Source organism: Panthera uncia (genome assembly GCF_023721935.1).
Source record: "Panthera uncia isolate 11264 chromosome A3 unlocalized genomic scaffold, Puncia_PCG_1.0 HiC_scaffold_11, whole genome shotgun sequence".
Taxonomy (NCBI): domain Eukaryota; kingdom Metazoa; phylum Chordata; class Mammalia; order Carnivora; family Felidae; genus Panthera; species Panthera uncia.
Window position 1 is genome coordinate 4,062,212 of NW_026057578.1, and position 143,816 is coordinate 4,206,027.

Genomic DNA, 143,816 nt, shown 5'->3' on the forward strand with positions numbered 1-143,816 from the left:
TCCCCCGCTCGTACTCTTGACTCTCTCTCACTCAGAACAAACAAACATTAAACCAACTTCTAGTTTTCCAGTCCCAGAAGAACCTTCCTACATCCGCAAGCATGGCATGGATTTTCAGGTCATGCTGTTTCCGATCAAAGCACACTGCTTCACTCTGCCCATGGAGTCCTCCAGGTCCAGCCCTCACCCCACAGTTCCATCCCTGCTTCCCTGTGGCCCACAGGCCTCACCTCTCCTCCTAGTCTCCAGCTCAGAGCCTCCTCCCCCGGGAGCACCGTTCTCCCCATCCCAGGTCAGCCTTCTGGGTTCAGCCCAAAGGCTCCCTGATTCTTTCGGTTCCCCCAGATTCTTCTCTCTTTTCTCACCTGGCATGGTCCCTTGTTAGCGTTTGTCAAGTTGTAAATAAATAATGGGTGATATTTTGTCTAATGACATCTTCTGTACCAGGCTGTGCTGGGCAGACGGCAGTGGTTCAGTACGTATTTGCTGTGTAGTAAGGAAGGGAGGAAAGGAGGGAGGGAAGAAGGAGGGAGGACAGTAATGGAGCCTCACTGGAGTTGACACCGTGACGTGCTTCCTAGCCCCCCTCATGAAGGATACCACCCGGCTGCTGGGAGGGCTGTCTGCAGGCAGGGACTGTAGCTGTTGGTCCCTCCAAGGACTGCCTTGGCTCCAGAGAGCTGCCTCTCCCAGGGGCACACCCTTCTCCAGCGCACCCCATGGGTTGGCCAAGGCTCTCTTTGTATCAGAGCTCAGCCCCTCCCTCCGCCCCTTCTGCTTCCCCACACTCCTTTGCACAGGTGTCGCTCATCCCAAGGGCCCTCCCAAAGCGACCTCCAACACTGAACTCCGTTTCAGAGCCTGCTTCCAGGAAAACGGACGTGACACCCTCCTAAACCTCTCCTTGCAAATGGGTGCTCTCCAAAGCCTCGGTCGCCCCAACCCCTAAAACTCAAGTTCCGGTGGGGAAAATGCCGAGTGATATTCCCCAGCTGTGCCTCGAAGCCGAACCATAAGTCTTGGCAAAAACCTTAGAAGAAATGGCCTTACTGGAACCACCACTGGAATCAGCAGTGAGGCATCTAGAAGTTTCTTTGCCATGACTGAAAGTTATTTTAGAAGTAGAAAAAGTCCCAGAAAGTGTAGCCAGGTACCTGGCAACGTACCAAAAACCCAAGAAATGTTTGTCGAAACAATGAAAGCTCCTTTTTTCCTTGTTCTCTGCTTCTCCCCTAAGAATTTAAAAACCAGAAAAAGATAATAAGACTCACACATTCAGCCCCATGCAGTTATCTCCTCCAAATCACTTGTTTTTAGCACAAAAGGGATAACTACTTATGATGTATTTTTCCATTATTTTCTTTGTGCAGGAGGTTTTTAAATTAATTTATTCTCTCTCTGCATCAGGTTGTCTTATAATCGAAGATGTGAAGTGTTTGTCTTCCAGAGGCTTTCTGGTGATGTCTTTCTCGCTGTTAACATCTTCTTTGTCTATGTTTGTGATCCCTGCCAGACTGCCCACGGAACAGCGACTCAAGTGCATAAATTATGAGACCACATAGGCACCGCTCACATCTCTTTGAGTCTAAATGTCTTAGGAGAGAAGTTTTCTTTTTGCAAAACAAACACAATCAAACCTTAATTAACTGGAATATTTGGGGAATGGGATAGTCTGGATAATTTAATTTTCTGAGTTATTTCCAGCTAACCAGAAATTCGTCAATAGTTTCAAACCCTGATGCAGAGGATCTTTAGAAAATGTATTGTTCTTTCTTTGTGCTTTTTAGTGAGGACGGCAGAACATAATGGAAAATTTTCAGAGGCAGAATGTGATCACGTCACGGCAAGAATGTTGGACGTCAGGGCCGAAGCCCAGGTGTTAGTCACAGCTAACTCTGACTCAAGCCAGGACAAAATCCTCCGGTTCTCAGTTTCCCCTAAAAAGAAGACAGCACGCACCGACAAACCTGCTCATCTTAGTCAAATCTGAAAGCTTCCTGGTGCCTAGATCAGCACCTATCTCTTACTTGCCTTTTGGCTCCGGAGGTCCAAGGGGACTGTTCTAGAGTTTGGGCTGCATTCATCCTCCCCGCAACATCCGAGCTTTTGCTCTAGAAATATTTTTTGAATGTCTACTCCATACTCAAAGATCTGTTCGTGTGGATCGACCTTCCCATGTCCTGGTTCTTTTTCCTCAAGGTGGAATAAAGAGTAGAAAAAGCAGATGAGGTTTGCGATAAACCCGACCACAGCCGGCAGACGGCCTACTGTGCGCGGACTCTGGAAGCGCGTCCTCGTGTGCCCCTGAAGGTGCAGACGTGATGCTGTGGAAGGGGTGCCGGCCTGCGCCTGGGACACGGAGCCTGCACTCTGCTTCGGGTCCAGTCTCACCAGCACGAGGACCAAACTGTTCTCGGGCCTCTTACGGACTATGTAGCCTCACCGCCTGAGCCCCAGACTCTCAGCCTCGGTGCTCGTGGCTTGGTGGACCGGATGCCGCTCTGTGGGGCCGGCCTGTGCACTGCAGGGTGTCGAAGAGCATTCCCGGCCTCTGCCTACGGAGGCCAGAAGCACCCCTCACCCCAAGTTGTGAGATCAAAACTGGCTCAGACCTTGTCCGATGTTCCCCTCCCTCTGTCCAGCCACCCTCTTTTGAGAACCGCTGCCTTTAAGGGTGATCTCTCCACCTTTCCTGAGAAAAAGAACCCAGGACTGAGATCCCCAAGCCTCAAATGTTTGATGGCTTGTGTCGAGGAAACCGGGTCTAAAACAGTGCCCACCCGCTACCATGGGATCCGAGAAGCCTCCATCCAGAAGTGCTGGGGTACCTGCAAATCAGCGGGTCCGCGTAGCAGGCCCAAGTTGCCACATTCCGCCGGGGGGTCCGGCAACTACACTAACTGAAGCTATCAAGAAAGTGAGGAAACGTGTAAGCCTGAGACGCATGAGCTCACTCAGCAACACTGTGCTTCACGTGGGAACGAAGGTGGCTGCCGTGAAGCAGGGCACATCTTACTGCACAGGACCCCTCTCGCTTTGCTGAGGACGGTAGAAGGAAAACGTACGTTTGCAGGACATGGTTTGAATTAGGGGAAGATACTTTCTCACGCCCCCTTCCGTTTTCTCAGCCCTCAGCACCACCTGATATTACACGGTTTCCCTATTTATCTGTCTGGTTGGTTCATCCATCGACATTCCCTCCGCCCAAACAAAAGCTCCATGGATTCGGCCTGCATTTTTCAGTCCCATATCCTCATATGCCTACTACATGCTTAAGCACTCAATAAATGTTGGGTGAACAAGCAGGATGGAGCAGGTAATGGGAAAGCGTTGCTAGATTCTGAAATGGGGGGACAGAAAGTTCTCCATATGCTCTCGTTCATCTCTGGTAATGAGGCAAGGGGTGGGGCCAAATCACTCATCTTAGAATCTTTCTTTCGGGGCGCCTGGGGGGCTCCGTCGCTCGGGCGTCCGACTTCGGCTCAGGTCACGATCTCACCGTCCGTGGGTTCGAACCCCGCGTCGGGCTCTGTGCTGTCGGCTCGGAGCCTGGAGCCTGCTTCGGATTCTGTCTCCCTCTCTCTCTGCCCCTCCCCCCGCTGAAGCTCTGTCCCTGTCTCTCTCAAAAATAAACAAACATTAAAAAAAAAAATTAAAAATAAACTTTCTTTCCTCTCCTTGACCAGCAGTGAGCCACTTCATCCGCTGACTTAACAAATGTGCACCAATACCCGCTACGAGCCATGCACTGTTCCAGCTACGGAGAACGCCAACATGAAGTCACCATGGGCCCTGCTCCAAGGCGATCCCTCCTGGGCTGTATATGTGGTTATCTCATTTCCTAGCTCACTGGCCCCACTCTACTCAGTTCTCGAACAAGAAGACAACTTTTTGAGTAGGTCCCCAACAAATGACCTCTACGTGAGTGGGGGGCATGGGAGACATAAGGGGAGCAGCCCTCAGAGCACAAACATGTCTGACTGGAACACTAGCCTATAGAAAAAACAAACCTGAATAGCCAGCCTTTCATTTCTAATGGTGTCGAGAGGCCTCATTTTTGCTGAATTATATACTCTATTTCACACTACGTACACACAGGACAACTAGATCTCCACTGTGGCCAGAGACAGGACTGGGTCACTCTGTCCCAGAGGCCACATGTACAAAGCCACCAACTTCTTATAGGAATCCATTCACTCATGCATTCATGCAGAAAAACAATTCACTTACTTCGGGGCAGAAATTGCCAAATGCTCAACCATAAAGGGTGTTGAATTTGCCTCTGGGAGGGAGACTGAAAGCAGATGTCCGTCACAGCTGGAGACAAAGGTCCGAGACGCCACAGAGCCAGTCCTTCTGCGTTCAAAGCCCAAACAGCAACAGGCTGCCACCAAGCAGGAGACTGGAAAGCTGCTCTCCTTGATTGCTGGAGCAGCCAAATTCATCTGCTTCAAATCCAAAAGTATGGAAGCAGGTCCTTGAGAGGAACGGATTAGTCCTGGCGGCTCAGCGTGAATCCCTGACTGTGCTTTCCCGTGTACCATTTGGTAGTCACCAACCAACCCATCGACCGACCGACCAACCACCACGACAAAAATGTGTTTATACCACAAGATATCACGTGACTCTTCCTTCGCGACTGAAGCATGGGCTAATCCCTTCCCTTGGAATGGTAGTTACTTACCTATAACGTTTGACTGAAGAAACTTGCATGATTAACCTACAGTGCTACTTGTGGCCCCAGTTCTATAGGCTTGGAGAAAAAAAATGGGGAAAGAGTTGTGCGTCAGAGGAACTAGAATAACAAAAGTAACGAACGATGCGTGCACCTTTCAGATTCGCTCAATACTTCCCCGGGTGTGAGGGAGATACCACTGCTGGTAAGAAGATAGTATGTCACGTGGAGGAACAATTTTTAATAGTTTAGTTTAATGCAGATCAGAAAATATACAATACTATCATGAGATTTCACAGATGTTATTATTTAGGGCAGTGATCCCTTCTTTAAGACAGAGGTGACAAAGAAGGTGTGGTATATACACCAGGGAATATTACTCGGCCATAAAAAAGAATGAGATCTTGCCATTTGCAGCAACATGGATGGCCCCAGAGGGCATTATGCTAAGTGAAATAAGTCAGACACAGAAAGACAAATACCTTATGACTTCACTTACATATGGAATCTAAAAAACAAAAATAAACTGACACTCTTAAATACAGAAAACAAACTGGTGGTTGCCAAAGGAGAAGTGGGTAGGGGGATGGAAGAAAGAAGGGGATCAAGAGGTACAAACTTCCAGTTCGAAAATAGTCACTGACATGAAAAGTACGGCATCGGGAATAGAGTCCACAGGATTATTATAATGTTGTATGGTGACAGATGGGGACTGACTGAACACTGAGAAGTGTTTAAAACTGTTTAATCTCTATGTTGTACACCTAAAACTAACACCACGTTGCATGTCAACTACATTTCTATAAAAAATTTTTTTAATAATAAAGGCATGGGACAAAAAAGACAGATGATTTAAACAAAGGTATCAAGTAAATAATATACCCACATGTGGACACATATGGCAAAAAGCATTAAATGGTTCTCAAATGACTGAAGGTTGGAAATAATGGGCTAATTTATTACTGTTAGAGTCGGAGGAGTTAGAATAAAAGCTCCTCAGATCCATCAATAAGTGTATCTGTGCCTTCTATTTTTCCTTTCCTACTTTCCCTCCCAATCCCTGTGTCTCTGTGGACTTCAAGTGCCTTCAAGAGGTATAGATGTGGAAGACTAGGACTGTGTTGCTATGTAAAATAAGTCTACTTACTCCTGTGAAGAACACATAAACTATCTTCATAAGGAGGTACTGTTTTGACTTATGAATGTTTTCTGTGTTAAGGAATACCATTAAATATCCAAGAGACATCAATTCTAAGGGGAAAAGTTCTGGATTATTGCACTGTGGATAGTGCCCTCATGTGGCTTCAAAACTTAGCTACATTTAAGAATTTAAAAACACATTTTTAAGTTAAGAAGTCTAAAATATGGCAGACTACGACAAATGAGCCATGTGGGAAAAGGAAACAGCACAAGAAAATATGGGGATTCGCCATCACCCAATCCTTTTGTTGAGTGGACTGGGATACCAATATGGCGGACAGGATGTCTGGGTAACTACTTGGGAATAATCAGATATCGAATTCATACAGGATACTGCCTGTGTCGTTTGGGTTAAAATGTTAACAAATCACACGAGACGTTTTTCTTTTCAATTTTATTTTTATCAAAACAAAATAACGTAACCATATAAAGAAGAAGATAAATGTCAACAACCAACCAAGAAGCCAATAGCTTTCCTGATTACGAACAGTCAAAAAGAGTAGCAACTTCTGAACAACTGATTGCATGTAGAAGATTCTGAGTCATCCTCTAGGGCTCCAAGTGACAGAGACCATTTTTCCTGGCTCCTTTTCTTCCAGTGGTGAAGCACCACACTCGAATGTTCCTAGGCTTCTTCAGATCAAATTATACATATGCCCACAGAAGTACAAAGCATGGGAGAAGAGAACTGTACAGGTGCAAATCTAGCACACGAGATTTTCTGGGTCTGACACCTACAGTTAATGAATTCTGCAAGATAAAGGCAGGAAATTTGTGCTTAAATATCAAGAAACGTAGTGTTTCAAAAGCCAAAGAGGCTCCCTCACAAGAACTCTGGGAATCCCAACCGAAGCGAGGAAAAATCCACCAGTTCTGTTTGCTGCGGCTGCAGCAATGTGACCGCCACAGAGCCAGGCGGACCGTTTTCTCCTCACCATATTAAATTATGTCTGGAGAGTTGAGCAGCAGCACATTCCAATAATGATGACAGTTTCCATAACTATGAAAATCTGCTGCACCAGGCAGATTTTGTGCAAGATGCAAATTTCTATGCCGGGGAAAAAAATGAATAATGTGATCATTCTAAGTAATGAATGTAAATGCAAGGAAATTCTTTTTGGCATAAGGCTCCAAGTCGTTCATCTTTCATGCCAAGAACTGTGGTGGCAATGCTTTCTGGCAAGGCTACTCTTCTCAACTGAGCCTTAAAGGAGGGGTTTTAGGAAGGGGAAGTGTAACTCGCCCTCAGTGACCCATCATGCTATTGGCAAGGTTTGATGAGAATCTAAAGGCACCCCTCCGCCATCTTTTTTTTAATCCCTTGGCAAATGGACCATAGGTTCTCCTGGGTTGTGAGTCAAAGGGATATTAGCTTCATCCAGAATCTCGAAGGTTATGAATGACAGGAGGCATGAGTCGTCCTCCATCGTGCCTTACAACAAGGAGCATCTGGGTTGCCTGTTAAACACCGGGTGACTTTAAGAGTCACTTAACAGTACCGGCTGCCGGGGGGAGGGGGGGGGGGGGGGGGGTGGTGAAACCTCTTTCCTCCACGCATCTTTAACAAGGGGTGTCTGGCCGGGTGTAGGTGAAGCCGCAGAGGTAAATCTGGTGGTGAGTCTTGAGTATCATGGGTCATGGCACTTGGATACCTTGCCCTGAGACAACAGCAAGGAGTTGAAAGTGCACTTGACTTTAGTCTCTGCCAGAGTCCCTAGAGTTATTCTCTGTGGAAGAAGCTGAGCACCAATTGACTTAAGACCCTGACCCAAAGGTACAATAAAAGTAACAGCCCTGGGGAGAGACAGGAATGAATCCCTGATCTGTAAACTCCAGTTTGCCTTGTTCTAAAGTCAATCTGTTTTACACAGTATGCACTTGAAGAGTAAAAACTGCAGCAGTTATCAATTAATAACATTGAAATTTTATTTTCAATAACCCAAAGCAGTGATACAGATCGCTGATGTTATGCCCAAAAGGTAGCCCTGGTGTTGCATTTCTCTTTATGAAAACCCCATAGGAAAGCTAAGACTTATAAAACCAGAAATTATTGGGGCTTTATAAAAGGATTCTTTATTTGAAAAAAATTGTGTTTTAGGATGATTTCCAATAGCCAATTCTGCTAGAGTCATTCAAAATACTTTGTTGTTGTTGTTTTTTAATCCACTGGAATGTAGCTTTTCACAAATTCAAGCTAACACAAAGTAAGGCGCATTTGCAAACACTGCCACCTGCCAGCTAAACGACCAGCTGACAGGATGGTTTGGCAACCGGCTCACCTTGGGAAGAGACACGAGGAGGCAGAGAGATGGAACCAGTGTTCCTCCATATTTGATCTAGGGTGGGATGTGGCAGCCGGCAATGGTGGCTCTTAGAAGGACAGGGCTTCCGTCACCATCTGGAGGTCAGTGTGATTTGGAGCTGTGACTTTACTGAGTTAGAACAGCGATCCTGCAGATAGGTTAGCAGCTACCAGGAAAGAAGGATCTGGAAGACGGTTTTCTTCCCCTGACCAGTGCCTCCCCAGACAAAGTACTCAGGTCAGCCTCTAGACATGTTGTCTTCCCCTCACACAGCCGTGTTCTGGTTTTGCTTCTAATCTTTGAATCATCGGCCAGACTTGTACACTGAATGACTGCACCCCCAAAATCTGGAACTCTGGGGGAAAAAAATCGTACGGAGCTTCTCTGAGCTCACGTTCTTTAGGGCAACACTTGGCAGAAGGTGTTCGTGCTTCGGTTCTCCCCGGTCTCCACCCAAATGTCTTGTGTGTGGGACCCCTCCCCATGGGGGCTACCTCTGAGCCCCCGAACCCCCAGAGGTAAAGGAGAGAGAGCTCATCTCCCAAGGAGATCACATAAGCTGGAGATGCATCCAGTTCGTCTGGTCTAACTCTCATTCTCAGCTGGAGAAACTGAGGCACAGAGAGGGCACGTGTCTTACCCAAGATTTCCCAGCTCACTGAGGACAAGGTCAGGCCCTCACTCTCTCTCCCTCCAAGACTCAGACCACTCTCCTAGACCTCCTCTCTCATTACAGGAGCACGGGTAATTCAGAGGGTAGATAATCACCACATCACTTTTGTTTGGCTTAAAAAGTACACGACGAAGAAACAAATAGTACACAAAATGAATGCCTGGCATCCTTTCATCTCCCTTCTTATGTTTTTCCTGGCTGGGCTTGAAATCACTTGGATATTTATGAGCGCACCTGAAATGACCACAGACACGTGCTAAGCCACCAGGGGAAGCTGGTCCTGCATTGAAGTTTTCTATGAATCACCCTAAAATTGGAAAAGTCACATGACGGTCCTTGAAACGACCACCCTCAGGCCCAGGAAAGGACGCGTTAAAGCGTGTTCGCGCCTGTGTGCTGCCGCTTTGGATACGGGATGTCATACAAACATCGTCACAGCGCAGCTAAGCCAAAAGAGCTCGGCTGTGCGTTTCAAATGGTACAAAATCACACCAAAAGAAGGTATAAAATGTTATCGAAATGCAGCAGTATAAATCTCGGTTAAGTTTTTCCTCTCCTCTTTAAGGAGAAGGAGAGGAACACAGTAAAACACAGTAAATCCGAGGCTTTGCTCACTGAGTTGGCTGACGTAGATGAGCTATTCTGTTCTGCACAGGGGTGCGCTGGCTTGGAATACTGGGGAATTTTATCTGTACTGTTCTGACTTGCACAATACAGAGGCTGATTTAATTTGACAGCAAAGTAACACCAAGCCCCCAAAATAAAATTACCGAGATGTAAAACAGCGTCAAAACTCCAATTAGTTTTGTATCCTTGAAGCTTCTGGAGGAAATCTAAAAGGCTCCCGTCACGATGAGCAGGCATCAATTTAAGCTGTACAGATTACTAAAATGTACCCCTCTAATTGAAATTGCTCAGAGCACAATATGACAGAGAGAATCAGAGAAAAATAAGTGAATTTTTCCCCCTCAAAAAATGACTCATTCCAGAGACTGTTCTATCAACTTTTAACACGGCGTTCCTTTGCGAGAGCTAAAAACACCGAGGGTTTCGGAGGCCTCAGCACAAAAGGCACCGGGCCCGAAAGCATGACATGCTTTTGCTGTAGGATCGTAGGTAAGCACTGACCACTTGGGTGACATTTAAGGACAATCGGCATTTCACCAGATCATAGGCATTTTGAAGGATATTTACAACTTCCACTAAGGACGCAAGTTATTCTAGCCCAACTTCAGTTTTTTTAATGCATCTCGATTTCGTTTCTAGAGTGAACAGAAGTATCTTGATGCCCACGTCATACCCCACCTCCTCTGCCAAGCTACCCCAGTGACCCAAGCATGCTTACCACCTTTGAAGCAAACCCTCAGCTTACTGATGGAGGAAGTCGGCCGACTCGAGTCTATGGGTTCACTTATACGTAAACGAGTCGACTGTGACTGTGGCTCTCCTGGTTAATGCCACGTGACTGGAAGAGGCAGCGGGGGTCGATGCAGAGGACGCGGCTGGGAGTCCAGCACAGTCACCGTGCGCCAGGCGTTCTTAGGCTCTGCTCCATTGCGACCCCTGCCCTGCCCGGCGCCTGGTATACCGCCAGGGGATCTGGGGAAGGGAGGCTGGAGCCGGCTGGGGATGTCTTGCAAAGATCCCCAAATGGCTCTCCTAACATGGAGGTGCTTGGCGAAAGAGAATTCAGCCTTCCTGCCAGCCCGACAGCATGCGGTCTCTGACTGCAGACATCAGAAGCCTCACATCTCTATCACTAACCGGTCCTCATCATCACTGCTGGTGTCGCTGACCTCCACTCGCGTCTGCTTCCTGAGTCCTTCCAGGCCCCTCCTCTTGACAGTTTTCGAAGGGGCTTCAGGGGATTCTCTGGGCTGCCCTGGCTTAGAAGGAACCACACACTCCTTTAGGGAAGTTAATCCAGAGACTTGACATTTCCCACTCTCATTTCCTAAAGGAGGGCAGGGGACCACCATTTCCCCACCCCCATACTGTCCCCCAGTGGGAAAAAATGTCTTGTGTTCTCCTTCCTCTTGGTATGAACTGGCTGAACCTGGTGCTGGCATTTCCAGATGAGTCTTTCCAGTTGACCCCAACAGAAGCAAACCTGACCTTCTTTGCCCACATGAAGGTTTCCCTGGCAAGACTGATGGTGACACGGCCGCGGCGATAGCCTTTCTATCTGGGGGACTTTGCGTCAGAGCCTCCCCTGCCGCTCTGTGGTCCTGTGGCTCCGCGCTGTGAAGTCCCAGGGTTGTGTGACCTACTCTCTCCCCCAGAGCACAGATGGCAGGCACAGAGGTAGCAACATCCTGGCGGAGAGGGGTCCCTCTGGACCCAAGGGAAGAAGGCTCTTGAGTATCTGAGAAAATGTACGGTTTCAGATCCACCGAGACTTGCTCCCGGGTGGGCGGAGGGCGTGTCTCCGGCGTTCCCACGCCAGGACCTCTGCCTTGAGACAGAAGGCTGTCAGTAGTCATGGCCACGCAGGAGTCAGAGCGCTCAGACGGTCCCGACCCGGAGGCAGTGTTCTGCGTGCAGCGGTCACCACGCCCACTGGGAGCTGCCGAAATCTGCAGGAGAGTGCAAAGGAAAACAAATGGGGGGGGGGGGGGGGGGGGTTAATTGGTACAAACAAAAACAAAAGCTTGTGGTCAGAAACGTGGTCCTCAATGAAACTAGGTCCTGAGTTCCTAATGATTCTTTATCGAGCGTAAACTTCAATAGGATGTCCTCAATCAGTTCCCATTAATAACTAATTGGTGCAGTAACTCGAGTAAAACTCCCTGTTGACACAAAACACGTCGCTGAGATTGCTGTGTGTTATCTGACTTTGTGAGAAACCACATCACTCCAGTCCCTCTCTCCAGTCCTGCACATCCAATTTTAAGCTACCACTGCTCGTGAGGTAGATGTGCTATTTCATAGCACCCTGTACTTAGGTTTTTCCACAGGAGCATTTCTAGAAGTGTGGTCTGGATTAGCATCTTTGTGCCTTGCAGCCCACGGCCCTCCCAACCTTGCCTGGCGGTGACGTCATGTCACGGAGATGCCCACAGCGCGACAGCTTCTCTACCCTCTTCAAGTACAAATTCAAAAGCATATTTAGGATTTTTAGTGATGGCCCCGTTCTTTCAGTGCCTGGTGTCTGGAGGTGTTTGTGTACCTGCCAGACTTTGTGTGCCGGGCAGCGGGGCGAGCTCTGCCACACGGGACGCCGGCAACCAGGGAAGGAGAGCCATTCATCGACACGACCGATGGACAGAGTCAGCTCAGAACCACGGTTCCCCCCTTCACGGTTACCTGGTCCATTTCACTGCCGGCCCTCGAACTGGTGCTGGGAGAGAAGCTTCCGGAAGCTGGTCTGGAGACATCCTCCTCCTCCTCTCCGTGCCCACAACAAACAGGCGATTCTGAGGCGGTGCGAGATGGCTCCCCTCGCAGATTTAGACCTAAAATGGGGAGGTACATTTATAGACACCGGAAAACATCAGCGAATGGTGATTCCCCAGGACTCTGCCTTCATCACCCACTCTGATGAGCTCGTCAACCCTCATCCCCCACAATGTGTGCGGGAACGTTGACCTTGAGGCACTTCACACAAACAGAAGGTCTAAGCAATGGCAAAACCAACTCCCAAGGCAGAAAAATCCCCAAACTATATATATGTGTATATATGTATATATGTGTGTATATATATATATATACACACATAATGTGTGTATATATATATACACACATATATACACACATATATACATATATATATATATATATATTTCACGTGGCTTTCTTCTATCAGAGCCGTCTTCCTGGCCACGTTTGTTCAGGCTCACTTCAGACTGGCTTGAAGTCTCTGGCCATGCATCCGGGGTCAAGGGTAGAAATCTCCATCTATATGGTGTATGAGGTTCTGTGTCCATCCGAGCACTGGGCAGCAGGAAAGCAAGGTCGGTTTTGGTGCTGCTGTTGTCGTGAGATGGTTATTGCTGTGATCTGGGTGGGGAAAGGGGCACAAAGATGGGGCCTTGATAACATCTGCAAAACAGCAGCTCCCTTGCAAGGGCCTCACCCTTACTCTCTCCTCTGTCTGCTATGTTGGCCTGGGATACGGGTCAAAAGGACCACAGAATCGCAGGCAGGATGGCTTACAACATGAGATGAGATCAGAAAAAATTCCAGAATGGCTGGGCCACCAGACAGAAACATGTGATTCACTTTCCAATTTGCTTCCATTTTATTTAAGTTATATAGGCACAGAGTTTCAAAAAGTTGAATCTGTCAACTTACTAAGAAAAACAGCAACGCCTGCCCACCCACTCACCTTTTCCCACTTTGCATTCTTCTGATATTTATCTCCCTCGCTTTTAACAACATGCTTCATAGCACCACTTCGTGATTTCTTTTTTCCAGTTTGGAGGACAGTCTGTGATTTCTCCCAGGGGGACAGGAGCGTCGATCCCTTCCTCCAGCCCCCTCGGTCCAGAACCTTCATGCCCCGCCGCGTAGGCACACTTGCCACCCCGTCTCAACAGTTACATAACTATGACGTCATAGTTTCGTTTAGGAGAACATTCGGTGTTCACATGCTCGGGACCATGTCTCTCACTGCCGAGCCACGTCATGTACTGTGATGACAACGCCTTGCTGGCCAACACGGTTTTCCCTGGAGTCAATAATTACCTTGTTTTTTAAATTGTGCTTAGTTTTCTGTAGACCCAGTACTAAAACCTTCCTCCTACCTCCTTCTCAATTGTCTACGGGTTTCATTTCCTTTCCTTGGAAAGATCTCTCTGGAAATTCTCTGAAATGCCTACAGGGGACTGCTGCTCCCCGGGCCCAATGTGTGGCTATGCCCCAGGACCCCCTTTCATGCCACTGTGGCAATTCTCCTCACCTCCTTGGTTCCTGGGGCCCCACACTTCTTTTTCCTTGCTTTCCTAATGCAACCCTCCCTGCATCTTCAGGAGAAAGGGTGCGTGAAATAAAATTGTTTAGACTTTAATCTGCCACTTGTTTGGATACAGCATTTTGAATTAGAATTCATTATCTTTCAGAACCCAAGACACGGCTCCACTGAATTCTAGTTGTTAAGAAGTCTGGAGCCAACCTGATTTATGATTCATGATCCTTTGGGCAAACCTTTTTGTTTTTCGTCTCTCTGGAAACTCCTAGACTCTTCTTTGTTCAGTGTCTCTATGGAACTGGCTCTATTTTCATTCATTGTTTGGGCATTCAACGTGACCTTTCATTCTGAATCCTGTCCTTCGGTTTGGGGAAAATGAGTTGCTATTTCTTTGATATTTATTCTCCTTCTGTTTCATCTTTTCTCTGTTTCTAGAACTGTTCTTGGTGAGTTATTGGGTTTCCTTGTCTAACCCTCCTTTCTCTTCTCTTTTCTCTCTTTCCTAGCTGTCTTTTTATTTTACTTTTGGGAGAATTCCTTCAACTTTCTATTCCAACTCATAATTTTCTATTTCTATCATGTTTTTTAATTTCTAAGAGCCCATCATGACTCCCTTCTGTAGATTTAATTTCTAAGAGCCCATTATGACTCCCTTCTGTAGAGAGCCCTGTTATCACTTCAGAGCTCCAGGGTCTTCCGTTGTATCACTGGCAAAATTAATGACGACTTGCTGTCCCTGCTGTTAATGCTGAAGTTTGCTTCTCCACACATAGTCTCTCTCTCCCAAGTTCCTTTTGTTCTCATTTGTTTTTATCTTTCTCTTTCACATGAAAGACTTTCCTGAGGTATCCGGCAATCTTAATATCTGTCCACGTTCAGAAAACAGGCGCTCGACAACTGATTGGGAGCTCTTTACATGTGCAATTTGTCAGCTGGGGCCGCCCTGCAGGGTCATCTGGTTGCCGCATTCGAGCGGGAAACCCTAAAGGAATTCTCTGGGTCTTCCGAATTCTCAGGTTGGCTTCTATGCAGGGAGTCCTCCAAGCTCCTGCCTAAAAAGTACAGACCTACCTCTTCTATCTCGAGGGGTAGGCCACTAGATTATCAAGCACATTGATCCTGAGCAAATCAACTTGGAAAATCTATAGAAAAGTACAGCGGCTTGGGGAAGGAAGCAGTAATTTTTCCCGTAATACAATTTTCACGGGAGCACCCGTGTACTGACACAGAACCAGGCTTTTGGTATTCCATTCGTTTGCTCCACAAACACGTCTTGTGCCCATTCGATGAAGCGGGCACCACGCTGCTCAACCCCGAAGCACTGGAGAGCCGGGCCAAGGCGCCCTGGCCCCCAACAGCCTCTGCTCCGACGGGGAAGACAAACGACGAGTCAACTGGTAATTTACAGTTGTGCCGGGGGGTCAGGAAAGAAATGAACACAGGGTGGGGATGTCACAGACAGTAAATACAACCAGGTGGCTATGACAGTGACTGGCAGTAAACAGGGGAGGTAAGCACGTTCCAGAGAGTCACGGTAAACGGGGGTCTTACGGAGAGTCTCAGACAATGGCGGCACACTACAGACAGTGGTGGGCGGGTGACTGTTCCACGTGACTGAGGAAGGCCTCTCTGAAATGCAACCTTGGGGACAAGAAAGAACCAGCCCTCGGAGGCCATGTGGGGTGAGGAAGGAAGCCCAAGGGATTAAGGAACCAGCTGGGAGGGCACCCTGGAGGAAGGGTGGTGGGCAGGGGGCAGGAGGCAAAGTGAGGGTGGGGAAGCCACCGGGGCTCAGGTCTCGTGGGGCGCAGGCAGCCGCGTGGAGGGGTTCAGATGTCATTCCACATCCGCCGTGAAGAAACCAACGTGGCTACTGTGCGGACAGTAGAGCTCGCTGGGGTAATCCAGCTGCCAGAAGAGATGGCTAGCAAAAGCAGTGGAAATTCAAGCGGAGAAGATAGATGGATTCAAGCTAGATTTTCATTCTCCCCCAAGAAGAATCACCGAAGGATAATAACGATGATAAACGTTTCTCTAGCCCTGTACTTTACCAAAGCATAAGCACCCCACCGTAAGTGGATTAAGCTGTGTCCCCACAGTGACAAAACAACGAGGCAATTCATTCAATTCAATGAAGAAGGAAAACCAATTAGTATAGAGAAAATAATCAGATCGGCCAAATGTCTTCTCAGCAGGTTGTGTGGGTTCTGAAGCTTAGCGGAAAGGCCGTGTGCGCGTTCGACCGATGCTTTCTGACTCATCCGAGAAAGCGAAGGAAGAAAATCCATTGATTTAATTTCCTTTTGACCTCCGGTCTACGGAGAAAAGTCGGTTATCTTTAATAATTGTGAAAAATGCCCAAATAATGTCACTGAAGTGTGTTAAACTAATTTGGATTATTGAAGAAGGAGGCTAACTTGCTTTTAAACGCATGGCCCTTTCCAAAAAGTAAGTAGCGCCCTGGCCAAATGTTGAAGCACAGAATGTAATCCTGTTGAGGGCACAGCATCGCTCTGTGAATCACTTCCTCCATCTTCCGAAATTATGGACTCCTCTGTCTTAACGCAATCTTCAGAAACCCGACCGCTCTTGCACGATCACATGAATCTCCTTAAGAAACCACCTCTCATCTGAGCTCTGTGTGCCGTTCTGTTCTCCCCCTTGATTAAAGGCTGTGCTTTTAATAATTTCCCTCAGAAATAATTGCCAAGCCACGGTGAGAGGAAGAGACTGCTTAAAAACGTTGTAGCAAATTTAAATTTAGCCATCTTGAAAAGGCTACCAGAAACTGTAAAATAATTAGGAAGAAAATGGAGTGAAGCAGCCGGATGAAACTCACAACAGAAGCGTAGACCTCTTTAGTGCCAACCCTCTTCCCACTGCCTCAGTTCCTGGGCTTTATTAAAAAAAAATGCCAATAGACATATGACTTAAATATCATTATCTGAAAATGGAAGTAATTTGATGCATTTCCTTCGGTTCCCCCAATACACCAAAAACTCCATTAATCTGGAGTCCAAAGGCTCTGAAATTGTACCTAAGGAAGGGCTGAAAATGAGTCTATCATGGTGGCCTTCTAAGCAAGCTAGATGCATCATCGAGAACACAGAAGTGATCTCCTAGACTATTAACTGATCTGAGATTGAACTGTCGAGAAGCGTACCTGCCACTGAAGGACGCACGATGCGTTAGCAATTAAAATTTGCAGTTACTGGACAAAAGCTGGGCAGAACTCTAAAAGCAATCACTAAATGGGCAGATACTTGCTCATTTATTCAAATATTTGTTGAGCCCACTTTTCTGGAGTCTGTATTTGTCAAGCCCATTTAGAAGCCCATAATTTTAAGCCTAAATGGTCAGTGAGCCCGTGTTTACGGAGTCCTGAGTACAGCCAGTACTCTGTGCCAAGAACTGTGCCGAACACAGGCAATTAATCCAGCGGCAAACGAGGCGGACGCCTCGTGGAAATTACAGTCTGATGGGGGAGCAATTCAGCCAGCAAATAATGACACAGAAAATTCACCAAGAAAATGCAGTCAACGCTATGAAGGGAAAAGTGGAAGGAGCCATGAGGTGGTGAAAACGGAGCCCTGACCCCACCCAGACCTATGGAGAAGACCAGAACCACACACACTGTGAGACTGTTCCGACAATGCACCTGCCGAGGCTGGTTTTCTCTCTACAAAGTCACAATCATTCACTCATGTAATTATTCGGCCACTATCTTCTAAGTCTCTATTTCATGCCGCACGCTGCACTAAAATTTTTTTGCAAGCAAATTCACCCGCTTCCGTCCATCCTACTACAATTTTGGTTTCTAAGGGAAAGAGAAGAGAAAAGATCTTGCCGAGGATGATGGAAGACAGGACTTCTTCCTCTCAGGCAGAGCCTGGAGGATGTCGATTCCAATCAGAAAATGATCATGAGCCCGTGGGCGGCGGGCGGCAGCCCGAGACCTCGGTTCCACAGGCAGGGGGATGGCGTGAGGGAGAACCACAGAAACATCTTCATCAAGTAGAGCCTTGGTATCTCTGCCATGCTAACGCAATCTGTTCAAAGTCTGCCTCTAACTAATCACAAACACATCTTTTATTTCAGAAACCACTTTTCTTCGTGGTTTTCATCTCTTTTCTATTTCTTTGATGAAAGGCAATCAGGGCGACAGTCCTTCCCACGCAGAAATTGTGGGAAATACACTAAAACTGTGTTCAGTGCAAAGTGAGGTTCAAAATCTTGCTTTCAGTTAAAAGTTCTGTGGTGTCCAGGTAAGAGCGTGACTTTAAGATGCCCGGCAAAAGCAGGATTATGAAATCACATAAGGAGAAAAGACGACTATGAAAGAAGTGCCACTGGAAATGTTACAAATGCCAAGGCCGCCCCTCGCCAATCTATTTCATGTGTCATTATTCCAGAATCTTCTTGTGGCTAAATGAGAATTATCTACGCAGGTCTCTTCTCTAGGACATTCGCCAGATACGCCCTCAGCATCCTCTCTTTTCTTCTCCAGATTTACGCCTTAGAATGAAGGAGACACTCTTCTGTCTCCGCGATTTCGGAGCGCTAAGACCTAACTAATAGCTTTCGGGAAAGAATTAATACGTCTCTATTAATTCTAATGGGAAAAGATGTAGAGAAGTCATTAGCTCCTGTCAGAGAAGGAGAGCGAAGGCATGGGGAGAAGGGCCCCGGAGAGACTCCTCCCCAGCCCTACCGTGTCTTCCTGACACGTTCGGAGGGGGACCCGGGTGAGGACGGGAGGGGGAGAGGTTAGCTGCCGAGGCCCCATGGTGAACCCACCGAGGGAAACTATCGCCGAGAGCCCGAGTGAACACCGGCAACAGCTACCTTCATTCCGGGGATCTGTGCAGCCTCTCCACACGCTGGTTAGAAATTGTACCTTTTATGTGTGTGTAATTAGGTAAAGCTTTTACTTCGGAAACTACCTGTAATCACAGTGTCTCTACATTTCTGTTCCTGAGATGAAAGCAATGTGTTTTGATCACTTGCTCCTCTCAGACATTTTCTCCAAACTCGGTGCATGGGGCTGGTATGAAACATTTCAGGGACTCTAAAGCTGGGTCGTGGGCAGAATTCAACAATGTGCCTTCACAGAGTAAGATGTTAGGCCCACGGAATATAGAAACGTAATGAAAATGGCCCGGGACCACTCTGAAAAGTTTACGTCAAAACTGCCCCAGGAAAATGGGTTTTGTGGACCTGTCTAAAGCAGTGATTCTCAACACGGCTGCTTAACGCTGGCCAGTGCACAGGATGGCCCCACAGGGAGGGACCTGGCCCACAGGTCAGCAGATTCACGGCACAGACACCCTGCTTTAAACCAAGGTCACGATCCCAAACGCTATAGGGGCCGGGCAAATAACATAAACGAGACGAGTTGTCTGGGGCCGGGGACCGTGGGGAACGGAGGGACGCCCAGGTTCCGGCACGCAGCTGACCCTTAGCTCCACCAACTGAGACCATGAAGAACCCAAGGATCCGGTCGGTCACATCTGTCCATTTTCCAAGAGAAACCAGAAATGTCGATTCCATGTGTTTTTAAACACGGATGATGAATCCGCTTTCAAACAATAACACGGTGCTAACCGACGTGCCCGTAGCCTGAATTTGGCCAGGGAGGGGGTCAGTTTGTGACCCCCTGTTAGTTTATGAAGCTTAATAATCCGCCCACAGTGACGGTTAAGACTTTAGGCCTTACCCAGGCCTCACTCTTACAGAAGCGAAGTTTCTGTTAAAAACAAAAAATGCCGTTGAAAACTATGGAAGAGTAAACACGTTTTTGCCAAGTGCTCTGGTGGTGTCTTATGCAGTGAAACATGTAATTATGAAACACGTTGATCCACGTTTTGGGAAACTGACCCAGAATGTCTCCTGCAGCAAAAGAGCTGAGGTAGAAAAACAATAGCAATCGACAGGAACACAGGAACATCCACGGACACAGCAAGGGCTGGAGAGGAAAAAATTGCGGTGCAGCTAAACCATGGGATTTTATGCCATTATTAAAATGATCTATCGCTCATCTATCTATCTTTCTACGACACTGGCCTAGAATTTTACACAACATATAAGAAGAGAAGTCGCAGATTTTTACATATGGGATGATTCTATTTGTGTAAAAAAACAAACACAAAAACAAAAACAAAACCAGAGACCAACACGGTCTGTTCATGCTTATATGCATGTGTAGGTGGGGGCGCAAGGAACATCAGCTGGCCTCTGGCTGCCGCCGGGGGTCATGAGGCTGGGGACCGTCAAACCTCCCTGGGACATGTGGATGTCGCTTTCTTTGTTGCAACAGGCATGGGATGGCTTTATTCATTTGAAAGAAAAATCAGAAACAAATAATGACACTGGCCCCCAAATTCAGGCTGAAAGTCATAAGGAAAAGCCCCCGGGTGTGCCCGGCGTGTCCGGGCAAAGCTGAGGGTCGGGTGGGTTCAGTCAGAACACCCCGCTTAGACGGGGATCTGAAGCCTCGCACTCTGGTATGTACTGAAAGTTCTGCTTCTCAGCCAGAGAACAGACGAGACTTGCCAAAGGAGAGAAAAATACATTTTTCCATCTCTAACCAAATCTGCAGCCTTTCTGTACTCTCCTAATTTTTTTCTGAAATCTTGCCTCTTCCGAGCAATCATTTCTCAAGTTTTTTTTTTTTTTTTCCAGAAACCACTTTTCCCTGTGGTTCAAATTTCTCTTCTCTTTCTCTGATGAGAGGCAATCAGTTTGAGAACACTTCACTTACCGTTTTCTCCAGAAAAAAAAAAAAAAAAAAAAAAAAAACAAACCAACATATTTAGTGGGAAAGTATGCTTAAAATCTTTTGGTAGGTTGAAACTTGAATCACGCTCAGACAATAAGAGAATGCTCTAAAATGAAGAGAGGACAAATTGTAGGGAGGAAGGAAAACTAAGTGGAGAACAAAAAAATTGCTAATGTTATTTGAATTATTTAGTGCCGAAATTTAGTCAAGAAAATTCACTTTACGGACCATTACCTTCAAAGTTTCTTAACTCTAAATGAAACTGTAGAGAAAGAAGTTCAGACTTGGGAATATAATTGATGTGTTTAAGCAATTGTCTTTTCATTTCTTAAGATTTACACCCCGGAGAAGGAGGTGTTATCCTGTTTCAAGCAATTCTGTAAGCAGTATTACTTAACTAATGGCTTTAGGAAAAGAATATCTCCCCATTAATTCTGACAGGAAAAATAATGGTACAGAGCCATTAGCTCCCGTCAGAGAGGCAGAGAGGGAGTTCGCGGATGAGGGAACCCTGGAGTTCAGGCTGCCGTTTTGTTTCTCCGAGGAAAACACTCTGAGGTGATTTGTGACAGAGGGAGCAGGGCACGAGTGACACCACGGGAGCCCCACCCCTCCCACTCCACTCACGGCAGACTAACAAAAGTTTAAAGGCTAAAAGGGGGGCGGGAATCTACTCTACTTCATTTCAGAGAATTACATCACCATCCTCACATAATATTTAGCCATCTACCCCTCCAACATGATTAGGTAAACCTTTTATCTCACAAAGTACCCGTCAGAGAGGTTCTCTTTACCTTTTCCATTTTTTTTTTTTCAACGAAAGACAGCTGCTTTGATAACCGTTACCCTCGGAGGCATTTTCCCTAAACTATGTCAGTGATTAAAAAAAAAAAAAAAAAAAAAAAAAAAAAAAAAAAAACTAGTTAAAATCCTTCAGTCACTTAAAAGCTTGGTTATGTGCAGAATTCAAAAGAAGAGATTCTGGTGAGAAAGGAAGTAGAGGAGACAAAGAGAATAGAGGGGCATAGAGGGGCTCCCTCACCCTGCAATTAAATGCGGGTTTACTGTCAATGATTTAGAAGCTCAATTCTACCTAGTGGATGCGACGTACGCAGAGCTGAAGAGAAGAAAATTAGGACATAATTACACAATGATTGGCACTGTGGTGAGTGCCAGAAAGGAGAGGAGTTCTGAATCATACCACAAGGACATCTCATCTGGCTTGAGACTCAGGACTGACCGGCCGAAGGACCCACTAAAATGTCACCGCACAAAACCATCCAAGGAGCCAATGTGATCAAGAAGCCTCAGCCTGGTTCTTCAGACAGAATGTGGCTGGGGGATAGGAAAGCAGAGGGACACAAAGATACATTTATCGAAAATCTGACTACAAGCCCAAGTGTTTCCCTCTCCTAATGCAATTTTCTAAAAGTTTGCCTCTTCCAAGTAATCATATATTTTACTGCGGAAACTACTTTTCTTAGTGGTACTCATTTCTGTTTCTTTGATGAAAGGCAATCGATTTAAGATGTTCCTCTCAGAGAATGTTTCTTTCCCTGGAAGATGTTTAGCGGAAAGTCATGTTGAAAATCAATCCTTAAGTTGAAAGTTTATGCCCAGACCATAATCCCGTCCCTAAAATTCAGAGAGCAAATGTGGACAGTGAGGTGAAGTCGGGGGAAATACAATCACTGGAAATACCATTTGAAATCTATAACGCCAAGACTGAAAGTCAAGAGTATCTACTCTTCGAACTATGATTTTCAACACTTCTCATTACTAAACGAGTCCGTAAAAGACAGTTCATTTCTCGAAATATAACTGAGGTATTTGAGAGCTCATTTTTCCCCAGGATTTGCATCCTTAAAAAGAAGAAACTGATCCATTTCGATGATAATAGCTGGGAAGAAAAATCTTCCCTTTTCTACTTCATTAATCCTGAGAAGGCAGAAAAATGGACTAATGTCAAACTCGAAACAAAGACAAGAAAGAAAATACTGGAGTTGGCCTCATCGGCTTTGGCTTTCCAACCACCCTAGGAAAGAAAACGTTCTCGGCCGAGTCTCGGTGAAAAGATAAATGTCCAGGGAGAATCTAGCTCTTTCTTCAACCCTAAATTGTAGATGAGTAAAACTCAACTGGACCAGAAACCCAGGAAAAGAGGAGGAGGGAACACTTCCCTGTTTTCCTCGCACAGTCAGATACTCTCTACCTCGTGTGGTGCTTAAGTAATTTCTTCCTTGGGAACACCTGTCAGTGTGGTTCTCTCTGCTTTCTTGAGGAAGGGTGGGTGTTTGTTTGGAAAGCTGGAAACCCTCTTCCACTCAGATACTTTTTCTAGACAACACTAGTGGAAGAGCCTGTTTAAGATACTCCAGTAACGTAAAATCTTGGAATTCAATAGCATTTCTTACATGCTATTTAAGAGTAAGAGGACCGGGAAAGAAGAACAGTGGCCCCCAAACACTCCTGAAAGACTTTCGTACCAAAATTTACTCAAGAAGGTGTGGTTTTCTTCACGATGGAAGAACCTGGGCCGGGTGGACTAGGCCGTCATTGAAAGACTTTCAAAGTGGCTTCTCTTTTCTCAAGATCTCCACCTCCGAAGAAAGAGGACTTCTGTAACTGTGATCCTGTAGCAATGCGGCTCCAGTAGTGTTCTCTGAGCCAAAGCCTCTGCGTGATTTCTACGGATCATGACAAAGAAATAAAAGGGGATGAGTTCTTTCAGACCAAAGCGGGGAACGAAGGATGAAATGGGACCTGTCCTGCTTCTGAAGGCCACGGACACTGGCACTTAACTGTTCCCTGTGCCTCGGAAGCTCAGACGCAGGCAACAAAGGGAGGAGGAGGAAAAACAGGAAGACATGGGCCAAATTCTCACAGAATTCTATGAAATCACTCTTTTGTCCTCATACCAGCTTTAGAAATCCTGCCTTTTGTGATGTGGAACTTGAGGTACAGGATTTTTTCTTTCTACTTCAGCAACTGCCTCCCAGACTCAGAGTAGCATCTTTATCCTCTCTAAAACCTAATCAGTCTGCAAATTCAAAAGCTCCAGTACACAAGCAAGCAAAAGCTTACCTAAGAATACAGGTAAGACCCCCGAGGCGACAGTAAGGAAAGACAAGAGACTACAAAAGAGAGAATACTGCCTCAGAAGTCATTTTTAATCCCAACGAATCAAGAAATCGAATTTCTCGATTTTTTTTTTTTTCTGAGAGTAGCAGTTGACGTGTTGGAACCATCTAGAAGGTCCAAGCTTTTAGACATTTAAAAAAATCTTTACACCTTTCCTGAAGACTTCTACTCCACCACCCCCCAAAAGAGGCATCTATTTTGCAGTCCTAAAGCAACATCGGGAAGGAAATCCATGGTCTGACAGAAAATGGAAGGCGCCCTTTGACTCTCGTCTGGAAAAGAGTGCAAGCAACATCGCACCCAGACATTCCACCTGGAGGGGGGGTGGAGGGTGGAGTGGGAGATGAAGCTTGAGGCAGACACACAATTCCTCACAAACGACCTTACAGGGGCCAAGGGGGCGTGGGGCAAGAACGGAATTTAAGCCACGCAAACAATCTTTAGGAACCCTTGCCTTGGAGCAGCTCCCAGAATGCTCCCTGGTGGCGGTCTTGGGCAGGCTTGGGATGGGGGCACCGGCGCCCCTTATCACACAGCTGTCCACTCGCTCATTTTCTCGGAGAAAAGTCAGCTAGGCTGGTTAAGAGCAGCTCTCCGAAATTTTCTCCCAATAGAAAACTCACTTACGTACGGAAAATGAAGGTCCCGCGACAGGAAACTCAAGGTGGGGGGGGGGGGGGGGGCGCAGGGTGCAAACTGCCACCGAAGCCATTGTCATTAAAAAATCATTCAGGAACTCCTCTTGACTTGTCTTTAAAAATATGTTATTACCAAATTCAAATCAGAGACAGAGTAACACAGCTCAAATTATCATGGGGTAAACTAACATAATGGCTCTGAAATAAAGTAGTTTACACTGTTTCTGCGAATGCTGACAGGAAAATAATGAGAAAATTGCACGAGCATCCATCAAAGACGGAGGGCGGGAAGCGCCGAGAGCGGGTTCTGGGAGACTTGCTCACTCGGGCCCCTCGCGAGAAGTTGAGAAAAAGGGAGGAGAGAGCAGGAGAAAGTGGCAAGTGGGCTTCAACCCCAAAAGATGCCGGCCCGCAGAAAGAGAGCGCCACGGCAGCCTGCCACGGAAAGAAATACTCATAATCACGGAATCCCACACACTCTCACCCTGAAGAGGGCTCAACTTCTCTACGCAAAGGCAACCTTGAAAACTTCTCTTTCGAGAGGTCATCGGCCCATTTGACCTCAAATATTCCTCTCCTACAGGAGAAAACAAGGCTATCTACCCATTTCCCTTGCAGAGTATCCTCCACTGCTGTATTCGTGGGGAGCGCCCGTGAACGAAGTACACTTCGTTACTATGAAAGTTCTCTCGGGGAGAGGAATCCACACCCAGCCTCTAATAAACACGAGGGGGAGAGGACGAGACGAGGCGAAGCAGCATGAGGTGCGTAATAAAACTGAAAACAGGCTGTAGCGCAGAAATGTACCCCGTACGTAAGATCGCAGCTCGCCGCCCATTACAGCTTCCCGATTACAGATTACAGCTTCTCCGAGCACATTTTCTCAGCCAGAATGCAGCAGCTCTGATGCTCTCTTCCTCACGAATTTCAAAGAGAAGAGAAAATGAACCCCTTTCCCTCCACGAGTTAGCTCTGAAAAGAAAGGGAATGAAGGTGGCCTTTCACCACCGGTGAGGTAGTGGGCGAAGGCCCCGGCAAGCCCCTCCACCCATCTGCCCTTCGGCTGTGGTGTGGGGCGGGGAGGCCTCAGGCCCTGGGAAGAAGGAAACCCCTTGCGTTTGAGCCAAGGGCCCAGAGGGAAGATGGGCAGGGACACTCGGAGGGACGCCGGCGGGTCCAGACGCCCGGTGACTGGAACCAGCCTCCCATCCCTCTGAAGAGACAATCCAGTGACGGTGTCAACAGTCCGGAAGTCAACCCGGCCACAAGAAGGGCCCCAGGGAAAACCGGGCAGGAATGAGCAGGAACCCCCAAACTGATTTGAAAGAAAGTTCAGGGTAAATTTTGAAACACATGGAGCCCCCCAGGGAGGTCTAAGCCAGAAAGGCTGCTCTGAGGGTCTTAGGGACAGTTGCCAGATAAAACGTGGCCGCCCGCTTAAGTTTAAATCTCAGGTCAGCAAGGAATCGTTTTTAGCGTTAAGTATGTCTTCTACAACGTTTGGGGCACACTCAGCTGAAAAAGAAGATATCATTATCCGAAATTCAACTTCAACTGGGTGCCCCGTATTTCCATTGGCTCACTCTGGCCACCCCGCCTTAGGGTGCAGGGAAAGGGGGAGCTGGCGGGGGGGCCGGCTGTGCTCAGAAAAGTCGGACATCTGACTGAAGGTACCAGGTTGGGCAGGTGACCTCGGCCCCTGACCGGCTCCAGGCACCGCCCTGGAAGGCTGCGGGGTCTGGACGGGGCGATTGTTATCAAGCAAGACATCTCGTGACGGGGCCCCTCACAAAGGCCCTGACAGTCAGACGGCCCCGACTGGTCTTGATGGAGACACGGCTCACAGGCCCTCCAAAACACTCAGGAGCCAAGCCCACAGGCAAAGGGCAAAGCAGGGGCCGGCGTGGACAGCCAGCCAGCATCCTGCAGCCCATCCCCTGTTTTCAAGACATTTGAAGAGACGACCTTCAGGCTATTCTGGAAAATTATCAGGCTCTCTGATGTCATTAGTTCTCCCACTTCTGTGGATACAAGGACCCAAGGTTATTTGTTTTTCTCCCCAAAAGGTCCCCTAACCCATACCCACTAGAAAAGGCCTTCGGGTATAGTCTGTTATCAGGAAGGTTCTTTTCTGGGTGAGAAGCCTCAGCTAGCCTCTAACGGCAAGGACGCGCACCGCGGAAATGGCCTGATGCAGATAATAACACCGGAAAGGAGCATTAGGTGGAAATGCATTCTAGAGTTCCGCGTGAGGCGGCCACACTCCAGCAATTGCAGGTTCGGGGACATTTTCTAGACGAGAGTTCTGTTATGCTCGTAACTTCTCCCTCAAGGGTTTTCACACACAGGGAGGGGAGAGAGAGACAAAGAATAAGCCCCTTTTTCTTCTCCTTTGAAGCCAGGAGGGAAAAACTAGGGCAGACCCTCAGCCGTTACTGGTGGAGTCGCCAATGGCATCCACTTCAGAAAAGGACAAGGGTTGGCTTTGTTTCTGCCAAAAAAACCCACGTCTCTTTCCCCCAGAGGGCAGAGGGCTCCTGAGAAAACGATCCCCTGTCCAGAGGAAGGGACTCTGCCCTCAAGGGGGGCTCCCTGAAGGGACAAGTCAACAGCCCGGGAAGATGCTTGTGTTTTCATTTCCCTTCTCCACCTGCCAGAGGACAGAGAAGAAAGAAAAAGGACAAAATGAAATGTTTGGTCCAAATGCTCACTTTTGGGTTCGTCGTCGGTTACGTACAGCAACGTCAGGAAAACGTCTGGGGGCTGCAGGGGACCTGGGACAGGCCCAGAAGGAGAAACGAATTTACGGGGACTTCAAGTGGACCCAGAAGGCCACAATACAGAGACAGAAAGTACCGGACTGACGGATGGCCAGGCCGAAAAATCAGTACCCTATATCCTTCCTGTCAGTTCAAGACATTTTTATTTAACCTCACTATGCAAAACCAGCCTTCAAAAATTCTGTTTCAGAAAATTATTAGTGTATTTACCTCAGAAATCTCTCTCCCCCATATATGAGGCCCCAAGGCTACCCATTTTTCTCACTGAACGTCGCCTTCCTTGCCTGCCTTGTGCTCCCTGCAAGAGAATCAGACGTGTGCTCCACGACCGTGAGGGTCACTGAGGCACAGAAGGCTCTGCCCGCCTGCTCGTAACCTCAGGGAGCAGAGATGGGAGTCGGTGAAATAGCACAGGGTAAATGATAAAAGTTAAAGCAGGTTTCAGTGCAGAAACGTACCCCATGGTTCTCCGTTTTTTCTGGTTGGTATCTCTCCTCTGATTACAGGCCTTGCATACATTTTCTCAGTGAGGATTCTATGCAGTCCACACCACCCATTTTCAAGGAAAATAAAAGTAATTTACTTCTCCAATAATGTTTGGGTTCAGGTAGAGACTGCACAAACTTGGTCTCACACAGCAGCTCTGGGTCATCTTTGTTCCAGAAATCCTGATTACACCAAGCATCACGGGAGACAGAATCAGCTGAACGGGGACACCCTGGAGGGCAGAGGGCAGAGTCTTGTAACTGAAGGAAAGCTGTGCAAGAGCAGGGGAGCAGAGGCTGGACGCTTGTGGGAGACAGAAGCCAAGTTCCTGCAGGGAAGAAGTCAGAGGGTGGGCACACGGGCGACCTTGCCATGGAGGGCCTGCCAGACCTCAAGCCAGAGAGGGTCAAGGGCAACATCAACTGAGGTTAAGTCGGGCCGAGAGCCTGCATTCTTGGTACAATAGGTCAAAGAGGGCACTCTACCTCTGGAGTCTTGCTCCCCAAACCATTACCCCAAACTAATCACGGGGAAAACATCCGATAAATCCCAAAACAGGGACATCCTACTGTTAATACACCTGGCCGGTTCTCCTCCAAACTGTCAAGGTCATCACAGACAAGGAGAGTCTGGGAGACCGTCAGAGCCAAGGGGAGCCTAAGGAGACAGGATGATAAATGCCACGTGGTGTCCCGGGTGGGATTCTGGGCCTGAACAAGAACATGAGGGGGAAAACATAGGGAAATCTGAATAAACTGTAAAATTCAGTTATTAATTCTTTACCCATAGTTAATGTATGGTTAGCTGTAACAAATATGCCATATTAATATAAAAAATTAAAAACAGGGGAAACTGGGTGTGGGCTATATGGACCTCTCTGAGCTATCTTAACCACTTTTCTGTAAATCCAAAACTATTCTAAAATAAAAGGTTTACTGGGGGAGAAGGCCAATGGGCCAGGTGCTATTCGAAGGACTATGCACACATGTCCCCTGGGGGCAGAGCTTTGTGGCTCTGTGGAAGCCCTTTGTGGAAGGGGGTGGTGTCCCCCTTCCGTTGCTCTAGATGTCTCAAGACCTAGACAAAATCTAAGAACCTTCTAGAAGCCTACGCCTTCTCCCTTACTCTCCAGGACCCGTATGACACAATGCAGCTCTTCTGAGAGGTGACCGTGGGGCCTCTTTCCTCCCAGATGGGCCCTGAAGCAAACCTAGGCCTTGCCCCCCGTTCTCCTCTCCAACCACTTTCCTCGACGGAATTCGGGGTACTGTGTCATCCAGACAAACTGCCTCATTGGCAGGCCTCACGCAAATGAAAACGTGGGCTCTTGTGCAAAATGATGGAGACCTTCAAGCCTCACGGCAGAGCCTGGACCACGGCGTGGGTCACGCATGGGTCCAGACCCCCAGATGAGCTCTACTCTCAGGAAGAAACACGAGAGCCCACGGTCGGGTCCACGTCCCTGCTATGCACATTCCCCCCACAGCACCAGACGGGCTCGAAGGCAAACGCTGGGAGGAGACCCCCGGCCACGATGGCAGCTCACGGAGATGGACAGGCACGGCCTATGCCCGGGGGGGAGGGGAAGGCGACCGCCAGTGAGCCCCGCATGGCATAGCTGTGAGGACGGCCGTCCGCTCTCGCCTCCATGCAGAGGTCCTGTGCCTCTCTGTGCCCCAGTGTCCTCGCCTGTGCGATGGGATGATCCCAGCCCGTCCTGCGAGGGTGGTGGAGAGGCTTCAGCGAGCTGCTAACACGAGCGCCACGCTCAGGCTGCAAACGTGTGGGGCTCCTGCTGCCCTCAGCGCTGCCCCTACCGCCACCACTGTGACGTCTGGGTGTCGACCGGCTCACTGCTCTGGCCTGGACCCATCCCCATTCCAGTACAGTCAGCTCCGTGAGGGACAGGCCCTGCTCTGTCCTGATTGTAGCTTTTTCTGGCACCTAAAGCACTGTGAGTGGCGCATAATAGGTGCTCAAGAAACAATCTGTTGAATGAACTGAGTGAAGACCAGTCTGAGTCCAAACCCCAACCATATGCCGCTTTTCCACCTCACTCCTCAAGATCACAAATAACAATCTTTACAGAGCCTTTCCCCTTTGATGAGACTGCAGATCCCGGGGAGGCTCATCAAGGGTTAACTAAGTGTCCAACATCCTGGGGGGCTGGAAGGGGGGGTCCTGCAGCGGGGGCGGACCCCAGGGAGAACTCACAGTTGGACAGGCTTTCCAGAAAATCTCTTCTGATTAATGTGCCATTCTTCCCTCCCACCCCCACGAGTGAGATCAATAATGATTTGACTCTGCTCTGCTATTCTCACTGATTATAATCATATTTAAAAACCCTGATCATTTTCTTAAACTCCATTTAGTGTCAATTTGCATTCATCAAGGGTTTTTCTTTAAAGGGGTAGTTCTCTTTAACGGCGAACTCTGAATTTCGAAGGTAACGGGCCCTGTGCCTGAAGAAAGTCTGAGGAAGGAGATGAAAGGCACCCATGTTTTTGACCATGTTTCCGCAAGGAGCCTCACCCTGCAGGGATGCACAGTGTCCCGGGTTACGAGCCAGTGCACGTCTGCGTGTCCCACAGCGTTTCTCCCCTCCCAGTTACACAGATATCGATGCTCTTTTTAGGGGGCATATGGGTACAGCCATGAGCTGTCCCTGGGCCATCGGTGGAAGCCCTGGGAAGGGACAGGAGAATACGTACACACAATGGGACGCTCCGTGTAAATAGCTGCAAGGTATTTTTACCACTCTTAGCTACTGCGGAAGCTCACCATGTAATGTGAGATTTCTTCAGCGGGCGATGGTGGGAAGCAGCGAGGACCGAATGGAAATGACAAAGATGAAGCCAGCCACCATCGGTTGCGGTGCCTCGAATCTCGGGGACAAAGGAGGAAAATGTGTGCCTGGTTTTACCATCGGGGGGGGGGGGGCGGGGCACACAAAAGAGGTTCAAAACAGAAGCGTCTGAAAGTAGAAGGGCTCAGGAAAGAAAGACACATGCCCAAGCTTATCAACACGAATGTAGCTGTTTATTTAAAAAAAATTTTTTTTAATGTTTATTTATTTTTTTGAGAGAGAGACAGAGCATGAACAGGGGAGGGTCAGAGAGAGAGGGAGACACAGAATCTGAAACAGGCTCCGGGCTCTGAGCCGTCAGCACAGAGCCCGATGCGGGGCTCGAACCCACGGACCACGAGATCATGACCTGGGCCAAAGTCGGACGCTCAACCGACTGAGCCACCCAGGCACCCCCCTTTTTTTTTTTTTAATGTTTATTTATTTTTGAGACAGAGAGAGACAGAGCATGAACAGGGGAGGGTCAGAGAGAGAGGGAGTGAATGTAGCTGTTTAGTAACAAGACCCTTGAAGCGGGATCACCTGCCTTGTGCGGATAAACAGACAAAAATTTGCTCTTCTCTAATGAGGATTTCAAAGTTCTAGCTGTGTTTTTTTTCCTAATTTGACTCATTTTTGCGACAGAGAATACAATCATGAACACGATTTTACTGCTGCCTAGAGAGGCACATGGTCAGGGCCCAGAGAGAAATCGAACCATGTGAACGGTATCTGGAAAAAGGCATTATTGCACGAATGCTAACTGAAATGTTTCCTTCTAAGGAAGAGATTTCTGGACTTCCAGCCTGTCTGCATCTCGAGCTCATGTGGCGGAGCGTGTGCGTCGCCTCCTTATTTCTGTTCCTTTTTCTCGGGAGTGAGAACCCACTTTCTAGCTGAGGCGTGTTACCACTCTGCTTAAAAACTCCATTTTTCAGTTTTTCTTGCAGACAAGTAGGACGAGGTAATTAAGTTCTGGCCAAAAAGATGTGAGTAGACATGATCTACGGAATGTGTAAACCATGTTCTTAAAGGGAGGGTGGATACTCTCTCCTTCCTCTCTCCCCTTTTCTCTTGGCTGGAATGCAGACCTGATGGCAGGAGTTAGAGAAGCCATTCTGTACTGCAGCAACAGAAAAACTGATGGCAGGGAGAGCAGAGCAACAGGACAGAAGGAACCTGGTCCGCACCACACTCCGGAGCCATCATACCAGACCAGGGTACCTACCCCGACAGCTGTCTGTAAGAGAAATAAACTATGTCTCTTTGAAAGTCATGGCTACTTTCAGCATTCATGAGAGAAGCCAAAGCCTTATTGTGCCTGATACCATGGTAATGAAAACTACTATACTGCAAGAGTCTCAACTTCAGCCTCTTTTTTTTTTTAATTTTTTTTATGGATCAGCCTGTTTCTTAAAACTCTGATTATCCACACACGACCTTGCTCAGTACAAACGCCATGTCTGCTGACTGCTAAAAGTATTAAGCCTTTATCATTTTGCCATATTTAAAAATTACGTGGACCAGGAATCAGCAAGCTACAGCCTGCAGGCCAGTCTGGCCCTCCACCCATTTTTATAAATAAAGTTTTATCGGAACACAGCCATGCCCATTTTTTTACCATATGTATATGTATATATATTATATATATATTATATGTATATATATGTATATATATGTATATGTATATAATACATATATATGTATATAATATATATATGTGTATATATATGTATATATATATACACATATATATATATATATATATGGCTGTTTCTGCCCCATAATGTCAGAGTTGTGTAGTTGCAACAGGGCCTGTATGGCTAGCAAAAATCAAAAAATAAAAAAAGTTAAAAATTACAAAAAAAATTTAAAGTTTGCAGACTCCCAATCTACACTATTAATTACATGAAAACTTCTAATTAACTCCCTTTCTCACTTAAACGAGACTCTTTTTAAAAACCAGATTATTTTTTAAGATCAGCTCTGTATCACTGCCTCGGATGAAATGCTGGTGTCGCTTAGGGGGCAGGCACTGCACGTTGTCTATCTGCTACTATTCTCCATTCCTTCCTATCAACGGAACCCCAGAGATGTTTAGTGCACCTCTAGAATGCTCTTTTCCTGGACTCCCTGCAGCCAGGGGTGTCCTTGCGACCCAGCCCAGACAACAAGACATAAGTAGGGGCCGCTGACTGCCCCCGAGAAAGCTTTCAAAGGCACACCCTTTGGGGCCTCAGGCCCTTTTTCCTGCCTTTGGTGCAATCTTGAGGTCAGGCTACCCACAGAATAAAGGCCCAGGGTGGGGACAGGAGGGCAGAAAAACAGAAGGGCCCTGGGTCACTGTGGGGTCACTGCTGGGCTCCCTGGCCAGCTGTACTGGCCCAGACCACTTATCCTTAGCCTACTTGTTACAGGAAAAGATGAACCACTTTTTTTTAAGAGCTCCGGACAAATGTGTTCCAAATCGCTACATGTGCCACATGTATAAACAAATAAACAGCCCCAATGCTTCGCCGTTTCCTGTATCCACACCCTCCGCCATGTGATTTTCAAGGTCTCTCATGGGATGTGGGGTCAATTTCCTCACCCTTGAATCGAGGCTGGTCCTGTGATTCTCCTTGGCCACTAGAAAGCCACAGAAGTGATGTGCCAGTTCCAAACCTAGGTCCCCAGAGGTCGGTGTGAATCTGCGTTCGTTCTCTCTCTCTCTCTCTCTCTGAAATCATGGCAGGTTGGGAGACCCAGTCTTCACTTCACCCTCATTCCCCATGCTGATACCCAAGCAACCTCCACGCATGTGCGTGAGGCCAGCCTAGACCAGCCAGCTCCCCTCCAATTTCCCAGCGGTTCCCCCCTGTGACCCCGCAGATGTGTGAGCAAACCCAGCAAAGGTCAGACATGCCAGGCTCCAGTCAACAGAATGCCCGGCGAGCCCAGAGACTCACAATGATAAATGCTTACCGTTATGAACCAGTGAGTTTGCTCTGTACGCAGCAGTAGCTAACTTAAACCATAAGTAAACACACATTTGATATAAGTTAGCTACTACTATATAGAAGGTAGACTTTTTGTTTTTGTGTATGTGTATATATATATATATATATATATCTTCTCCAACTCTACGAATCGTTTCCACCAGAACCCGAGATAACAGTTACCTACAAACCCTGTAATGGAGCTACTCACCCCTTCCCCCCCACTCTAAGGCTACCCCTCTCTTCTCAACACAAAGATCAGAGGGAGTTTGGGGGCCAACCCGAAATACGATAAACAGAGATACGGATGAAGTAGGCAAATGTCTACTGACAATATTCAATTTAAACCTAGTGGCGTCCACCCTGTAAAATCGCCCGTCACATCAACTGTTAATTTAGCAATCTTGTGCTCCCGGCTTCCATTTCCCGAGGCTGTTTTAGCCAGACTTGCAGCGTGCTCCTCTGTATGGCCATTAAGATATGTATCTTCCTGACTGATGTGTCTACTTTTTGATAATTTAAATTCTTTCTGAATATTTGATTATAAATCACAGAGGTAAACATACTATATGTTGGGGCTTCCAATGATAACTAGTGAGGTCTGGAGTGAGAAGCACGGTGGCTTATGACCTGGGACTCTCTCTGTCCCTCTCTGGCTCATGCTCTGTGTCTCTCTCTCTCAAAAATAAGTAATAAACATTTAAAAAAAATTTTAATAAAATTTAAAAACAGTTTAAAGGAAATGATAAGATGGCTCAGAATAATGACTAGTCCATAGGAAGTGTGCCAACCATGTAAGCTGATTCCTAGGATTCTTAATAGATAATATGCAACTTTACAAGCAAATTATAATGTGACTGAGCACTTAAAAGAACCAGAGTTTGAGAGTAAAGGTGTTCACACTAAGGAAGGCTAAAACAAATGACTGTTTACAATAACGCACAGGAAAACGTCGCTGCCCCAAACACCCTCCTCCGACTGAGTCATCGCTTAGATGTGGGGTCCCCTTCTGCTTGCTGTGAAGTGCAGAAAGCATTCCTTGTCCGTACCCTCCTACGTTTCACGGTACTTTCCAGATGTCACATCTGAATCAAGCGAGCCCGGTTGCTCGCACTTGAGCTCCTTGGCTGAACACTCAGAGGGTGTGTTATCTAAGGACCAAAGAAGTCACCTGAGTGTAAGAGGGGCTCCCCCAAATTCATCCTTCAGAGAAGATAGAGCTGCCTCATAATCAAATCCTTACCAAGAGTCCCATTTTAAGAGGAACTCTCCCAATTACTGCATTCTGAACTACAAAACACCGTTTAGGAAGGTACGCTGGCCTGAAAAGAGCCCAGTCTGTGCCCGTTTGGGTCCCTGACAGACATCACCTGATAAGATCAGTGTTAGAGGTGATGGGAGGGGGACTTTAATTCAGTCATCATTCTTGGGCACTTGGGACACAGTTATAAGCACTGACTATTGTTGTACATAAGTCTCTTGAGGACTGCCTCAAAAAGCGAAATAGGCCGCGACTCTTTGGTGCAAATTACAAACGGCCATCTACCAAGAGGAATGGAAGTGACAGTCTGAAAACAGCCGTGGGCAAACTGCTATGACAGCATTGCACTCAGACTCTAGAAATACTAAGTCTCCAAGAGCCGAGATGGAAGTGAAGGCACTGTGCTCTGAAAACTTGGATGACTCAGGCAGGTGGCTCTTGTGGTGACAAAGGCCATACAGAGGAGCACGCTGCAAGTCTGGCTAGAACGGCCTCGGGAAATGGAAGCCGGGAGCACAAGATTGCTAAATTAACAGTTGATGTGACGGGCAATTTTACAGGGTGGACGCCACTAGGTTTAAATTGAATATTGTCAGTAGACATTTGCCTACTTCATCCGTATCTCTGTTTATCGTATTTCGGGTTGGCCCCCAAACTCCCTCTGATCTTTGTGTTGAGAAGAGAGGGGTAGCCTTAGAGTGGGGGGGGAAGGGGTGAGCAGCTCCATTACAGGGTTTGTAGGTAACCGTTATCTCGGGTTCTCGTGGAAGCGATTCATGGAGTTGGAGAAGTGGGCAGGAGTCAGACAGAAGTGGGATTTCTGGAGAAGTCCAGCCCTTGCCTGACCCCACGTGAGGCTCTGCAGTGAGTGCTGCTTTGCACAGTATGCCCCAGCCAGGGGTGAAGGACTGGGCGGGGGGGGGGGGGGTCCTACCCTGCATCGGTCAGTGTCGCGTGTTATGTTGATGGTGAGGGGGTCGCATCAGCCAAGGGCGATCCTTTGGAGAAGGGCACGGGTGAGGGCCGGAAGCAGCTGAAACCCACGACAGCTAGCACGGGGGTGCCTGGCCGGAAAGGGGATCTGGGCAGGGGATCTGGGCAGGGCACCGACAGCGCCTGCCTCAGCTACAACACCGTCAACCTGCAGCAGCCCGCAGGGAGAACAAACCTGACCGCCAGGTTCTGAGTTCCCGCACCCAGGAGCAAGAGACGCCGTGACTGACATCTGTCGTTCGGAGCCAGTTCATCCACCTGGATTCTCCATCGGGGAACATCGCTTCTTGGCAGAAGTGGGCTGGCTTACGATCACCTGTCCCCTCCCCAGGTATGGGCACATTCTACCCATCTGACCGAACAGAAGGTTCAGGACTAGGCACATGACCCCAGGAACTGTGAGCCACGCCAAAACATTCTCCCGACTCGTGCAGACCTCCGCACCTTCCTCGTGCCCCAGAGAAAGAGAGGGGTGGGGGCCAGGAATACCTGCCCACCCTGAACTCCCCCTTAACCATATTGAAGGTGGGATTACAGATTTCCTTAACGTTACCTAACGACAGATTTAAAATTCAAACCTTGATTGTCTGCTCCCACCCCTGGAAAACCATCTAATGTGTTTGCATAAGAGACGCAATCATGGCTTTGATGAAAGAAGCCAGTCTTTTTCATAAAGAGACATTTCCAACAGACATTGATTAATCTAGTTTCCCATTCTTCTAAGCAAAATAATAGAGAAATCATCATTTTCTTCCTTATCTAACTACACAGATGACTGCTTCGTGACTCCTCAAATTTATTGAGTAGCAACACCGGAAGAAATATGAAGGAGAAATATGTCCTGTGTCCTCAGAAGCATCGAGATCCTCAAGGTGTCAGGACCAAAGCAAGCACTGCTAAGCCAGCTGAGGACCATCTAAGGAAAGGTGGGGATCGGTAAACACAAAATCAGAACGAGCCTCCTCCTCCTCAAGGAGACTTCCAGAACAAACGGAGGGAGCTAAGCAGGTTTTCTCAGCTTGAATGCAGAATGGCTTAAAACTCACTAAAAATGTTCCCCATTTGTTAATTAGACAAAGAAAAAAACGATATTTATGCACTGATCTAGAATGAAACATTACTTAAATGAATCCAAATTAGTGGAAATTAAAGACCATGCAGAATGTAAAAGGCAAAGCGGATCGAGATTAATAAATGGGAATGAAGTGCGCTCCTCCCCCCCCCCCCACCACCGAGCGGGAGTGGGTCCGCAGAGGGGAAAAGCGGGGCGGGGACCCCACAGCAGACGCAGGAAGCAGTTTCAAAAGGGAAATCGTTGTTTTCACACGAAAACATACAAAACCAATTTCTTCTGAACCACTAACGTGTGGATTTGTAGAAATCAGTAACATAGTATATTTAATCCAGTTGAACGGAGATAAATGGGGCTAGGGGTCTTCGGTTCTCAGGAGTCACCGCCAACGCTTTTTGGGATCGCTGTAGCATGTTTCTGTTGTTGTTTTCTCTATTAAACTGGGAAAAGCCTGAAAGTCTCAACACTGTCCCCACTTAGGAGACAGGGGGAACGCAGTGAAGCGTGTTGATCTGCCCTTGGGGAAACCATGTCGGATGCAGACGCTGTGGGTGCTCAGTAAACAGCCAGGATGGCACGGACGCCTGGGTGAAGGGAACTACGTCTGCCAGGGCTGGAACAGGCACAGAGCACAGTCGGACTGATCACAGCCACAGGGCAGCAAGAGCAGAGGGCAACTGGCCACACCATCAGGGCAGAAGGGCACGGTCTCAGGAAGGGACAAAGGAAACCCAGAGGGGACTACGGACAGAAGCGCGGCCCCCGGCTCCCGCTCTCCTGGTGCAGGGGGGTGCTGCTCTGCCCCCCGCACCCAGAATACGGGAGAAGCCAGCCTGGGAGCAGATGGCAACAAACCACAGACAGAAGCCAAGGTGAGCCTCGGAGCACCGAGGCTGAAAGGTGTCTGGGCTGGTGAAAAGCACGCACCTGTCGGGAGGGGAGCACAGGGTCTCCAGGGACAAGGACAGGAGGTCATGCCATCACATGTCCACTGTGGCTTCCGGAGATCTCATGTTCTTGTACTCACAGGGGGATGGGGGGGGGGGCCACGTCTCCAGGATCCACTCACCCCAATGGAAGTGTGACCACAGGGGCTTCAGCATCTGGCTCAACCGCCCTGGATGCGGGGCCAGCACCCGCTCTTCCTCCTTCTTCTCCCTCTTCCTCCTAGCAGCCTGTACGGCAAAGGTCTCAAACTACCGGACTACGTTTGGGGTCCAGACCAGTGTGTGTGTGCATGGGTTTGAATGTGAATTCGCTACCATCAGGTAAAAATTGGGAGATTTTATTTAATGGGAAATTCTGTGTCTCTGTCTTCTCTACAGATTAATAATAAGGAGCTGGCATGCTCACCATACAACATGACGCTAAGCTCCATTTTAAATTATGGGGGATTAAGTTATATATTATAAGTACTAAATTTTAAATTCGAATACATGATACAAATGATAACCCAACAGCTAGCAAACGGCAACTGCTATTATCAGCTTCATGTTCCGGATGGGGAAACTGAGGTGTGGAGTTGCTGAGACCCAGCCCTGACACCACACAGCTCCGGGTGGTGGCCACCAATCGTGAGCCAGGGCGAGTCCCCCCCCCCCACCCCCCCGCCCCCAGGCTACCCTCCGGATGGCTGTGACCCGGTGGCCCCTGCCAGCCAGGCTGCTGCAGCCTCTCTTCTAGATGTTTGCCTTTAACATTTTTACATGTGCTTTTTAAAAACATGGCCAATTCTGAACGAGAGGCTGGTGTGCTTCTTAGTTGGGGAGGAGAGAAATGTCTCCTCGTTGGCAGAGAGAGACCCGGAGGTCCTGCTCAGTATGGAGACAGGGAGCTTGACCCGGCAGAAGCCTGGGTTCTCCATCACATGCCTCAGGATGGTGCTTGAGCCCGGAAAAGGTCCTTGAGGGCCCCGCGTGGTCCTTCCCATCTCTTACCCCCATCTTCGCATGTTCCTCCTCCTCTCCTCCCCTCTCTGTCCCTCCTGTTCTCAGCCACGGCTTCCACCTCCTCTCCTCTGCAATCATTTCTCATGTGTGCAATCGTCTGCACACATGCACAGCACTTATGCGCGAGAAACACAACTAGGGGTCTTCCTGCTCTGACAAAGGCAGGGGTCCAGCCTGTTTCCGGAAGCAGCAGGGCTTCTGTCTCTAAACCCTGCTCTCCCTTCTTTTGGCTGCAGCCTTGCACATTTCAGCCACCTGAACCACTAAGAGCATAAGACAAACTTGTGCCCAGGGCTCCCCCTGGTATTCAGAGCAGCCCCCCCGCGTGCCCAGGCCCCCAGGCGAGGTGAGGTCGGGTCCACGTCCAGACCCACATCCAGACCCACGTCCAGACCCGACATCAGGCGCCCAGGCAGAAGGGGACGGAGCTCAGCTGCTGGCGGTGCCTGCCTGCTCCTCGCAGACCAGCGCTAGGGGGCTCCCTTGAAGTTTGGAAGACGATTTCACATCAAATAAAAAGTCGTGCTTCGCTTTTTCCGGGTAATAAATTCGCAGAGCTTGTTTTTCACCCCCACCAGAGGTTAAAATAGTTTCATAAAAAGTTTTGGTAAATTCATGGGTAACTTTTGAGGTTATGTGAGGCTGTTGTCAAAAGAAAAAAAAAAAAAAAAGAAGGGAAAAGAAAAAAAAAACAGAGCCTTTTCTCTCTGCTCATGTAAGAACCCGAATCACGGAGCCCGAGAGGGCGGATGTGAGGCTGGGGGGGGCTTTGGGCTTTCTTGCTCCCTCTAGAAGCGTCCACGCAGAGACATGGTGCCCCCCGCCCTCTAATGCCAATCAGTGGGGGGGGGGGGGGGGGGGGGTGTGGAGAGGCAGGAAATTAGCTGAGCTCATCCTGCACCGTGGCTCATGCTGCCGACAGCCCCTCCCTGCCCAGACTGCCCATCCGAGGCTACCCGTGCCACCTTCCTGATCTTTCCACTGCTCTCACCCACAGCCTGGGGTAAGGGCTGGCCGGGGCTTTTGCACCCATTTCTTCCTGGCAGGTAGTCAGGAGTAAAGCAAAAGTTCCAGTCCCTGAGTAGGGGTTAAAAAGAATAAGAACTTTATTGGATTCATGAGAAATCAAAGGAGACAAGAGGAGGCAGAAGGGAAACAGCGCAGTTAAGGGAGGGGGCGTCGCACATTAACTATGATTCAGAGACTCAAATGCACTGAGTTCATTTTTCAATCTGCCTTTAGCTAGGGGAAAAAAAATAAGGAAATTATAGAAAATTGAGAAACAAACATCTCCGAGAGTGCTGTGCACCCGGGGGTGCTTAATGAACACTTAATAATTTCAAACGCTGGTACTTAGAAAAATGGCTTTTGTCCATTCCCGGCACGCCAGGTGCCTCGTAGCAAAAAAGGGAGAGCTGGAAATGACTGAAAATGATCACTAATGTCTATGTGGAGGGGGCACAAAAATTACTTTTTCACGTCTCTGGAAGTTAAGGAAATAAACAAGCCAAAATTTTAAGAGTTTTAGCAAAGGAAAAACCTCGGAATTGAATTTGCGTGTCTTTTTCTCAACGTGTGCACTTGGGCAGGACTCCTAATTGGGATGGAGAACAGCCACCACGTCCCCCTGCCGACCCCACAGGGCCGCATTGAAACTCAGATGGGGAAAAACACTCGGAGGAAACTCTCCAAAGGCTCGAGCAGAAAGCAGTGCTCGTTGTTGGAACAGATTTCCTATGCTCCCTGCCAGCATCCAACGTTGGGGTGAAGGCCAGATCCCTAAGCAGAACCTGGGGCTGCCAGGGAGGCCTGAGACGGGGTGGGGCTGGGGCATCGAGGATTATCCCCATCCTTTTACCTTCTCCACCTTCAAGGGTCTCGCCGGGAGGTGGGGGGGGGGTCACCTATGCAGCCACGTGGCACAAATTAAATTGCCCCCACGATCTCCCCAAAGGCCAGTGAAATTCACCATTCATGGACTCATTTCTTTGACTCGTAGATGTCTTCTCCAGACCTGGGGTGAAGAGTCAGCCCCCCACAGAGGCCCCCACTGTCAGTCGTGATAGCCACCACACCCACAAAGTCCTTTATGGTTGACAAAGCACTTTCTACTCATCATCTCAGGTAGCTTGAGCCTCTCAACTGCCCAATGGGAAGATTCCTAGACTGGCTCGAGGGGGATTTCAAGGGCCAGGTGAAATGAATCAGTATAGGTGAACGCCTCTGAGACCCATCTACACCCCCATTTTACAGATGAGGATGTGAAACAAAGACAAGGGATGACCCTTGCCCAAGAAGGTAGTAAGAGGGAAAGTCAGGACTCAAACAAATTCTTCTCAATCTAAAACTAAAATTTCTTCCCCAGTACCAGTCTTGGGCTAAAAAAAGGCTAAGAAGGGGGCAGTACTGGGATTACGGGCTTTCTAAGGTCTATTACGAGGTGGCTGGGCAAGACGAGATGTCTAATGTAAGAGGGTACCTGTACACATGGATCCAATGAAAACAGAACTGTGCTCTCAAATTCTAGCTAGATTTCAAACCTAACCTCTCTCTGCCTAAAAGGGAGATCAGGAAAGAGTGGTCAGGCAGGTGTTAAAGGCAGAGTAGCATCAAAACCAGACTTTCTCCACATGTAATCAAGAGCCTTAAAGGGGAATGAAGAACAGAATTACTTCCTCATTATGATCTGATACAGTCTAATGTTAGTCTACATGTCACTCGTGATTACTTCTCCTCTAGGCTCACCGTTCGTGCCACCATTCTGCCTCAACTTGCCACTAACACCCTGGTTAGAATGAATCCCCCGGGCTCACCTGTCTGTCTCCAAAACCAAAACCTGTCTCCTGAAGACCAGGTGTGGAGGTGGGGAGGGGACGACCCACCAGGGTGAGCCCCAAATCCTTGCTGATTGTGCACCCCCTCTGGAGGTCTGCTGGACACCAACACCAGAGATCATCACTTCTCATTCTGCCTCAGCCTCTGATTCCATTTGGCTACTGGCTTCAGCATTACACGTAGAAAATTCTAGAACAAGACTCAGATTCCTTTTGGGGGCTCTTCCAACTCAAAGTTAAGAACGGTTTTCAGGAGGTCCTTCAAAAGCAGAACAGTCTCCATTTCAGGTTTGGGACTGAAGGTATGTCTATCTCTCTCTCTCTCTCAAACCCTTAGTATAAACACACGTTTACCTTGCAAATACCCATATTTCAACTTCTCTTTAAATGACTCTGTCATCCTGCCCTCCCACCTCCCCAACGGAACCAGCCAGGAGTGCACTAGCCATTTTTGCCTTCCCACCTTCTGTTGGCGCAGAAATCAGAATTCAGAACGTGTCGCTCCGTTTCTACAGGAATCTATTAGTGACTGCCAAGGGAAACACTTAGCATTTTAGATAAATAAGTAAATAGTAGTTAAGTGCTGTGCACCTCCATTTCCAGCAGTTGAGTGTATATGGCAACATTTCTTTATGATGCAAGGAGGGGAAAAAAGGTCTGCCGTCCCTCCCCTCTGCAGTGGGGGCCCGGGGCCGAGGGGCCCTCGGGATGGGCGTCCGAAGCAACGCGGCCCCTCCTCGTCATGTTCCTGTTTATGCTAGCCTCCTCTCCCTTCTCGCTCCAGCCGGCCTTGTCAGAGTCCCTCATTTGGAAGCTTAATCATATCAGCGAGCTTACCGCATTGCATTTGTAATGACTTGTTTACCAGTCTGTGCCGGCTCCCTCTGCCAGACTGGGCTCTCCCTAAGGACAAGGGCCGCGTCATGCTATCTGCCTCTCTTCCTGCTCCCACACACTGCCTGGCACAGAGCAGGCCCCTGTAATCGCATGTGAACCCGAGGCTGCGTGACTCTAATCTATGCCACAAAGGTGTCTCCGTTCACCAGTCCCTAAGCTCCTCAAGAAGAGGGCACACGGCATCGCCTGCCTCTCCCCTCTCCAGGGGCACACGGGGGCTCCACTGCTCACAAACATACCCCGCGCTGCGTTAAACCATGAGTGAGATGGTATGATTCGGACGTCTGTAGAGTTTACCTGCCTTGCCCTCTCTTCTCTGGAGGAACCAGCTCCCCTTCACCCTTAGCTGCCCTGGCAAAGGAGGCCCTGCCCATCCCTCTGCACAAGGACAGGTGAATGATCCACACCTGAATCCCCAGTGATCGGTTCAGGAGACACAGGGCCCCAACCAGGCCAGCAAGATTCGGTCTGGGGACTCGGGCCGGGAGTGAGGCAGAGAACGTGGACAGGCCGGGCAGGCCCCGGAGGAGCCGATGCTGATGACCCAGAGAAAAGAGGGGCCGAGTGATGGAGAGAAACCGCGTCCTGATGGCAACGGCGGTACCTACGGACCCAGCCAGGCCTGCGGCCATTGTCTTACGTGAGATGAGGTTTCTGTCCAGGCCAGTTTCAACTGGGTCCCTTTTCCCTACATGCAGAGTCCTTCCTACAACCGAATGTGGAGAGAGCATGGAGCTCCGGTGGCCACATTTCAGAATAAGACAGCCGTGGTGCTGTCCGGGGATAACAGAAGCTTGCAAAGAGAAGCACTGCCATTATATTGGCAGGTGCAGCTCTGTGAGCCTTCTCATTTTATCCTGGGAGTCTGGTCTGTGGCCCAAATCCCACACCAAGCCAGAAAGGGCCGAGAAACCCGTCTCTCGGGCTCCTGTTTATAACGCAGCGCAAAGACGCTGCTCGGCCTCTCACCAAAGCCTCACATATTACTGTTTGCTCTCTTGAGCTCCCCGGCGGCCTGAGCTTTCTGGGAGGCAGCTGAGTAACGCTTAGGGCCCAGCAGCCTGCAAATCAATTAATCTCTTCTGCAAATTGCTAACCGGGTCTAATGAATTGGCGAGGCACAGAGGAAGTCCTGCGTGGTTCTGTGTCCTTTGCAGTGACAGAGCTCTCTTGGAGCAGACTGAGACGTCATGCCTTGACTGAGGAACAGATCTATTAATATTTGGAGAGAACATCAAATTGTACCTGGTGGACTTAAAGTTGAGTCAAGAGAAACTCACTTCTCTGTGATTTAAAACAAAAACAAAGACAGTCTTCTCATCCCTCCATGTTTTTCCCCATTGGATAAGGCCAGCCTTCCGTGCGGTCTGTCTGGGCAAGGCCCCCCCCACCCCCCGTCCCCCCAGTCCCCAGTGGGCTGCCGGGTGGGGTGGGAAGGCCATGCTGTCCACGGGCACCGGAGGCAGCATCTTTTATGCATCCGAGGCACTTTTTTGAAACTTGGAGAAGGTCAAGAAAAGAAGACAGACTCTAAAATGCTACAGGTGGGAATGTAAACTGGGAAGCAACCCGGAAAGATCAAAAATGTGCCACGTGGCCCCCAGAGGCCCAGGGATTCCTCTTCTCAGCTCTCCCTAGAGAAACGCTCGGCTCGGGCTGAGGAACTAGGGGCAGCACGTCCCAGGGGAGTGACGCAACAGTGAAATGCTGACCGTGCCAGACGCCCCCTGATTAGAGCGGCTCCGTAACTCTGAGTGCTCCCACCCAGAGAGGCTCTATCCCCACCTGCAAGGTTGAGATAGGTCTCTCTGGATTTATTAACAGTGTGGAAAGCTATGGAATGTGGCCGAGTAAAATAAGCAAGTTGCACAACGAGATACGCATGTGGCCGTTATGTCAACCACGCACACGGGCACACGCACGCCCAACGGTCTGGCAGATTCCCTCGGAACAGCCGTTTCATCCGCGGCGGAACTGGCAACGGGGGTGGTGGCCACAGTGCACACCAGCCTTTTCCGCCACACTTTTTATGTGTTAAAGGAAGCATCAGACACATAACCGAAAACTAACAGTTCACTATTTCGTACCTCTAGGTGGAGCATCGATTTTCCCCAGCTCTTTTTAAACACAAACGTGCCCAGCCCGTCTCCAGGGCCTTCCAGTCTGTTGTGTCCCAGTGTCCACTCCATCTGCCACAATCCTTGCTCCGCTCTGTGCCTGGAGCGATCTTTTTAGCACCCCCAGGGGACGGTCTCCCCACTGCCCTCCTCCCTGCACCCAAATCCTCCAGCAGCGCCCCATCTCCCTCGGAAGCAAGATCAAGCGCCTTCCCCAATGTCTGCAAAGCCCCGAAGAGTGCCCGGCCTCTCGCTGCACCTGGGCTCAGGGTCTTTCTCACCACCCCTTTCCTCGGCAGGTCGCGTGCCACAGCAGCTTCCGCGTCGCTATCTGGGAGTCTCAGAAATGGAGTGTGAGGCTGCCCGGGAGGCCTCTGGCAACCCCTGTCCCCTACCCCCCAACGAGGAGGAGAAGGTAGAGGCTTCAAGGAAGGTCTGTGTAGGTGGGTCATCCCATGGCCTCTGCAGCCAACTCTGTCGAATGCAGAGTTTAAGTCTATACAAGTCAAGGCCTTGTAAAAGTTAAAGAAACACTAGACTAGGATGACACGAGTGGATGTTGGTGGTGGGGGGGGGGGTCCTTCCCTTTGTCAAGAAAAGGGCATTGCAGCCCACAAAGTCCCAGGGAGGGGCGACTCACAGCTTGGAGACAAGTAAAACTGAATCACACAGGGAGAGAGCGGTGCCCTTATAATCTCTCTGACCAAGGAAGGAAGAAAGTCTCAACCGGGTGCTAATGTATTTCTAATGCCCCTCAAGACGTCACGGTCTCTTTCCAGCCGAGGGGCTCTTCCCAGGGCTCGTGGCCTTCTGCCCACAGCAGGCTGGAGCCGGGCTCTATTTACCATGAAACATTAGTGTTTTCATTCTGCAGTGCTCTCTCAACGGCATACGATGTTGGCTTCCCGACGGTTTCTCTTCAAAAGGAACGTCTTTGTGTTTCTTCTGAGTTTCAAGGACAACAAGAGCAAACGTTCACAGGGGTGAGGTACAGACGTGACGTTTCTGAAGGTGGCACATGAGTTCTGAGACTCTAGGAGACACTGTTGACCACCAGCTTCACCATCCGGGCGGCCTTCCGCAGAAGGAGCCCCTTTTCACTAGTTTGCTGGAGGGATTAAAAGTGGCCGGGCCTCCGACGCTGAACGTGCCTTCTGGGTTTTCTCACTGGGATGGTTTCTGAAGTCTCGGTGTGAAACGCGGCCCCGAACTTCACCGTGCTTACGGCCATAGGCATGCTGGCTGCAGGAAACTGCAAACCCATAAACACCATGTAGTTCTTAGAGCTCAATAAAACATCTCCCTCCATCGATGTGACTTGGGATGTGTCCCCCGGGCACAGGGCCACGCTCAGCTCCTCTTCGGTGTCCCAATTTTAGCCTGTGTTCCGGCAGGAGCAGCACCACTGCCAACAAGCCCAGCAAAACCCAAAGAATTACCCTCCACCACATCAGCGCTCTCCGTTCCAGCCCACAAAGTGCATTTCTCAGGAAATCTGCAAGAGCACTCGATAGCACGGGATGCTCTGATGCACCCCAGCCTCGGAGGAAACAGAACGGGTCTCAGTTAATGGAGCAGGCCCTCTGAACACAAAGGAGTCCAACAATAAATAATAATAACAAAGGCTGATATGTCGGCAGCTAGAGAGAAAGGGATGTGCATATAAACACAGAAACAGGGCGAAACTAATTATGAGATTCGTTTCTGCAACCCAGGGGCAGGAAGTGTGATATTAGAACAGTCATAGGGTGGCAGGCTCATGGGTTTTAAGCTCCCAGAGACTCCAAAGTCCCACTTGAGATGCAAACAGAATTCAATGATGTTGTGTTCGTCTCCACTGCAACCCCCCACCCCCCGCCCCGCTTCGCCAATTCTGAAAAGAAAAGTATTCATTTCAGGGCAGTGACCTCATCAGGAGAAACGTATCAGGAATTGTGTAACCACAACAAAAGAGAATCGGGAGCTGCTTTCACTCAGGTGGTGTCATCCATTCTGTAGGGACATGTGGGTTTTTCACCTGCTTTTTCTGATGGAAAAACAGCCTTCGAGTGCGAGCATGTGCACGCACCTGCAAAGCTTCTCTTCTTAAGTGAGACCCCAACGCGGGAGGCGAAGAGTAGAGAAGCCATTCTTGTGACAGGGGTCGGTGGCGAACTTCCCCCTACACGAGAAGAGATGGTCTCTTGCTGTCCTACACCATCGGGTTCACGGTGGCACGGAGTAACTGCCCCTCCCTGAGTCCCGAGCTGGCACCAGACACAGGACACCACCCTCCGCCCCCACAGCAGGGCCCCGTCACACATTTCACCTACGCTCAGGATTGTGAAACACTGCTCCCCACACCGCCCAGAAGGCACAACGCCAGGATCTTAATCCCCACCACGACAAACCGACCCATGAAGATGTCATAGCGGTCTTAGAGGCTTAATGCTAAAACCAAACGGCGAACGCTGTGTGGCAAAGCAGGGACACCATATCCTCACCGGCTCCTTAGACAGCTGGCTGTTCATCTTCAAACAGCCCGCGCAGACAGCCTGCCTCTCTTCTCGCCTTCCTGGACCTCAGTGGTGCTCAAACACCTCGTGCGTGAGAACTTCTGCTCTGAGTTCCAGACAACAACACATTCTTGTAATTCATCTACAAAGTTTTCAAAGATAATTTTGACCACAGACTGTTTTGACCCAAGTGCTGGCTTTGGAAGTAAATCTCCCCGGTTAAGACTTAGTCCTATCTGTGGTGTCACAGAGGTTAAAAGACATCAAAGTGAACATCTTCAGGTTCAAAGTCACCATCCCTTCCTCTCCAGAGCTTTCATCTTGTACAAATGACGTGGCGTCACACAGACAGATAATCCTTAAGGTTGAAGGCAGTGGTGCCACAAAACTGAGTCCAGCAAGGGTAGGGGAAGCTGGAAGTTGCTTTTTTAGATGAAAAGGTTTCTTTTATGAAGAAAATAACAAGTTTCTTTTGTTCCGCTTAGCTCACTGCCATCCAAACCAGACACCCTCTGGACTCTTCTGTTGTTGACACCTCTCCAAAACACAATCAGACATGAACTCTGCAGATTGCCTGCGCCTTCCTTCGTTCTCCAAGAAGTTTTGGGGGCTGATTTGGATCAACCCTTTCAACGGGGCTGAGCCCCAAGGAGACCTCCTTCTGCTTGTTCGGTGGTTCGTTCAACAAACACCTACTAAGAACCCAACGCTACGTGAGGCACTGAGGCAAAGGCCGAGATGACCCATCAGCTTGGGAAACAGGGCCCCGATTAACTCCAGTCACTGCCACTGGGGAAAGATCACCTAAGATGAATTCATTCACCAAAGGGACGAAAACTTCATAGCAAATAGTGGGGAATTAAGGGCTTTGAGAATTTCTCTTGCAACCAAAAGCTATGAAGATAAGCTGATGAACCTACAAAGATAAAATAAAAATAAACCTTCAAGGTGAGGGGTTGTAACAGCAAACTGGGAGCTAACTGCTAAAATCAACTAAGGTTAATCAAGTGCTGATGGGGTCAGAGTACATTTTTACACAAAACTGTAGAGCAGACCGATGGGCTAGTCTTGAGTTTACGTTTCCTCTCACAGGACGATCAAGAGGGACTCCCCACCCCCCAAATGTTCTAGGGCTTCCTCCGTTTTCCCAAGGCCTTCTCTTCACTCCCTGGTATGTACCTCACTCTGTTGGAACTACCTCCTCGGTTTCCTCTTGCTCATTTGTCATCTAGTCAGATTCTGTCGACGAGTTTCAACCAACCCAGTGGTCACTTCCATTGGCGTCATGAAAGGCTGCGTCCTGAGCGTGATGTGTGGTTTCACTTGGCAACCCATTCACGTTATATTGTGAAAATTCTTCTGAAGGGCAGGGATGAGAGCTAACGGTGAGGAGAGAGGGACAGAGAGAAAGTGGTGTTGACAAGGGGTCTAAGTTTATAAGCAATTTATTGGAGAAGGGTTTCATCCTGTGATAATGGTCGTCTCCCCAGGCAACCTCTGAACTGAGGTGTCCCATAAAGAAAGTTTGGATTACAAGGTCTTTCCTCAAGTAGATGTGCACTCTTCTTGGGATATTCGTGCAAATCCTTTCCATGAGGAGCCCTGAGTTTCTAAGATTAACCCCACCTAACATCACAGCTCCACCTTGATCCTGAAGTAAACGTGACTGAAGAAGTTCTCTGAGGAAAGCGTGAAACTCCTGCCCACTGACAGTCACATTTAGCCGGGCTGTCTGGTAACCTGTTGCCACTTGGTATTTAAAAAGAAACTTCCAGCCTCCCCCGTCCCCTTGCTGGAAACCTGGATGGGACAGACCACTGAATTCAGGTTTCAAAAAAAGACTCCGTTCTCAGGAGGGTCTCAAAGACTCCAATCACTCTAAAAATTTATAAATTAGGTCTTTATCCTTCATAACTCCTCTGGCCTTCTGCTTGCAGATGACTTCACTGCCAAGCCATCTGTTAATTCCAGTGATTAGTACCAAGCTATCAGAATAGTTTACAGAGGAGGGAAATTAAGCATCCTTTAAAAAAATATTTTTCAAAAACATTCTCTTCCTCTCCTCTTCATAAGTTGTTGACAGGAAGATTCGCCAAAAATGAAGAAGAGGAAGAGTCAGTTACAGCATCTTATTTCAGCCCGTGGACACAAGTATTCTTGCCTACTTAATTTAAGAGGTTTCACTGATTCCAGTTGACCTACAAGGATCAGGACCAAAGATTTTCCCTACCTTTTAATTGGGAAATTCCGCCCCCCCCCCCCGCCCCAAAGACCCTTTCCAATTTCTTTGTTGGGTTTCATCAAGTCCCCCCAAGTTACAGCCCCTCAGGCACCCAAACTAGATGATTCTATCGCTGTCCCGCCACGATAGACCCTGCAAAACAAAAACAAAAACCAAAACCACGTACACAGCTGCATGCATTCACGAGCACACTGGTGCACACACACACGCACACACACGCACAGACCTGGCGAGGTCAGCTCCCTCACTTAGAAGCCAGCCCTGATCTCTCTATGCAGGGCCTGCCAGGTCAAAGGATGGGAGAAAGCTATTTGTCCATGGTGGACGACCTAGGCCCATCGTCAGGCTCCTATGAAGTCACAGTACTTTTCTTCAAACACCCAACACTCAGAGAGCCTGTCGCTCCTCTGTGAAATGCCGGTATGAGCAAGTGGTGGCAAAAAAATTCCCAAGCCCCTTTGATTTCCAGGAGGTATTTATTTTAGTGCACTCGCCACCCTCCAACTCAACGTTGTCCAGCACGACCTGTCCAGCCCACGCTTGCTGCTTTACCCAACCAGCCATCCCTGTTCACACTCTGACACTTCAATGAGGGACAGGGGGCGATTAATACTTCCTGGGCAAACGCTCAGCCCACATCCCGCAGACTCACACCTGCTCTTAACGGACATCCACCACGTTCTTCCTAATTGCAGGGGAGGGAGCCCTCTGAAAACGGGCACCAGTGACCCAGGCCTCTGGCTCAATCCACTTCTCAAATAATAAACACGAAAGCATTTGTCACCACTCTGGGCTATCGCTGGGACATCATAATACCTCTGTGTGGGCTACGTCCCGGGGTGGGGGGGTCTTAAATATGAATGGCCCCTCATTTCTTAGCTCCCCATTTAGACTTTGCTTCTGACGGTGTGTGTGTGTGTGTGTGTGTGTGTGTGTGCGCGCGCGCGCGCGCACATGTGTGTTTACCCATCATTCATTGTGCCCCAGTTTGTTCTGAAGCTTTGGTATGAAAAGCTCACGCCGAGATAAGAAGTATACAGAAGTGGGATTTCTCCCAACATGGAGAGAGTCTCGAGATCCCCTCCGGGAGCCCATAAGGATAGCAACAGACCCTTCCCCCCAGGATGAGAGAAGCTTTCAAAGGGAAGGAGGAGTAAAAGGGACAATGAAAGGTCAGACGCTTCCCAACTGGTGTCCCTGCTCACACTGGGGCCCCCAGGGTCACCATGAGCACGCTGGGTACGTGTGCAAATTAGGAGGAGGCGCCCATTTCCGCTGGTGGACTGTGACAGGGAGGGAGAGGGGAGCCGGGGCTCCCTGCTTTGGTCTGACAGCCCCACAGAGTGCAAGGCTGGGCAAACCAGGCAGCTGGACTGCTGGCCCTGCTGGCACAGTCCCCGCGGCCCTACACAGAGGGCCTGCCCGCGCCCTCCCCAGCCTGCCCCTGGGCTTCTCCCTAAAGAGGAGCCGATGGGTCCCCTGGCCCGACACACCCGTCCTGGTATTGAAGCCACTTGGAGCCGCTTGGACGACTGTTCCGCCAAGTGGGGAACAGGCCCGGCCGCTGGTGGGCTGCACGACTCCCTCTTCACGACTATGCGCCAGTTTGGTTTACAAAAGACCGTTCCTGCCTCAACTCTTCGCACACAATAAGAGCACAGTAGATGTGCGTCCCTCGACACCGAATGTCCACACGTGCCACTCCTTTTTTTTCACCTAGAAACACATTTTAAGGTCGCTTCCGTTGGCTCACAGACGGGGGGAGAATCGTAGAAGCCAAGCGGTTCAACGATGGCCCCCAAAATGGTACGTCCGAGCCCTAACTGCCAAACACGTGACTGTGACCTGACTTGGACAGAGTCTTTGCGGGTATAATTAAATTGAGACTCTTAGAGTGAGATCACCCTGGATTTGGGAGCGGCCCTAAACCCCACAACAGGTATACTTACAGGGGGATGACACGGGCGGCGGGGGGGTGGGGAACCTGATCCACAGAAACACAGGGGAGAAGCCCAGGTGTCGACAGAAGCAGAGGCTGGACAGACACAGCCAGGGGACGCCTGAGCCACCAGAAGCTGGAAGAGGCAGGAAGGCTCGTCCCCTACAGCCTTTGGAGAGAGTGTGAGGCAACCGGCCTCCACAACCGTGAGAAAATTAATCTTTGTTGTTTTAAACCATCAAGTTTGTGGCGATTTTTTCAGGTGGTGCCCAAGTGAGGCACCGCCCCAGTGACCGTCTCCCGCCTCCCACCGGGGCCCGGCGCGCACTGGCCCATCTGGGCTGTCTGCCCTCTCGGGAGTCTGCGTTCTTGCCCCCGAGCCCGTCCTCACCATCCGCCAGTCCAGAAAGCTTCTGTTCTACTCTCCCTACATCTGCGTTTCCGGACGAAACCCCTCGTCTCTCAAGAAAACTCCCCCAACGCTGACCTTGTCCTGTGCAGACAACGAAAACACCTATCACCGCATGCCCCACGCTCACTGGGCACTCAGCCCACGCCGGTTCTCACGGAGGTAGGCTTGTCGTGCCTGGCAGATAATGACAAGCGGCATTTATCAGCCGCCGTGGGAGCGGCACGGTGCCCAGTGGATCCTCGTGTGGAGCCACTGGGTAGGTAAAGCCTTCGTCGACGGCCTAGCTGTGCGGGCACAGACCCCCAGTGTGATCCGAGCGAAGGGCGAACAGCTAGTGTGTGTGTCGTCACCCGTCACCACGGCAGGGACCGCTGTCCTCTTCAGGGCAGCGTGCACGCACTGCTCAGCAGCATAAACGTGGCACCGGATGTGAGTCTCCCGCGGCAGCCTGGTTTCGCCGTCTTTAAGGTGCTGGGAGACCGCTGGTGGGAACGTTGTGCAGTCTGGGATAACTGGCAGAGTTCCAGGGGGTTCTGGTGGGTTCTGCGGGGGGGGGGGGGGGGGGGTGGAGTACCACACAACCAAATCCCTCCGGGCAGTTCCCCGGGCTGCATTGATGGAGGAGGAAAGTAATGGAGTTGGGGATGTGGACATCCACTGGAAGAAAGGGTAAAGCTGGGCAACCTGGGGCATTCCACCTACCGCCCCACCCCCGCCCCCTCCCAGCCTTTCCCACCTGATTTTAACCCCTGATGTTCCATAGCAAAGACAATGTATTTCCTGGCCAACCGGTGGAACAAATACTTACCTCGATTTAAATTCTCACCAAGAAAAAAAAATAAATTCTCACCAAGAAACAAGCCACAAGGAACCCTTGTCCTGGCCTACGGGAGAGGACTTTGGGGTCTGGGGGGTGGGGAGGGGGGGTGGGGGGGAGGAGGGGAGCACGAAAGAGCCACCCGCCTGCAGGGGGCACTGGTGCTACACAAAGGTGGAGGGGGAGGTGCCCCAGCCAACTCTCCCCAGGGACCAAAACCTCAGCCATCAGACATAGCCCAGGGTCAGCCCTTGAGCCAAAGAGACAATAACCAGCCACAAAAGGATGGTAATTCAGTCACTGCTGGCCAGATGGGACCCTGCAACCTTTCCACAGACGACCTTCATTTTTCCCAGTCGACACCTTGCAAACAAGACTAAGGCCGGGTGCGTTATTGCTGGGGAGGGGGAGAGAGGAGGGGGAACGGAGGTCCAGAGAAGCCGAGTGATTTGCCCTGATTGCCCAGTGATTACGGCTTAAAATAGTCCTTTTTCCAGGAAGCACCGCCCATTAGTTCATCCTTGGTTTGTTTCTGGGCATGACGAGGCGCCTCTGACGGCTTGCGTGTGAGCAGCTCTCGTGCGTCGTCGCCGCTCATCTTTCTAGTTCACATGGCCGCGCAAGCCCCCCGTGGACCCACCGCAAAGAATCGAGTGGACTTCCGTCTCAAAGACGGGGTCCCCAAGAGTTCGGACTCACGTTTTCGAGGTCCCGGGAGAATCTGCACGCAGCGCAGGGCCCGGCACACCTGGCCAGCGCTGAAGGATGTGTGCCCACTTCTCAATATCTCAGTGTTCTCCCCGCTACTTTGGGGTTACGGTGACTATCCCCCAGTTGTCACACTTGAGTCCTCACACCTTCAGGGCTCTCGAGGGCACAGCTGGCTGGCTGTTGCCCACCCTGCATCCCCAGCATCTGACGAGGGGCCTGGGCCCTTGCTGTGCCCAGTTGGGACTCACCTCCAAGGAGAACATTACCTGCCGTTTCTGAAGAAGGCTTCCTGGGGGTCCTGCGTGGGCCCAGGCCCTCGAGTGGGGGGAGGTGGCGGTCTTTCCTCAGCACCCTGGGTGGCCTGTGCAGTCCGCCTCCTCTCAGCTGAACGCGGCTCTGTAAGAAACCCCCTCTGCGCCTGTGGGACAGAGAAGCACACGTGTGGTGAACAGTCTTGAGAACGTGTGCCCGGAAGCCCACGCACAGACACTGATAAAGGCGACGCTCAGACAATGAACCCCAAGTCCCCGTGGGGCGCCTGGGAGAACACAAGGCCTCCACCTCTGAGCAGCCTGTCAGCTCGGAAACTCCTCGTCCTTCCTCCCACCGTCTCCCCCGCTATGACATGGGGCTAGATTGTTGTAGGGACTAAATGAGATAGTGCTTACGAAATTCTTTCCATGCGACTTAGCACAGAGCAAATGCTCAGCGAAGGTTAGCGGCTGTGTAATTAAACACCGAATCACATGGGCTTGACTGCTTAATAGGCAAGCTTCTCAATACAATTCCCTGCAATGACAGAAACGTTCTAGAATCCGCACTGACCAGTAGAGTGGCCACGCACCACGGGCGGCTACTGAGCATTTGAAATGTAGTTAGTGTTTCTGAGGAACTCACGTTTACATTTTATTTCATTTTAATGAATTTAAATCACCACGTGTGGCAAACGGCTACTGCCTTGGACACTGTGGGCTCAGAGGGTCTACTTTGGAAACATGGGCATCGTAGACTTGCCATGCGGAGAAGCCCTTCCAGGGGTCTCATCCCCAGAAACAGTATTCACATCCCAGTGGGAGGACACGACAAGGGTTGAGAAAGAAAATACTAGGGCTTACACTTATTTGTATCTAGACTTTCTTGGATCTACAGCTGTATGCCCTTTTTAATATACATAATACATTAGTGGAGTAAAATGAACATGTAATTCCTAGGTAAACAATCGTGCATTAGGCTACACAACCAAAAGCAGACCAGCGAGCTGGTCCCATGCCACCATTTTGCAGGCGAAAGAACCAAGACGCAGAGCAGCTGCCGTGTTGCCCTATGACACGCAAGACCGCGTAGCCAAGTGGGGCCAGACCCTTGACCCGGTGGCCCGCACCATTTCGCCCAGGCCGCCATCAGCGGTCAGCTCTTCGAAAAGACCTTCGCACTGCCTCTCCCTGCCCACTTAAGTAACAAGGACAGCCTCTCTTTTACAAGCCTCAGTTTACAAGAACCCTACTCCCAGACACTCTTCAGTCTGGGGCGAAGGTGAGGCGACCTGCTTGGCCATTTTCCTTTCTCATCTGTCTGAGCCGCTGCCAGCTTCCAGCTGCAATCCCCTAATCATCAGCGCCGCTCACAGAATTTTAAGTAAGATCTGCAGAATGCTGTATTCTCTTAGGAGCTGATTTTTATGGCACCAACGACGAGAAAGTGACTTTTTGTTCATCTTTCTGCAGTCTACGCGTTTGGGAGAGGCTCGGCTACCTCCCTGGCCTTGGACAGGAGCTGTCATCCCCCAGGGGGCCCTGCCTTGTTCTCTGAAGCAGTCGCCCCCGCTTGTCAAGACCACAGGTTCCTGGAAGAGCTATCTGAGCCAGGGTGGGGAGCTAATCACAAGCCCCAGGACCAGTCAGGGCTCCTGCTGGGTCCAGACAGAGAGTGATTTCAAAGTGTAGAGACAAAGGGAGGGAGGAGGGTGGGGCGATGCGGGAGAATTCTTCTCTGTGTGCTGTGGGTCACCTTTACCCCAAGCCAGTGGGTGACTGCCACAAGCCTGCAGACGTTAAGAAAGGCACAGTTTGAACTGCAGAGAGGTTTTGCTTTCGGAAAACGGCCTAGTGAGGGACTGCAGTCAATGAAAATAACTAGGAGACTGAAGAGTCCCAGCCCCTGAACCCAGCTCTCATTAAGGTGGAATCTGGGCCCCCTTTGGCCCTCATGGGACTGCCTTTGGAGCAGTATTTGATTTGGTCACGGTCACGGGTCTGCTTCTCCCGCCCCTGGGCTCTCTCAGAACGTTCTGCGTGCAGCCCCTCGTGGAGCGCCGTCCTCTGGGCACGGACACACCAGGTGTGGCAGGGGGGCAAGCCTGCACCATCACCCAGGCCTCCTGCAGTTTAGCGGATGCCACGAATGCCCGTCTCGACCGCCTCCCCCCACCGCTCCAGATGCTGGGGTGTTGGCTGCTGGTGACTCACATCTACCCCCTTCTCGAGAGGACTGCCCTTGGCTGACGGGAGCCATCTTGCCTAGAGAAACCTGGGAGAGCTTGCACACACCCCAGGAAGGGCCCCTGGCCACTGGCAGCTGCAGGGGGTGATAGCTCGGCCCCTGTGTCCCGTGGTGGCCACTCTCTAGGGCATTCCACACTCCAGAGCTCCCCGTGGGATCAGGCAGGACTGGACACTCAATGCCACACCCCGCTTAGTCCTTCCCTTGCCCTGGTCTGCTTCTCTCACTCCTGAGAGCCCTCCCTCCGCAAATCACCTGTCCAGGAATGCCCATCTCGGGCTCTGCTTCTAGGGAGCCCGACCCCAGACACGTGATTCGCATGTTTCCCGTCTCCTCTAACCCCCATTTGCCTATTTTCCCCCCAGAGACGCTCACTCAGATACGTCTGACAAACATCCTTGGATACGTGAGGATCCTTACAAATACGTGGTGTCACTTTTGTGCGTGACATTGTCCCACAAAGCCATGCTTTTTCTGTGGTTTTACTCAAGGCTACCTTTTTAAATCCTATCTAGGTTTCTGTATTTACGTCTAATTTGCTGTTAGCTGACCTGCAGAGTGGTTTACAGGGTTTTTAATAAGCTGTCACTTAAGGTCCAGATTTTAAATTGAATTCCTATATTCAGTGTACCCTCTGCCCTCTTGGTCTCTCCAGAGGTCTGCCTTCAAGAGCCACCATTACTGACACACGAGATCGGCACAACGTTTTTGTTTATAGGCCTCAAGGAAAACTCAGAAAAAAAAGCCTTCTTGCCCCGCATCCGCTCCAGTGGGGACACCGGTGCCTGGTTGGCCAAGGTCAAGAGCTCAGGGGACACCAGTTTTAACTAGAGTTCAGTGAGAAGCTCTCCAAAGGAGGCAGGGTGAGGTTTTTGAGGCCGGCTGAAAGCCACCGGCCACCCTGCCTCCTCCAACCACACCCTCCCCACCCCACACACACTCACTGCCCCTTTGATCAGCCAAGTCTGAGGGGCGGAAGGCGGATCCGAGGAGAGGGTCTTGCACGTTTATCCCGGGGGGGTGGGGGGAACATGTGCTGTCATATCATCCCTTTCGTTTCATCCCACAGGGAACGAAGCAAAGCGACCGGAAGTGGAGGCAAGCAGACCTCAGTGGCCCGCTAAGCAGAACACTGTGGTCAAAGCTTCCGGGGCCTTGGTGACTGTGACACAGGGTCTCAGCCAGGTGTGGTGGCAGCCACCACACCTCGTTTGTGTCTCCACCTCACCTCAGAGACCGTGCCATCACTCCTGAGAGCCCTCCCTCGTTGACCAAGGAAACTCGGTCGGGACTGAAGTGAGCAGGCCCCCGCCTCGGACAAATAAACGCCCGCTTTACAAGGAAAAATGTCATTCTCGGCGTCCGGTTTTCTCTCTGCACCGCACCTTCGATGACTCACATGTACCTTGGGGTCTGCAGTGCACGCCTCCCCCAGATGACCCCCAATGCCTTCCTCGCTCACGCCGACCCACTCGGGACTTGACAGCTCATTGTTCCGTTTGGCAGAAGCTTCACAGAACAAGCGTTTCGTGCTTCATACGGCACTGGCCACGGTTACAAATTAATCAATAAAATCCAATTCCATGGTCCAGCACTCGCTTTGGGCACGGCGGAGGCGCGGTCTGTGGGCACTCTGGATCTCTATGCCTCTGGTTAATGTCAGGGCAATTAGGCATCCAAGTACGAACTTGCTACATTTTTCCATTTCCACTCTGAAAACAGATCCTGCATTTTCTAATCTCTGTCCTTTAGCTCATGGACTTTCCTTAATGAAAACAACCTCTTCCATTACAGTGTGGTATTTGAAGTAGGTAACAAACAAAGAGACAAATGACATCTAATGGAGGACCCAGAGATGAACTGCAGGTAGGAGTGGGAAGTTAAAATACAGCAAATAGGTGAGAAAAAAAAAGGGGGGGGGGAATCAATCCGGAGGTCTGAAAGCTTTTTATATAAAGGTCCAGATAGTAAATATTTTAGATTTTGCCGACCACATACCATCTCACCACATATTCTTTACATATGTAACCTTTTAAAAACGTAAAAACCACGTCTAGCTCTCAAGGGCATACAAAAACAGGTCAAAAGTCGAGTTTGACCCATGGTCCATAGTTCTCTATATGGACAAAAGTAAAAATAAATCCTTCCTTACATTGATATGTATATAGAGAGAACACAGGGGAATATATTTCTGTGTTTGTGACACTGGGAGAGTGAGCGTAAGGAAAGACCTCTTAGGCAAGACCAAAAAGTAATGCTCGTAAAGGACAAGGCAGTTCCACCTATTACCAAAATATTCACCTTCTCGATGATAAAAAGAAGACCACTTCCGACAGGACAGTTGGCAAGTTCTCTGGCTGACTACTACCACACCCACCTTTATACTGAAAACAAGTAAAAATGCAGATTGAAGTATAAAAATGTTCAACACTTTATATTTCAAGTTCAAAACCCAAGTGAAAGCTGAAACCTAAAAAGAGAGTTTTCATCTTGAGAGCATTTGCCAAACAAACCAGGTGAGCTTGATCTTGTGTTTTTGTTTATTTTTTAATTTTTTTTTTAACACTTATTTATTTTTGGGACAGAGAGAGACAGAGCACGAATGGGGGAGGGGCAGAGAGAGAGGGAGAGACAGAATCGGAAGCAGGCTCCAGGCTCCAGCCCAGAGCCCGACGCGGGGCTCGAACTCATGGACCGTGAGATCGTGACCTGAGCTGAAGTCGGACGCTTAACCGACTGAGCCACCCAGGTGCCCCTTGATCTTGGTTTTTATGGTCTGGGGAAGGGGGGGCGGTAGAGGGAGCAGGATTCAAACCCAAACCCAGAACCTACCCTGGGGACCCTAGAGGCACCCAACGTCTGTACTCCTGCAAAAACTGAGACCTCAGAGGGCCGTACCCTTGATACAAGGGTGAATTAGAAATAAACACTCTATCCCCACCACCTTCCCCGGGGGACACTGAAAAACTCCACTCTTATCACTAAGTGACTAAGTGAAGGGGGCAAAAGTCTCTTCCGTTAATTTTATAACAATAAGACAGTCTTTTCATGGGTTTGCAATCTGAATTCACGGTACACATGACACAAAAAAGCCTAAAACTAAGAATTTTACTTAAAGTAGTGCCCAGTACATGCCTTCAGGCACCTAGTGGGTGGATGGGTGGGGGGGCATTACTGGAGAAACCTACCTCCAACCCAAGTCGCAAAGTTCCAGAAATCTCAGCTCACCATCAAAAATCCAAAAACAAATAAGGAAATAAGTTCCTGCAAGTGAGAATTAATACCTAAAACAGAGTCAGACGTGCCACAACTTTCTATGCTGGCATTATCAGATGTAAAAAATTAAGTGTGTTTTTAGAAAAGGTTGAAAATAAGAGCAAAGATTATAGAATTAAAAAAAAAAAAACTAAAATTCATATGGAACCATAAGAGACTCCAAATAACCAGAGCAATCTTGAGCAAGAACAAAAGAACAGGCAGCATCACACTTACTGGCTTTAAAATATATTACAAAGCTACAGTCATAAAAATATCATGGCACTGGCATAAAAATGGATACATCAACTAATGGAACATAACAGAATGCGATAAAGAGCCCAGAAATAAACCCACACGTCTATTGTAAGCTGATTTTCAACAAAAGCGGCAAGAACATACAATGGGAAAATGAGTCTCTTCACAAAATAGGGCCAGGAAAACTGGACGTCCACATGCAAAACAGTGAAATTGGACCCTTACTTTATATCATACACAAAAATCCAATCAAAATGGTTCAAAGACTTAAACTGCAACTGTAACACTCTTAAAAGAAAAACAAAGGGGGAAATCTTGATATTGGCCTTGGCAATGATTTCTTGGATGTGATATCAAAGGCAACAAAAACAAAAATCACCAGCTGGGACCACATCAAACTAAAAAGCTTCTGCACAGCAAAGAAAACCATCAACAAAATGAAAAGGCAACCTACAGAATGGGAGAAAATATTTGCAAACCATATATTTGAGAAGAGGTTAATACCCAAAATATATAAGGAACTTCTGAAACTCAATGGCAAAAAAAAAAAAAAAAAAAAAAAAAAGCCCGACTTAAAAAAAACAGGTAAACAGCCTGTTATGTATGTCAACCACACCCTGGGTGACTCAGTCAGTTACGCTCAGGTCATGATCCCACAGCTCATGAGTTCAAGCCCTGTGTCGTGCTGTATGCTGACAGCTCAGAACCTGGAACCTGCTTTTGGATGCTGTGTCTCCCTCTCTTTCTGCCCCTCCCCCACTTGCACTCTGTGTGTTTCTCTCTCTCAAAAATAAATAAACATTAAAAAACTTTTTTAAAATGGGTAAAATGAGTAGACCTTTCTCCATAGAAAATCTAGAAATGTCAGAAGACATACGAAAAGGTGCTCAATATCACTGATCATCAGGGAAATGCAGATCAAAACCACAATGAAAGATCACCTCACACCTGCTAAGATGTCTATTATCAAAAAAAAATAATAAAAATAAAAGATAGTAAGTATTGACAAGGATGTGGAGAAAAATGAATCCTTGTACTATGTTGGCGGGAGTTAGTACATCCACCATGGAGAGCAGTACAGAGGTTCCTCAAAAAATTAACACTAGACCTACCCCATGACCCAGCAATCACACTCTTGGGTATATACCCAAACAAACTGAAATGAGGACCTCAGAGAGGTAACTGCACACGCCTGTTCACTGCAGTACTGTTTACAACAGCCAAGATATGGAACCATGCCAAATGTCCATCAATGGATGAATGGATAAAGGTGTGGGATACACAATGGAATACTCCTCAGCCTTAAAGAAACAAGGAAGTCTTGCCATTTGCTGCAACACGGATGAACTTGAAAGATGCTACGCAAAGTAACGTAAGCCAGATACAGAAGAATAAACAGTGCGTGACCCCAAGTATCTCAGAAATCTAACACAGCCAAACTGATCAAAACAGAAAGGAGAGTGCTGGCTGCCAGGGATTGGAGGGAGGGGGAATCAAGGAGGTGCTGATCAAAGGGTAACACAGTTTCACTGTGTGAAAGATGAATGAATCCTAGGGAACTACCATATGCCACAGGGCACATAGTCAACAGTGCTGGATTATGTACTTAAAAATTTAAGAAGGTAGATCATATGTCAATGTTCTTACCCCCCCAAAAAGGAAAGAAACTTCTAGAAATTACAGATAAGTTAAAGACATCATATGTGGGCATGGTTTCAGGGTGTACACTTAACCTTCAAACTCATCAACATGTATACATTAAATATGTCAAGCTTTTACATATGTCAATCATAGCTCAGTAAAGAAAAGACTAGAGAGCAAGAGACTATAAAAAACGATCAAGCAGGTCTGAAAAATAATTAAGTGGAACTTCCTGGAAATAAAGCATAATATACACTAACAATTAAATTTAACACTCGACAGATCAGTAAAAGTTGGGGGGCAGGGGAACAATTAACAGGCTGTTGCAACAGTCCAGGGGCTTTTTCTTCCGACCAAGATGGTTTAACAGCAGCGAGATTTATCCTCCCAAAAAAAACAAAACAAAACAAAACAAAAAAAACAGGCAAATGAATAAAACAATGGTTTTCGAGACATGAGTCAAGTAATGAAGGCAGCATCCCCTGAGAGCAGAGAAACAAATGAGGCGAACTTTGTAACTGCTCAGCTTACCGGCGAAGAAATTTACCAGGTTCAGCACCATCTGCTGAAAAGACTGTACTTTCCTCCCTGAATTGCCTTTGAACCTTTGCTGAAAATCAATTGACCAAATACATGGGGCCTATTTCTATACTCTCTAACCCGTTCCATTGATCTATTTGTCCACTATGATGCAAATACCATTCTGCCTTGGATATCTTAGCTTCACAGTGAGTCTTCAAGTCAGGCGGTGTAGTCGTGACAGTGTTGTGCTGCCTCAAAACAGACAGACGAACACACAGTACTGAAACAATTACACGTCCACGTGCAAAGATAAGAGATTTCCCCTGTCACGTGACACAGAAGAATTAGGTGAAAATGGGCGGCAGGCTTGAGTGTTAAACCTAAAAGCAGAAAACATTAGAAGAAAACGTAGGAGAAAAACATGGATTAGGCAAAGATTTTTGTAGCGAAACCAAAACCATAATCCAGAAAGAATGGTAGGTGGACTTCATCAAAACTAAAAATATATGCTCTTCGAGAGACACTGTTCAGAAAGTTAAAAAAAAAAAAAGGGGGGGGGGTGCGCTTGGGTGGCTCAGTCGGTTGTAAGTGTCTGACCTCAGCTCAGGTCATGATCTCACAGTTTGTGAGTTCGAGCCCCACATCGGGCTCTGTGCTAACAGCACGGAGCCTGGAGCCTGCTTCCCGATTCTGTGTCTCCTCCTCTCTCTACCCCTCCCATGCTCGTGCTCTGTCTCTCAATAATAAATAAATGTCAAAAAAAATTAAAAGAAAAAAAAAACAAGGCATAGACTGGAAGAAAATATTTACAAGTCACATATCTGATGCAGGACTTACAACCAGAATATGTAAAGAATTCTCAAAACTCAACAATAAGAAAACAACCCATTTTTATGATGGCCAAAGGACTCGGACAGATACTTCACCGAAGAAGAAACATGGAAGACAAGCCCGTGAAAAGATGCTCGATGTCTTAGTCAGGAGGGAAGTGCAAATTCCAGCTTGTGAGACGCCGCCACGCATCTAGTAAAACGACTGAAGTGAAAAACAGGGCCACACGAAGGGTCGGCAAGGCCGTGGAAAGACGGGAAGTTTCACGTGGCTAGTGAGGGCGTGAAATAACGCGGCCGCTTCGGAAAATGTTTTGGCAGCTTACCATGAATCACACATCTCCCATATGAGCTAGACAGTCCACTCTTCGATATCACTCAAGGGCATGTAAAGTGTACATCCATACAGGTAAGAGTCTGTTCCTTTGACTTTTTTCTTCTTTGTTTGTTCATTTCAGGTGGGGGGTTGGGGGGGGGGGGAGTGATGGTGAAACAGGTGCAGGGGATAAAGAGCACTCTTACCCTGATGAGCACTGAGTAACGTATAAAGTGGGGAACCAGTAGATTGTATACCTGAAACTAATATAACACGGTGTTAATTATACTTGAACAACAACAAAAATAACCAGTTCAAAATTTTAAAAAACGAAATATATATCCACAAAGACCTGCGTATGGGTATTTATAGTTTTTGTGTCACAGCCTCAAACTGAAACAAACCATGAATGTCTACCGACAAGGAAATGTATCAATTGTGACATATCCACTGGATGGCTTAATACTTAGCGATAAGAAGGAACGAATTGATACACATGACGTGGATGAACCTCAAAATCATCGTGCTGAGTGAAAAAAAAGTCAGCCCCCCCACCCCACCCCCACACACAAAAAAGAGCACATATTGTGTGATTCCGTTCCTATAAAATTTTAGAAGAAGGGAACTACTCCATGGTTCCAGAAAGCACATCAAGGGCTGTCTGGGGAGGGGAGGGTGGCCGGAGGGAAGACGCATGGAAATTTGAGGGATTTTTGATACATTCATTATTCTGATTGTGTTGTTGGGTTTCACAGGTGTATACACACACCAAAACTTATCAAATTTTACACTTTAAATATGCATAACATTGAAATTCAATATACCTTAATAGAGCTTAAAAAAATTACTTAGGGGGTTGAGAAAATTCATAAAATTTTAAAGACAGCATCTAGATTTTCACACAGAAAGACAAGGTTGTTGAAAACAGAGGTTAAGACACGTAAAAGAGAAGATCTAAGATACGTTATTTCAGGGTTCCAGAAAGAGAAGACAGAGAACAGGGTAGAGACAATGTTTGAAGAATGAAGGCAGAGAATCTTCTAGGTAGACATCAATCCACAAATCACAAAAGCCCAAGGGACTCCTAATGGAATAAATAATAGTAACATATACCTTTATACATCAAAGTAAAACAATGGAACACCAAAAATTAAAAGAAGATCTTAAAAGTAGCCGGAGATAAGAGACCAGAGAGGAGTACGTGAATAGCTGACTTCTCCGCCACAAAATGGAAGCCAAAAGACAGTGCGGTGAGAGCTCTGATGTACGAAGAGCAAATGACCGTCAACCTAAGGTTGTACACCCAGAAAAAACAGTTTTCAACAAGGATGAAATACATGTACTTTCAGATTAATGAGAACTGAGATTCTTCTGCTCTAAAGGAAGTTTTCAGAAACATGTTTCAGACAGAAGAACGGTCCCAGAAGATCTGACATGTGAGAAAGAATGAAGGGGCAAGACATTTGCAATTATGTGGGTAAAACATATATAAATGGGCTTTTAAAAGACAGAAAATAGATGTGGGAAAATATCTGCAGTGTGTGTAATGGCAAAACACACGTACAAACCTAGGACATATACAGAATCCTACAAAGTCTGGATGCGCAAAGCATAAAAGCAAGCTAATAACAAACATCAGTAGGAATATGGGAGCAGAGCCAACCTTCACTTACACCTGGAGGAAATGTAAATTAACACACCCACTCTGGAGAGTGATTCAGTGATAACGTGTGAAGTTGAAAATGTGATTACCTTATAACCCAACAATTCCACTTTGGGGTGTATTCTTGGAAAACTTCTTGCATTGTGCTTAAGGAGGCATGCATACACATTCATTCGCTGCAAAGTTAGCAAAAAAAAAAAAAAAAAAAAAAATATATATATATATATATATATATATATATATATATATCTGGAAACCATTTAAATGCCCACAAATAGGGGAACGGACAATAAAATGCGTCATACTCATGCAAGGGAGCACGCTACAGCACTTGCATTGAATGAATTTGGTCCAACATGGCTGGATCTTCAAAAAGACAACACTGAGTTATAAAGCAAACTGAAGAATGATAAATTCGGTATGATGTTTATACACACCCCCAAGGGGCGCCTGGGTGGCTCAGTCAGTTAAGCATCTGACTTCAGCTCAGGTCATGGTCTTGTAGTTCATGAGTTCGAGCCCCGGGTCGGGCTCTGGGCTGACGGCTCAGTCTGGAGCCTGCTTCCGATTCTGTGTCTCCCTCTCTCTCTGCCCCTCCCCCGCTCATGCTCTGTCTCTGTCTCAGAAATAAATAAACATTAAAAAAAATTTTTTTAAATAAACATTAAAAAAATATAAAGACACAAAACAATCACATGTATTATTAGTGTATACACCGATTTGTAAAATATGAAGACACAGATCGAAACAATCAGTGCCAAATATGTAAACCTACATAATTATCTTGTTTCGTTTCATTTTACACAATATATAGTATACAAACTAATATTTTATTTTTTAGAGGCTCAGAAACAAATATGACAAAATATTAATATTTGTTAATTCTGGGCCATTACCTAGCAGTCTGTTATATATTTTTCTGAACTTTTCTGCATTTTCAAATGTTTTCAAAAAAAAAAAAAAAAAGGAGTAAAAGAGAATAGATACTCTGCGACACGAATTCCACCATTTGCTGTGACCTAGGGCCAATGGGGAATCCCTGCTACAGTGTTTCGTTTTCTGGTGAAAAGTAAGACAACTGAAGTAAAATGGGAGTGTGAATGAGAAAACAGACCCCTTTCCTGAGAACCCGCGAGCGGACGAACAACAGAGACGTTCGCGTACACCCACGTACGTGAGCGGGTAGACACGTACGTCCACGGATGCATACGTGCATATATACGGTCATACACATGTGGCTGGACAGACAGATGGACAGGTGGACGGTGTGGAATAATGACCCCTCCCTAAAAGATGCCCATATGCTAATCCCCAGAGCTGTGAGTAGGTTACCTTCCGTGGTAAAAGGGACTTTGTGAATGTGATTAAGGGCACAGACCCCATGATGACGAGGACGTCCTGGATTAGCCAGGTAAACCCAGCCTAACCACGTGAGTCCTTAAAAATGAAAGAGAGGCAGAAGGTCAGAGAAATGAAGCTGGACAGGAAGGAGCAGGTGCCTGAAGGGTGAAAAGGGACCCAGCCCGCCCTTGCCGGTTCAGGACACACACGAGGGGCCACCAGCCACGGAGCAAAATTCTGCCAACAACGCAAATGAGTAGGAAGCCCATTCTCCACGGGAGCCTCCAGAAGGAACGCGGCCCTGCTGGCACCTTGATCTTGTCAGGTGACCCCTTAATGAGCTCTGACCTACAGAACTTTGAAATAATACCCTGGGGTTGTTTAAAAACGCATCTACGTTAAACTGGTGGTTTGCTATAGCAGCAACAGAGATAGACGGTAGCCAGGTAGGTGGGCAGGCAGACAGCCCAAGCAACCCTTCACCAAATTAGCTTTTCGTTTGGTTATCTGCAGAGTAAGTGTATGCAAATCCTATGTTACTATTAACTTCTGTTACAAATTCGCCCTAAGTTACTATGTGAGAGACGGACAGATTTCAACACATTGAAGACAAAACACGAGCTCTGTGCGTGGCTTCCAGAACAGTGAGCTGAAGCACCTCTAGGCACCACCTTTCAGCATTTTCCCCACACCAGCACCGAGAGCGAGCGCCGATCCGGGTCTCTGAAGCTGGACCAAATAGGAGAGAGAAGCAGCACATTTCTCCAAAAAGCTCTATCATCTAACGATGCCACCCACCACCAGAAAATGGATTGGGTTTGACACCTCATGCGAGTCAAACGAATTGGTCATCTCCTTGATCAGATCTTTGCAGGCCAAGTGCCATTGAACCAGTGGCTTCATAAGAAACTTGCCTTTAGAAGGAACTTTCTTAGAAGGCCAGCATCATATTCCCCTCCGAACACCTCCCCAGACATGCGTGTCCTTCACTAAGAGGACCATTCGTCATGAATGATCTGATGCAACGCACTGGGTCAGAAAAGTCAACTGGTTGCAACTCTAATTCCATTAGCTGGGTGAGCCGGGGAAAGCTGGGCCTGGCAGACACAGCCTGGGGTGATCCTGTAGGTCACGCCTTTGTGTAATCCTCTCCTCTTGAGGATTTGCTGATGCAATTAAAGTTTCTAATCAAAAAGCAGATTATCCTGGGTGGGCCTGACCTAATCAGGCAAGCCCTTCAGAAGCTCTAGAAGTCAGAGACAAGGCAGCAGAGGCACATTCTGTCTCCACTGCTGGTCTTTAAGAAACAAGCTACCACAAGGGGCACCTGGGTGGCTGAGCCAGCTAAGCATCTCTTAGTTTCAGCTCAGGTCATGATCTCACGGTTTGTGAGTTCAAGCCCCGAGTCGGGCTCTGTGCTGACAGTGTGGAGCCTGCTTGGGATTCTCTCTCTCCCTCTCTCTCTGCCCCTCCCCCACTCACACGGTGTCTCTCTCAGACAAATAAACAAACTTTAAAAAAAAAAAAAAAAAAGGCAGCAGGAAGCTACCATGAATTCTATACCTCAAAAAAACGAATTCTGCCAACAGACTGTGAAGGCAATGAAACCAGATGACGGGAGGGGGGACCACCGAAGTACAGAGGTCGAGGAGGTCCCACTGTGATAGCGAGGTTTTCCCTGGGTGGGGGGGGGGGGGGGGCCAGCTATGTGAACAGCCACAGGTGAGCTCTGCAGGAGGAGGTGGGGAGGGGGGGGTCTGCAAGTGCCAAGCCCCGAAGCTGACATGAACTCAGGACAGTTGTAAGCCAAAAAAGGCACAAACGACAAATGAATCACGGTTGCCCAATAAATGCTCAATGGACATAAAAATTTCAGTGGCCCCATTCTCACTTCACCCAGTCAGGGGCTCCAGGACAGAGCTGCCCAGTCTGAATTCAGACCCGTCCTGGTTCTACACTGGGGCCAATGCCCCCTCGCCTTGCCACCCACAGGCTCTTGCCGAGAAGCTCGCTGGCTGGGGAGGCGGTCTTCTGCCCCCCCCCCCCCACCAGGCCGCACGTTAAGACCAAGGTTTGCAAACTCGAACGTCACACGACAGGGAGAGGTGGGGCCTGAGCAAGCTGCGGAGCACGGGCGCTGCCCACGAGGCGGTCACTCTCAGCTCCCGCCAGCTGCTGCCATGCAAGAAGGAGGGCCTGGCGTCCCCAGGGCTTCAGATGTTTCAAGACAAGCTGGAAATCCAGATTTTTCTGTGAACTCTCCTGGTATTCATTTGGCTACTAAGAGCCAAGACTTTTAGATACGGTCAGGCCTAACGAGATTCCCACACGGGCCATGTGCGGCCCAGGAGGTGCTGGGACACCTCTCCGGGCCTCCCGGGGCGTGGGCCTGGCACCAGCAGCCGCGCCGGGAAGGGTTCCTGCGCGGCCTCCACCTGCGGCACCCGGCACCTGGCCGGTACACGGTGCTGAGCTGTTGCATTGGGTGGGGTCCCGGGAGGTGGGAGTGGCTAACAGGCGCGCACGCTCGGCCCTCTCCCCACGACTCCCGGGCCGTGCCTGACACCCAGAAACAGCCTTGGCGGCTGTCACTCCGTGTAACCTAGCGCTCCTTCCAGGTCAGTCCAATGTGGGAGATACCGCTGGAGGGACGAGGCCACATGCCAGTGTCCCTGTGCTCCCAGAATCCACGGGCAGCTACTCTTCGGTCTGGCTAGCGTTCATTCGGTCTGAAAAGGGCACCCAAATATTCCCCGAGGGAGCCATCCCTCCCCCACTCTGCACGGTTCAGGGGTGCGGGGTAGGGCCGGATGTCCCCGTGACACAGAGCAATCCTTCTTTCGTTTGGCGACGAACAGGTGGGCTGAAACGTGGCTTGGGGCAACACTAGCGTGCCTCCTCCAAGAGTGCTCCCTGGGCCGGCACCCTTAGCATCACCTGGGAGCCCGTGGGAAACGCCAGCTCAGGCCCCAGACCTGAGGACTGTGACTCAGCATCACAAGAAAACCCAGAAAACTCCAGGTGACTGTCAGGGCCACCCCAGGGTGTGGAGTGCAGAGCAACCGGGCTCTGGGGGAAGACTTGCTGATTCACATCTGGGTCCGTGAGGCCACATCTGGCCACCTGATCTGTCTGCGTCTCGGGCTCCTCGGGAGGAAAATGGGGCGGGGTCATTACACGGCACCCGGGGCACAGCAAGCCCTCAGCCGCGTCAGCCCTGGACACGCGGGCCTGGCAGACAGCTGAGCCGGGGCCCCATCTCCAGGCACGTCCAGAGGACGTGTCTTCTCCAGCCGCCGAGGTTCTGAGCAGCTGCAGGGAAGAATTCGGACCCTGCCCGGCCTCTTGAAGAGTATCTCGGGTTTGGGTCAAATACTGACAGTGGGGGGGCAGAAGGTGGGAGCCTTCCAGGGAGGGGAGAACAGGGGGCCAAGACGCGGTGGGGGTTTGGGAAAGCAGCCGGGACCTGGGTTCGGAGGGTGAATTTGAGAATGGGAGAGGGGGAGGAGGCTCAAAGTCACCGTGAGCGGGACAGGAGGCCATGGGAAAAATCAGACAACAGCTTCTCGGGTGGCACGGAGGGGCTGGGGCCTGGCTAAAGAGGGGCCTTTCCCCCTTGTCCACAGTGGGTAGAGGGTTTGGAGCAAAGGGGCGAGACCATCAGAGAACGGTGTGATGAAAGAGTGTATTAGTAAAAACCTGTGCGTCCCATTTGCTGTCAGGAGATGCTGTGTGTGCACACACACACCACAGGGAAAAGTCTGGAAGGGAGCGCCCCACGCACCAGTGGCATCACCCCGAGCACGAGGACTAGGATGCTTTCTCATCTCCTCTTTGCTCGTCTGTATTTCCCAATTTTTCTGCAAAGGACACGCACCGCTTGCATAAATAAAAAAAGCAATAAAAGCTGTAAATAATTAATGCACTCTCTCCTCAGGACTTAAGCCAGTGGATGTGTTTTCAACTCAGTTATTTCAAGTATTTATTGGACTCCTGGCCTTGGAATGTCTGGCCCTCCAAAGAAACACACGATCCGATCGGGGGTAGGGGGGCTGTGCAGACGGGCTGATGGAGAACCAACTGACTCCTTTACCCACGGACCTCCAGACCCTCACTCCCACACACAAGCCCTTCCTCTGGAGCACACGGACAGCTCTGGAACCCCGCGAAGGTCTTCCCGGGAGTCAGTGAAACCGCCCCCTCGCAGCTCCAGACACGCTGGGCACGTGTGAGACGCACAGTGGGTCACACACCCTACCTTCTGGAGCGGACGCTCAGCCTCTTCTGTTTGCCACTCCCCCGAAACAGCTTTGCCTTCCTCCAAGGCGGTCCTTTCTTCCATTCAGGCTCAGACACCCGCTCCTGGGACACCATCCCTGAGGCCACTGGGCAGAAGAGCTGAAAATACCCGGCACGTTGGCATCATACTGCTGACAGCCCTACGGTGCTAACTGGGGGGGCCCAGGGGACACCGTGGCAGCCCTGCCCCCACCCCCAACTCCATCCATCTCTCTAGGAACCCCTGCATCCCGTGCCTAATTGCCTGGCGGAGGAAGGAAGGCCAAACTGGGTCTTGGACCCGGCACATTCTTTATTAATCGCCATTCTCGGGATCAAGAGCAGCCTGGGGCGCTCTGGAGTCCAGGCACTGTTCCGCACGGCTACACCAGAACCGAGGCTTCAGGACACTCTCCGGCTGCCCTGGCCCAAGATATCCCAGGGCAGGACATAACCCAGACACATGGATGCGCTCTTCAGTTGGGACCACACACCTACCACTTAGGTACCAGGTGGACACTCTACAGCACTCAGCCCCCTTCCCTTTTAGCCACTGCTCCCGGGAAACTCAGACGCAAGTTGAATCTGATCATAGTAATTGTTTCCCCAGTCCCCAGTACGGTAACTCTATTTTTTTTTTTAAGTAATCTCTGCATCCAATGTGGGGCTTAAACTCACAACCCCAAGATCGAGAGTCACATGCTCTACCGCCTGAACCAGCCAGGCACCCCAACAACTCTCTCCTTTTAAGAGATGGGGTTTCACCTGGAATCTATCTCTCGGTAAGAGTTTCTGGTTTACAATCTTAGGTTACCCAGAGAACTCTCTCCTCGGCAGGGTTTCATTTCACTTTTTGCTGCTGCTACCAGGAAGCTCAGAGTAAAATTTAAGGTCTAGTGATGAAAAGTATCTCATCCAGGGTCTTGGGTGCAGTAATTCTTTCCCTTGACATTTCTGTTTGCATGAGTCTGTTTTCTTTTGTGTTGCATTGTTCAGCCCTTGTCCTATCTCGCCCCGTATGTGACAGCCCAGCCTCCTCTGGGAGCAGACGGCAGGTGTTACAAGGCTGGCTTCCCGCTCCCTCTCCTTCACTACAAGTGCCGCCTGCCAAGCACGCTCCCCCAGCCCCAGGGCCCTGGGCAAGGTCGGGGGGGGGGGGGGGAGGGTTACCTTTGCTGTCCGCACCTGCCCTCCTTCTCCCAGGGCCGTCCTCGTCCGTCCTCCCAGCACCGCCCTGCTCAGGGGCCGGGCATCTGGACCCTCGTCCCGGGCGCTGCCACCGAGGAAGTGCAGAGACAAGTAGACAGAAGCGGTCGTTTCCTTCTGCTCTGTGGGCAGAGGCAGGCTTCGGCTCAGGCAACACCACGTGAGTCGGGGCTCAGCCCTCAAGGATGGGAAGGGGCCCTGGGCCCTGGCGCTCCGCAGGGTTTCTGAGTGGGTACACGAGGCCAGCTGGGGCCAGCCCGGGGACGTGGGGGCCGTGAGGAAGCAGCAGCAGGAACTGAGCCCGGCCAGAGGCCCTGAGGGGGGGTTTTCCGGGGCGTTCTCGGGAGGTCCGCCCAACTCCCTGCCGAGGGCACAGGGACTCAGGACACCCCCAGAGGGCCCGGCCCCCACTGAAGTGCTACCCACTTCAGTGCAGAGGTGTCGGGGCTCAGGGGCCCCACTCTTCCGGGTGGCACACGCTGGGGTGGGCAGGAAGGAGGTCGCCTCCCTGGAGGCACCGGAGGATGAGCCAGGGGACGGCCCTGCTGCTGGGGTGTCGGCATCCAAGTCTGGCTTCTCCTCTCCCTGCACCCCCTTTCTCCTACCCCAGTGCCTGGACCAGCCGGGGTCCTCCTCGAAGGTGTCTGCTCCACTGGAGGCCAAGCCCGTGGCCGGGCAGGGGGGCAGGCGGGTCCCCGGCCCTGGCCCAACAACGGAGGGCTGTTCCTCCGGCCACCTTCTCCTGCAGAGAGGGTCCTGGCCTGGTCTGGGACCCTGGGCGGTGGGAGGTGGGGGGCAGGCCTCACCCTGAGGCAGCCTGAGCAGGTACTTGGGGGGAAAGGCAGCGTCTGCCGGGGCAGTGAGGACGCCGGGGGCCTGGGGCTGCGTGGCCAGCTGGGGGTGACGTCCAGGGGACACAGCTGCAGGACACGGGTCCTGTAGGACCTGCCTCGGGGCCACAGATGGAACAGCAGAGGAGACACCACAAACTTCCGACGGCTTTGCTGGCTCCCCAGCCCTGCCCCCCGCCACGCCATCAGCACTCCCGCGCGGCTCTCCCGGCTTGTCCCCAGGATCACCGTCCTGGTTGTGAGATGGCGGGGAGGTGGCCTGCCCGGGGCCACTCGGGGTCTCTCCTTCTGCTCCCACGGGCTCTGGCGGCTCCTGGCAGCTCAGCTTCTCGACCTTCAGCTTCTTTCTCTCCGATGGGAGCTTGTCCTCTGAAGGCTGGGGCTCCCCAGTGCCACCGCTGGGTTGCCTCGACACCGTTGGGGCCTGCTGGCAGGTCTCCTTGCCGCCCCCACCACGGGTGCCTCCTTCCAGGTTAGGGTCTGCCGAAACCGGCATGGGAGCCTCTAGGTTACCTCCCTTGAGGGGACCGGGTGCTACGGGCTGCTGAGTCCCCAGCTCCAGCCTCCCATCTGGGGGAAGCAGAGGGCTCTTGCTGCCCGAACAGGGGGGTTCTCTGCAGCTGAGGGCGGAGGCTAAGGTGGCCCTGTTCACCCTGGGCTGGTCCCTGCCTCCTGCTCTGGCCGCCGTCTCCCCCTCCGTGGCTGGATCCGTCACCGGGAAGCCCTCCTGGGCCAGTGGACGTCCCCAAGGCCCCGGCCGGGTCCCCACAGACACATCTCCACGGACAGGGGTCCGCCCGCCCTGCGATGGGGCTGTGCCCTCGTCCCCTGCTACCTCTCCCTGGAGAGGACGACCTAGCTCTGCCCCGCTCCCCACCGTCCCCTCCCGTGCCTTCTTGCCTCCGTGGTAGCTGGTCTTCATTTTCTGGTAGATTCTCTTGAATGTCTCTTTCCCATACACCTGCCACTTGTCCTGGGGGAACATCTTCAGCGGCCTCTGGCCGCACTTCTTCCCGGCTGCTCCGCCCCTGCTGGCCGCCCCCTGCCCCGCAGCCGCTCTGCTCCCATCCAGGTCCTCCGTGGGGGCCGGGCCGTCTCCGGTGAGGGGACGCGGCAGGTCCTCCACGGCCGCCTGTCTGACCAGGGCCCGGGGGTGACCGCCGGGGACGTCCGCCGGCCGGGCAGGGGCGGGCCTGGGGCTCAGAGGCTTCTGCCTCCGGGGACCGGCGAGCCGCGGGTCCGGCGGCTCCTGCCACGTTCCCGCGCCCTCGACGAAGGGCAGCGAGTTGCTCCTGGTGACGGGCACGCACGCCACGGTGGAGGAGAGCTGGGTGGGGACGGAGTGGAAGAAGACTGGGCGCGCCTTGTCGGGGGGCGTGAAGGTAGAGCGGGCCGGGCCCGGGGCGGCGGGCTTCCTCCGGCCGGAGGGCGGCGCCCGGATGTCGAAGTGGAAGGAGTCCTTGTAGGTGTAGGGCACGGGCAGGTCGATGCTGCCCTGCTTGCACAGGACCGTCTTGCGGGGCCGCACGTTGTCCAGCTGGGAGTCGTCCACCACGGCCTGGTTGTGAGAGATGAGCCAGGCGATGCGCTGCTCCAGCTGCCGCTCCAGCCGCGGGCCCGGGGCCGCCTCCCCCTCCGACGGGCCTCGCGGGGGGCTGCCGGGGGCCGGCGGCGGCTGCTCCGCGCTGTCCGAGCGGGACAGGTAGCCCGAGTCTGTGCTCTCACACTTCCTCAGCCGGCCCTCCGGGGCCCCGACGTCCCGGGCTTTCTCCGAGGACGGCGCCGCCTGCTGCCGCGGGGCGCGCGGCGGGCCGGCGGTCGGGGACGGCTGCTCCGGCGACTTCCGCCTCGGCTGGGTGCCGCCGGCCAGGGTGCGCGCGGGGGCGGCCGCGTGGGCAGAGTCCACGGGGGTCTCTCTGTCGGCTGGTGCGGACCCCGGACGGGGAACGGCTTCCAACTTCAGACCCAGGGTCTTAGCGACAGAGGACGGGTGCGTGGCTGGCACCGGGCAGCGCCCGGCACCCTGGGCGCCCGGAGAGAGGGGCCTCCCGGGTCGGCTCTGGCTCCAGCCGTCCCCTGCGCCCGCTGCCCTGGAGCTCTCCCCGGCCCCGGCCCCCTCCTCCGGGAGGCCGCCGCCCCCTCCCTCAGACTCGGAAGACAGCCGGGAGTGGCTGAGGTGCGTCTGGGTGCGCCTGTGCTTGTACAGGTTGCTCTGGGTCTTAAAGGCGATGCCGCAGGTGGCACACGGGAAGGGCCTCTCGCCCGTGTGGGACCGGATGTGCTTCTCCAGAACGCTGGGCTTCAGGCAGTCGCGGCCACAGTGTGGGCAGAGGTACTTGCCGGCGTTCCGCACCTTCCCCGGGCTGCCCAGCGTGGGCCCCAGGCCCGGCGACAGGACAGGCAGCGTGCCCACGATGTTCACGGTGAGGGTCGGGGCCGCCGGCTTCCCCGCCTGGGTGGGGCCGGGGCCCTCGGGCTGCAGCAGGGGGCTGAGGATAAAGGGTCCGCCGCCCCCATCCAGGCTGCCCGTCACCAGGGGGGCGCGTGGCTGGAGGCCCCCCGGGGGCCCCGTGTGGTACAGCGGGATGGGCAGGGCCTTCAGGAACACGGCGGGGGCCAGACCCTGCTCCGCTGACAGAATGACGGGGCCCAGGGTCAGGTGAGGCGAGACCTGCCCACCTGAGGCTCCCGGGTGTCCAGGGGCAGGGGCTGGCTGGTCCCGGGCAGGCGAGGCAGGGCGAGTGAGTTCTGGCACCTCCATCCTGCATCATCCGGGTGGCCCAGGATGCCTGGCGACCTGTGGGCAACAACCAAACTTTACCATGGTACCTCTCTTCTCTGATCGTGCAGTAAACTCTTCCCTGCCCCCACCAGGCGCGCCGTCACCCCACTGAAGCCCGGGAACAACCCCCCTAGGGAAGCACCGTCATCCCCACGTTAGGAAAGGGGAGACAGAGGCTCCAAGAGCGGAAGCGACTTCACAGGGAGCTGACACATGGCAAAGCAGGATCCGGACCTAGGTCTGTCTGCATCCTGTCTATTTCACATGCCGAAAGGGAACTCTTGACTCCCGCCCCCTACCCAGGCCCACGGCAGTCTTGTCACTGTCACTCCCAACACCCAGCACAGGGCCCTGTGCAGAGGGGACACTCAGAAAATGCGCTGACTTCATGAGAAAGAAAAGTTCACGCTGGGACTCAGTTTCCAGACCTGTAAAACGGGCAGAGAATCGGCACTGCCCTCGGACCCTTTTCACCCTGGGGTTCTGAGTCCCTGCTGTTGGAAGAGGGCAGAAAGTTAGAACGCTGACCTGAGGGAGAGCCTAACAGATTCAGCAAATGAAAACACAAGATCCCAACTAAATGAATTTCAGAGAAACAATGCATAATTCTTTAGTAGAAGTCTACCCCAATCTCGCACGGGTCACGCTTATACTAAAAATTATGGGTTATCTACCTGAAATCCAAACGTCGCTGAGCATCCAGTGTTTTATCCGGTTACCCAACCAGGATAAGGGGCACGTTCTCAACCTCAGGTTCAGGCTTGGGTCTCTGCTCACAGGTGGGGCTTCCAAAACCCCTCCACACCAGCTGGGACATGATCAGTTCCCTCTGAGCCAGAGGGAAGAGCTGGGCAAATGTGGAGGCAAGACAGGCAGAGAGACCCAGCCACGTTCTTTGAACCAGGGGAGGGGGAAAGTCAGATTCAACGGCAGGAGGGTGGATGAGCCCATGGCTACAGGAGCAGGGGTCTTCAGATGCTCCTTGCCCAGACACTCACTCCCCAGGAGCTCTGTAAGCACACTGTGGTCATCCCCCAGCTGGGCTCCTTAAGAAAAACAAATACAAACTCCTGCCTTTTGCAGCAAGCAGGTAAGGTGGAAATAGTGGCTGAAACCGTTTCGTATTGGCTCATATCAGCTCACACTGCCTCCTGAGAGCTGATTTTCAGGAATTGTGCAAGCCGGTTGTTAAACACGGCCATTATTAACAGTTAAATTACATAAACTTATAATAAGCTATGTTAAAAACAAAGATATACTACTGGATGGTCACATGTAGAAGAATGAAGTAGAACTCCCTATCTCACATCAACTGAAAATCGATCAAAGACCTACATGTGATAACTGAAACTACAAAACTCTTAGAGGAAAACACAGGACTAAATCTTCATGACCTTTGATCCGGCAGCGGATTCTTAGATATGACACCAAAAGCATGAGTGATTTTTTTAAAAAAACACCTTTTTAAATCAATTTTATATAATTGTATACTAAACTTTCTTAAAATGTAATTTTATACCAACTTTTTACATTGTTTTTTTACCAAAATTAAACTTTTGAGCGTCAAAGGACACTATCAAGAAAGTGAAAAGACAGCTCACAGAATGGGAGAACGTACTTGCAAATCATACGTCTGGTCCATGCAGAATAAAGAACCCTTACAACTCAATACCAAAAGAACTACCAAGTCAACTGAAAAATGAGCAAAGGACTTGAACACCCACTTCTCCAAGGAAGATTTACAAACAGCCAAAAGCACGTGCATGGATGCTAAACACTACCAGTCATTAGGAAAAAAAAAGCGTACATCAAAACCCCGATGAGACATGACCTCACAGCAGCTAGCATGGCTAGAGAACTGGAAATGACAGGTGTCAGTGAGGATGCCGGGAAGTGAGGACACACGAGCACGGCTTACGGGAATGTAAGATGGCGAGCCACAATTCGGAGGCTCCTCAAAAAGTGAAACTTGGGATACCGTATGACCCAGCAAGTCCACTTCTGGGCATATAATACCCCCAAGGAACTAAAGAGAGGAGCTCAAATGAAAATTTGTATGTGAATGTTTACAGCAGCACATTTCGAAACAGCCAAAAGGCAGAAACAGCCCAGATGTCCACTGATGGATGAACAGGTGACCAAAACGCGACATACCCAGACAAGGAGGCCCCCTTCGGCCACAGCAAGGAAGGCAGTGCTGAAACACACCGCAGCGTGGACGAGCCATGAACACACACGCCAAGTGCAAGAAGCCAGACCTGAGAGGTCACGTAGCGTACGATTCCGTTCGCGTGAAAAACCCGGATGGGGCACATTCATAGACACAGAAAGCAGATTACGATGATGGCCAGGGATGGAGAGAGAGAATGAGGGGTGACCGCTTGATCAGGTTCAGGGCTTCCTTGGCAGGGATGAAAATGTTCTGGCAGTGGATGTACTTCATGCTGCCCAAATGTCCACTTTAAAATAGTGAAAATGGGGCGCCTGGGGGGCTCAGTCGGTTCAGCGTCCGACTTCGGCTCAGGTCACGATCTCGCGGTTTGTGAGTTCGAGCCCCGCGTCGGGCTCTGTGCTGACAGCTCAGAGCCTGGAGCCGGCTTCAGACTCTGTGTCTCCCTGTGTCTCTGCCCCTCCCCTGCTCACCCTCTGTCTCTCTCTCTCTCTCTCTCTCAAAAATAAATAAACATTAAAAAAATAATAATAAAGTAAAATAGTGAAAATGGTTGGGATGAGCACTGAGTGTTGTATGGAAACCAACCTGACAATAAATTTCATATTCATAAATAAATAAATAAATAGTGAAAATGGGGAGTACGGGGCTACGTGAATTTTACCTCCCTAAAAAAGGTACGAAATACTTGAAGCTCGTCACTTGCCAATTATTTGATTCCATCTTACCATTCTCGGTGCCCTCGGGGTCATTCTCGCTGCACTGGCATCGTGGACACGCCACACAACGGTGTGGCACTCCACGCTGCTGTCACTTCCCACCCATCACGTTCGTAGCTTGGGACTGGCTGTGCTGGGGGTGTTCACACCACAGGAATCGGCCAACGCCGTCAGACTCCTTTGTAACGTGAAACCAGCCCTCCAGGTCGCTGCCCCTCGAATGGCTCTTGCGCCACTGTCTCCCCTGCGGCAAAGCATCTGGCGCGATATAATTTTTTCGGGAAAGGTTCAAAGACGAGAGTCTGTAGAGATCAGGAGGGGGCCCTGGAATTCCTTGGTGCTGATGCCGACGGGAGACAATGGCTGACCTCGAGGTGCCGCAGCCTTTCTGCTAGCTGAGGAATTTCGAGGTGCTCCCCCTGGGAACCATGGGAACTGAGTGTCGGTCCCTGCTTCCTCGGCTGGTGGGCACATTAGCCCGAGACCCAGACCCCTCGGCGCTGAGAAGAGGCCACTCGGGCAGAGCTACAGGGAGGACCGTCCGAAACGCTGTCTGTGAGAACGCTGGGCGCCGTGCCAGGCGTGGGGGAAGGGCCCACTCATCCGGGTTTCCAAAGATACGCCTCGACAGTTTGAACTATCAACTAGTGAGTCTCTTCCCTCATCGGTCAGCAGGCCCCATTCCCTGCTTCTGAGAAGAGATGCTGTGTCATGTTGGGATCCCCCCAAAAAGATGCCATTGCCAGGATTCTATTTGGGAGGTGACCCCAGGAAACACTCACAGGGGAGAGAGAAAGACGGGGTGAAGGAGCCTATAAAGTGTCATGGGGCAGCCAGAGCGTGACTCGACGAGGGAACGATGGGAGATCACATAGAACACACGCCTCGGCGGCCCCACAGGGCGAGAAGGCCGCTCGTGCATGGAAGGTCTTCCCGGGAGCAACGAGATGTTGGCTGTGCAACTGGCCCAGTGCACACACTGAGCAGCCCTAGGGCCCCAGAAAGCCAGCAGGCCCACAGTGTCCGTGGGCCGGCTCCTACGTGGCAAGTGCAGGGGGAGATGGGCGGGCAGGGCTCTTGCTGGAGTTGCTGCAGCAGAAACAGAGTAAAGACCTTCTGGATTCCAGAGCTTAAACCCTAAGAAGGAAATCCATTTCCCAACCCTCAGTTCTGACGGTCCCCAAGTTGGGAAGAGATGGGAAGGAGGAGGAGTGGGAAGGAAAGGAGGAGGTCCCCCAGAGTCGGCTTCAGGGTGAGTTGGGCGGAGGGGTGACCTGGACCCCACCCTCTAAGGCCTTCAGGGGAGAGTCCAGGACGGAACACAAAGCACCCACTGTGCGAGTCCAGGCAGGCAAGACGGAGGAGGCCCACGGGGTTCCCGCACCCCAGGGTGAGTACCAGAGCCTGAGACGGGCCCCGGAGGGACCAGGAAAACTCAGGTTGCGTCCCGGGGGGCCTGCCTGGGGAGCTGAGGGCTGAGCATCACCTTGAGCATGGCCCCCGACATCGGCCCTCCCTCGGCGGAAAGAGAAAAGCGGCCTCGGTGGGGAGGTGCCGGGCTTCAAAACAGAAACCCCAGGGGCGCCTGGGTGGCGCAGTCGGTTAAGCGTCCGACTTCAGCCAGGTCACGATCTCGCGGTCCGTGAGTTCGAGCCCCGCGTCGGGCTCTGGGCTGACGGCTCGGAGCCTGGAGCCTGTTTCCGATTCTGTGTCTCCCTCTCTCTCTGCCCCTCCCCCGTTCATGCTCTGTCTCTCTCTGTCCCAAAAATAAATAAAAAACGTTGAAAAAAAAAATTTAAAAAAAAAAAAAAACAGAAACCCCAGAAAAAGAGGTCTCCATTTCTGATACACCTGCCACGACGATTATTTTGCTCTCTGCGCAGCCTGTTCTGTGATCACAGCAAAATCGACGCCTTTTAGGAGCAGCTGATCCCGGCCGGCAAGATAATGAGCCAACCGACACCCTCCTCCAGGGAGACCTCAAAGGGCCACTACTAACTTTTCTCACTCCGAACCGAGGTGGTAGCAGGTCATACGATTCCCACTGGACTAATGGGGAAATTGAGGCACAAGGTGGGGAAGGCTCTGGGAAGACCAGCCGGTTGGCAAGACTCGCGGCCAGGGGCTCGCCTCCTTGCCATCCTCAGGGTCCGCCACGTGGAGAGTGTGAAGGACCCCTCGCCTCCTCCATTCTGCCACGTGCACGGCCCCCCACCTCCTCCGAGCCCCCCGGGCCAGTAATATTGCTGTGAGTGTGCAGCTTTACAGGGAGGTGAACGGAGAGGAGGGAGAAATTTGCAGGAAAGAAGGGACGATTTTCCAAAGCCAACCCATCAAGGGACCCGGGCAAAGAAAGAGCATGGAAATGCCACCAACAGGTTCTAAAACTTCATGTTGGGACGCTGAAAGAGAAGACCACACAGAAATGTACCCCAAATGTATTGCCCCAAATGCTGAACTTTTGGGGAAGAATGTGGGGCTGGGTCTGTTTGAGCTGCGAGTTTCCCAAGCCCTCAGGTGCCAGTCGTTGTGCCGTGTGGGGACCCCTCAGACCCTGACCTCCTCCCCACCCCTGGATAACCGGGGTTTGCTGGAATACGGTCGCTTTGTTGTTGTTTTTTTTAAGTTTGTCTTTTTTTTTAAAGTTTATTGATTTCAGTAATCTCCACACCCAACTCAGCTCCACGATCAAGAGTTACATTACATGCTCTTCTGACTGAGCCACCAGGTGCCCCTGGAATACGGCTGCTTTCAAAGGGGGACCGTGTGTTCAACAATGTGAATGTACTCGGTGCCTCTGAACTGCACACTTAGGAATGGTTAAAAGGGTAAACTGTATGTTATGTGTATCAACTTTTAGAAAGTGAAAAAAAAAAAATGCTGCTGGGGAGACTAGATCATTACCCTGTAAGCCACGACTTGTCACTCATACAAAAACCTGCCCGTGAATGTTTCCAGCGACTCTAATTCTGACTGCTAACACCAGCCAAGCTGTCCTTTAGCAGGCAAATGGAAACTGTGCCCCATCTGACGATGGGATGTTGACCACCGCTAAGAAGAAACGCGACCAAGCCACGAAGAGACACAAAGGAACCGTAAATGTATGTTACTGAGTGGAAGCAGCCAGCCTGAAAAGGCCACAGCCTGTATGACCCCGTGAGACATTCTGGAAAGGACAAGACTCTGGAGACAGTAAAAAGACCAGTGGCTGCTGGGGCCTGGTGGGGAGGAAGGAGGGACGGCCTGGTGGAGCACAGAGGATGTTTAGGGCAGCGAAACGCTTCTGTTTAACACTGCAGGTGGATGCGTTATCACTACACGTGTGTCCAAACCCACCGAATGTGCAACGCCAGGAGGGAGCCCAATGGAAACCGTGAGCTTCAGTTAATAACAACGGATTAATACCGGCCGATCGGCTGTAACAACAGCCACACGCATGCAAGACGGCAAACACAGGCAGAAGTGGATGGGGGCTAAGGGTGTGCACTCTTCGGGGGCCCTCTGTACTTTCCCCTCGTTCTTCTAAAAACCCAAAACTGCTCTAAAGAAGCAAAGTCTGGGGGCGCCTCGGGGGCTCAGCCAGTTAAGCATCCAACTCTTGATTTCGACTCAGGTCCTGATCTCACGATGCATGAGATTGAGCCCCATGCTGCGCTCTGCGTGGACAGCGTGGAGCCTGCTTGGGATTCTCTCTCTCTCTCTCTCTCTCTCTGCCTCTCCCCCATTCACGCTCTCTCTCACAAAATAAATAAACTTTAAAAAAAGTAAAGTCCATTAATTTTTAAAATTAAAATCAAAACAATTTTTAAAAAGACACGTGAAAAGACGTTTACCCTCACCAGCCAAGGAATGCAAGGTGGGTACCATGATGCCATGCTTTGCCCGTCAGAGTAAAAAACATAAATAAGTAAGTAAGTTCTTGTCCTAACTGGAGGAGAAAAAAAGAAGATCGTTTTTGTCCTTAGAGCTATTATTAAAATAAATACGTAACGATCTTTTTAAAAGTGTATCTGTGGGGCCCCGATATGACCCTGCACACTTGAATGTACAGTCCCATACTTCGGGGGATGCACCTCCAATTTAAGACCTTGACCTGGGACACCTTCAGCCAGACCTTCCAGAGAAACCGGACCTTCTTCCCTCTGCCCCGTGGCCCCAGTGGAGTAGCCTCTGGTGAGGACTGCAGGTGAGAGCAGGGACGGGGGAGAGTCAGGCCGGGACTGGCTCCGAGGGTGCCCTGTCCCAGGCGCCAGGCAGCATCTCTGCCCAGCTCTCCCGGGGCCCTGGGGTCCCTAGGCTGAAGAAGGACCGCCTCCCAGGCTCGAGTCCCAGTTCTGCCACTCGGCCGCTGGATGGCTTGGGCAAGCTCCTCTAACGTTAGGCTCTCATTTGTAAAATGGGGAGAACCAAGGAGGATAAAGGAGATGCTACCTACAGGCTCTTATCACAGCACAAGCACAAAAGGGGAACAATCCACTGACAGTTATTGGCCTGTTTCTCTCTTTCTTCCTTTTCCAAGTTAATCCAGTTCGCCCTCATCAGCCTGAGGCATCTATCTGCCCAAAGAGCCGAGCATTTCTACAGGTTTGTATCAGGCACACCTGAGCCTCCTTTAGTGCCTGCCGTGTGCCTGTCGCCAGCACCCGAGTGCTTTACGTGGGCTGAGTCGCCCAATCCACACCAGGCTGCCCCTCTGGAAGGCGATGCTGCTCTTCCAGGGGAGGGGGCCCCGAGGGAGGGAAACATTTGCCCAAGGGCAAGCTGCTGGGAGACATATTCCCTCCTAAAGGAAGACAGACAGCGAAACAAGGTAAGATTCAGCTTCCCAAATGCAAATCAGGATTTCTGGAAAGACCATCATCTCCAGAGGAGATGTTGTTGACAGTGAAGGTTCTTCACAATTACCTTCTGTCTTTATTAGACGTCCTGGGCCCCAAGGTGAGAGGACTTGTACCGGAAGGTGCGTGGGCACTAAATCCAATGACCAGTGCCCACGTGAGAAGGGGGACGATGCAGAGACAGCCACGTGAAGGCCACGGGCCCAGGCAGGCAAAGACGAGGGTTGTGCTCACAAGCCCAGGAGCACCTGGAGCCAGCAGAAGCTGCCAGAGGCCGGAGGGGGCGTCCCGAGAGCCTGCAGAGCAAGCCCAGCCCTGCCCACGCCTGGATTCCGGACCCCCGGCCTCCAGACCAGGGGAGGTCACAGTGCTGCTCTCAACCTCCCAGTGTCAGGGACTTGGCCACCGCAGCCCCAGGACACTCATACAGGAAACACACGAAAAGTCTCCAATTTTCCTGGCCCTGGAAGACGGTGAGGAGGGCACGGGCCCAGCACAGGAAGGCAAGCAGGACGGGAGAAGGTGTAAGCCCGGGCGACCCCGGGCTGCCCCCCATTTCCCAGAGGAGGCCATGGCAGGACACGGCCCGAGCAAAGCAAGGCTGGGCAGAGGGAGGCCCCGGGGCTGAGCTGTCCTGAGCTGCCACAGGGTCCTCTTGCGGGCTGGACGGGGTCTGGTGTGGGGCTCACAGAGTGCTGGGAAGGGGGCGCCTGGAAGGCAGACTCACTCTGTAATGAACCTCCCTCCCCCAAACAGGCCGAGGGGACCACCAGACAACACCCGGAGACACTGCAGGGGGTGGCGGGGGAGGACACGAGGTGAGGGGACACCGGGGAGAGCAGACATTTAATCTTCTCTGCCGAGGGGTGAGAAAGGGGGCTGGGGAGGCAAGGTTCAAATCCTGCCCTGCACCTACCTGTTGGTGCCGTGACCCCAGACGATCCGCACCGCCTCCTCGGGACTCAGTTTCCTCATCGTTAACACGGGGAAATAGCGGTACCTCCCCCATGTGAGAGTTAAGCGGGTTGGAAGCATGCCTGGCCTAAAGTACCAGCTCGACAATCAGTAAGCCCACGTTAACTCTTCTTCCGGCCTCCGCTAGCCAGGAGCAGGGCTTGAGGGAAGAGCCGGTCAAGCGGAGGCAGAGTGAAAGAGCCCTCTGCTCTTTGTGCGTCCCACTCACAGAATGAGTTACGTTTTCTCCTGCCGCGAAAGTGTCTCCGAGTCATTCCAGGTAGTGGCTGTATACTCTCAACCATTGACCCAGTGTCCCGAGCACCGCCCGGCACGTGCTAGGCCTTCCATAAGTGACTGGTGAGTGAATGAAGTGCAGGGTTGGAAAAGACCGCCAAGAGATGGCCGAACTTGGGTGAAGAGCTGTGTCAGCCCCGCGGCAGATTCAGGGGCCCATCCAGGGACTGCCCACCCCGTGCCCCCTCCCCCCCAGAAAAGAAGTCAACGGTAAGCAGTGCGTAGTGAAACCATACGGCGCGGCCGGCTCCCGTCTCCCCACGCGGTCCGCTCTGAGGAGGGGGTGCGACTCGGGTCCGCGAAACTCCGGTCTAAGGAGATTCCTCCTGTGACTCGGGCCAAGCCATGCTGTTCCAGTCTTTCACCTGTCACAAACTCCCAAAGGTTTCTACAGTGGAGCCACGACACGCAGTGAGGCTGAACAAAACGAAAATAATGACTTCAATCTCTTGGCAATGGCCCCTAGAGGTCAACTCCATAAGCAAATACCAGCCTCAAAGCCCACTTGATGCCCGCCGTGAGCAGTTCGCTGCTGAGCGCGATGCCAGAGCCGGCAGTGTTTTTCCTACACGTGTACTGAACACACAAGGCCCCTACTGCATGTGTTGATTCAACATGGAAATAGGACAAGTTTCAGCACCAAAGGAAAAACTGGCTGAGGTTGAGGAATACAGTTAGGGGCTGCAAAAACTACAGTCCTTCACACCTCCCTATTTCCACAGACTTTGAAAGGGAGGCTTTGCAGGGTCCCCTAGGTGGCTCAGTCAGTTAAGTATCTGACTTCGGCTCAGGTCATGATCCCGTGGTTGGTGAGTTCCAGCCCCACGTCGGGCTCCGTGCTGACAGCTCAAAGCCTGGAGCCTGCATTGGATTCTGTGTCTCCCTCTCTCTCTGCCCCTCCCCTACTTGTGCTCTGTCTCTCTCTCTGTCAAAAATAAATAAACATTTAAAAAACTTAGAAAGAAAGAAAGAAAGAAAGAAAGAAAAAGAAAGAAAGAAAACAGAAAAGAAAAGAAAAAGAAAAGAAAAGAAAAGAGAAAAGAAAAGAAAAGGGAGACTTTGCTGCCCTTCCCATCATGATCTGGAGACTTTTCATCTACCCCTCGACCCTGGGTGATACAGTGGCATTAGTGACAGTGAGCTGGTTCCAAGCCCGGCACTCAAGAGCTCTGCATGCTTCAGCTCTGCTTTGGCCTTGGAAGCAAGCCCACGCTAGCCGCCTGGAGGATGAGCGACCATGTGGAGCTGAGACAAGCCATCCCGGGGAGGCCACCTTAGTCTGACCAGCCCCCTGTAACAGAGCTGGCTGCTGCCCACAGGCACATGAGTAAGCCCAGCCAAGACAAGGCCCGCTCAGCGGAGCCTGGCCTAAAACACTGACCCATAGCATCGTTAGCTAAATAAATGGTTGTCATTTTAAGCCGCTATGTTTTGGGCTGTTCGATAGCAAGAGCTAACTGAATAGTATGATATCAACATGGTACCTAAAAGAATTTTAAGGGTAATTTTGACCAGTGGTGATTTTTGCCTTACGACATCCCTCACATGCAGTGACTCCATGATAACCCACGTTTCTGGGGACACGCTGCTCTCGTAGGCAACCGCATCAGCATCGAAAGGGTCAGAATTGATTAGCTCCTCTGGCAATGGCATCGTACTTTCTATTTTCTTCAAATATCGAAAGGTCTTGACGCAGAGTTTCCTCAGCTTCCCTTTGTGAACCTTTGGTCACCCTCCCAGGCTAAGTTAGCATCGATGACGGCCTCTGTGTCTGACCTCCGCCATCTGTTTTCTCACCCATTTCTTTGAAGAGCCTAGACAGCTCATAAATTAGCATTTTAACCCACAGCAAGATTATCTTCCACTGTTTCTTACCGCAACCCAGCTCAAGTACTCACATGCTTTTTGACATCCATTTGAGATCAAAACTGTTTGTTGGAATGCAAAAGAGGCGGCCAGGAGAGAGGCCAGTGGACACACAGAACCCTCACTGGCCGACAGAGCTGGCAGGATGGATCTCCCATTCTCCCTGGCTGAGAAAACCGTATATTCTGCCACACTGGGTCTCATCAGCCAGACACTGTGCCAAAATGATCAGGACATTCGCATTAACAAAGCACTTGGCTTATTTAGCAAAATATTTGAAACGGAAAGTGGTAAAACCAGCACCGTTCAGGAAGACATCAAGTAGAGTATTTCTGTTTAGTTTCCACCTATTGAAAATTCATTTTCTCATCCACTCAAATGTTTATGGAGCACCTACTCTGGGTCAGATACTATTTCGTGTGTTGGTCTCTCTTATGATACACCCCTACACAGACAGGTAAGAGAGTTCTTTGAAATAAATTATACAATATACCAGAAAATAATAAGTGTTACGGAAAAAAACAGAGCATGGTAAGGAAGGGGAGGGGTGAGGTGGGGAGAGGAGCCAGGCAGGGAGGGAGGGGTGCCGTTGTAAATGGGATGAGTCAGGTGAGACCCACCTAGAAGGTGAGAACACAGGAAGCTAGCGATGGAGTGAGCCACACTGCTATCAGGGGGAAGAGGTTGCAGGCAGCAGGAACGGCCAGTGCCAAGGTCCTGGCGTGGGAATGTCTGGTCCACATCTGGGAATGTACCGTGAGACATGATATGCTAAGAGAGAAGGCAATACATTCACAGAGGCCAACCTGCCCAACTATATTTTGTGATTCTTTTGGGGGAACTCCCATTTCCCTGGGCCTTTGTTTCCTCAACTGCAAAAGGGGGAGAAAGACATCTAGGTACAAACTCGTAGCTACAAAGGCACCGTTCTTGCTTAAATGACAAGAGGCGTGTCCTTAGCACCCGCTGTCACCGTCACTCTCCTCCATGGCAGACGGAGAAGGCGCAGCTGGACGCTCTCTTGCCGACTGGGAGAAGGGGATCACCCAAGGGGGGACCCCGCCTCCCCGGGACCACCTCCCTTTTCCACACACACGACCGCGAAGGTCACCTTGGCCTGCTCCCACACCCCCCAAGGCCAGCTCTCGCCACTGCAGGCCTGGCCACGCTAGAGGCCGATCGTGACCCCTCGCGGCTCAGAACGCATGCGATAAAAGGGTACAGAACACCATAATTCATGATTGCCTGACAGGCTATAAACAGATTTGTGTGTTTACGGTATGAAACAGCATAATTCAGAATACGGTATTGGTGATGCTTATTGTTTTATATAATTATATTAATTAGACAGCAAAACAGCAAACAGATGGCAGGGCTGAATTCAAAGCAGGATAAGACAGAGAGCCCCAGATATTGATGGGATTCAGAGGATTACAGGAGTAACCCCTACCTTCTCAACCGCCCACTCAGGGAATGCAGCACACAGCTGGGCATTCTTGGTACGTGTGCACCCTGTGTGCACGGACCGCGACGCACAGATCTGCATTACAGGGGCCTGCGGGCTCTGCTCGTTAAAGGCATGTCGATTGGGACCCACAAAGATGACCCTCTGGCTGCCAGGTGTGGGGCTCCTTAAACCTCTCCTCCATCTTCTGGTGGTGCCAGCCGGCACAGAGTTCTGTTTTCTAATGAAGTTACAATTCAGGGACGCCTGGGGGGCCCGGTCAGTTACACATCCGATTTTTGACCTCGGCTCAGGTCATCTCACGATTCGTGGCATCGAGCCCCGCGTCGGGCTCTGCACTGACACCATGGAGCCTGCTTGGGATTCTCTGTCTCCCCCTCCCTTCCCATCTCCTGCCCACTCTCTCAAAATAAATAAATAAACTTAAAAAAAAAAAGTTTAGGGGCACACGGGTGGCTCAGTCAGTCAAGCATCTGACTTCGGCTCAGATCACGATCTCACGGTCCGTGAGTTCGAGCCCCGCGTCGGGCTCTGTGCTGACACCTCAGAGCCTAGAGCCTGGAGCCTGTTTGGGATTCTGTGTCTCCCTCTCTCTCTGCCCCTCCGCCATTTGCGTGTGTGTGCATGCGCGCTCTCTCTCTCTCTCAAAACTAAACATTTAAAAAAAGTTTAACGAAGCTACAACTTACATACAGTATGGTTCCCCTTTCTAGCGTGTGGCTCTGTGAATCTGGATAAGCAGACACAGCTGCATAGCCACCAACCAAACTGGGGTCCAGAAAACCTCCACCTCCCAGGTACCCCGTACCTCTTCTGATCAGCCCCTTCGCCTCCCCCAGTCTGGCAACCACAGACCCAGTTCCGCCCCTACTGTTCTGCCTTTTCCAGATGTCACATAAATGGACTTACAGACCGTGTAACTTTTCTAACCTTCCACGACGCCCCTGAGATCCGTTCGTGGTGCTGCACGTTTCGTTAGTTCACCCTCGTTGCTGCTGAGCAGTACTCCAGTATGTGGAGGTGACCTACTTTAGTTACTTCCCCTCCTTGCCAGGCGGTGTGTGAGGAGGCCTGGGAGGGACAGTCAGGACATTCGCTGCTGCCTGACAGCAACAAGGCCACCCTTGCCCCCGGGAGCAGTGGAAGGCACGTGGGGAGCAGGAACGGGCATCGTGGCTCCCCAGGCATCACTCTCTCCCGGGGAGTTACCCAGGGTGGCCTGGTGGGGAGCCACCCCCTCCCCAAGGAGCAATGAGAAGCTCCCCCCTGGGGGGTCAAGCCTCTACCCACCCACTTCCCCTGCTGAGCAAGGTCAAACAGGAGGCTTGATCAATCCAGGCTCTCATAACACAGCACCCAAGATGTCCAAGTTTCAACCAAAACTCATTTGTCATATCAAGAAAAAGTCCACAGATGTCAACACCAAGATGCAAGAAACGTTGGAATTATCTGACAAAGATTTTAGAGCAGCCGTCATCAAAATGTCTCAATGAACACTTATGAATATGCTTGAAACAAATTTTAGAAAGTAGAAAGTTTCAGGAAAAAAACAACCAAACGGAAATTTTAGAACTGAAAAATGCTATAACAAAAATTTTTTAAATGCTGTGGATGGCATTAAAGTGTCAATACTATCCAAATAAATCTACACAGTCAATGCAATCCCTATCAAAATAACACCAGGGACACCTGGGTGGCTCAGTCTGTTAAGCATCCCACTTTGGCTCGGGGCATAATCTCATAGTTCATGGGTTCATGGGTTCAAGGCCCACATCGGGCTCTACACTGACAGTGCAGAACTCTCTCTCTCTCTCTCTGCCTCCCCCCACTTGTGCTCTTTCTCTCTTTCAAAATAAAATTAAACTTAAAAAAATAATAATAATAACAACACCAGCATTCTCCACAGAGCTAGAACAAGCAATCCTAAAATTTGTATGGAACCAAAAAAGACCCGGAATAGCCAAAGTAATGTTGAAAAGGAAAACCCAAGCCGGGGGCATCACAATTCCAGACTTTAAGCTGTATTACAAAGCTGTAATCATCAAGACAGTATGTCACAGGCTCAAAAACAGACACATAAATCAATGGAATAGAATAAAGAACCCAGAAATGGCCCCACAAATGTATGGCCAACTAATCTTTGACAAAGCAGGAAAGGGTATCCTATGGAAAAAAGACAGTCTCTTCAACAAATGGTGCTGGGAGAATTGGACAGCAACATGCAGAAGAATGAAACCAGACCACTTTCTTACAACCTACACAAAAATAAATTCAAAATGCATGAAAGACATAAATGTGAGACAGAAAACCATCAAAATCCTACAGGAGAAAACAGGCACCAACCTCTTTGACCTTGGCCACAGCAACTTCTTACCTGACGTGTCTCCAGAGGCAAGGGAGATAAAAGTGAAAATGACCTATTGGGGTCCCATCAAGGTAAAAAGCTTCTACCCAGCAAAGGAAACAATCAATAAAACTAAAAGGCAACCAACGGAATGGGAGAAGATATTTGCAAATGGCATACTGGATAAAGGGTTAGCATCAAAAATTTATAAATAACTTACCAAACCGAACACCCAAAAATAAATAATCCAGTGCAGAAATGGGCAGAAGACATGAATAGACAGTTTTCCAAAGAAGACATCCAGATGGCCGATAGGCACATGAAAAGAGGCTCAATATCATTCATCATCAGAGAAATACAAATCAAAACTACAATGAGATACCACCTCACACCTGCCAGAATGGCTAAAGTTAACAACTCAGGAAAAACAGATGTTGGTGAGGATGCAGAGAAAGGAGAACCCTTTTGCACTATTGGTGGGAATGCAAACTGGTGCAGCCACTCTGGAAAACAGTATGAAGGTTCCTCAAAAAATTATAAATAGAATGATCTTATATCCAGCAATTGCACTACTAGATATTTATCCAAAGGATACAAAAATGCTGATTCGAAGGGGCACATGCACACCAACGTTTATAGCAGCAGCATCAATAATAGTCTAATTATGGAAAGAGCCCAAATGTCCATCAACTAATGAATGGATAAAGATGTGATGTCACACACATAATGGAATACTACTTGGAGATGAAAAAGAATGAAATCTCGCATTTGTGACAACACAGACGGAACTAGAAGGTATTATGCTAAGCGAAATAAGTCAGATATAGGATTTCACTCATAGGTGGAATTTGAGAAATACAACAGATGAACATAGGGGAGGGAAAGGAAAAATAAGACAAAAACAGAGAGGGTGGAAACCCATAAGAGACTCTCGAATACAGAGAATCAACTGAAGGTTGCTGGAGGGAAGGTGGGTGGGGGGAAGGGTTAACTGGGTGATGGGCATTAAGGAGGGCACTTTCGGGGATGAGCACTGGGTGTCATATGTAAGAGACGAATCACTGGGTTCTACTCCTGAAGCCAAGACCACACTGTATGTTAACTAACTTGAATTTAAAATAAAAAATAAAAGACCTCTGCGGCTAGCAAGCAACCCGGAAGCAGCCCCCTCTCAGGGTCATGAAGGCAAGCAAGATGGCGTCTGCCAGCAGGGTGGTTCAGTCAGTCAAGCCACATACTCCATGAATAAGGAGTGTCTCCTGACAGAAGAGACGGTCCTAAACCCAATGAATCAGAAGTTTTGGGATCAGCAGGACTACCAGCTCGCTCTTCTTCACTTTCGTCATAGCATTCGAAGGGAAGGAAATCACCAGATTTGCTGATGCATCAGGGTCCACCAGACACCGCAGAAATAATAAAAACGTTACCTCAGAAATACAGAAGGAAGCTTGTGTCTCAAGAAGAAATTGAATTTACCCAACGCAGAGGTCCAGAATAATCACTGACGGTGTGGCTGCTATTTGTCATCATTCAAAAGAATAGTCTTTACAATGAAGGACTTCTAAAATGGCACATGAGAAGTTATACATTAAACAACTTGAAGAAATGTTCTATAAAAAAAAATGAAATAGACAATTTAGGTGGACACTTGTATCTCCTAATATATGTATGTTGGTCAGTTTTTCCACAAGCTTACCTGATTGTTAATGTAGTTATTGAAGTATACATTTTTTAAATGTAAAGTAAATAAAATAAAATAAAATAATTAAAAAAAAAAACCTCTGTGGATGGGCTCAACAGAATGGAAGAGACACAAAAAGAATGAATGAATTTAAAGACAAAATAATAGATTCCCAGATTCCCAGTCTACTACAGATGAAAAAAAGGCTGAAAAAATGAACAGAGCCTCAGGAATCTGGGGGACTAATGAAACATATAACATTCATGTCATGAGAGTCCTGGTTAGGGGAGTGGGCTCACACAGCATTTAAATAATGGCTGCAAACTTCAATTTGGCAAAAGACCTAAAAACCTACAGATTTGGGAAACTAGTGAATCCGAAATAGGACAAAGCCAAAGAAATCCTAACCAAAATATATCAAAGTCAAACTTCTGAATTCTAAAGACAAAAGAAAAAAGGATCTTGAAAGCAATGAGAAAAAAGTCACACCTTAGGGGAAAAACCACTCTAATGACAGCAAAGTTCTCATCAGAAACTTGGGAGGACAGAAGGAAATGGCACATTCCAAAAGGGCTAAAATGAAAGAATGTCAACCCAAATTCTATATCCAGAAAAAAAAAAAATCCTTCTTCAATGAAGGGACAATCTAGACATCTTCAAATAAAAGAAAACAAAGATAATGTCACCCCAGACCCACCCTAAAGGAAGAGTTAAAGGACGTTCTCTAAACAGAAAGGAAATAATGAAAGAAGGAAAACCTGGAGCATCGAGAAGGAAAAACATGAACAGAAAGAGTAAAAATATAGACAAATACAGTAGTTCCTTCAGAACTTTTTAAACGATGGTGGATGGTTAAGACAAAAATAAAACCGTCTGATACGGTTCTAGACGTACGTAGAGTCTAGATGACCGTAAGCGGGGGAAGGGAGGAAGGTAAAGCTGCTACACTTCGTTCCAAATGGCGAAATAGTAACACCCACGGACTGTGATGAATTACAGGTCTACTCTGTGATACAGAGAGCAATCGTATAATCAATATGGGGATATCCAACAGAGTCTGCCTGAACCATGGGCCACAACTGTGGTCTCCCTGCAACCAACCGTACAGCCTCGGATTGGAAATGACGTGTCTGCAGCCTTCTTGACGGGAACTAGGGCCCTGGCAGTAAGAGTACAGCCCATCCGAGCCTGGGGGTTCAAAGTTCCTGCTCCCTCAGCAAGCCCTACTTCCCACCACACAGCCCAGGAGCTCTGAAGACCTCTGGCTCCGATGGTGTCCAAGCTCCCAGTGCGCCCCCACATCTCCCGCTTCCTGCCTGCCCTCCAGGGTATTATCTACTCTGGACAAGCTCCAGTCTGGCTAAACCAACCAACTTCTCTGCTGTTCAGTGGTAAAACCACAGCTCCTCCAATGAGGTCCCAAGCCCTTCCACGTATGCCTTCTCTTGGGTACTATTCTCTCTCAACCCTAGGGTACTGCACAGAGTTTCCTTGTATCTTATAGCTGCCCTTTCACTACAGTGAATCATTCTGATGTTAAACTTCCACAGTGTGACCTACTAGGTTTTCTACTTCCCGATTAGATACAGACTACTACAGAATTCTAGGAGTGGTCCCGGAAGAGAGATCCCTAAAGATGGGATCCAGGGATGGGTCCGGTCGTGTTCCTGGACTTGAGTGTAATGCTGAGCTCCCTGCCAATGAGGACTGTGCTGCTTGTAACCCATGACGTACAACAGCATCACAATCAATCAAGCCGCCATCTGTGGTTGGTTGTGACGAAGTACCACTGGAGCACGTGCCTCGGGAGCCCAAGTTGCTTCCGCTCTTGCCGCGTGGCAGCGACGACGACCGCACGGGCTGTGGTGCGGGATGAGTTTTTCTGAGTGCCCTTGAGTGCTTACAGAAAGAAAGTGACAAACTCAGGTCTGTTAACTCCCACCTCGAGTCACGGTCTGAGAATCAGACAGCTTCCATGACAGCCCTGAACGAATCTCTCATTTCTTGTAGCCACAGGACTGACATTGCTGAAAATCAAACACAGAATGTCACGGTGTGAGTTGCTGAGTTAAAATGGCAGTTGAATTCACAGTCTTGCCAGGTTTCTCCTGTGAAAATCAGGGCATTAATGGGGGTGGGGGGAGAATGAGATCCTGAAACATAGAAGAAGGGCATCAGGAAACTGCCAACGTTGGCACGCAGGTCATTCTGAGCCTTTCTTACCAGCAGCAACAGATTCCCCTCCAGTGTCCAAGAAGACCCGTCTCTGACAGCTTAAAAACACTGTGATACCCTCATTTGGGACAGATACCTTGAAAGGGGTTCCTCCTTCTTCTCCAAACCCACCCAACCACCCTGTTGCCAGTAGACCCCTAACTAGAATCAAGTCTCTGCGCGACCCGGGCGACGGGTATACACTATGACCCAGGAAGAAACAGCTTATCCACCAAGAGAGCTGGAGGCCTTTGCTAATACGCCCTGGCAGAAACATGGGGAACATATAGGTGGGAATAGAGTCTAAGGTCATTGAGAAACACCTTAGTGAGGGGCCACTTGCACCCCTGAAAACCTCTGTGGCTGCTCTTTTTTCAGGCCAAGTATGACTGGGCGGGATGCCACCCTTGAGATGGGCTCCCTGATTTCACTGTGATGTGTGAATCCTGGCATAGCAGAGGCTAAGTGGCAGCACTTAAGTATCAAAGGCAAAGTGGGCACGTCAACCACATGGCAGTAGGGACCTGCCAGTAGCCAGAATGCTCTGGGTCGCAGAGACCTTTAGCCGGAGCTGACTGAGACTGACTCCCGGGGAGCGGAAAAGGTCATCAGCCTGCTAGGACACTGCCTGACCCACGCAGCGAGAAACACGCTAAGTGTGGTGCAAACGACCGGACTTGAGTCACCAAATGGAGAATCAGAGCCCTTCAGCCAGTTTTCAGACCCAATTCAGTAGTTCACAGACCAGAGGCCCCTGAATGACACGGGCGTCGGGTCCTACGGCCACCCAGACACGCTGTCGATTTCCCTCCTAGCCTTCCCCAGAGGGACCCTTGGCCATACACCACACACTCGAGTGGCTGTAGTTTGAGGAAAAAGTAAATACTGGAACTTCTTAGGGACTACTAGATACACCAAAGGTAAAGGACCCAGAGCTAGCTGAGGTCCTGCCCTGAGGGCAAGGAAACTCAGGACCGGACAGCTCGAGAAAGCCACAGACGGGGACTACAATCTCCCGGCCAAATGCAGAAATGAGGACTGGAATAGCTTTGCGTGTGATCTCTATGCGTGCTGTATGGTTGAGTTTGTTTACATATACTAATCGCTCTCTACTTTTCTCCTTCCTCATATTCTTAGATTTTATACATGAGTTACTGAAGGTTAAGTTTACAACTTAGTCTTAGAGAATATACAGGAAGCCCTTGACTGAATTTGACAAGTAATTACTATAGCCCATGACGGATTAAATGACTGGCTGTTCTCATTTTGAAAAAGAGTTAAAATTTCTTCACTTGTAAGGAGGAAAGATGTATCTCGTTAGGCAGAAAATACAGCGCCTTTTCATAGTTTCAAGGAAGTCCCAACACGCATATGGAAGCTGAGGGGCCACAGGGATAGACCATGTCAGTTATGAATTTATTGCATCTCAGCTCTCAATGCACCTCCAACAAATGCTGTACGATAAACAATGCAATTCCTTTAAGTTTTTAAAGTAGGCACAATGTTAAGGGTGACTGCAGGAAGGAGAGGCTTCCTGCAATTTTCAGCGGGGGCCAAGGAGAAGGTCAGTGGTGTGGCTGTGAGGACATCTGCTAGAGCCTGCCCCCTGCCAAAGTCCCCAGATGCTACTCCCTCTGCAATCTTGCAGCCTCGGGCCGGTGCTAAGCTGTCTACGGCCCCGCCCACGAAAACCGAAGCTTCTTCCCAGCCTGCTGATGGCCAGAGAGTCGCGTGGCCGCTGAGCCCCTGCTGCATCCTGTGCACAGCGCACCTCTGGTTGGGGCGCCCACAGAGAACCACTCCGCCTCCCACCCATGCAGACCATTAGCTCCAAAGGCCTCCGTTCCCCCTGGTGCCCAGATTCCCAACGTACACCCATGTCTCCTGTTGTCCGTCACCCGCTTACCGCCTACGTTCTAGAATGTGGTCCACTGTTCACCCAGCAACTCCAGGCGAGCTCTGGTCTGGCTAAGCCAGCCAGTTTCTCCGCTGCTCGAGAGCCAAGCTATAGCCTCTCCAACGAGGCACGAACCTCTTCCAAGTCCGTCCTTCCTCTCAACCCTAAAGTACCCCATAAAGTTTCCTTACATCTTACAGCCACTCTCTACAGTTATTAGTACTCATCTGAACCTTCTCTTGTTTAACCCACTGTGTGATTTCTACTTCCTGATGGGACCCAGAATGCTGCTCCTAGAGAGGTCCTCTCCCAGGCCATAACACAAACCTTAGCAAACTGAAACAACTGAAATCATACAGCGTGTGTTCTCTGCTCAGAATAAAGTCAAATTGGAAGTCAACAACAGAAAGATAACAGGAAAATCTCCGAACGCTTGGAACGAATCAGCATACCACAAAGTAACCCACGTGTTCCAAGAGGAAGTGTCAAGGGTAACATCAACAACAACAAACACCGAATGAATGGCAGTGAAAATACTCAGAATGTGTGGGATGCAGCTAACACAGTGCTGAGGGGGAAATGTTGAGCACTAAAGGCTTATGTTAGAAAAGAGAGAGCACCACAAAGCAATAATTTAAACTCCTACTTCAAAAAGCTAGTGAAAGAAAAGCATAACAAACCCAAAGAAGGCAGAAGGAAGGAAATGATAAGGAAAATTGAAGAAATAAGTAAAGTTGGAAGAGAAAAATAATAAAGGGAATGAATGGAAATGCTTATGCTTTCAGCAGGTCAATAAAATTGATCTTTAGAATCTCTACAAAGCCTGGGGCACCTGGGGGGCTCGGTCGGCTGAGCGTCCAACTCTGGCTCAGGTCATGACTGCACAGTTTGTGAGTTCGAGCCCCATGTCGGGCTCTGTGCTGACAGCTCAGAGCCTGGAGGCTGCTTCAGATTCTGTGTCTCCTTCTCTCTGCCCCTCCCCAGCTCACGCACGCTCTCTCTCCTTCTCTCTCTCAAAAATAAACATTTAAAAAAAAATTTTTTTAAAGAATCTCTACAAAGACTGAAAAAGGAAAAATAAGAGAAGGCACGAATTACCAGTATCAGGAGACTAGCAGGGATAGGACTACAGACCCGGTGGGTATCACATGGATAAAGGGGAATTCTGTGAATAAATGTGATAGTCATATGAACATGATAACCTAGATACAATGGACAAATTCCTCAAAAAGCACAAACTACCACAATTCACCAATGATGAAACAGCTCATTTGTAGAGCCCTCTATTAAGCAGCCTGAATTTGTAATTTTAAAACTCCAAGGAAAGAAGTCTCCAGGCCCCGATGGTTTCACTGAAGAATTCTACACAACGTTTAAAAAAAGAATTAACACGAATTCTATATAACCTCTTCCAGAAAACAGAAAAGGGGAGAACACTTCCTAATTAATTGCATGAATCTGGCCATCATCCGGACACCAAAACCAGAGACGGTACAAAAAAGAAAACTACAGTGCAATATCTCTCACGAATGCAGATGGAGAAAAATATTAGCAAACACATTTACGATGTGAGAAGAATCATGTATCATGGCCAAGGGTTGCCCAGCGATGGATCAGGGTAATCCACCGCCTTAACGGCATAAAGGAGAAAAATCACACGACTGTATCAAGTGCTGCAGGAAAAGCTGTTGACAAAAGTCAAAACCTACTTGTGATAAAATCTCTCAGAAAAGAGAAACAGGGGGAAAGTTTCCCAACTTGATGAAAAGTATCTACAGAACATCTACAGCCAATATTACACTTACTGGTAAAAAAAAAAAAAAAAAGAAAAGAAAAGAAATACTTCCTCCTGAAGATTGAGAACAAGAGAAAGACGTCTCCCTTTGAGCTCTTATTCAACATAGTTCTGGAAGTTCCAGACAGTGCGATAAAGCAAGAAAGGAAATGAAAGACATACGGGTAGAGAAGAAGAAGAAAACTGTCCTTTTTGCAGATGACACGATTGTCTATGTAGAGAACCCCAAGAAATCTACAAAAAAAAATTCCTAGAATAAATAAGTTCATCAAAGTCACATGATACAAGTTCAACATACAAAAGTCAGTTCCAGTTTTATTACTAGCAATGAACAACTGGAAACCAAAGCTTAGAACACAATGCCATTTATAAACACTCAAAGAAAAAGGAAATGCTTAGGTATTAATCTAATGAAGCTCGTACAGGCCGTATATGCTGAAGAGTGTAAAACACTGATGAAGAACTCAGTGTAAGAACGCGTGAACAGAAAGAGACACTGTGTCCGTGGACCGGAAAACTGACCTTAGTAAAGAACGTCCGCTCTCTCCAGACTACTACGTAGGCTGAACTCAGTTCCTATCAAAATCCCAGTACAATTTCGTGTGGGCGTAGATTATTCTAAAATTTACATTGAAAGGTAAAATAACTGGAATAACTCAGTATTTGGAAAAGGATAATAAAATAGAAAGAATCAAACCAGTCTACCTGACTTGGAAAACCTATGACACAGCACGGTAATCAAGACTGTGTCGTATTAGCTGAGGAACAGACACACAGATCAACAGAACAGAATTTTCTTTAAAAAAAAAGAAACAAAACAGAAATAGAACCACACGTAAATGCCCAACTGATTTTGAACAAAGGTTCAAAGGTAATTTAGCGAGGAGTGTGTAACCTTTTCAGCAAATGACACTGGGGCAACTGACACCCACAGGGCACAAAAAATACAGGTCAGCCTAGACCTCATACCTTGCTTCAGCAAATATTAACTCAAAATGGGAAACAGACCTGAATGTAAAATGTAAAACCATCAGGCTCTAGGAAAAAACAGGGGAGAAAAATCTTCAGGATTGAGGGCAGAGGAAAGAGTTTTCAGACCCGGCACCAAGGGCGCAGGCCGTAGGAGGGAAACTGATCAACAGGTCTCATCGAAATGAAAACTATCTGCTCTGTGAAAGTCCCTCCTGATAAGACAGTGAAAACAGTACCTACACACCCACAAGCTCATGAAAAAACATCCAACATTATTAGCTTTAGCCATCAGAGAAACGCAAATTCAAACCACAGTGACACAGTGACATATCACTGCACATCTATCAGGATGGCAAAAAGCACGACAACATCCGACATCGGCGAGGATGTGGAAGTTATTGGATACAGTGGCCGTGTGAACAAGGAGTAGCACAGCCATTCTGGAAAAGAGTTTGGCAGTTTCAAAAAAAACAAAAACAAAAACAAATGTAAACACGCAACTACCATTCAGTCCACACCTCCTGGGCATTTATCCCAGAGAAATGAAAAGTTACGTCCACACAAAAGCCCGTACATGAGTGTCCACAGCAGCTCTCTTTGTAAGAGCAAAACGACGGGAAGCGGCCCAGATATCCTTCAACAGATGACTTGAAACCAACTATGGTGCATCCGTATCGTAAGCTACTCAACAGTAAGAAGGGACAAGCTATGGATACACAGAGCAACTGGAACACCCCTGCAGAGAATTACACAGGGCGAAAAAAGTCAATCCCTAAAGGCTACACACCGTGCGACTCTATTCATGTGATCCCCCCCCTTTTTTTTAATATAATTTATTGTCAGACTGGCTTACCTACAACACCCTCAGGTAACACACTTGAATTGATAAATTATACAACTGGAGTCCAGGCTGATGGTTCCGGGGAGTGAAGAGGAGGAAGGCAGGAGAAAAGTGAGCATGACCACAAGGGATACCTGTGATTTACAAGATCTCCATCAGGGGAAAGTGAGTAAAAGGTATGTGAGATCTTTCTGGATTATTTCTTACAACCGCATGAGAATCTACAGTGACCTCAACACAAAGACTAATTTATTAAAATAAGAAATAGTAAGTAAGTAAATAAAAAGAGAACTGAAACAGGAACCACCTTTCCAGTGTAGGAGTCAGTGTATTTAACGCAGCACCTGTAGTTTCCCTAAAACCGTGTCCCCAGCTTGGAGCGCCACAGGGCCACCCTGGCAGAAACGGACTCAACGCACAGCATTTTCCTTGACGCGGGCTTCTCTGTATCGACCTCTTTTCTTTACATGCCCTTCTATTCGAAGGACATCGTACATCGCGACCAGAGATGGAAAGGCTCCGCCGTGGCTTTGAACACAAAGCGGTCCTCCTGAAACTACAGCTGGAGCAATGAAGGTCTGCAAAAGCCCCTCCCTCGGTTGCCAGCCAGAGCGGAGACAAGGCTTCCTCCGGACGCCCCGAGCGGGCTCTGCGGAAATCCCCGAATGCGGCCGTCCCGGGGCAGCTCGGCCGTGGCCGTGGCACCACGTCCAGAGGGGCGGCGTGAGCGCCGGAACGCCCGGAGTCCAGACACAGCGCGTGACTTTGAGGCGGCCGCGACCCACAAACTCCGTGACTTTGATAAGCCACCCACCCTCTCCAAGCGGAGCGCTCCTGATCTCGGAAGTGGGGCTCGTGTCCGCTTTTTCAGAAAATCGGACAACACAGTAGATGTGATGTGTGTGTGCACGGCAGGTGCTCCGCCTGTTAGGTCCCCCCCCCCCCCTTAATCAAACAGACCTCCCACCCCCCTTCCGCAAGCTCGGTTCTCTGCGTCCATGTGTATGACCTCTACCAGGAGAAGGGTCCCTGCCTGGTACCTAGTCGGCTCTTGGAGTGGCCACCAGGCAGTGATCATTTAGGCTCTTCTGGGTGACCCTGCTCACACGGACCTCCCCCTCCGGGACCGTGCCCCTCCCCTGACTTCCCAGCAGAAGTACAATGGGGGAAGCACACCTTCACTCCTCGGCTTCTCAGAATCTCCCCCCAGCCCCCAAGATCGCTGCAGAACCACACACCCGCTCTAATTAACATCAGCCTCGCGACCCTAAATGCCTGCTCGTATCTCTGGGGCAGGAGAATTAGGCACGTTATTTTAAACCGGCCCTGACGTTTATTCTGTTTTTCCCAGCCAGCCGACACTATCGTTCTTCTAGCTTGCATCCTGCCCCTCGCTGCATTCTGGCCGATAACATCTCTGGTTTCATTCTTACAGAAAGATTTGCTACGGGAACAGAGAAGCACACTACCTCTCAGAGCACGGTCCCATGCCTTATCTGACAGACCCTCCAGCTCTCAGCTATTTTGGACACTGGGAAGCCAAGTATGTGTCTAAGTACGTGGACCAGGGTCCGTGGTCCCTTGTAAATCTCACTGAAAAATGCTACCCTTGGGTGATCGGGAGACTCTCTATAAATAGGATTGTATCAAATACCTAAATATTTATAGTGTCCTGTACACTCAGTCTTTCAAACTCTTGGGCTCACGTAACTAATATTTCTGAACCATTCACACCGTCATTTTAATTAGATCTAGCAATGGGGAAAAACTGCTTACAAAGCCACAAATCGCCTTATAGGTTTAGTCTGCCTTTTTTGTTTAATCGAACATGGACTGTGGACCTGGTTTCTGACAGCCATTATGAACTGCAGTAAATATTTTGACAAATAGCAACAGTGCTGTTAGGCGCACAAGAGAATGACTGAACCGGGTCAGACCCAGTTTTATGTAGTATTTCTTCTTAACTGCGTGCTTGAAGATAAAGACATCATTAAGAACACAGGGTACAAAAAAAAAAGTTTGGTTTTTTTGGTTTTTTTTTTTTTTTAAGCTTCCATTTTCTACATGCTTATCCCATAGGGCATGTCACATACCTTTACGAAGAGTGACGATCTTTGGCCAATGATGCTCCGACTCAAACACGAGTGACCTAGCCGTAAACCGAGAAGACACCCGTGGTTCCAGAAAAGACGTGCGCACTGGCCACCCCAAGAAGCCAGGGGTTCACGCGCCTTCCTCCCACTGCGTGTAGGGAGTTTGTGACTCTTTGCTGAGAAGGTGTCTGAGACATCTTCCACCGGTCCCCACTCTGCAGGCAGCATCTCGAAGGTCACAGGGAGAGAGAGATGCTCCCTATGTCTTAGAAAATAAAGCAAAAGAGGATGGCTCCCCCATTGCTTGGCCTTTGAATCAACTCTGTGTTTAACTGAGAAAAAGTACCATTTTGAGCAGCACGGAGGAGACTGAAGCAGAGATGAAACCCAGGCTGGCTCAGAAATAGGAAGTACACTATTTTCTATACATCACTTAATGTCACAGTGGCGGCCCTTAGAAAACAGGAAGAGATAGTCACAGATAGGGGAAAAAACAGAGCCACAGCTCACGTCTAGCAATTGTGACTATTGATCTAACAACCCATAAACAGAGACGGCTGCCAGAAAGGGAGGTACACGGCCTACTGCATCACACGTTCTGGGCAGGCTGGGGAGACATGGAGCCAGGGTGGCCCTTTTCCTGGGTGTGGCCTTGGAAAGAGCATCTGCAGGGCCTCTCCGTGCACGCCTGGAGGGTCCCCAGGGCCCAGAACGAGCATTCCCACTGCAGGTGATGATGGCAGGAGACCTCACAAGGATCTCTGTGATGCTGTCTCTATTTACAACTTGGATATTTTGTTCCACGTAGAACTGCATTCTTTTTTATTTTTAACATACTGCAGTAACTGTGATCCTGATGGCTGCGTTTTGGGTCCCCTTAAGTTGTGCACCCACAGTGAGCCCCCCTCTCTCCCCACGACTTTGGAAGGAGCAAACGTGAGGGTGATGGAGAGAGAAAAATACAGTTGTCTGAGTGGTGGAGCCTGACAGGCAAAATGGGGCACACTATTGGAAAGACGTGCATTGAGGGGAGAGACAGGACAGACCAGATGCCACACGGCCATACAGGCTGGGGGCATAGTAACACCTTTAAGCTGGTTTCCTATTGCTTTGCCAGTTTTTCACTGGAGAGAGGATGCTTCTTTGCCCACTTTGCCATCAGTAATATCTAGCTGGTCATGTTCAGCTAGGTTCGGTTTGGGAAGGGGGAGAGTTTCATCTGGCTGAGTGATCTAGGCTTTGGAAGAACCAAATTGTGCAGATTCACAGGGCGTCGACTCCCCACCCCTGCCCCCCCTCCCCCATCATCAACGAGCAGGCACGCACGTCACTGGCTATGCCAGAGGCCACAGGAAATGTGAAGGTGAAAATGGGAAAGTGACCGACGCAGAGCCAGCTCTGATGCAAGTGGTCCACGCAAGCGAGACGGAACTCAGCCTGAGGCCACACTTCAGTGTCCCCTGCCCTCCTCTGGGACCCCCGGAAATCTCCACAACCCAGCAAACAAGGAGTAAATACCTGCCTAGCACTGACCCCATCCGTTCTGATTTATTGGTGCTTGCACTTCTTCTGTCATTAAATAATGAAAGAAACACCCCTGGCCACATCAGACATGTAAACAGAGCCTTGCTGGAGCCCCGAGGAAGAGGGTTTCTGGAGGCTTCCTGGAGGAAATGACAGATGAGCTGGGCATTGCAGGATGTGTATAAGTTTGATAGGTAGAGGGGCAGCAGGAGGCAAGCTGGGAGGAGACAACTTGTGAGTGCCCTTTTCCCCCCGGGGAGGGAACCCGGCAGCCGTGGACGAGTGGGAGCGGGTCTTCCTGGGAACACAAGCTGGCCAGAGCCGACGACACACCCAAGCACTCACCCAAGCGGCAGACACGGGCCTCGCCTGCGGTGGGGAGGGCCCCGGCAGCTTGGGCACTGTGGGAAAGGAGGGACCGAAACAGAAAAGGCTGAGGTGGCTCCCTGGGCCGCTGCCACCCCCATTCTCTGAGGGGCCTGGGCCAGATGTGGCCCCAGGTGTGGCTAAGGAGATCCTCAAGAACAAATCCACCTCTATATCCTCCAGAAGGACATAGAGCCTTTTTCCTCCAAAGTTACAGTCTGAACAGACTTCATTGAGATACACAAATGAAGAAGCTTCCTATACAAGAACTCAAACATTGTTTAAAAACAGTAACAACAACAACAAAAACCTTTGGAGTTGATTTTAGGTAAACACATCGAGGAGGAACAGATGAACAGAATGCGGTGCATGCATCCAAAGGAATATCATTAGGCAACAGAAAGGAAATGAAGCCCTGAGACCCGCCAGCACGTGGGTGACTCATGAAAATGCGACGCTAAGGGTGAGAAGCCAGACACAGAAGGCCACAAGTTGTAGGCTTCCATTTATAGGAAATGTCCAGAAGAGGCAACTCTGTAGAGAGAGAGAGAGTGGATTTGTGGTTGCCAAGGGCTGGGGGAGTGGGGGGGGGGGCTGCTCATTGGTACAGAGTTTATTTGGGGGGTTCTGAAAATCTTCTGGAACTAGACCATAGCGGTGACTGCACAACTCTGTGAATATATGAAAAACCACTCCATCATCTACTTTCGGAGGACGGATTTCATGGTAGGCGACTTGCACCTCAACGTAGAGCCATGACGTATGTAGGTCAAGCTTCCAGAGCAGGTGCAACCGATAACCACTGAGCTCAGCGTTGGCAATAGTCACCCAAAACAAAGGAACGTGATTTCCAAAGAATGGTGACCTTGCTTTCTCCAACCTCTTTTTTTCCCCCAGGGAAACAAAAAAAGATCTATCGCTCCCTCGCCAGGGCAACACCCCAGTCCTCGGTGCCTCATCTTTACAACACAGCTACCTCGTGCAGTTACAAGCAGCGGTGGCAGCAAAACCAGAAGACCTCAGACATCCCAGGGATCCCGGTGACAACAGGCGTAAAGAGTCACACACACACACACGTTCCTATTGAGAAGCCACAGCCAGAAAGGACAGAACGGTCCGCTGCCTTTGGGGTTCGGTCTCGGGACCTTCCCCAGGCCCCCCGACTGTGCAGTCCCGCGGCAGAAAGAGGAAGGGAGAGTCACAGGCTGCAGCCAGTCCCCCTCTTACAACTCTGCACACAGCCACCTGTCACCCCAGACTTTCCGGGGACTGGCCCAGCCTCCTCACAAAGAAGCAATTCTCGCTGCCTCATGAGACAACAGTGGCTGCCAGACTCTCTCTCCCAGGCTGGTCCCCAGGTGCTGTCCCCGTCCCCGCATCCTGCCACCTGCCTTTCTCGGCCCCAACTCCAGTGGCGCTCTTCAAAGCGCTCAGTAGACCTGGAACAGTGTCTAGACACAGCGCCATGGTCCCCAAAGAGTATGTGTTGAATAAATGAATGAGAACGGGTGGATATGTTTGTTTCCCCATGACGCACGAAGAACCCAGGCCAAACAAGGCCAAGCGAGACGGACGCCATCCCTTCCCGAGGTGGACCCTCCTAGCGCACGCCCAGTTCTGTGTGGGCACCCCTTCTCCCGCCAGGCGTCCCGCGTGTCTCAAACACTTCATCTCTGCGTGATGCGGGCACAGGATCAGCCCTCTGTCCACGTCCGCGGGGCGATAAACCCTATCAAACCCCTGGCTCCCCAGGCCAAACCCAGACCGTGTGCCGGGAGGCTTACAAACCTACAAACCAGGGGACCCTGCCTGACAGGGAAAGCCTGGGGGGGGGGGGGGCAGGCCCACCCTCCAAGCAGAGGCAGCTCTGGGGACTTTGCAGCACGGTGCCTTGGGGACACGCGCACTCGGGTGTGCATTTAAGCCTATTCCTCTCCGGGTTCTGGTCCCCTTAGCGTCCCCCACACACTCTCCTCACTGTCAGAAGAGGTTTGTAATCACAGCCCGTGTGATGGGAAACGAGGTGTGCCTGCCGAGCCCCTTCGGAGAGGAGCACTCCACAGATGTGTGACCCCGAGCCAAGGGCCGCCGTTCCCGTTTCTGTGCAGAGAGAAAAGTGCCCCCCCCCCCCGAAAGGGTAATTGCACGAGTGCCCCATGCAATTATCTGTCTGCACGTCCTCGGGGCCACTTAAACAATGTTTTTATTTAAAATATGATGCATCCAGCCAGCTTTTGATTATCCATGGTAATGGGGGTCAAGGATCAGCTGAATAATTGAAATGGAAACTTTATTCCCACCGAGAGTGTCGCTCTCCCCCACCTCCTTCCTTCCTTCCGCTGAGGAGAGTGGCGCTGTGGGATCGTGGAAGGGGCGCTGGGCTGGGAGGTCCAGCCCAGCCCCGGCCCAGACTTCGTGACTGCCTTTCTGGGGGGCGGGGGCCAACGCCCTTCCCTTCAGGGGCACCGTGACGGGAAGGGGCCGGTCCCCGGCGGCCCTCATCACCAGGCCGCGCGTGATCTTTGTAGTTAGAACACGTGTCTTCAGATGCACCTGCTTTCACCACGTACCGTGCCCCCGAGCCGTGTTATCGCCATTACAGTCATAATAACCGATGCGGCCCTCAGACACGTTTATGACGTCCGTGAAGATAACTCCCTAGTGTTACAAGTTTTTAAAAGGCTCCGTCCAGAGAGACTAGCAGCACTTCACTGAGATGACGTCCCTCTGACTCACAAGATGCTCTCCCCCAAAGCGTCCGCTCCCCGCGCGGCGAAGGCTCTTTGGGAACACGGGCCCCCCTTCCCTGCCCCTTTCCGGAACAGCTCCCATCGCGCTGATGGAGACGGTCCACGCAGCCGGCTCGCGCCTCGCCCCCGGTGACTGCGGCGTCGGGGGAAAGGTACAAAGCCTCCCAGGGCCCATTACACCCGATGTTCTCCGCGGTAATTGCCTGCCGCAAACCATCGCCCCTGGCTGCCTGAGTGACAGATGAAGAGCGAGGGGAAGGCAGGGCGTTTTGTTTCCCCACAAATTGTATCCCTATTTAGGAAGGCGCACCTGGCTATCAGACTTTTAATCACAGAGCATAAAACTGAAATCATTTCCAGCACCTGAAGTGATTTCATTGGCGTCACCCAGTTTTTGTGGATTAAGTTTTTAGAGCAGAAAGAAAAAGCCTTACACTTCAACGATAACAAGAAAAACTGGTTTCTTCCCCCACCCCCACCCCCCCCACCCCCAAATCCCAAAAGTTTCTTACGTAAGGACTTTGGGTTTTATTTTTCTTTCTTTAAGGAGAAGAGTTCACTGGTCCAGATGGGAAACAAAATGGCAGGGTTGAGACCCCACCCCACTCCGCCCCACCCCTTGGGAGACTGGCTAATCAGTGTCTTCTGGATGTATTTACAAAAACAATATGTTTAAACATTTCAATAAACAGATTAAAACACAGATTTGTATACTAGCCTCTGCCAGCTACTTCTCCAAGCCAAGAATCCTTTTGTCCTTATGAAACCACATGATGATTGTTCCTCGAATCCAAGTCCCGGCCTGAGAGGCCCTGGACCTTCCTGGAGATTTGGTTTTCTCTTCTTCCTCTCGGTGGCCTCTGATCTCACGTTCTGGCTTTACTTCCCACTGTTCTACCCCCTGGGTGTGTTCTTACCATAAGTTCCCCCAAAGCCCTTTTGGAAGGAAGAAGAGCTCAAGTTGTAAGCCACCCAATTTCCCTCCAAAGCCAGAGTTCAGAGTGCCGTCCACATCCAGAGGGAAGAGACGGCATGACCTCGATGTCACGCTTCCGGCGGCACGGGGACCTCCAGCTCCCAGCAGGACCTGCCTTTAAGCGCTGGGAACTTCTGGGACTTTGGTTGAGCCCCAGGAGAAACACACAACTCACCCAGACCTTCCTGGGGTTGTCTATCACTTGCTGCCCTCCAGGAGAGAGCTTCTGTAGCACATCTGTCAAGACCAGGCTCTGAAGATAAAGTCTTCCCAAGTGGGAGAATTGGCCCCTTCGCTCAGGTTCCCCAACCCATCCCCCACCATTCCCGAAGGACGAGGGCTCCTGGAATTTAGACTTAAAGCTACTGCAGGGATCATGTGACCCCGCAACACCAAGTACAGGGGCGTATCCCCTCCCCGACAACACCCATGGCTACTTGGTCACGGTGCTCTTCCCCACAGAGCCAGGCATCAGAAGCCCCTTTGCCCAGACCTCCAGCCAGATTCGGTACTCGAGCTAAAGCCGATCTGCCACCCGCCTCGTTTTAAAGATCACAGAAGGGGGACCAGAACCCGCCTCTCGCCAGAGCCCACGCCACTACCCGTGATGCCGAGCTCTGGCTGTCACGAATTCTGTCCTGGTGTAACCTGCACGTGTGTGTAGACACAGACACACGCTCACACGATGCACACGTGTGCCCAGCCTTGCCTGTTTTCCTGACCGCTAAAAGGTGTCCTGGCTTCGTGCAGTCTGTTCACTTCCCGCTGCCTTGAGAGGGTTTGGGCTTCACCGACATGCTCTTCATCTTTCCTGTGATGCATAATCAAGATAACTGGGGAGAAAATACGGGTAAATTCCAAACAGGCAGATACTAGCCCAAAAGAGCAATGAAAAATGAAGACATTGCCCCCCCCCCCCAGGTGTCTGGGGATTTGCATTCAACAGGTACACATTCACCAAATATTTCTTGAGTACCAGCCAGGTTCTAAAGTCTGTTCTAGGTCAGAGGATCAGGGGAGAAGAAGACAGAGAAGGTCCCTGCCCTCGTGAGGCCGACAGCATAGTGAGAGAGAGAATCATAACTAAGAAAACACATAAAGGAGCGGGGTAATTTCCGAGAAAAATAAGTGTATTGAAGACAGAAAAATGGAATGGGTTGATGAGGGGTGAGAGAAAGGGAAGGGGGAGCATCCTTGGGAAGAGACCTGTAATATAAGAAAGATTCAGCTATGACGAAACACGAGCGCAACGGGTTCCAGACAGAGGGATCACTACGTACAAAGGCTCCGGGGCAAGCACTCCATTGGCAGGTTAAGGCCGGCAGAAGGCCAAGGGCATACGGAGTAATAATAGCAAAGAGGAGAGAGCAGGATGACAGGGCAGAGGGCGGGCAGACAACGGACGATGCAGAGCTTTTTAGGCCACAGGAGAAATTGTATTGTAAGAAAAGATCAGACGAGGTGTGAAGGTGGGGAGAGCAGCCGAGAGAAACAGCAGGGTCAGAACAGAGGAAGGAACTTTTCACAGAGTCTGGAGAAGGGAAACACCGCGTGAGAGAGAGAGAATGGAAGAAGAAGAAATCTGACATGTGCTGCTGTGGAGCATACGGGACCCCCCAGGGGCCGAAACAAAACTCCTAGCAAAGGACGTGCGCTACCGAATCACTTACTGTTTTCCGCCCTGAACCTGGCACTCGTCAAGCTGCTCGGAGACGAGACCACACGGGTCCCCATTCGAAAGGGGCCGTACACGCCTTCTACGGGATTTAGCCGCGTGTGTGAACATGCAGAGGTGCATCCTCAGAGAAGCCCAGCTCTGGGTGCACGCCTCCCTGCCCCTGAGCGGGGAAAAATGGATCCAGGCTGTTTAAATGCTGTGTCCTCCACAAGGCATGACCCAACTCGCTCGGGCAGCGGGGACCCCCTCCCCTTCCAGGGCCCCGTGGCAGCTTCCACCTCCTGCCTCCTGCCCCCCCGCTCCCAGCACAGTGTACCGCAAGGACCACCGGACACGACACTTTCTCTCACTACACTATGCCCTCCTTGAAAAGATGGACACAAATCTAACTTTCTGGGCCCAGCCCCAAGTAGGTGCTTCATAAGTAACTGCTGAACAAGGCCTTGGCCGCCTTGGGAGGGCAAATGTCACCTGTGGCTTTTTCAAGGGAGTTCGCCGCAGCGCGAAGCCACGGGGCGGTAGTTCCCTCTGTGAGGCTGGTCTGGCCCACAGAGTCCCTGTCCCTCGGCAACTCAGCACGGCGGGGACACCCCGTCTCTGACCTGCCCCCCACGGGGACAGGCAGGCATGTCCCGCCAGCCTCCCAATCAGGTCCCGGCAGCTGGGAGACCTAAGCCGCCCGGACAGCATTCGGCACAGTGACGCTCTTCACCTCGCGGCCTCCCCGGGAAGCCCAGCCCGTGCAGATGCGCCTGGTCCCGTGAGGACAAACGGGAAGCGGCCCTGACCTCCTCCAGAGGCAGCCAGTGGATCCTGAGCGCGCTGAACATCTTGCAGACTGTTCCCCTCGGGTCCAGCCGCGCAGAACGTGGCACGGCGGGGAAGAACTCCGAGCCAGCGGGCCAGCAGCCGACACACGTGCCACACAGGAAGGTGGCGGGGAGGCCAGGGGAGGGGGGACCTCAGGAACGGGGTCGGTGCAGACGCCACTCCAGGCACCAAGCAGGTTGGGGACGACGAGGGCAGCCAGGAAGGATTTGTGGTCCGGTCATGGGGCCACGGCTGGCACAAGCCAGTACCTACCTTCCCCCTTGTCCCTCACAGACCTGCTCTCCACTCCACGGCCAGAGGGACAGCCCCCAAACACACGGTTACACCCAGCACCTCACACCAGTGACAACCCCTTGGGGGTCCCGTAACTCCGTGATCTGCTCAGCCTGCACGACCCGCAGGGCCCCGGCCTCTGTCACCTCTGGAGTCCCTCCCCAAAGCCCGCATCCTGTTCCTGCGTCCCAGCGGCACTGGCCTCGCCAGGGCTCACACTCCAGCCCCGTCAGGACCGGGCCCCACGGCCAGAACTCCTTCCTTTCCCCCTTGCCTCACCGTCCCCGCGAGGCCTTCATCTGTCAGCCCGTCCCCAGCCCCCAGGGCAGCCTTCTGAGATGCCCGCTCCAAGGCCAAGTCGGACCTCCGGACTCACCACGGTTGTCACAGAACGTTACAGGTGTCATGGCTTGCTCGTGACACAAACCCCACAGGCCGGGGACCTTTCTACCTTGTCACCAGCTCCGAGGCTGCCGCCCGGCAGGAGTGAAAGAGTGGACGAGCCCTCCCCCCAAACGGAACAGCTCAGGACACCACCCCCCCCCCCCCCCCCCCCCCCACCCCCGGTGCCCTGTGCTCCTGCTCGCACCTGCTCCGCCAGCCTGGCGTTCCCAAAGCTTACTGTTGATCCCAACGCTTGGTTCTCTGGACGCCGGGACCTTCAAAGGTCAGAGTCACACATTTTCTACCGCCGGACCTCTTGCGGCCCCCAGCGCACAGCAAAGACTAATAACAGCCAACACTGGTGGGGGGACAGGCCAGCCACACCTCCGAGCCACGACGGGGGGCAGGCGGTCACTACGCACGCCCGCTTTACAGAAGAGGAGAAGGAGGTTCACACAGGTGGGGCAGCTTGGAGCCAACCACTCGGCCCGTCGCCAGCAAAGACGCCATTCAGACTCAGGCTACCGGCCCCACCAGCACGTGTCCCCACGACACTGAGCTCCCTGCTTCAGCTAACAAGAGAGACGGGCGACCCCCTCTCCGTCAGCAGCCCTTGTGCTCAGACCCCGTCTCGGAGAACGCCTCCCAGCGCCCCCGATGTCCGAGGCCAGCCGTCTTAACTCTGAGAATACGAATCCCAGACCATCTCAGTTCATTTGACGCAAACCCCCACCCAGAACTTTTCAAGACGGCGCTCCCTCTTCAGAAAGTCCGTGCCCAGGATCAAGGTCTGAATACTGTCTTTGATTCAGCGGGCAGTGATGCGCCTGGCTGGGCGGCGGGCCGCAGGAGCCTGGGGCATCTGGGGGTGAGCTCGGCCGGGTGTCTCCTCAGTCGTGGGCAAGCCACCTTACTTGTCAAAGCCTCGGTGTATCCGCCTGCCTGTCAAGCGGGGACAATCATCATCACACAGGCACTCAGGAGAATCAGGTACGAGGCGCTCGCCACGGGACAGGCCGACCTCCGGGCAGACGTCACCGGCGCGTGACGGTTGCAGTTACTGTCCTCAGTAGCATCCAGAGCCGGCCATCTCAGCACAAGGGTGCCCAGAGAAAGGGGCTGCCTCCCGCCTCAGGAGAGGTCACCCCAGGAGACGGGAGCCACACAGCCTGCGTGCACAGCTCAAGGCGGCAAAGTCACGCACATGTCAACACGCCTCCTCCAGCCCCACACATCCACCTCCACGCCAGCCCCCTCGCGTCTTCATCCACACAGAGAGCACGTGTGTGCACTCGCTCACGCACACACACACACACACACACACGCCTCCTGTCCCGGCCCACGTGCGCCTGGGGACGTGGACCTCGCCGGGGGCCCAGCAGCGCTCAGCCGGGTACACCTGGCCTGCCAGAAACCCAGGGTGGCAGGGGCTGTGCTGGCGGGGGGCGGGGGGGGGGCGTCCCATCAGGTAGGTGAGCCTGCGAGGGGGCCAAAGTATTTGCATATAATTTGCATGTATTGACACAGCCTTCCCATCTCTGCACAGAGCACTCCCAAGCTAACCTGTCATTACTGCTCCTCTGAAGCCTGGTTTCTCTCAGTGATTCGTGCTGCTTACCACCCACTACTAGAAAGTACTATGTGGTGAGACGGGCCAAGAGCTGACTCTGAGCACCCAGCAAGTCACACCCGCCTCCCTGGGCCTCAGTGTCTCCCCGCGAACGACCGATAAAACGGCACCCCTCCAGCGCGCGCACCCAACGAGCCCTTCCCGCACAGAAAACGTTGGCATCTGCCTGGTGCCGAGCACCTGCCAGAGTGCGACGGGCCGCCTCGCTATTATCGGAGGGCCGGGGGGAAGTCTGGGTGGAGAAGCGGGCCCCACGTTCTTCCCGGATGCAGTTTCGGGGTCTCGGATGCTGGGCCCCCTGTGCCCCTATGGTCGCGAGATGTAGCAAATATATACAAATGCGGGTGCCAAGTTAAATGTGAATTTCAAAGAAACGATGAATAAAACATTAGTGTGAGCATGTCCCGTGCAGTACTGAGGACACATTTATACCGAAAGCAAGACAAAAACGTTATCTGGCTGCATACCCGGAATTCACATTGTAACTGGGGATCCTGTCGTTTTATGTGACCACGCCACCCGGGACTCGATGCCCACCGGCTTCCACTGCTCCTAACGCTCTCTTTTCTCACGGCTTCCTTCCACCCACACCCAGAGAACACGGACCTGATTTCCTAAGTGCCCGGCTTCCCAGTGTAGGACAGGGAGCGCAGAGGTTACACGTGAGGTGAACTGAAAATTGCTGAGACAGGGAGGGAGGAATGTGTGTTTCCTAACTTAGTTAAAAATCTAAAATCTGTTCCTCTTTGGTTTCTGCGAGGAGCCCGGTGGTTGTCGTTGCGAACGTGAGGCGACGCTTCCTGTGGCGAAGGGTACGTGTGTTTGCATCAACAGGGCCGTTTCTAGGGTTCCTCTCAGGATGTGAGGCCCGTGGCAGGTCGCAGAGGAAGAGGGAGGGCCTGTGGGCAGGGGCCGCTGGGGAGGGAGGCTCTCCCTCTGGGGGCTCCCAGGAGAGCCCCGCCCCACACGGGTAAGAGCCTCCTCCCCCGAGCCCCTTGCCCAGCTTCCCCATCACACACCAGTCGCCTGGGACCCTCTGCAGAGCACAGGGGTGAGCACGTGCCCAATTCCTTATTCACGCGGGGGGTGGGTAGCCGTGGCAGGGAAGGGACACGGCTCGGGGAGTCCAACCTCTGACCGGGAGTCACCGTCAAGCGCGGAAGGCACAAACACAAAATGTGCACAGAGCACTGCACCCGGGGCGCTGCAGGCTGACCCTCCAGTGGACTCAGCTCGGGCTTCTCCAGCCGGGACACCTGTCCTTCTGGAATGGGCGAAGGGCCACGGAAGGACCACCTATTGACCCTACAGGTGAACACGGACCACGCTTGGGAGTGACCATTTTCCTTCCAGATTTCTTTTTTTTAGCGGCGAGTGTGACTTCACAGTAAGATCGATGGATGCTCTATGGAGTGCAATGCAAATGTTTCATATTTTTAAGATAAAAACACTAAAAATAAAAGGGGAACGTTGCAGTTTCCTCCTCCTTGAAGCAGTGATGGGAAAGCACACCAGCCTCACGGGCCCCTGGCAAGGATGAAAGGGAGAAACGCAGGTAAAGCCTTTCCCTGACACAGCACGAAGCAGGACCAGGACCTTCTCTAGTTGGGACTTTCATCACCACTGAGACAGGGTTCAAGGATTACGATCTCATCTGATCTCGTATATCGGTCCTCCCCGCGCATAAAGAGATCACAAAGCAATCAAAGAACTCTATAGGCTTTGGGCACCAGAGGAAGATATCCTTTGATTTCTAATGGCATCCTCAAGTCAGGTCTCAAAAGTCTGAAAGCCACCTGCCTTATCTGACATGCTGAGATGGCCCTCAGCTTGTACAGCCATGGCCACGGACACGGCTGGCCTGAAAGGGGCCAGAGATCCTTATTACCAATAGAGAGACGATTCTTTGCCTCCCCCTTCGTGACCTCTCGCCATGGCTGAACACAGGTGTCCCCAGCCCAGAATAACCCAGCGTTGCCTGCTCAGGATACCAGGCCAGAGATGCCCTGGTGAAGGATGTGGCCAGCAGCATTCAAGGGGCATGGGGTGGTCAGGAGGGCCGAGGCACTTAACTGAGACTGGGGGGCCCAAGACCCTTGAATCAGCTGTCTGGGTGGAGGGATGGAAGGGGTGGGGCCTCAGGGCATGACACCCAAGGTCAGTGCCCTGCTTCCTCATACCCTCTGACCCGTGCTCTTCAACTTCAGAAATTCAGTTGGCACCTCTTCTTCAGGACTGAAAACTGACTTGGCCAGGGCTCATCTGCACTCTGTTTCTACACTCAACACAGAGGCCAGCCCCATGCCCTGGGAACTCTCCCAGCCTGCTCGGAAGAGATCGTCCACGCTCCTGTCTTGGATGGGCCAACCAGAAGTGAACCGTAAACTAAACGAAGACCTACACAGGCCGTGACAAGTGGCACTGAACCATTAGCAGCTGGCGACGCGGTCTGACTCTAGGACAGCAGGAGAACAGTCTGAATAACGTCAGAGAACAGAAGGCGGGTCTCTTGTGATTAGGGCCCCTGATGTACTCCCACTTTCTTATTGACCGGATCATCGTTGCAAAGATACAGAAACAGTTGTCCCCACAGCTCCACTACCGTTTGGCCTTCCACCTCTCATTCTTGCCTCTGACTCAAGCTGGCTGCTGTCCTGTTGTCACCTCAGAAAGCAAGGTGCCACGCCCATGCTAAGTCCTACATTTAAACTGCTCATCAGGTTTACAGCCTCAGCTCTGAAACACCAACAGGCTTTTTCAGGGTAATTAGCTTCACACACATGCGACCGTGCCAACATGCGATCAACCTAGCCCCAAAATTAGTTCCTGCTAAAATATTACACTGTGTCTAAACTACATCGGGAAGATGTTCCTCGGTCATGAAATCTGCTCTATCAAAATCAGCCTTGTTTGGAGATCGGGGACCTCGCTCTTCTTCTCTGGGGTGGCAGAGTTGTTTCCAAAGCCAGTTTTGTTTATCTAAGCTATGATCCAATATCGTTTTTCTTCCCCCCCCCCCCCCCCAATTTCAGCTCGTACAGCCTTTCCTTTCGGAAAAACAAAGCATGGCAAAATCACAACTCTCTCTTGGCCAGTGGCCAGACCTCCAAGGGCTGGAGCCAGGAGATTAACGGATACGCCCAGAGAGGGCAAGGTCAGAGAGCAGAACATTCTGGACACGTGTGTGTCGGAGACAGACTCGTAGGACCGGAGAGCGCCCATACACGAGGGCCAGCGTCTCCCGCTTTGAATGACATGCTAAGGCCCTTCTGAACCAGTGGGTGAAACATGCCTGTGACACTAATTAATGCCAGGCAAAATGTAACAGCAGATCTTGAAAACTAAAAATAGGTCTATTCCAACTGATTCATCCCTGACTGCACAGAATTCAGAGTTTTTTCATCTGTTTCTCTCCTACGTGTACGTTAGATTATGGCCTCTTTTCTCTCCCTCCATCTTTGTTGTTGTTCTTCTATTTCTCTCCTTCGTGTTGTGTGGTTCAAACCTTCCAGAAGAGATGTCCCCACTTGGCTACCCTCCGGCCCACAAACATGCTTAATAAGCAAGGAAATCATCTCTTTTCCTGGCTCACATGGCTGGGAGCTATGTAATTTGTCCTTAATATTTTCCATGCGGATGTTTCTACCCTGTTGCATCACACACAGAACTCTATAGCTTTGTTTCCGATTACAGTCCCTTCTATTTTAAACTTTGTTGATTTCTACTGGGAAGGAAGCCTATTTCGTACAGATTAGCTGGACAGCTGGGTCTGATTGCTTCTGATGACTGGGCTTGGGGCCACCGGGGAAACAGGTTTCCCAAAGCCCCTTGCATGGAGCCCCATTCCACACGGCCCCAAAAGAATGGAGTCAGCGCTCGCTTCGGGGAGGAAGGGTTAGCAGCCTCAGGTGGAAATCAACAGGTCAAGCCAAAGGCGGGTTCAGACCTTATTCCACAGCTCAGGCTTGGGAGGCTGTGCTGGAAAGTGGAGGAGGGGGGAATCAGAAGCCCCCTGGTTCAAAAGCTCTCACAGGGACCTGACTGGGGGCTTGTGTCAGAGAGAACTACGTGTGCTTGGAAGGAAGCATCCATCATGCTTGCCTGATATAATCACTCGGGAGGCAACAGACAAGGCTCAAGGATTAAGGTCCCTTCATCTGGCCTTGCATCCCAGACCTCCAGGTGCATAAAGAAATCACAAAGACCTCTCTCACCTTCACGTGCTCAGTCCACAGGCAGGTGGGGGCTGCCGCGCTCTCCGGAAAACCGGTGGCTCCGATGAGGCAGGAGTATTCTCCCTGCTCGTCCCATCTCTGCCTTGCTTCTCTCTATGCCTTCTCTAGAGAAAACCGAGTGCTGGAAATTTAAAAAAAAAAAAAAAAAACGTGTGTGTGGGGGGGGGGGGGGGTGTCGGGGGTGCCGGGGCGGGGGGGGGGGTGGCAGAGGGACACCGGGGGGTAGGTGTGCAGCCTGCCCTGGTGTGGGTTCGGGTTTAATGGCCGACGCTGGTGATACGGTTTGCCTGCTGAAGCTCAGTGCCACTGCAGCTCTGTGTGTGGGCGGCGGCAGCTACACGTCTGGGTTTCAAACCATTACACTGAACATTTGCAAACAGATAAAAAAACAAAACCATCCGGTACAAATGGAAACTTCTGTTTTCCCTTCTCTTCCTGCGTTCTAGCCCCTTTCACCTCTCCCCTGGAGGAGGAGGAGGAAGAGGAGGAGGAGGAGGAGGAGGAGGAGGAGGAGGAGGAGGAGAGTGGGCGCGTCGCCCTCTGGGCTCCCCCGCAACCCCCGGCCCCAGCTCCTGCGGCCACACCGCTCACTGCCACGGCCACTGACATGGACAGGCGCGTCAGGTCGTCGAGACTTAGCGCCACGGCTTGGGGAAGGCTTCCTCTTCTCCAGGGTCCTGCTCAGAATCCAGCCTCTTGGGAGCCATCAAACCCAAGGGGCGTTGGGGTCTCCATACTGGGTCCCTTCTTAACCCTCCTGGTCTCAAAGCTACCTTAGAACTGGCCAACGAGGGGGAATCGGGTGCGCCTTCCCATCCGGACAACACTCTCCCCGAAGAATATCGCGCGAGCGGCGACGCGAAGGTACGCCGTGAAAAGAAAACGGGTCCTGTGGTCAAAAGACTTTGGCAACTGTTGTATCCGGTGTTGTCCTGTGAGAGTCACGGAGCACATTAGCAGCTAAAGGCTCTGAGAAGTCCTGCAATTCAGAACCCCGTTCCACTTGTTCAATCCAGCGTTTCCAAAGCGTGCGTGAGGTTAGCCCCACGGGGCACCTGGGCCCTGAAGAGCAGCGCCAGCCATCACGACACGCGCACGCGCCCGTCCCCACACCACGAACGCACACGCACGCAAAGGCGGTGAGCGACGCATGCGCGCGCGTGCGCGCGTGCACCGCGCACGCGCACTCCCGCCCGCCCACCCCGCCGTGGAGCTGTCGCCCGAGTCCACTCCCTGCGCGGGAAGGGGAAGCCGGCGGAGGGAGACGCTGAGGGGGCGGCGTCACGGTGCACGGGGTGAGGTCGCGCGGCACGCTGTGAGCGGTGAGCCCGAGGCCGCGGTTCCAGCGGGACGGGGGACACACGAGGAGTGCAGAATGTTCTCCGGGGGCCCGGGGGCGCCGTCGGCGGCTTAGCCCCCAGCCCGGTGGCTCCACTCCTGCCCCTCCCGCCCAGGGGCACAGCCACGCGAGCTCACGGGGCGCTGTGGGGCACGCGCCCCCGACTGGCTTGAGAGCCCCCGGCGCGCCGTCCCCTGCCGGGCGGTGCGAAAAGCGAACCCGTCGTCTGATCCTCGGGAGCCTGAGGCTTCGGAGGCGGAAGAACAGAACATGAAACCCTTAACCTCCAGGAGGCAACTTTGCCGAATGAAGACGTTCACGCTGGAAATGGGCAGCAGGACAGGCAGCGGGACGCAGAGCAGGGGACAGGAGAGGAAGAGGTGGCGCGCTCTGCTGGATTGGGGGCTGCCGTGCCCCCCCCCCCGTGCCAGCAGATACCCGCCCCTCGGTCCCCCGTTGATGGGCCTTGAGCCTCAGCCGCCTCCTCTAAAAACAGTTTTTAACCAAGGATAATTTTGACACCCCTCCCCCCAGGGGACATTTGGCAAGGTCTGAGGACATTTGTGGTTGTCGCAACGGGGGTGTAGTGCTGTTGGCACCCAGTGGGTAGCATCCAGGGATACTGCTAAACGCCGCCAGGAGAGAATGATCCAGCTCAAATGTCCGTAGTGCAGCAGAAGCTGAGAATCCTGTCCAAGTGGACCCTCCGGTTCCCCGCGGTGGGGGTCAAATGAGACACCGCATGGGATTCGGACTAAACCAGACGGCAAGTACAGTATGTTTGACAAGAAGAACTTCCATATCATATAGATGGCAGTTCATTTCTTATTGGGCAACAAGATAAAGAGTAGAGTGAAAGCTCTCTGCTTCAGACCAAGACGAGAGAGAGCCTGCCTGCCCTACAAACACTCCGCATTACATGATCAAAAAAATAAATAAATAAGAAAAGAAATGCCTCCTCTTGCTTAAGTACACCAGAGAACTTGAACTCTGTGTGAACAAAGTGAAATGGGTGTAGAAAGGCTTTAAAAAGCTTGCAAGCACTTCGATGGATAATCATTGGTAATTAGAGCATTTTATAGAATCCATTAAAGAGGCTTTAAACAAAGCTGAAATTATTTGTTGACCTTTCTTCTGAAGGAGGGTAACAGTCGTGCTGACAACACTAATGTGTCCGGCCTGGTTGGGGGTTTTCTTTTGAAGAAATCTTCAGCCAGGCTTGCAGTACGGTCCGCAGGACGTGGCAGATGATTAGAGACCAGCAAAAAGAGAAAGTGAAATTAAAGTTCAGACTCCTGTTCCAGCTGACTTCCCAGAGGCAAAAAGAAAAGCTGACCAGGCCTCACTCTGGGCCCCCATTCAGTGGGACCCTGAGGCAGGACTCAGGGTCCAGACCCTGGAAACGGTTTTCTCCTGGCCAGCGGCAAAGTCCCAGGTGGGTGTGAAACCAGGAGAGGCAGGTAGGGCCCGGCCGGCTGTGATAGGAGTGAAGGAAGACAGGGTGTGTTCGAGGCAATCAGTGCAGAGACCAGCGCCCTTGCAAAGAGGCTTTCGAGGAAGGAATGACCAGCCAAGTTTCTGATGTGGACAGTGCACTGGGCCCACACGAGCCAGTTACATCAGCTTCCTACAGGAGCCAAAACAGAGAGCAAGGCCAGGCCGTTAGTTTTGACTTTCCCATGCCTTCCTCATTCACCTGTCTGCTTGCTAACCAAGACAAGCAATAGTCACGCATTCGAGGGCGTCCTGTGCCAGCACTTTGCTTGGCCCTACGAACAAAACAGTGAAGGAAAAGCAAAGCACAGTCCGTCCCTGCCTTCATGGGGCTCAGAGTCAGAGGGAGTAGAAAAGGAAAAAAAAAAAATCAAATAATTATGAAAAAAAAAAACGTCCAATTCATTCAGTTAGTCATCGGCTAAGAATCTGAACCTGTACTCTATACTAGGCCCTGTTCAAGGAGAAAAAAAAAAAATGCATGAGCAAATTACTATCAAAAACTACAATGAAGACAACAATGTAATGAAAATCTACCTGAAAAGAGTAATGCTCATCAGGAGCTCTAAAGCCAAGGCCACCTCTCTTTGTTAAAAGCGGATAAGAGGGCCTAAGTGTTAAGCACCTACCCGTCTAGGTTAGGCTAACTTCTCATTTTGGCAGTGCATCATTATTCAGCTCCAGGTTCTGTGCCACCCACAGTTTCTATGAACCCCAAGCTTTGGAAACACTCCCTTAAGCATGGAGGCATTGTTGAAGAAGAGTATCTAGACCATCCCAACCATGGACTTGAGGTCTTACCAAGGGAAGAGGACTGTTCAGGACCTAGGACAGCTCTGGAGTGCCTGGTTGTCTAGTTCCCCACCTTCCCTGGGTGCTGCCAGGCCAGAGGAGGCACACCAGTGCTTCCACCATGGCGGACAGGATAACCTTCACACAGGTGTCTACGGCTTTCTGTGTGCCTCACTCCCTCGTGTCTCTGCTTTTTCATGGCTTTCACCCTATTCCCACTGCCAATTCCTGACTCTTTCCACCTGACACTCAAGTAGAACAAGGGAGAAACTGGTTCATTTAGTCTATACAGGGCCTCACAGTTGGTCAGAGCTTGATCTTTGGGTTAACCCAGAAGCTGCAAGCCATCTTACAGAGAACTGCTGGGCAGCCAGTCAGCCACTGCTGAGCCAGCCCTAGACAAGGGACAGGGTTTCTCCAAAGGGCACAGCTAGCATTCCATGGAGAGCCTCCCTCCCGATACAGTGGTGCTAGGAGATGAGGGTCTGGACCAACCTGGTGGTCCAAGAGATCATTTCACATGACTTACAAATGAATATTTTAAATTGCAGTAGATATATTTTTATTCTGATGTCACTTAGTATGTCTGTAGCTAAAAGATCAAACTTGTGTTTCCCTTTTCAATAGATTTTAATAGCTAACTTAGAAGTATTAATTTTATTCGAAGACTTATATGGAAATCTCAATGAACCAGAATATCTAAAATGATTTTGAAAAAGGAGAATAAAGTCAGAGGAATCATACTATCTAATTTTAAGACTTATTATATAGCTACAGTAATCAAGACAGTGTGGTATGGATGGAGATAAACACGTAGATCAATAGAACAGAATAAAGAACCCAGAAATAGACCCACACAAACATGCTTGACTGATTCTGGCAAAGGTGCAAAAGCAATTTAATGAAGGAAGGATAATCTTTTCAACAAATGATGCTGAGCAATTGCATGTCTTAGGCAAAAAGAAAAAATCTATGCTAAACCTCACACCTTAGACAAAAAGGAACTTGGAATGGATTGTAGATTTAAATGTCAAACATAAAACCATAAAGGTTCTAGAAAAGAGGCACCTGGATGGCTCAGACAGTTAAGCATCCAACTCTTGATCTTGGCTCAGGTCATAATTTCATGGTTCGTGGGTTTGAGCCTGTGTCGGGCTCTGTGCTGACTACACAGAGCCTGCTTGGGATTTTCCCTCTCTTTCTCTCTGTCTCTCTCTCTCTCTCCCTCTCTCTCTGCCTTTCCCCCACCCGCTCACTCTCTTTCTCAAAATAAATGAACTTTAAAAAATAAAAAAATTTTAGAATAAAATATGGGAGAAAAGCCTCAGGACCAAAGGTGAAGGCAAAAAGTTCTTAGATATGACACCAAAAATGCAATTCATAAAAGAAAAAAATGAATAAATTAGACTATTAAAATTAAATATTTTGCTCTGCAAAAGACTCTCAAGAGGATGAAAAAGAAGCTTTATTGAACACATGATGTTGGAACAACTGGATATCCACATGCAAAAACATTTTTTTAATGAATCCAGACACGGACCTTACACTCTTCACAAAAATTAACTCAAAGTGAATCATTGACCTAAATGCAAAATGCAAAACTATAAAACTCCAGGAAGATAACATAGGAGAACACCTAGATGACCTTGGGGTTGGCAATGACCTTGTAGATAAAACACCAAAGTCACCATCCATGACAGAAATAGCCAATCAGCTAGACTTTGTTAAAATTAAAAACATTTTAATTAAAAACTTTTGCTCTGTGGAAGACAGTGTAAAGGGAATGAGGAAATAAGCTACAGATGGGGAGAAAATATTTGTGAAAGACATCTGATAAAGACTGTTATCCAAAACATACAAAGAGCTCTTAAAATTCAACAGTAAGAAAGCAAACAACCCAGTTAAAAAATGAGCTAAAGACCGTAATACACACCTCACCAAAGAAGATATACGGGTGGCAAGTAGGCATATTAGAAGATGCTCAACATCATATGTCAATAGGTAATTGCAAATTAAAACAATGAGCTGCTACTGCATACGTATTAGAATGGCCAAAACCTGGAACACTGCCAACACCAAAGGCTGGTGAGGAACTCTCATTCATTGCTGGTGGGAACACAATGACAGTGTCTTATGATATTAAACATACTCTTGCAAATAATCCAGCAATCATGGTCCTTAGTGTTTACCCAAAGGAGCTGAAAACTTATGCCCACAAAAAAACCTGCACAGATATTTATAGCAGCTTTATTCATAATCGCTAAAACTTGGAAGCAACCAAGATGTCCTTCAGTAAGCGAATGAATAAAGAAGCCATAGTCCATCCAGACAATGGAATATTATTCAGTGCTAACAAGAAATGAGCTTCAAGCCATGAAAAGACATGGAAGAAACTGAAACACGTTACTAAGTGAAAGAAGCCAATCTGAAAAGGCTACCCACTGTATGATTCCAACTATATGACATTCTGGAAATGGCAAAACTATTATACGTTTGTCCAAACCAATAGGATGCACACCACCAAGAGTGACCTTATTTTAAACTATAGACTTTACGGGGCGCCTGGGTGGCGCAGTCGGTTAAGCGTCCGACTTCAGCCAGGTCAGGTCACGATCTCGCGGTCCGTGAGTTCGAGCCCCGCGTCGGGCTCTGGGCTGATGGCTCGGAGCCTGGAGCCTGTTTCCGATTCTGTGTCTCCCTCTCTCTCTGCCCCTCCCCCATTCATGCTCTGTCTCTCTCTGTCCCAAAAATAAATAAAAAACGTTGAAAAAAAAATTTAAACTATAGACTTTAAGTGATGATGATGTATCAGTGTGATGATGTATCAGTGTACATTCATCAGTTGTAACAAATGGCCCCTTCTGGTGCGGAGTATTGATAGTGGGGAAGGTCAGGCAGATGTGGGGGCCAAGAGTATGTGGGAAATCTTTGTACTTTCAATTTTGATGTGAACCTTAAACTACTCTAAATTATCTGTTTTTTAAACATTGGAAAGAATATTTGCAAATAATATATTGAATAAAAGACTATCATCTAGAATATATAAAGAACTCTCAAAATTGAATGGTTAAAAAAAATCCAGTCAGAAAATGGACATCAGACATGAACAGGTGCTCCACCAAGAGGACAAACAGATGGTCTAAAAGCGCATGAGAAGACACTCAACACCATCAGGAAACACAGACTAAAACCATCACTGCATACCTATCAGAGTAGCTAAAATTAAAAAAACCAACAATACCAAATACTGGCAGAGATGCAGATAAACTAGGTCACCCACACGTGATCACCCACATGAGAAATTGGACACTCTGAAAAACATCCTGGTGGCTTCTTTTTTTTTTTATTTTTTTTTTTTACGTTTATTTATTTTTGAGACAGAGACAGAGCATGAATGGGGGAGGGGCAGAGAGAGAGGGAGACACAGAAACTGAAACAGGCTCCAGGCTCCGAGCCATCAGCCCAGAGCCCGACGCGGGGCTCGAACTCACGGACTGCGAGATCGTGACCTGAGCTGAAGCCGGACGCTCAACCGACTGAGCCACCCAGGCGCCCCATCCTGGTGGCTTCTTATGGAAATAAACATACATTTATTAGACAATTTGGCAATTGCACATTTGGGAATTTATCCCTGAGAAATGAAAACTTATTTTCACATACAAACCTCTATATGCATGTTGATAGGTACTTTATTTGCAACAGCCAACAACTGGAAACAACCCAAATGTCCTTCAACAGGTAAGTGATTCAACAAACTCTGGTGCATCTACAACATGGAATACTATTAAGCAAAACAAACAAACAGACCTGATTCACACAACTTGGATGAATCTCAAGAGCATTGCGCTGAGGACAAAAGGCCAATAATATGTACCATAGGATTCAATTTTTATGTAATACTCTCAAAATGACAAAATTCTAGAGATGGAGAACATGATTGCCAGCGAAGGGGTGTGTTAGGGGAAAACTGTGAAGTGAGATCATAAAGGGGCAGCACAGGCAGCTGTATCTTGATAGTGTCTACATAGGATAAAGTTGCACAGACTTACACACACTCACACAAGTGCATGTGAATGCTGGTGGAATCTGAATGAGGTCTGCAGCATAATTAATTGCATTGTACAATGTCAGTTCTTCTGATATTGTACAGAGTTATTAAGATGTTGTCGTTGAAACTGGATGAAGGGTCAACAGCACTTCTCTCTACTATTTTTGAGTCTATAATTATTGAAAAAAAGGCTTCAAAAGAAAAATATTAATTAAATACAAGTACAGGTAATTCATGAATTCAGCAGAATAACTGTGGTTGGTAACACAGACCTGCCCAAGTTTCAGGGGTGGACGTTCCTCTGGTGTCGAAAGGCCTGGTGCCACCCAGGGAAGGTCAGAAGCAAGACTGGCTCTTCTCCACTCAGGGCTGGGCAAATTTAAAATTACAGGGGCCTCGGATTCCAAATGAGCCAACTTTCTAAGTGGCCAGAGGCCTTCTTTAAGCTCAACTGAAATTGAATTGAATGACACAGCAGATGTCTTTGTGATAAGAGCAGCCTCCGACAGAAATACCACATTTCATCAACTCTAAGACACACAATGGCAAGAAGCACCATTATTTTTTGTTCCGCTATGAAAGAAAAATAAGCTGCCAATTAAACCGTGACACAATGCTTTCTTATCACTTAGAATTTTTAATTTTACTTATTGAAAGGGTTCTTTGAGACTTAATTAGACAGATTTTTATCACATATTACTATTGTGCATACATAAAAATGAAAATACAAGGGAAATAAATTGGTTGTTATTCCTCAAACTTCTTTATACTGAGTCCAACTCTTCTGAGTCACTTTTCAACTCAGGCTCATCAATGTCTGGGTTTTTTCCACACTCTCTCATCCTCTGTGCATTCATCCATAGCGCTGATGATGTAGCATTTCTTTAAAGAACTCATAAAAGGATTAAAAGTCATGAGCACAGGGCTCTCAGCAGACTTTAGGGTTATATACAGTTTTTCTGCCTCAGTTCCCACTTCAGCAGTGTTGCTAAACAGGAATGATTTGCTCAAATCATTCACTCCGTTCCTACAACCGTGGCATTCATAGAGGTTATAACAGGGCTCACTGTCCAATCCAGGATCTTCCAGTATGCTGACACTGGTCAGTTCCATATCAGTTACATGTGTTCACTGCAGAAAGGAATGCTAGGCTTGGATTCTAGGCTTTTTGAGGTTCGTGCATGCACGGACAATTTGACCATGTCGTGGCCTTCATGACATACTATGGACCCTAAGATCCATTCTAATTTCAGAAATAATATTTGTGTGAAAAGTATTCATCACAGAAATAATGAAATGCAAGTGCATAAATAAAATAATGTCAGACGGCCTTAAGTGCTATGAAGAAAATGAAGCAGGGAAATGTGATCAACAGTGGCTGCGGGGGAGGTGGACAAAGAGAACCTTTCTGAGGACAGGATACTTGAGAAGAGTCTGAAAAGTAAGAAGTCTTCAGCCAAAGGAAAATCAGAAGGAAGTGTCCCTGATGGTGTCTGCCCGAGACGTTAGATTATGCTGCAAGACAAAACAACCCCGAGGTCTCAGTGGCATAAAACAATAAAATAAAAATTTGTTTCTAATTTATACTTCTTGTGCATAAGCGAGTATTCTGAGGTATCTTTCTCACTTCAAGATCTGAGGTTGATGGAGAAGCCACTGGCTGGAAATCTCCAGTTGCCATGGCAAAGAGAAAGGGAGGGGGTCAATCCCAAACAGGTTGTGAAACCTACCCACCAGCGACACGTGTCCATCTGCCCACGTTACTTTAGTGACAGCAAGTTACTAGGGCTGCCTAACTTCCAGGGGCTGGGCAGTGGAGTGCAATCTACCGCATGCCTATGAGAAGAGTCGAACAGATTTAGGGAACAGCGGTAATGATCACACAGGCAGAGAGAAAAGCAAGCACAAATGCACTGAGGTGCAAAGAAGCATGGTTTGGGAGGTGGGGGATAGAGGTAGAAGGTCAATGTGACTGGAGAAGGGTGGAAGGGGGGACAAGGTGACAGAAGAAGACAACACCCTATAGATTGGAGAGACCTGTCCTAGAACCCAACCATGCTCTAGAAATCTCTATTTCATCTTCTGACCTCCAATGCCTGGAGACAGAATTAAACAACCAATTGTGTAATGAGGTGGTTGAATTACACCTAATTTCCACAAATGCTTTTGTTGAGCAAACATTGTAATGCCAGAATGTGGTTTTCAATCATTTAATTAGTCTTCCAAAATGCTCCAAAATCGGTGTTAATCACAGTTTTAAAATAATACATTTAATGTGTCCTTAAATACTTTAGTGTGTCTCAGCATTAATCCCATAATTAAATACGTTGAGTAATTGATACATATTTAACACCTGCCACTTGGAATTTTGAAAATAATGCATTTCTGAAAGCAGGTAGCCAATGGGGAAAGCCCATCGGGCTTAGCAATTTTCTTTGGGATGACCAGGGACGGAGGGGCCTGGCTCTCAGAACCGGGGGTATGTGCAGAGATGAGGCAAGCATTCAAACGAAGGGCTTGGGGCTTGGTGCAGTGTCACAGCCTATCTTAGAATAACAATGCTGCACCCAGGGGAACCTACGGGCACTGCCGGGCCCCTCCGCCTGGCGCTGGGTGCCTACAAATGCTCCGTGGACACTGCTCCCGTCCGTCTGGAGACTCTGTGGCCATGTTGATGATGCTGTCAAAAACCAAAGGTTGCAAACCACAGGTGGACTGTATCCTCACAACCCCACTAAACACAAGAACACCTGCCCAGCCCCTGCCTGACTGCTGCTAAAGGAAATGTCAAGGGCGGGGGCTGGGAGCTGATGGGAGTGCCAGGTTTGATACCCCCATAAAGTCTGAGCCACCAAGAGAACCCGAGAAGGCTGAGTTTGAGGTTGACCGCCCCTTACGGCCCAGAGACATCAAGACACATCTCTGCTCTCCCAATTCATCCTAGCTTCACCAGAGAACAGAAATAAAGAGGGGGGTTATCACGTCCAATAGAAAACTGTGGTCGAACACACAAGATATTTTTACCTTGTATACTGTGCTTCATTGGTTCACCCCAGAAGAGGGTTTATTGGGAGCATCTAAAAGGCATATTAGCATGTATGACAAGTCAACAATCTGGATATTGCTGTTTGAGAGTGGAAGTTTTCACTTTTGTCCTAGAGAACCAAAAAGCAGAGTGGCATAAGCAAGATGAAGGTCTATTTTTCCGCTAGGTGACAAACCTGACACTGGATGGCACATCCAGAGTCAACAACCCACGCTGCTTCTAACTGGTTGGTCCACCCCCCCTGGCAGATGCCCTGCCCACGCAATCCAAGATGGTGCACCACCTCTTTTCACGATGGGCGAAGGGGTGGGGTCTGGGCACACCCCTCCCCTATATGGGCTTGACATGGAAAGTGTATAACTCATTTCCCTTCACAGCTCTTTGGCCAGGAGTTAGTCATAAGGCCATTTCGAGCTGCAAGAGAAGACAGAAAGTTTTATTTTTATCTGGGTGACCAGGTGTACAGCTATGAGACAGAAAGGAAAAGTGATGTAGTGGACAACTTGCGAGCCTTGGCATGTTGCCCTCCGGGGGTTTGGAGTCTGCCGGGGGAAGAAAAGCATATGGCCCAATTCCAACATCTCATCCTAGAATGGGCCAAACACCTATTAGGGTGGAAACTCACAGGAGGGGGTAGTTTGGGGACCAAACTCAAGAGGGAGCTACAGTATCTACCGCAAAGGATAGTTATGGGCTTAACATGAACTCAAGAGTGCAGAGACAAGCTGGGTGGTAGAAGGCAGCATGGGCTCCACAGTCACAGAACAGAGCTTGAGCCCTGCCCCACCACTTACTTTCTGGGTGACGGTGAAGGAAGAATTCTAAAGGTCTCCCCCAGGATTCCCAGCCACTGATTACTCAATCAAACACAAGAGCAGGTACAGCTGCAAATGGCCTTGGCAGACGGCATTAATATTACTAAGTCTGCTGAGACTGTAAAGATAGGGAGAGTATTCTGGGTTATCCAGGTGACGCCAATGTAACCACATGAGCCCTTCAAAGTAGGAGAGGAAGGCAGAGGTGCAGGGGGATAAGAAGGCAAACGATAAGGCAGTAGGAAGGGAAAAGAGGTTTGAAGCACGAGAACGACCCACCTGCCAATGCCGGCATGAAGGGGGCCATGAACCAGAGGGTGTGGGTGGCCTCCTGAAGCTGAGAATGTTCCCCAGCCCCAATGAATAAGGACAGGACCTCAGCCCTACACCCACGTGGAACTGAATTCTGCCAACAGCCTTAACGAGCTTAAAAGTGGGATCTTCCCCAGACAAGAATGCAGCCCTGCTCACCCCTGGATTTCGGCATCCTGGGACTTGGAGCAGAGGACCAGCAGAGCCCAACAGACTATGAGGCAACAGCTGGATGCCGCTTTAAGCTGATAAACATGTGGTCATTTGCTATGGCAGCAGTAGGAAACAAGGCCAGCGACCTTGGGCAAATCCCTTCTCTGTGGCCTGTTTTCCTCTTGGGTCAACAGAATAGCAGTCACTCCTGAGGGCTTGTATGAGGCTGAAAGGAGGCAATCCAGATGGCTGGTATACAAGAGATGGTCAACAAATGCTCCTGCTATAACACGGATGGTTGCTATTCCCACCTCAGAGATCCCCAGGCCATCGAGACACAGAAGGAAATGGGCACTTCCCATGCACAGTCTCACCCAACCCTATAAGGCAGCTACTTTTATTGGCCCACTTACAAAGATGAAACTGAAGCACTGAGAGATTAAGTGATTTTCTCAAGGCAAAACAGGTAATAAGAAACAAAGCTGAGATTCCGCCCAAGCCATGGGGCTCTAGAGCTCTGAGGGGAGGGAGCCAGATGCTCCCATCCCAGCTCCATTGTGCGTGCAGATGAGCAAAGAGAGGCCAGGAGCCAGTCTGCAGGGAGCCAACCTCCACACGAACAGCAGGTCTTGGGTTGAAACACAGATGACCACCTGTCTTCTGGGCATGCCTACAATGGAGCCAGTGGTTTTCTCTCATCCTTCCTGGGTTGTAGGGAAGCCTAGGTTCTTTCTGCTCAGCTTCCAAGAGTAGTCTGCCTGAACAGAAAGGTCATAACTTCCATCCTTTAAAGGCCAAAAGAGAGACAAGTAGACAAAAAGCCCAATAGACTTCCTCCATTATTCAGCCATCATTGGGCTCCTTCTGGATGGTGGGCCAGCACCGTTCTTGGTGCTGGGTTACATCACTGAGCAAGCTGGGCACATTCCCAGCATGAGGGTTAAGACAAGAAGCAAGTAACTAACCAAGTGAGCAAATTTGATCATGATGGAGAGAGGGGGCTCTTCAGGCCTGTGTCTGTTGGTTGCTGGTGCCACTACCCTCTGTCCACAGTTCAGTAAGATGCTGGGCATCACTGTCCATGTTGGAAGAGTCGGGGTGGTCCCCAGGATAGAGAAGCTGGCACAGAGCTCACCCAGAGACATACCCAAGGCATCCCCTGGAAACAAGGAGGAGAGTCTGGGCTGCCATCTGTCCCCATATCGGGGCACTGATCTTCCCTGACGACGGTCAGTGACCACCACTTCATGAGGGACAGACAAAATTCTGGAACCTGAGAATGAGCTAATAGAAGTCAAGCAGAACCTAATGGAGGAGGAGGAGGAGCCATGAGGTCTCCGTGCAGGGCCAGCCCTGGCCACCAGGCTGCCTCCCCTCTCCGAGCCCCAATTTCTAAGCTTTAGATGAAAGAACAAAGGGAGATGAGCCGTCAAGTCTCCTCCCAGCTCCCGGTCTCGAACATGTGCTCGTCCCTCCCTCCCTCAACCAGTCTTGGTCCGCCTCTGCTGTGTGCGCACCCCTGCATTCATAACTATGAATTGATGCTTTCGGTTCCCTCTTCCTGCTTGGCAACTGTCAAACCGAGCCACACATAGGGCCACTGGGCTCACCCATGGGCAGGGCTGTCTGGTTCTGCATGGAGGTGCCTGTGTGCAGATCGGCATTAGCATACGTTGCTTTAAATCATCTCAAAAATTGACTTTGGGCAAGCGCTTGACAGGTGAGCTGTGTTTTCCTACTAGAAAACAAGCAGAGCAACAACCCAAGGTGACCCCACAGAAGTCATGTGGGACCAGAGGTTGAATAGGCCCTAACAGATCAGTTGAGAAGCTTCCAGCTGCGGTCAACAGCATAAGGGGCCCCTGTCAGGCCCTGGGAACCTCAGCAGAGCAGAACCTCCACGTGGCGGGGTTTTTGCCTGGCTCGCTGGGGCCCACAAGGCTGGAGAGAGAGCCCATCGCCCCCAACTGGCTCACCTTCTTCCCGGCAAGGCATGCTTGAGGTGGAGTGCAGGGTTTACAGAGGATTTGAGTTAATTCACCAGTTGAGCAATCCAGTGGTTTACAGAGAAGTATGAAAAGAACAAAGAGGCCAGAGGAGGCAAAGATGTTTCCAGAAAATGTCCAAGGAGCATATGAAAAGATGCTTCACCTCCAGAAAAGCATCAAGAGGAAAGCTAGTGAAAAATGAGATCACAACAAGGGCGAGTATCACCAACATTTGACACAGGTGTTCTCCAACCCCCACCCCATGACGGGCGTGTAAAATGGTCAACTTTTTGGAGTCCAGCCTGGCACAACCAGCACAGCAATTAATCACCTGGGAATTTTTTTTGCCTGGCAATATAATCAGACAAATTCACAATATATATGTACGAGGCGGTCTGTTGAAGCAAGAAAGGCCCCCCACCAAATAAAAAATGCTTAAATCCCCAACGAAAGAGACTTGGCCAGTTAGATGAAGGGACATCCACACAACGAAATGCAGCGCAGTCATTTAAAAGGCTGGTATAACTTTACATTTTTTGACTTAGAGAGACGTCTCCATCGCATTATTGGGTGGAAAAATAGCAAGTTCCAGAAGAGCACACTGTGAGGTTCCCATTTATGCGAAATGGCTCGTACAATGGGGCGTTTGTGTGCACAGCGCAGCGAGAGGCAGCAGAAGACCGACCACAATGTTACCCCTCCGTGGAGGGAACTGGAGGGATTTTAATTTTCATCTTTATGCCTTCCTGTGTGGTTTGAATTCTTTACAATCATCATGTATCATTTTTATAATCAGGAAGAAAAAGTACAATAAAAACGGTTTCCATTTTTAAAAGAGAGCGAATTCAATGAGGCACAAAGAGTGCAGGTGTTCTGAAGGCCCTCGCCATGCCTGGGTGGGAAATAAATCTGCCGGGCGCCCCAGAGAGCGAGGGCTCGGCAAGGCCGTCCCTGCCCACGGCAACGCGTGTGGTTTCGGAGACCTCCCGCTGATGCGCTCACCGCCACCCCACTGGCAAGTTCTCATCCATGCCACGGAACGGGCCTCCCTTCTTTTCCCCAGGGTCCTGCAGGGACTCCAACGCCCACTAGGGATGCTGTCCGGGGTGCAGGAAGCCAGGGGGGCTGGGGCTTGTGGAGGCAGGTACGCTGGCCGGCCGTGTACCACTGAGTGATGGACCCCGCCCCCTCTTCTGTCCAGCGAGGTGCAGCAGTGCTAGCCTTACGGGGACCCCCTGAGCCGACGCACGTGGGGGCCGAGCACAGCAGCCAGACGGCCTGGACTTCACAGAAGGAACAAGGAAGCATGAATCCTCTTCGTTGCCGGAGGTTCCTGCCGTCCGGAGGAGCCTAGACTCTGGCTGGAGACAAACTTTAAGTACCTGATGACCTTGGGCATCGGTGGTCAGGTTGCTGAGCATGAGAAGGGAAGCCTCTGCCGACCCCAGGCCGGGAAATGCCCCAAGATGCTGGCAGGTTCGCACTGGGAGGACAGCATTTCTTTACCCACTGTCCTGCACCAAAAAAACCACATTTTATTTTGTTTAATGTTTATTTTATTTTTGAGAGAGAGAGAGAGAGAGAGAGAGAGACAGCACAAGCGGGGGAGGGGCAGAGAGAGAGGGAGACACAGAATCCGAAGCAGGCTCCAGGCCCCGAGCTGTCAGCACAGAGCCTGACGCGGGGCTCGAACTCACAAACCGCGAGATCGTGACCTGAACCGAAGTCAGACGCTGAACCGACTGAGCCACCCAGGCGCCCCAGGAAACACTTTAAATGGAGGCCCGTTCAGAAGCAGCTCATGCTTGCTGAACACCTGCTGTGCACCACACACTTTCACACTTAGTTCTTTTGGGCCCCATGACAACCTGATAAGAGTGTTACCAGCCCTCATGGCAGATGAGGAAGCCACAGCAGACAGAGCTGAGTGACAGTGTGAGTCTACTCACACTGTGAGTAGACGTCAGAGACAGGACACCGGGTCCCGAGTTTCAAAAGCAGAGATTTGGAAAACCACCCCTGAATTCCTGAGCCTCCTGCCTCAGAACCGCTTGTAACCCCCAAAACACCAAGGTCACGGATGCTTCCACACCCCGAGTGAATTTGGGGCATCTATTCTTTCTGGGTTAATCCTGCTACCCGTGGCTTCCAACACCACGGACAAGCTCTACGTGAAAGCACCTTGCATTTCAAAGGTGTTCTTGTGCATTCGGCAGGGCTCATTCAAGTACATAAACATCCACAGGGGGCACATGTGTGACACCCGTCTCATACATCAGGAGAGGACAGGAGCAAAAGGCCCCCGTTTCCCAGCACTCACCCACTGACAGGCAGAAGGGAAGGTGATGCGTCAGGTGACTGCCTGGAACGCCAGGGCCAGAACGGTTCAGCAGTTCAGAGCATCCTAGAAACTGAGGGGGCCTTTCACACTTCAAAACCCACACATCACCCAACAGCCATGATGGTTCACATCCTGTTGGAAAAATACAAACAGGGAAGGAGCTCGTAGGCTACCTGGCATCCTAACGGCCTTCCTCTCCCGTGACAGCAAATGCTGGGTACTTCTGCATCCTGATAGCGTTGGAGTCACATGAATGCACGTGTGATGACATTGCGTAGAACTATACACACGCACGCACACACAAGTGCACGCAAACACAGGAGATACCTCAGTAAGGTTGGCAGCATGTTAACGGTATGGTGCAAAAGTCGGATTCCCGGTTTGGATAAGGTGCCATCGTTGGGGGAAGCTGCGTGAAGGGTCCACAGGAACTCTCTGTACTATTTTCATAACTTTTGGTGGGTCTAAAATTATTTCAAATTTTAGAAATTTCAGTTTTCTAAAATACATCCAGTACAAAAATGCTGATTCGAAGGGGCGCATGCACCCCAATGATTACAGCAGCGCTATCGACAACAGCCAAATTATGGGAAAAGCCCAAATGTCCATTGACTGGTGAATGGATAAAGAAGATGTGGTGTATATATATTCGATGGAATATTACCTGGCAATTGAAAAGAATGAAATCTTGCCATTTGCAACAACATGGCTGGAACTAGAGTGTATTATGCTAAGTGAAGTAAGTCAGTCAGAGAAAGACAAATATCATACGACTTCACTCATATGTGCAATTTAAGAAACACAACAGATGAACATAGGGAAAGGGAAGGAAAAATAAGATTAAAACAGAGAGGAAGGCAAACCATAAGAGACTCTTAAATACAGAGAACAAACTGAGGGTTGTTGGAGGGGAGGTGGGACAGGGGGATGGGCTGAGTGGGGGATGGACATTAAGGAGGGAACTTGTTGGGACGAGCACTGGGTGTCGTATGCAAGTGATGAGCCACTGAATTCTACTCCTGAAACCATTGTTACACTATATGTTCATTAACCTGGATTAAAATAAAATTTAAAAAATAAATGCATCCATCCATCCAGGATCTGACCGCTTCTCCCAACTTCCCAGTCTGAGCTGCACCACCCCTTACCTGGTCACCCTGCTTTGTACCTTTGCAGTACTCCCCAGGGGCCACCAACAGCTTAGGTGGACTGAAGGCCAGGTGCACCTGGCCTTATGTGGCCGCAGCCTTATGCGGTCTCCTTGCCAAACCTTTTGCTCATCTGCTCCCCATCATCCACATGGTCCCCTTGGTTTCGCAACATCAGGACATGATCAGGCCCGGCTCTCCTGTGGCCACTGCCTTCTCCTCTTCCGGGTCACAGAGACCACCTCTTCGGAGAGGACACCCCTGACCCTTCATCTATAGGACCCCTTCTGGGCCTGACAGGGGAGGGCCATGGGACTTTCTACAGTGGTGGAATTGTACCCGGGTCAAGGTGATACGGGTGCATATGCTGGCCAAAGCTCACCAAGTGAGCGGGTTGGATGTGTGCAGTTTACCTGATGATCACACCTGATGAAAAATGCAATCACAGGAGCACCTGGGTGGCTCAGCCGGGTGAACACCAGACTTTGGCTTAGATTATGATCTCATGGGTCGTGGGTTCAAGCCCTGCATCAGGCTCTGTGCTGATGGCTCAGAGCCTGGAGCCTGCTGCAGATTCTGTGTCTCTCTCTTTTCTCTCTGTCCCTCCTCTGTTCATGCTCTGTCTCTCTCTGAAAACAAATAAATAAAACATTTTTAAAAATTCAGTCACAGTATTAAAGACCCCTGCCCATTGTGACTGTTCTAGCACCTTATTTATTTTCTTCATGGCACTCGTTATTTTCCGTAATCATCTTTTCACATATATGTTTACTTGTTTATCATCTGTTCCCTGACACACACATGCACACACACACACCATCAGAAGCCCTCCACGGGAGGTGAAGCACAGGCCTCCAGGACAGCGGGAGCCAGGTCTGGCCTATCACACTGCATGCCCAGCACCCAGCTCAGGTCCTTGCCGGACACGGTGAATAAACATCTGCCTGGCTTATCTCACCACAGATGCACTGTGCAGTGAGCTCACCAGGAAGGATCTCAGATCTTTTCCACTCTGATCCTCCCGAAAGCCCTCTTCTTGTGTCTTGGCCAACTCAGTCCAAATGCAAGAACTGACTGGCTCGTTTGATGAGTACTGAATGAGCGCTGTGGGGTGCAGCAGTGACCAAAACAGCCAAAGCCCGACGCTCGAGGGTCATCCGTTCTGGAGGGTGACAGACACTCAACACCTTGATGTCGCACAAGCCAGGAGATGAAAACTTCCCAGCAGAAAAATAAAGTCGGAACATCTGGGTAGAGATCCCATAAAGGGATGAGTAAAGCCAGGCACACACCTGAGGGAAGCAAGTTCCAAAAACGGAGGAAAGCAAGTGTTGATGCTCTGAGTTGAAGCATGTTGTTGGGACAACCCAAGTGGGGGAACAGGAATGTGGGGTCTCAAGGTCATAATGAGGACTTGGGACTGTACTCTGAGTAAGAGAAAATCCTAGGGAGGCTCAACCGGACAGTGCAGTGATCTGACTGAGGCTCTCACAGGATCCCGTGGACTGCTTGGGAAAGGGACACAAGGGCAGGGGGAGAGGTGAGGTGGGGGGTCACCACCCAGGGCACACGAGAGGGCAGCTCAGACCTAGTAGGTTGCCATGGAGGTGTTAAGATCCCAACTCTAACTCTTAAATACTGAGAACAAACTGAGGGTTGATGGGGGGGTGGGGGAGAGGGGAAAGTGGGGGATGGGCATCGAGGAGGGCACCTGTTGGGATGAGCACTGGGTGTTATATGGAAGCCAATTTGACAATAAATTATATTTAATAAAAAAATAAAATAAAGGCTATTTTAATATTTTAGCCATTTCAGCCACTAAAAAGAAAAAAAACAAAGACCCCAACTCTACTTCAACTGAAGCATCCACAGGATGGATTCCATGGAGCGTGTGAGGTAAAGAGAGGAGTCAAAGCTCCAGGAGTTCTGCCCAGAGCAAGAAGAAGAAAGGAGTTGGCACGTCTCAAGAATAACTGAAGTTTAGCCCACCTGGGGAGCAGCATCCTCAGACGCAGAATCAAGAAGCTAGGGATAGCTGGCAGTGAGGGGGGACAGTCGTCCCGTGGCTGCCAAGCCATGGGTACAAATACAAGCAGCACCATGTGGCCCACATACAGCACCTCACCTAGTAGAGAGTCAGGGATGCCAACAGCAGAGACCAGAAGACCGGAAGAATCCAGCAAAGAGCCCTGAGACGGAGCAACCAATGTGGCTGGCAGACCACCAGGAAAGAGCTGACCCCAGAGGACAAAGAAAGTGTTTCCAGAAAAAAAAGAGGGATAGACCACGTCCCGCTGCTGGCTGAAGGCAGAACGTGGATCTGGGCCGCCTCGGGCCCCAGTGAGCGTGAAAGGAGCCGTGTCTATGGGGCGTGGGAGGAAGGCTGAATTTCAGGGGGTCTGAAGGAAAATGGCGGCCAGATGCAAATGGGAGCAGTCCACTCTTTGAAAACATTCCAGGTAAAGGGGGGCAGAGAAATGGGATGGAGGTGAAGGGAAACGCGGGGTCGAGATGAGCCCTTTTTTCAAGATGACGGAAAGAGCATCAAGGTATACACACCTCGTGGGGAAGGAGGATCACCATCCCGGGAGAGGGGACACAGGCAGCAGTCGGGTGCGCACGCGCACAAGGGGAGGGTAGCTGACAGGGGAACACAGAACGCTTCCGAAATTGCATTTCCTAAAGAAATTCATTACTTTCCAGCATGGGTAATGATTAAAAGTAACTTCTAACAAAGTGTGCTCCGCCAGCCAGGGACATGTGCATAAGGGACACTCAATAAATATTTGTTGATGGATTGATTTTCAAGTACGGTTCCCGCTGAACTTGAACACACGAGGTTCATTTATAATTGGAAGCATCTCGTTACATCCACCTAGTGAGCCAAAGTCCTTAAAAACAGTTTGCTCTCCATCATGCTCCCGCTCCAGCCAGCCCTCAGCCTGGCCCCAATTTAAATTATCACTTCAAAATTGGTGAGGCCTGAATTAATGAGATTTTACTGCACTCACGGCTTTAGATTAAAATCAATGCTGTGCCCGAATGCGAGTCGATGAAAAATGGCTGCAGAAAGCAGAAACTAATAAACAGCTCACATTTTTCTGGGAGACGCCGGCCAAGGCTCTCTATCTTCCTGACCGGCTCCCCCGCGCCTCGGCTTACCTGAGACAGCACATCTGAACCCACAGACCCAACACCTCTTTCTTTGTCTTGGGGGCAAATCCAAAGGCCTTTTCGGTTGGGCCTGCTGAACAAAAAGCACACCCGTTAGGGCGGGGGCCTCTCAGACTTCAGGGTGAGTACAAATGGCCTGGGGTCACTCTCGGAGGAGCAGGGCACTTAGGACGCACTCATATGCAAGTAACAGCAGCTGGCACTTCAGAACGGCTGAGACGGTAAGTCGGTATTTGGTTATCTCCAGTGACCAGAGGCCCTGCAGCCGGGCAGGGCCGGGGACAGCAAATCCAGGGGCTCTGCGGCTCCAAGCAGGGACCTGAGTCCTTTCCCTCTGATCTTGCACCCCCGGCACACAAGCTCTGTCCTCAGGCTGTCACTGTCACAAGATGGCCGGTGCCAACCCAGGTGTCACATCCAGTCCCGACAATGTCCAGCCAAAACAAAGAGCTATTTCTACCTGAGTCTCTTTTTTTTTTTTTTTTAATTTTTAAAAAAAATTGTTTAACGTTTATTGATTATTGAGAGACAGAGAGACACAGAGCGTGAGCAGGGGAGGGGCAGAGAGAGCGGGAGACGCAGAATCCGAAGCAGGCTCCAGGCTCCGAGCCGTCAGCACAGAGCCCGACGCGGGGCTCGAACCCACAAACCGCGAGATCATGACCTGAGCCGAAGTCGGTCACCCAACCGACTGAGCCACCCGGGAGCCCCTTTTCTTCATTTTTTAAAGTTCCTTTATTTATTTTTGAGAGAGACAGAGACAGCGCAAGTGGGGGGAGGGGCAGATAGAGAAGGAGAGAGAGAATCCCAAGCAGGTTCCGCAACAGCCTGATGTGGGGCTTAAACCCACGAAACCGCAAGATCAAGACCTGAGCTGAAACCAAGAGTCAGACGTTTAACCGACTGAGCCACCCGGGCGCCCGTGTGCCTGAGTCTCTTTTCAAGAGGAGCCTTTTCCAGAAGCCCCCCAGCAGACACCATGTAGTGCCTCGTCGGCCAGGCCTGAGACACCTGCTCGCCCCAAAGCTTGCACTGGACAGAGGAGTAGGATTGCCAAGGCTGACTGACTCTGGTCTGAGTTTAACCCCTGCGTGAGGACGGGGACACGCCCCCGGCTTGGAAGAGGGTGGGCGCCTCCACCAAAGAGCTCCCGCCAGCGAGGGTGAGGAGTGGTGGGCACCAGTGCCAGCTACAGGCCCGGCCATCACACGCCAGACTGAGCCTTGCCAAAGAGCCGCCCCCCCTTATGCGGGAGGAAGCTGGGGTTCGGAGGGAGGTCACTTGCCCTGAGCCCCGGCTTCTGACTCCAAGCTCGCTGTCACCGCGTGTGACTTCCTCCTTGGCCCGATGGGAGGCCCAGTGGAAGGGGAGAAGGCTCCCAGACATGCTGTCCCCAGGGAGGCCTCTTTTCTTTGCCGACGGCGCCTGAGCGGTGACCCCGGAGGCTGACGTTACAGAGCACAAACACAGACAGCCCTGTGTCTGCCTCCCCCTCAGAGCCTTGCGAGAAGCAGCAGCGATGGGAGGAAAGTTTATTTTTCCTGAGCTGTTGGAGGATCACCTGACGTTGCCACCAACACCGAGTATTTTGCATCCGACGCCCTCCGCGCCTCGTCCCCACACCTGAACCAACACGGCCGACCTTCGCGGGGAGTGGACGCGTGCTCTCCAGGCAGAAGGGGGGTCTGTGCCTCCCGCTGTCGTGAGCCCTGGCTAAGCTGGTGAGAAGTCAGACTTCAATATCCTTTCAACTGGCACCCACTTCAAAGAAGCTTTGCGGAGCCTCTTAATCTGGTTTATGTTCTGGGAATGAGAAGCCTGATCAGAACTCAGAAGTGCTCTGTGAGCAAATGCCCAGATCACAGACACTCGTCGGAGGGCAAGATGCCTCTGCGGCCTGCTGACCCCGGGGCGTGCGGGAAGTCCGCTGCCCTCCCGGGAACTAGTGGGGAGCCCCCTCCCCTCCTCCCGTGCGGACCCTGCCATCGAATCCCCACTCATCGCCGCCTTCTAACCTCTCCCTCCGTGCTGGGGTTGTCAAACACGAGGGCTGCTGATTTGATCCGCAAGCCCACCCTCCCCCCAAATGACGCCCACCAGATAGGCTCTTCTTCCACACCGGCTCAGCCGGCCTGTTGGCCGGTGGACCTCGGCGGGCCCCTCCTCTCCACTGTGACACCAGGCCACGCAAAGAGGCCCTTCCCCGTCCCTTAACACAACTTACTTAGGGGCGCCTGGGTGGCTCAGTCGGTTAAGTGTCCGACTTCGGCTCAGGTCATGATCTCACTGCTCATGAGTTCGAGCCCCGTGTCAGGCTCTATGCTGACGGCTCAGAGCCTGAAGGCTGCTTTAGATTCTGTCTCCCTTTCTGCCCATCCCTGCTTTGCACTCTGTCTCTCAAAAATAAATAAACATTAAAAAAAAATGAAAAAGCAAAACAAAAAACTTCTTACTTAGCTGGAATTGTTTAGGTGGGACGGGCGTTCAGGTCTGAGGTGGGCCTCTCAACATGTGGGTGATATTTGCCATATGTGAGATTTCCACGCATGGCTGGGCGATTCTCTGGGGGTGGGGAGGGCGGGTTGTACCAGGGGAGCCGGGCTACAGCCCTCGGGCGCACGGAAGCTTCCTGGGGCCTTCGGGCCATGCCTCCTTGACAAGGTGAGACCATAAAGCTATATCATCCTCCCATTCGCCCGGCTGGGCTGCCGTGAGGAGGAAATGAGAGCGGCTTGGACGAGAATGAGCTGTGACATCCAACTGCGGGAGGCAGAAAATGACAGTGGGCCTTGTAACAGGCACCATCAAGCCTCCCAGGGAAGATTCTGGGTCCTGTTGGGCCTCCCCGGTGTTATTTCCGTGACTCTGCATAGCAGAGACAGAGGAACACGATTATAGCAAAAAATCAGAGCGAGCCGCTCATTGCAAACCCACTGCAGGCCAGACGCTGTGCTTTTCGTGCGTGAGCTCACTGGGCCGTCCCCACCTTTGAGGCTGACATCGTTATGAGCCCCCCTTGCAGCAAGGGTCTGAGGGGTCCGCTGGCTCAGGTACCAAGACGCAGCTAGTAGCTGGCGTCACGAGCACTTTCACCCGGGGCTGGCTGATCCCCCCCCCCCCCCCCCCCCCGGCGTGGAGCCGTCCCCCGCCGCACTAGGACCAGAATCCTAGCTCCGTGGGTGACCTGTAGCTGCCCGGCCCTCTCTGGGCCTCGGTTTTCCTCTTTGCAGAAGGGAGAAAATGAGCCAGGGAGCCGACGCTCCGAGTCCCCTCCCAGCTCGGGCGAACTCTAATTCTCGGAATGAAACTTGGTTGAGAGCAAATTGCAAACTCTCTAAGGCAGCACTTAGTGACTGTGCTGCCTGCTGCTTCTTGGCTGTGCAATTTCCTGCCGCTGCAGGGACGGGCCGCGAACAGAGAAGGCCTTCCTGTTCCTCACTTTACAGCCCCCGATTCAAGCAGCGTGGCTTCTAATAGACTGACGACTCCATGGAGGCAAGTTGCTGTTTGGCGGGGGAAGCTTTTTCAGGCTAATGTCCCCCCCTCCTCCTGCTTCCTCGTATTTTCTCCCATTGCCCCCCACCCCAGTCTTTGCCTTACCAGCCTCAGATTTTCAAACCTGTTGTCAAGGCAACACTAGGTTTCTCTCTCTGCACTCCAGTGTCTCAATGGGGGTATCCATAGCAACAAGAATACCTTGCACTTTCAAAGTCAGTGACCTCCCAAAGCTTCGTGGGACTTGTGGAGATAAATTATGTTTAGACCACTTTTTACCACGGCAACCCATTTAGTACCTAAACCAGCCCAACCAATGATGTCTGTACCAGTTAGCTTCTGCCGTGTAACAAATAACCCTATGGCTTAAAGCAGCAGGCGTTTATCAGTGCTCTAAAGGCTACCCGGGAGTTCTCCCCATCTCAACTGGGCTCACTCTCCCGTCTGCAGGAAGCTGCAGGTGGGTGGGCACACAGCCTGCTTGTCTTGGCTGAGCTCTTGAACTTCTTTGGGGGTCATCTGGCCACAGACTGGATCAGGACAGGCTCAGATGGGACAGGATTCCCCTTCTGAGGTACAGGGAGGTAGACAGGGAGAGACCAGAAGCCTACAAGGACTCTTGAGGCTGGCATGAGATCACTTCTACAACATTCCATTGGCCAAAGCAAGTCTCAGGCCAGGCACAAGGGGCAAAGAACTAGACTTTACCTTTTGACGGGAGGGACTGAAAAGCCACATCACAAAGAGCGTGGGTGGGTGGGGAGGGGGGGTGGAGAACTGTGACCATTTGTGCAAACAATCGACCGCATTTCTTGTGGAGAGATTCAGGCACCACTTACGTATGATCTGGGCTTTGACAGCTAAGAAGTGGCCTTAGCACAGAAGGAACGGATCCCTTGGAATTCCCCGGGGTCTCCCGGCCCTTCTGGAAGCCGCCCCAGACTGCCACTCCTCGCAGACATCTGTAGCTATAGCACTGCTTACATCTGTGCATGTTATCAGTTCGCTTGATCCCCACAGGCAGAGAATACAGGATGCCCCAGCAGAAAAGAGAGACCCTGCCCCCAGAGAAAGGGACCTGAGTGCTGGACAGTCAAAATCAACAGATGACTCTGGCCAACCCCAGCCAGCCTCCACCGGCCAACAAGCAGGAATCTGTGCTGGGTCAACAGTCGGCAATTTAGCAAGAGCGATGGAGTAGTTTCTCTCTGGGTAAAACCTTCTCCCCCTGGCTTCTCACCGGGTAAAACCTTCTCCCCTCTCTCTGGCAGGCTTCAGAGCTCAAGCAAAACTATTTTAAAAAACAAACCCTTAGAAATCTCAGCTTGCCTAACCTTAGACCAGGAAAACACAAGCACTTTCCACTCTGCTGCAGGATTCTGCATCAGTCCTGAGGCTGGCAAAGTATGCCGTGCTCCAGAGGGGTCCGGAATGAAGGGTCACGGCGCATGTGGGGTTCGCCAACAGCCCGACAAAATTGGTGAAAACGCCCTTCTGATGAGTGCTCACCACATGCCCAGGGCTGCCCTCACACAACAAACGTCAGCTTCCCATTCCTCAAGATTCTTTTGGGGGTAAGTGACCCAAGCGCCCCCACCCCAGACTGGCTAACTTCCAAAGGAATTCATCAAGCCGGGGAGTAAAGTCGGACTCAAGCTGGTCAGCTCAGATGTGGCCAGGCTGGGGTTTCAGCAGCCACATCTCTCTCTGTCCCGCTGATCAAGGGCAAGATCCTTCCAAACACGACCGGATTTGTGAGACGTCTCAGCCCCGCAGTAGAAACCCCAACGTCTTTCATCGTGCCAGGGACCTAGCAGGCACCTTGAAAGAGAACCAGTGAACAAACCATCATGCAAAAAGAAATCTCTCGAGCATCAGAACTTCCTGGGCAACGTGGTATTTTTCCACTGTCACCTTGAAGACTGTCTCACCTGCTCACAGCTCCAGCAGGGGAGAATGAGGACAGCTGTACCAGAGGCCCAGACCCCTCCTCTTGAGCTCTCCTCAGAGGCCAGGGGAGAGTTAACGTTCTTCTCAGAGAGATGCGACCTCACGCCGGTCAGAGTGGCCAAAATGAACAAATCGGGAGACTCTAGATGCTGGCGAGGATGTGGAGAAACGGGAACCCTCTTGCCTTGTTGGTGGGAATGCAAACTGGTGCTGTCGCTCTGGAAAACAGTGTGGAGGTTCCTCCAAAAATTCAAAATAGATCTACCCTAGGACCCAGCAGTAGCACTGCTAGGAATTTACCCAAGGGATACAGGAGTGCTGATGCACAGGGGCCCTTGTACCCCAATGTTTATAGCAACACTTTCAACAATAGCCAAATTATGGAAAGAGCCTAAATGTCCATCGACTGACGAATGGATAAAGAAGATGTGGTTTATATACGCAATGGAATACTACGTGGCAATGAGAAAGAATGAAATCTGGCCATCTGTAGCAACGTGGATGGAACTGGAGGGTATTATGCTGAGTGAAATAAGCCAGGCAGAGAAAGACAGATATCATATGTTTTCATTCATATGTGGATTCTGAGAAACTCAACAGAAGACCAGGGGGGGAGGGGAGGGGGGGAAAAAGTTACAGAGAGGGAGGGAGGCAAACCATAAGAGATTCTTAAGGACTGAGAACAAACTAAGGCTTGTTGATGGGGGGTGGGTGATGGGCACGGAGGAGGGCGCCTGTTGGGATGAGCACTGGGTGTTGTATGGAAGCCAATTTGTCAATAATTATATTTTAAAAAAATGAAAAATAAAAAACTTTCTTCTCAGAGCTGGGATCCACCTGTGCGGTCCCCCATCCCCTGCTGCCTGCTCTCCATGAGTCAGCGGATTAGGTTTTTCTCCACCATTTGACCTTCAAAACGCAAAAGTGCAGTGTCGCCTTTCAGAATAAACCATGTGCTCCGGCTTGAATCCCCCGGTGATTCATCCGCTTTAAAATTCCCGCTTTCCTCCCCGCTCCTGGAAATGTCAGGAGCATCCTGTCACCACCTAATCAATTCCCTAATCCCCCGTCGGAAAATCTATTCTTTAAAAGGCGGTTGCTTGAAACAGGAGAAAAAGGAACAGCATGAGTGTGGAGTCATGACAGCCTGCACGGGGAAAAAAGCCAAAGACAGGTGATTGATGGGGCTTTCTGGACACTTTCTTTTGATTATTGTTTAAGGGAACTTGCAAAACGCATCCAGGAGCAGTGACGATTAATTCACGTTATCTCACTCCTGTGTGGAAAGCAGTGGCTGGAAACTGTCACCCAAAACAACCCCCGCACGGCTTCGATTCTTATCCCGGACGTAATAAGAGAAATCGTAGTCTGATCTTTATTAATAAAGCAGCTTTTTATGAAATGTACTTCAGCTCCGCAAGTTCAATGACTACCAAGTCAACCAAAAAGCAATGTGTCGCAATTGATTTATCTCCTGTATTTTTAATGCGTTTGGATCATTTTCTAATTCACAAATGTGCTGATTTTCAATAACAGTGTTCCATTTTGGGGCAAATTTAATATGAGGAAATTGGGCTGATAAAAGAAAGTCTGAGGCCCTGTAACCTCCTGGGTCAGGGAGGATGTTCTTGACTACCTCTGTAAATTGTGGCTTTGAACCCAGCTGAAAGCTTTTCCTCCCCAGAGGCTTTGTTTGTTTGTGTTGTTTGGTTGTTTGTTTGTTTGTTTTGTGCTATTGATATAGTTGATGTTCTACAAGACGGTTGTGAAATCTGCACATTCGTGAATTAAATGGTGTCTGTAGAACAGCCAAGATATTTATCTCCAAGTTCCTAGTTGGCCCTGACCACATCCCCAGCCAAGTGTTTCCAACACAAAGCAGGCTGTCAATAGCAACTGAATGAATGAAATCTACTTAAAAATGCTCCTGTCGTATCATAATAAGTAGTCCTTGAATTGATAAATCAGGGTAATCCCCAACTCTCCATGCTGAGTTTTCCTGTCAGGCTACAGGGAGAGATCCGGGCGTTGGCTTGAGCCAGAAGACAGACCCTTGGCACATTATAAAGCACTCCCGGGGTGCCTGAGTGCCTCAGTTAAGCGTCTGACTTGGGCTCAGGTCATGATCTCATAGTCCGTGAGTTCAATCCCTGCATCGGGCTCTGTGCTGACAGCTCAGAGCCTGGATCCTGCTTCAGATTCTGTGTCTCTCTCTGTCTCTCTCTCTCTCTCTCTCTGCCCCTCTCCTGGCTCGTACTCCATCTCTCTCTCTCAAAAATAAATAAACATCAAAAAAATTAAACATTAAAAAAACATTTTAAGTGCTTCCATTAAACACCTT

General features: G+C 50.3%; 1 protein-coding gene, 1 long non-coding RNA gene and 1 pseudogene across 3 annotated transcripts in view; 2 read left to right on the plus strand and 1 right to left on the minus strand.

The window, feature by feature from the left end:
- The window catches only part of LOC125936443 (uncharacterized), a 2,837-nt gene extending 921 nt beyond the window's left edge, over positions 1-1,916 (plus strand). The window contains exon 2 of the long non-coding RNA XR_007462019.1: positions 1,788-1,916. This is a non-coding gene — a long non-coding RNA (uncharacterized LOC125936443). The remainder of the gene's footprint in view (positions 1-1,787) is intronic.
- Positions 1,917-7,389: 5,473 nt separating this feature from the next.
- ZNF831 (zinc finger protein 831) lies at positions 7,390-101,230 on the minus strand. Of its 2 annotated transcripts, none has more exons than XM_049650533.1 (6): positions 100,734-101,230; positions 70,934-74,602; positions 69,729-69,868; positions 53,412-53,563; positions 12,158-12,306; positions 7,390-11,427 (listed from the first exon to the last, which is right to left on the minus strand). In XM_049650533.1, exons 2-6 carry the CDS (start codon positions 74,564-74,566, stop codon positions 10,597-10,599), a joined length of 4,905 nt encoding a protein of 1,634 aa, XP_049506490.1. In that variant the 5' UTR covers positions 74,567-74,602; positions 100,734-101,230; the 3' UTR covers positions 7,390-10,596. The 2 variants fall into 2 exon arrangements, with proteins under 2 accessions (XP_049506490.1, XP_049506488.1); XM_049650531.1 differs by having other exon boundaries at positions 70,919-74,602; positions 100,734-101,229.
- On the plus strand, positions 90,420-91,035 carry LOC125936445 (alpha-ketoglutarate dehydrogenase component 4-like; annotated as a pseudogene).
- Positions 101,231-143,816: the final 42,586 nt, after the last annotated feature.

Bases quoted from the DNA above. Each gene is read 5' to 3' on its own strand.
- ZNF831 (XM_049650531.1), bottom strand. From the start codon at position 74,566: ATGGAGGTGCCAGAACTCACTCGCCCTGCCTCGCCTGCCCGGGACCAG. The intron at 69,869-70,918 runs GTAACCCTCCCC...GGGTATTTTCAG, and splicing joins GGCAGGTGCGGACAGCAAAG to CTCTTCTGCCCAGTGGCCTC. The intron at 53,564-69,728 runs GTAGGGTGTGTG...TCTGTCCCACAG, and splicing joins CTGAGCGTCCGCTCCAGAAG to GCGCAGAGGGGGTTTCTTAC.